The sequence below is a fragment of the Cinclus cinclus genome, chromosome 22, assembly GCF_963662255.1.
Source record: "Cinclus cinclus chromosome 22, bCinCin1.1, whole genome shotgun sequence".
Classification (NCBI taxonomy): Eukaryota; Metazoa; Chordata; class Aves; order Passeriformes; family Cinclidae; genus Cinclus; species Cinclus cinclus.
In genome coordinates, this window is record NC_085067.1 from 5,373,266 (window position 1) to 5,508,825 (window position 135,560).

The 135,560-nt window shown below is 48.1% G+C and overlaps 12 protein-coding genes and 2 non-coding genes across 15 annotated transcripts; 4 read left to right on the forward strand and 10 right to left on the reverse strand.

Moving 5' to 3' along the window:
• Positions 1-4,623: 4,623 nt before the first annotated feature.
• Positions 4,624-15,576, reverse strand: VKORC1L1 (vitamin K epoxide reductase complex subunit 1 like 1). The gene is made up of 3 exons (XM_062506960.1): positions 15,383-15,576; positions 5,541-5,650; positions 4,624-4,884 (listed from the first exon to the last, which is right to left on the reverse strand). Exons 1-3 carry the CDS (start codon positions 15,574-15,576, stop codon positions 4,658-4,660), a joined length of 531 nt encoding a protein of 176 aa, XP_062362944.1. The 3' UTR covers positions 4,624-4,657.
• Positions 15,577-18,451: 2,875 nt separating this feature from the next.
• On the forward strand, positions 18,452-20,573 carry CHCHD2 (coiled-coil-helix-coiled-coil-helix domain containing 2). Of its 2 annotated transcripts, none has more exons than XM_062506920.1 (3): positions 18,452-18,593; positions 19,170-19,416; positions 19,972-20,572. In XM_062506920.1, the coding sequence occupies exons 1-3, from the start codon at positions 18,544-18,546 to the stop codon at positions 20,146-20,148; spliced, it is 474 nt and encodes a 157-aa protein (XP_062362904.1). In that variant the 5' UTR covers positions 18,452-18,543; the 3' UTR covers positions 20,149-20,572. The 2 variants fall into 2 exon arrangements, with proteins under 2 accessions (XP_062362904.1, XP_062362905.1); XM_062506921.1 differs by having other exon boundaries at positions 18,554-18,593; positions 18,844-19,416; positions 19,972-20,573.
• Positions 20,574-21,297: 724 nt separating this feature from the next.
• Positions 21,298-28,541, forward strand: PHKG1 (phosphorylase kinase catalytic subunit gamma 1). The gene is made up of 10 exons (XM_062506840.1): positions 21,298-22,058; positions 23,759-23,892; positions 24,174-24,349; positions 24,639-24,693; positions 25,298-25,363; positions 25,544-25,707; positions 26,218-26,308; positions 27,080-27,233; positions 27,320-27,445; positions 28,241-28,541. Exons 2-10 carry the CDS (start codon positions 23,810-23,812, stop codon positions 28,490-28,492), a joined length of 1,167 nt encoding a protein of 388 aa, XP_062362824.1. The 5' UTR covers positions 21,298-22,058; positions 23,759-23,809; the 3' UTR covers positions 28,493-28,541.
• A 796-nt stretch (positions 28,542-29,337) lies between these two features.
• Positions 29,338-33,305, reverse strand: SUMF2 (sulfatase modifying factor 2). The gene is made up of 9 exons (XM_062506841.1): positions 33,257-33,305; positions 32,910-33,072; positions 32,147-32,261; positions 31,639-31,683; positions 31,286-31,436; positions 30,963-31,018; positions 30,496-30,580; positions 29,895-30,054; positions 29,338-29,501 (listed from the first exon to the last, which is right to left on the reverse strand). Exons 1-9 carry the CDS (start codon positions 33,303-33,305, stop codon positions 29,396-29,398), a joined length of 930 nt encoding a protein of 309 aa, XP_062362825.1. The 3' UTR covers positions 29,338-29,395.
• A 655-nt stretch (positions 33,306-33,960) lies between these two features.
• On the reverse strand, positions 33,961-39,844 carry LOC134052442 (T-complex protein 1 subunit zeta). Its single transcript, XM_062506889.1, has 14 exons — positions 39,711-39,844; positions 39,381-39,444; positions 38,892-39,026; positions 38,146-38,319; positions 37,895-37,998; positions 37,117-37,227; positions 36,487-36,646; positions 36,189-36,271; positions 35,777-35,873; positions 35,380-35,527; positions 35,000-35,133; positions 34,793-34,895; positions 34,441-34,513; positions 33,961-34,286 (listed from the first exon to the last, which is right to left on the reverse strand). Exons 1-14 carry the CDS (start codon positions 39,842-39,844, stop codon positions 34,214-34,216), a joined length of 1,593 nt encoding a protein of 530 aa, XP_062362873.1. The 3' UTR covers positions 33,961-34,213.
• Positions 37,349-37,487, reverse strand: LOC134052736 (small nucleolar RNA SNORA15). The gene has a single exon (XR_009933888.1). It is a non-coding gene; the product is annotated as a small nucleolar RNA SNORA15 (small nucleolar RNA).
• Positions 38,440-38,571, reverse strand: LOC134052737 (small nucleolar RNA SNORA22). The gene has a single exon (XR_009933889.1). It is a non-coding gene; the product is annotated as a small nucleolar RNA SNORA22 (small nucleolar RNA).
• A 9,006-nt stretch (positions 39,845-48,850) lies between the features above and the next one.
• On the forward strand, positions 48,851-53,124 carry PSPH (phosphoserine phosphatase). Its single transcript, XM_062507184.1, has 5 exons — positions 48,851-49,005; positions 49,652-49,786; positions 51,287-51,432; positions 52,141-52,289; positions 53,014-53,124. The coding sequence occupies exons 1-5, from the start codon at positions 48,866-48,868 to the stop codon at positions 53,122-53,124; spliced, it is 681 nt and encodes a 226-aa protein (XP_062363168.1). The 5' UTR covers positions 48,851-48,865.
• A 3,933-nt stretch (positions 53,125-57,057) lies between these two features.
• NIPSNAP2 (nipsnap homolog 2) lies at positions 57,058-70,329 on the reverse strand. The gene is made up of 10 exons (XM_062507140.1): positions 70,244-70,329; positions 66,641-66,780; positions 66,505-66,550; positions 63,750-63,844; positions 61,837-61,907; positions 61,381-61,521; positions 60,943-60,974; positions 59,692-59,786; positions 58,824-58,907; positions 57,058-58,118 (listed from the first exon to the last, which is right to left on the reverse strand). Exons 1-10 carry the CDS (start codon positions 70,327-70,329, stop codon positions 58,054-58,056), a joined length of 855 nt encoding a protein of 284 aa, XP_062363124.1. The 3' UTR covers positions 57,058-58,053.
• A 2,090-nt stretch (positions 70,330-72,419) lies between these two features.
• MRPS17 (mitochondrial ribosomal protein S17) lies at positions 72,420-76,012 on the reverse strand. Its single transcript, XM_062507064.1, has 3 exons — positions 76,001-76,012; positions 74,687-74,833; positions 72,420-73,699 (listed from the first exon to the last, which is right to left on the reverse strand). The coding sequence occupies exons 2-3, from the start codon at positions 74,807-74,809 to the stop codon at positions 73,409-73,411; spliced, it is 414 nt and encodes a 137-aa protein (XP_062363048.1). The 5' UTR covers positions 74,810-74,833; positions 76,001-76,012; the 3' UTR covers positions 72,420-73,408.
• A 4,936-nt stretch (positions 76,013-80,948) lies between these two features.
• On the forward strand, positions 80,949-97,598 carry LOC134052423 (merlin-like). Its single transcript, XM_062506856.1, has 18 exons — positions 80,949-80,956; positions 82,112-82,229; positions 83,844-83,969; positions 84,333-84,455; positions 86,868-86,951; positions 88,282-88,350; positions 88,548-88,630; positions 89,284-89,359; positions 89,779-89,916; positions 91,553-91,627; positions 91,972-92,085; positions 92,489-92,611; positions 93,117-93,334; positions 94,140-94,242; positions 94,896-95,023; positions 95,560-95,710; positions 96,400-96,609; positions 97,563-97,598. Exons 1-18 carry the CDS (start codon positions 80,949-80,951, stop codon positions 97,596-97,598), a joined length of 1,983 nt encoding a protein of 660 aa, XP_062362840.1.
• Positions 97,599-104,277: 6,679 nt separating this feature from the next.
• On the reverse strand, positions 104,278-104,911 carry LOC134052715 (C-C motif chemokine 3-like). Its single transcript, XM_062507343.1, has 3 exons — positions 104,839-104,911; positions 104,506-104,614; positions 104,278-104,371 (listed from the first exon to the last, which is right to left on the reverse strand). Exons 1-3 carry the CDS (start codon positions 104,909-104,911, stop codon positions 104,278-104,280), a joined length of 276 nt encoding a protein of 91 aa, XP_062363327.1.
• Positions 104,912-110,365: 5,454 nt separating this feature from the next.
• On the reverse strand, positions 110,366-111,308 carry LOC134052677 (C-C motif chemokine 13-like). Its single transcript, XM_062507246.1, has 3 exons — positions 111,242-111,308; positions 110,789-110,906; positions 110,366-110,465 (listed from the first exon to the last, which is right to left on the reverse strand). Exons 1-3 carry the CDS (start codon positions 111,306-111,308, stop codon positions 110,366-110,368), a joined length of 285 nt encoding a protein of 94 aa, XP_062363230.1.
• A 1,088-nt stretch (positions 111,309-112,396) lies between these two features.
• Positions 112,397-113,035, reverse strand: LOC134052396 (C-C motif chemokine 4-like). Its single transcript, XM_062506813.1, has 3 exons — positions 112,963-113,035; positions 112,645-112,759; positions 112,397-112,502 (listed from the first exon to the last, which is right to left on the reverse strand). Exons 1-3 carry the CDS (start codon positions 113,033-113,035, stop codon positions 112,397-112,399), a joined length of 294 nt encoding a protein of 97 aa, XP_062362797.1.
• Positions 113,036-135,560: the final 22,525 nt, after the last annotated feature.

Below are 135,560 nucleotides of genomic sequence, written 5' to 3' on the forward strand. Positions count from 1 at the left end.
CATTTGTTCAAACACACCATGGTATGAACAATTCCCATATTTAAGCCCACTAGCAGTGTTTGAAAATCATTTTAACATCTCCATCCCTAGCCATCATCCTTTAAAAACTCATTTTCTTCCCCAGTTTCAACAGACCTGACCAAAACACAGATGAAGGTTTGACATTGGTCATTCCTTACAAACCAGGGCTCAGCTCAGCACCCCCAAAATCTGAGCACACGTTTGAGAGTTAATTCCTGCTTGTCTCAACAACCCCAACCCTGCCCAGCAGCTCCCTCCCCAAATCCAGGGACACATCCAGCAGTTTCCAGGGATTCTGTGGCTATGGGACCAGCTTTGAGCAGCCCCAATAAAGCAGAAAGTGATAAAAATCACAACGTCGGGGTTTCTTTGCTTAAAGAACTGTAAACATTGAAAGCCTCAAGTCAATGCTGCTCAACCTTTACACACAGTGCTCAGCCAGACACAAAGCTGCAGGAATTCTACTGGGAAAAATGGGACCTGGGGGGGAATCAAGTGCTTTAACCCTTCTACTGCTAAACACACACAAGATCACAAGATCTTGGAAAAAAACCAAAAAAAAAACCCCAAAACAACAACAACAACAACAACAAAAAAAAACCCCACCACACGACTTGATACAATTTCTAGAAACAGAATTACAGTACTGACATTAAAAACAGTTTCTAAGGCTCAGACTGAGTCCAAAAAGGCCTCTGGTTGGGTTCATTCAAGCTCTTATGTTTAGACTGCATGAATGCAGCATAAAAATGATTGCAGCAAGACATCCACAGGTAATTTCTACATTTATTTTTGTTGGGTTTTTTCTTTTTTTTTTTTTTATACCAAAAAAGTTATGTGCAACAAATAGAATTCGTACATATTTACATGGTTTTTTACCTGTTAGCAAAATTGTATCCTAAACCTCCAGTAGAGAGAATCTCTCAGTCTGTACTGACAAAAGGAATATCTGCCCAATGACTCCATTTTAAATGGGTGTTGGATTTGGAGTTGAAAGCACTGGGAATAAATAGTTGATGGAACATACTATACAGAACAAACACCTATTATTTAGGCCATGCTTAACACAGTTTTGTGGTAACAGAATACTTCATTTCTTTTCTGGACCAGTTTAAACAGCATTGGCAGAACCAAAGCCAATCTCTGTCTTCAGCCCACAGAAATTAGAAGCAGAACTGCCTGAAGCACCTCACCAGCCTCCTGGAACAAATGAAACTCTACAGCAGCACAAAAATGCAAACTACAGCATTCAGAAACCTCCTCACCAGAGATCTGTTGTCACTTCAGATCTCAAAGGTGCTCAGCAATGTTTCATTGGCCTCAGTGTCACTAAAGTTTTACAGGAAGAAACTTCCAAGAATATTCATTTCCTCCACGAGACTTGAATGCTTTGTTGGCCTTAAAGAGTAGCAAGTACCTTACAATAAGAGGATTTCAGGAATGTTTAATTCCTAAGCAGGTTTTGGGATGAGGTTTTTTTTTTTGCCTTTCCAATCCTCCCCTCGCTGTAGAACTTCCAACTCAGAATATTCTGTGATCCCAAAGGGATTCTGAGAGAGACAAAGAGGGGCAGGAAGAGCCCAAATTCAGAACCTCTGTTTGGATACTGAGAATTTTATCCCTTCCATTCTCCCGAGGATCTCTGTAACATCCCTCCGTCCCTTGCCAGCACAAAAATTTACCTGCCTTTACCCAGACTCCTGCATCCTTGAGCATTTTTAGGACTTGCCTTTGGATTTATAAGGGCAAAACCAGTCTTGCCACCACGTTTTGGCTGGGGCACGCTGCACTCCTGATTTCCAGCACAACCCATTTCCCATTTTACTGGAAGGAAGATGCTGCTTCTATCATTGGGAGCAGCAAGGAAAGAGTCAAAAGAATTGGAAGCAGAAAGGTCCAAATTTCTCCTGCTAAGATTATTCTGCCCTTTATTCAGGCCAGCTGCATTTCTGAAGCACAAGAGAGAAAGAGAAGAAATCAGGGCCCCTTCTAGCAAATCACTTCCAGTAAAAAGTAACTGCAAGGGAAGCACACGAGGCAAGAGAGTTCACAATTAAGGATCAGATTTGCAAGGTCGTGCACAAAGCGTGGCTGCAAATTCTCCCAAACTCCAGCTCCATTTGCTCCCTGTGTGCACACTAGCAAGGACTGCAGACACCACTGCTGAAAACCTGGCCCTAAACATTTTTACTAAACAAACTGAATCAACAGACTATGCCCACACAAACAAGCACAAGACACAGTGAAGTTAAGTCAAGTCAACACCAATACTTTCAGCTGATGGGGCTTTTTTTCCCTCTTCCCCCCCCCCAGAATTTGGACCAAGTACTCATGGATTTGACTTGTCTCCATGGCTGCTTGCTCTGAGATAGAAGCAACTTTCAGGCAACACATGTTCACCTGTTCCTTGAGTGAAAAAAAAGATGCCTTTAAGCGTAGATCACAGGAATGCATCGAAATAAAATCTATACAACACATTAAACACTGCTACTGCCTCAAGGCTTGGCAGAGAACAAAGCCAAGCCTTGAGGGACCAATTCAACATCATTCATTCCCCTTAATATCAAAGTGGAAGGCATTTGAGAGACAGAACTAAACATCAAGACAAGCTTTAACTATACTCTGGTCAATACAAAACTCATTTAATGAATTGTTGGCCAAAACTGTCAGACGAGGGACAAGTCATTTAGTGTTACATGCAACAGATGTTACTCACACCACAGAACTCTGTACAGAAAAGCAGTTTCCACCTCCACCCTTGGTACAAACCAAAATTATTTCAGTAGTAATTTAAATACTAATTTTGTGAATTCTATCTCCAGACTTGTTTCACTCTATGGAAACACTGCTCGTTTCACAGTAGCTTATCCTTAGTGTTTAAAATCCACTTACAATGGAATTGTCTCTCTGACATTCATGTTTGAGAATGAAAATGCTAAAAGGAGTTAAATTAGTCCTTTAAATAAATGGGTATGCAGTTGGAATTCTTCATATTTCGAACTGACAAGGGCAAAAAGCAGCACAGCACCAATTACAGAAAGTAGCTGAACCCACACATTTTGGTGTCACATAGTCTGAAACACAAGTATTTCACTTTTCCAAATCACATCAACCTTTTAAATTAAACTGAAAACAATACTGCTACCACTTCTCAGTCTAAAAACTAAAAACAGATCTCTTCATACTCTTCTATCCCCAGCAAGTTTGTTGGGAATTTTGTTTGTTCATTTTTAAAGCAAGGACACTTCTGCCTGCCAAGTTCAACACAAAGTATTTGGTTTAAGATTTGAAGACAGAAGGCACTTTTAACATTCAGCCTTAGAATACTGAGTGCAGAAACAACGTGTACAATTTTGTTCCTTTGTTTAAATCTGAAGCTTAATTTTTTTTTCCCCCAATTAGTTCTTAGAAAGAGCAATGATAGCACTATATCACATTTCATTTTCAGGAGCACATTGACTTATTTATCCCATTAAACAGGCTGCCCTTCCAAGAGATCTTCTCTGTGTGTGTTTGTCAGGCCTAAAGTTCATTTCCCAATATAGCACAAACCAAAGATCCTGACCAAGATCAATTAAGGAACTGCTTTTTCAGTGCACTGCTTGGTTATCCTGCTCACTCAGTGGTTTCCACTGCAAATTGCAATTCTATACTGCAGCATTCATAGAACATCAAACATTAGTAACACTGTCTGGCTGAGCACAGCTTCAAATGAAACAGCTCTGCTTGGAAATGGAGTCCTTTCAAAGAACACTTCATCCAACCCCCAATCTGCAAATCAGCTTTTCATTGAGCACATGAAGCTATTTTTGCTCTGCACAGAAATTAATGAGGTTGTTGTTCAATCAACATACTTCAGGTTTCAGCTTTAATTTCATTTTTGTTACTGGAGACAAAAAAAAAAAAAAAAAAAAAAAAAAAAAAAAAAAAAAAAAAGGAACCAACCCCAAGCATCATTCTTGTGAAAGCACAACAGTAAGAGCAGCAACTCCATGTTCTTTAGAGGTCACTTCTTCCATCGTGTCTGTTGACTCTGAGCTGAACCCTCTGACAGCTCCTGACCAAACCCATGGGACAGCGAGTTCTCCAGGGATGAAACCAAGAGTTCTAATTTTATTTACAGTATAAGTCCTAGTCAAATCTAAGTCCATCAGCTAAAAAAAAAAAAAAAAAAGAAAAAAAAAAAAGAAAAAAAGAAAAAATACACATACTGTAAACATGGCAACATTAAATATGGTGATGCTAGTCTAGAATATTTCATGTCATGATCACATCTTGTTATACCTGAATTTATATACAGGATATTTTATAGCAAGTGTTACCCACTTCACAAGTGGAGGGGGAAGAGAGAGAGTCTAGGTTTTGCTGTGGCTAAAACTCCTTCAAAGTAAAGTTAAAGCTTGTCTTTGATTGTTATAGAGCTTTCTTTCATAACCGCATTGGAACTGAAGATTAGCACAGAGAAATTATCTGGGGCCCCTCGAAATTTAAAATTCAAAATTTCCATTCTGATTCTTGGGGGGGGAAGGGCGGGGAAAAAAAAAAAGTGTCTGATATGGAGAATAAAAAAATTACTGCAAAATAAACTTAATGGAAGTTGGATCTTCAGACTGTCAGTGAAAAGTTCCACCAGGGGTTATTCCTGTTTGGGTTGGAGTTGCCTCTTCCAGGCCTCGTTCAAATAAACTAGTCGTTTGTAGTTGATGATAAAGAGAATGAAGTTCAGCAAATATGTGAGCACGCAGACAATGCAAAATTCCTTCAGCACGAAGTACAGAATGTATGCCAGGTACAGGGACCCTACTACAGACACTATGGAGGAGGTCATGAGGATTAGAGCTGCTACTGCACTTGCTGTCATACCTGCAACAAGAGAGACAGAGTTACTCACCCCTCTCCACACAGAGCAAAACTGAATTCAAACTCAGCCACTCAGCAACACTTACACAAAATTCTGGGTAAAATACCACCCTTGAGAAGTGGCTATTTGGAGGGGAGTATCTAAGGCTCTGTCTGATAAGGAGCGTGTGTAGGATTAACCATCCTCATAATCTTGAGTTAGAGGAAAATTAGTGGTCAAGTTATTTCTGTCAGGATTAACAGCTTTATAGCAAACCACAGAGTTACCAAGAAATAGATATAATTATATTTCATGCACTTTTTTGCCTGCTCTCTCCATTACTCCTGCAAAACTTGCCCATTCCATTTTTATTCCCTCTCTTTTCCACCATGCAATCCAACGCCAAATATACTGGAGTGAAAATACCAGCACAGAAACTGTCTTCACACTTGGATTATTAATAGCATATCAGGAGAAAATGCAATTACTCTCGTTATCAGTTGGGTTTTTAAGCCCTTTGGACAGATGTATCATTAGAGTGGTGCTAAAAAAACCCCATGATATAAAAATCAGAAACATTTATCTGGTTTCCTGCAGACAGTGCAATGGGTATTGCTCTCCTCCTTCATTCCCACAGCCCTGCTTTATACTTGAGGCTCTGAAGTGAATGAATACTTACCAAGTAGCATTTGTAGTATATAAAACACCAGGCCAAAAACACTGTTTGACTGATTTATTGCACTGTCCTTTCCAAAGATGGAACCCAAGAGACCGAATCCACGACCCCATCTGTAAAACAGGGAAACTAATTAACTCTTACTTGGCCACCTACTGTTTTCCAGCAGCATTTTCATTTCAGGACTGTTGGGGAAAGAAAAGAAAAGAAAGGAACACATATTCTGCCATGATTGATGTGGAGTTCTCCTGGAAAACCAAAGCAGCAACAGGGGCAGCACTGGGCACGGCTTCATCCCACACCTTGCTGATAAAAGTTGTTTGACACATCAGGAACTGCTGAGTTCACCCAGCTGCAGCTTCCCTGAACACCACCTCTGCTTCCCAGGGCTGCAGTTTGGAGCTGTTCTGTCAAATAAACACTTCCTTCCCCCAGTGACAGCTTTAGCAGCCCTCTGCACCACAGTCAACTGGACACAAGGTCACCACAAAGCCGAGGCAAGGATTTGTTCCACTCACTTCTGTGCACCAGAGCAGGAGAATCAGGGCATGAATCTGGACCTCAGCTGCTCCTCAGCTCAGGAGGAACCCAAATCTGTCAAGCACACGAGCTGAGGATGGCACCAGCTCCAGATCCCCAGCCCTCGTTGGTTGGAGCTCTTGCACAGTGTGACACTTTGAACCAACACCTGAAATCCCTACAAAGTGACTTTCAACTTTCCAGTGATAAGGCAGAAAGAAAGCAGCACAAGCCCTACAAAACTCCTCCTCCCTCCTGCAGCAGCAAAGATTAAATTAGCAAATGTGTTTGTGCCAGAAACCATTAATTTCATGCCCTAAGGCAGATCACACCATTATTTGTAAGAGCAAAGTGAGGACCCTATTTATTAGTGCCACTTGAAAATATGAAGTTACTTGGCTACTCCAAGGTAATTTAACCCACAAGAGCACACTGGGATATCTGCCAGCAGATTTCTGGAGCATCAAGCCAAAACACAACACAAATGTAAAGTTTCCTTCACATTACCAGTTTAACTGAGCAAGGTAAAAAGGGCCATTCCTCATCCTGCTGCAGCAGGAAGCTCCAAGGAAAATGCAGTTTTCAGGAAGTTTCTTGTCCTAGAGGCAGTGGCCCTGCTGAACCCAGACACAGCTCAGGTCTGTCCATGGACAAAGCAGGAATGGTGCTGATGTCACTCACCTGGGACCTGCCACCACCATATCACAAGCAGTTTTCTCACAGGAAGAGGCACCACAATAAGGATAATTTAAGACCATCCCCAAAACACTTTCTAGTCTCTCAGCCATCTGTGCAAAACTCATTTAAACTCATCATTTTAATTGCAGACTAAGAATGAATTCACTATTAATACTCTTGGTGCTCTTCTCCCCAAGAAACCCAGCAGGTCCCAATTCTTACAAAGCAGATTTTATCAAAAATTAAACATATTTTCAGATAGTTTGGTCTCAAATCTTTTTAAAAGTGAAACTTTAGTGCCAATATTAAACTTCAAGGCAGCACAGACAATGCTTTTCCAGGGGACAGAGCCTCAGCACCCCAGAGGTGCCTGACATGGAGTTGCAGGGAAAAGCAGTGCAGAACTGCCTGGCTCTCTGCTCTCATCCCAGGGCAACCCTGTGGCTGTGGAAATTACAAAGAATTACAAAAAAATCTCAGTTATGGTGAGATTTCCTCCCACACCTCGGATGTTATCTGGATTTTAAGTGAGAATTGTTAATTTTTTAGCCTTCCTTTGATAAAATGGTCACAGCACATGTAACTATTGTCCTGTGTTGTCCAAATTCCAAAGGCTGTATTAAAGAGCCACACAAATATATTAAAGGAATTATCATTTTTACATTTAATAGTTTATACTTATTTTTCTCTATTACCACATTTATAGATGCTTCAGCCTGCCATCCACAGGTTCAGTTTATTGTTCTGGTCTCCAAGTGAGAATTCTTTGCAGGGTGGCATTAAAATGATTTGAACACACTCAGGTTTTCCTGCACAACCCAAAGTGGGCAGAAGCTCAGCATCAGCCTAACTCCAAATAACTGCAGGATGCTGAATCCATCCCTGCCTGAGTGCTCTCACTTGTGATGCTCAGCAGATCCTGTGGTGCCTGAGAGCAAACTCCAGCTTAGAACATCAGAAATGTCATTTTACAGAACCTGACCCTGCAGCTGTTCTGCAAGAGAATAAGATGTTGCCAGTGGAAGGATAATGAGTTCCAGCCCTTCCTGAGAGTCAGTTCTGGAGTGATCTGTGCAGAGCTGCAAGCTCAGAGCACAGGGAAAGCTTTTTCCACATGCAGGGGTTCATTAAGTGTCTTGTTGGCCTTGTAGCAGCTTTGAGGACATCAAGTATTACATTTCAGCCCGTGGAGTCCAGGTCTAATCTCACATCTTATTCCAGCTCAGCAGCCTGGGGTTTAATACAGAACACTTTTCCCAGCCTTATGTGGTTTGGAGTGGGAGCAAGTGTTCTGCACCAAACTGAAAAGCAAAGTATTTAGACTTTCTGTATTTACTTTGTATATTCCCTTTCTCATCTCATTGACCTACTGAAAAGTCTAAATCACCTCCTAGTTTTATTAAGGTTGTAAAATCCACAATGAACCAGGAACTTCTGCCAGCAAGTGGAGGAAGGATAAAAACTGAGTAGATAATGTCCCTTTTCACACCAAACTCAGGTGTGAATTGCCAGATTGATAACTCGGAAAGTCTAAAAAAATACGGCAAACAAATAGCAAGAAGAAAGTCCTAATAACAAGACAAGCTGCAAAACATAAACTCAGAAATCTTTCATGTAACCTGCATTTTACAAAAAAAAAAAAAAAAAAAAAAGTAATTTAGAAGAATGTTATTCATTTGCATAAATTTTTTTTTGGCTACAGAATGCTAAGCAAAATGACCTGCAGTAACTGCAGAGCTGCTTGCACGACAAGATAAAAGCACAGCCTGATTTCACCAGGTTTTTCCTGGTTCTGACTGGTGGCTCCCATCCCTGAGGATCAGGAGTTCTGTGCTGAGATCCAGGTCGCAGTCACCCGAGGTGACTCAGAGCTCTCTGACAAACACATGTGCCAAACCCACTTTCACCACACCCGAGTTTCACTGCCATTAAAAAATAAAAAGAGATCTCATCTGACTACAAGCAACAAACCTTTAAGACATCTTTGTAACTTGGTTTCCCTCCCTATGTGCATGTACCACGCTGAATGTTCTTTACAAAGTTAGATAGCAATTCAAGAAATCCAAATTAAAGTGATTCATCTACTTTCCCAACATCCACAATTGAACACTACAGTGATTTTCAGTCCAATGTGCACTGTCTTTTAACAAAAGGAGGTTTTGAAAGTTACTGTTCACCCTCTAAACAATGCCCCTTTTGGTTTGAGGTACTTCACAAAGCTCAGCATGATGCATTTTCAGAAGTTTAAAGCACTATTTGTGTGCAATTGCTACTTCTTAACAGGAAGACAAAAAGCACTTAGGTCACCGTGCTCCACAAGTGATGTACCTCCAGTAAAATCTTACACTTTTAAATCTCTTTTGCACAATTATGAACATCTTCCACGTTCCAGAACAGTGTATTAAGGGACACACTTGAACCTGTTTGGCGTAATTTAGCAGAGAAAATGCTAAAAGGGAACACAAGAACCTCATTTAGTCCACCAGTATCTCAAGTGTTTTAGAGGACAAGCAAACAACCTTCCAGTTTAACAAGTTACAAGCTCTGAGTTATCAGCATTGGCTCGAAAAGCAGCAGAATTCCAAGCCTGCCAAACACACCAAATCAAACAAAACAACCAAAAAGTGTTTATTTAGCCAGGAGTTGGATTAGTGTCCCCTGCAGCCCCTGTAAGAAATGCTGGGGTGTTTTTGTACAGTTCCTGCAGATGGTTTGAACAGTTTTGTCAAAGATCATTCCCCAAGATGCTTTCCTTGGCCTTCACTGTCCTTAAGGATCAGTGAAACTCCTGGACTGGGGTTCCACCTGCACCAACACTTGGCAGCCTTCCCTGAAGCTTTCCTGGATGTGCCAGATGCTTTCTGAGCACTTCTGACCTCAACAACCACCCCTGGTGATGAGCACAATCACACCCCTTCCACTTCACCCCTTTGTTTCTATGCCCATATTTTCATTTTAACACAGGGAGAACCCTACTGGGGCAGGGCAGCTCCAGCAGCAGATGCCTTGAACAAAGCACACAGTTCCCAGGTCACATCCCAGTGTCCTCAAGGACTGCTTGGGAATGCAATCAAATCCTTCAGGGGACCAGAATATTCACAGGCATGTCTGATCCCACATCTCTGCATTTGTGCAGCAGCAGCTCTGCCAACACCGTTCTCTCTCAGTTGTTTGGTTTGGTGAATTAAAAAGGGGAAACAATAAAAAAGATTCTGTACTCACAACTGAAAAAAAAAAGAACTCAAGTTTGGGTGGCTTTTTGAGTTTACTCAAAGCCTTTCATTTCAGGATTATTTATTATCCCACGAGCATTATTTTGTTACCAACAGCAAGCACCCCTTACCACTTTGTAACCCTGAGGAAACAATAAATCTGATTTTCTAAAAAAAAAAAAAACCAAAAAAGAAACACAAACAGGCTACACTTGATAAGTGATGTGCACATTTCCTTAAGCACTGCTGGATTTCTGAGGTAATTTCTTGTCCAGAGTGAAAGTTCTCAGAGAGGAGCAGAGCTCACCCCCTGCCTTCAGGGAAAAGCTCATATAAAGGTCAAAGGATCTGAAGCACATTAAGAAATTTTGGTTGCAACTTCTTTCCAGTTTCACCAGAGGATTTTGGATTAAACTTAATTCATGGTTTCAAGGCCACTATAACAGTTTTAATAAATTAAGTAAAAGCCTTCAATTAGAAGCCACAAAAAAGGAGATGAAAAATTTCCATTTGTAAACTTGCCAAGAGTGCTCAAAAATGTCGATACACCTAATTTAACGTTTAAATCTATAAGCAGCATTTAGCATAACCAAATGAGGTTTTCTACTATATATCTTCCAGTTCTACATCAGAAAGAGTCTGTAAAAACTCTCAGTGTCTAGATCAGCAAAATATATTGAGCAGACAGTGGGTAATTATTTTATAGCAGCCTTTACAGAAGCACTGGCTACTCAAGATACAAGCCAACAGAACTGATCCCTTCTACATAATGTTTTCTATTAAGCTACCACACATGAAGCCCAAGTCTGAATTATAAGCACTTTGTTAAATTTACTTTGCACCAGGCAAAATAATTCTTAGCCCTATTACAAATTCTAGTCAAGCTGGAAATGATGTATTTATGAAAAGCAAAAATTAACGTGTTTGTGTGAGCACTGTAAGGACGGAAAATAAAATATTCCCACAGCAAGGGCACAGCTGTGTTTTATAAAAAAGATGTGCCTCAGTCAGTAAGTGTTGTACCAGTATTAAATCATCGATTTTCTACTAAAAAGATGGGGGAAAAAAAACAACAAAAAAACCCCCACAACACTTGAGTTATCACTTTCTGCAGCTTTAAGAACAATTTTAAAACTCCAAGCTGGTTTCTACCAGCATTCCTGGAACACCTCCCCTGTCCAGCACATGGAATAAGCCCTGGATCTCCCAGCTGACACCCCAGGCTCTGCTGCCCACTGTGCCAGCCCAGCTGGGGACAAGGCACAGAGAACCTTGGCTCCCAGGGCAAGGTTTTCCTTCAGCAGAGGAGCGACTGTGGCTTTCCCTCTCTTCCCCTGTGGCACTGAATTTGGCTCCTCCAATTTCTCCCTGCCCAATTCCAAACCAGAGATCTTCCAAGCTTCTGTCAGACAGCAAACCCAGTGAACCCAGAATCCCTGAGGAATCCCTGGTACATCTCCTGACACCTTACTCCAGTCACTAACACTCGCAGCTGAAAACCTCAAACAGATCTGGAGATTTGCTTGCAGGTACAGCAACGAAAAAAATCCTGGGGTATCATGAATTTATTATTCTAAATATGAATGATAACTGCTACATAATGGCCTTTGCTTGGAATTAAGCAAACTTGACAGACAAGAAGTTTCCAGGAACTGCCCCACAACAGAGCTCAGTGGGAACCTGTTTAAGCATCAGCTTAGGGAGATCTGTGAAGTTTTCTCCTTGTCCCTTTTCCTTGGGCAATGGGGTTGTCGTTGTCACCTTGATCCCTGTAAAGATGCAAGGGAACAGTTCTAGCAAGGTGGAAACCAGCACAGGGCAGTTCCACCTGCAGTTCTTAGAGCAATTCACACCCACTCTGCAGAGGAGCAGCTCCACATCAGCTCAATCAACCAAACAGAACACAACGGGTGGAAATTCAGTGTTTAAAGTGATTTATGAACGTCAGCAGAACCATACAATAATGCTGCACCTGTCACAGGTCACCCTTTCACACACAACAAATTTAACAGGCATTTTCAGGAACTACCAGGTGGATATTTTGGTGCATCCTCCAAAGGTGGATGTGCAGCTTGGCCTAGAGGAAGGAGTCCCTGCCCATGGCAGGGGGCTGGAACAGATGAACTTGAAGGTCCCCTTCCAACCCAAACCATTCTTCCATATCAGACTTTTTCAGAACTTTTCAGAGTGCCTCAAACACAAGACACCAATCCAAGACTAGGCCCATGAACAGAATAGGGAATTCCTAAAATATCGATGCCATCCAGATGCTCAAAATGCTATTTTGACTCTAGAACTCCTTCAGCAATCAGGCAAAGATCAATATTGACTATTGCCAAACCTCTCCACTGACGCAGCTGCAAATATTGCTAAAGATATACATGACATGTGCCCTTTGCTCATTTGTGCTGCTGTCTTGAGGCTCTCCTACAGCGAGTACAGCATTAATTAATGCATGCCAGGCTACAAAAGTCATTCAAAACCACTAATTTATCCTGCAGGAGTCTTCAATTCATCAAAGACACAAAGCAGAAATGTATTAGAAGACCCCAGAATCTCTCAGGGCTTGGAAAAGACAAAAGCCAAAGGCTCTGGGTCTCTGCATTACCACTTAAAGGTCACATTTTATTTCAAGCTGGAGCATGATCTGTATGACTTGAAATGTGTTAATTCCCTCTGTGAAACCACAGCAAGAGCAAAAGTATTTTTCAGGAACAGCTATTAGCCAGTTTCATTATAAATAAAGCCATTTTTGACAATTATTCTCAACTATAAGACAGCAATTAATTGAAAATAAATACAGCAACTACCAGTGAAGATGTGAGGTATTGCCCTAATACCTGCCCTTATTAGCCACTCCTTAGCAGTTTTTATTTTTAAATTATTTCATGAACTTTTCCCCTTGATAAAAACTTGAAATATGCTGACCATTCATGTTTTGGATAAAGGGATACTGGGAAGGGATCTCTCCAACATAATCTTCTGCATGAGTCAGGCCCTGATAGGAGATTTTCTGTGCTCCTCCCTCTGCATGCTGGCAGTCTTCACATTTCTGTTCTTGTTGTGCCAATGCCAGATCTGGCTTAAAAGCAAGACTTGGAAATACCAACAGCTGGTGAAAAAAACTCTGCCCAAAATACCAGAAAGTTAGCTCAGGAATGAATAAACTAATTTATTCTAATTATTCTATACATTTAAAATTAATCCTATCAGCATTAAGTGCTTTTTAAAGTTCAGCCCACTCTCAGAGTCAAAACTCAAAATGTGAAGATTGCAACATTCCAAGTTCCATCAGCAAATCCATCTTAAATAAAAAGTCCCATAACCCAATGAGCCAACTAAAAGCCAAAGCAGAAACAGAAGTTTCTCACCCAGTTAACTCTGAAGATTAAACTCTAATAATTAGTTAATCAATTAATTTCTGACTGTCAGTGTAACAGCTTAAGGGAGAAATGTGACAGTTAAATCTGAATTACCTGTGAAAAAGCTGGAATACAAAATTGAAACCCTACAACCCCAGTGAAATGTAAAGTGTGGTTAAAAGTTCCTTTCAGAAATGAAGTTTCTGAGAAGCTTTGGTGCTGCAGGAACAAGGAACACTCAGCAGGAGAAAGTGAGAGAGAATGATGGATGGGAAGCTGTGGCAACATGGAAAATAAGATTAATTTCTTTCCAACTTTAATGCCTCGCCCTCTTGCTTTACTTTTAAAGCAGAACTCCCCCTCTGTGCCCTGCACAGGCTAGAAAGCAAATTCTTCTCCAAATATGGTTGGACTGAACAGAACTTGCACGTTCCTTTTGCACAAACTCCTTTTACCACCTGCTCCAACAATCACGAGATCTCCTGGCATTTGCAATGCTTCGCTCCATAGCAACTGCTGGGAGATTTGAGTGCATTTTATCCCTAACTCTCCACATTATCATATAGAATTCCTACAGCAAAGGATTTCCAGGTCTTACTCAACGTGTCAGCTGCAGCATTGCTAATGAATGCTGTCATTACTGAGCTTGATTCCATAATTAGAAATAATTCTGATTATATCTTCAGGTAATTTCCTTCAGCCGAGTGTTCAGTAAACATGCATCAAAACTGTGACATCCAATTCTCTGTCACAACAGCAGCATTTGTTGCAACAACAAAAAGCTGTTGGAGGAGCAATTCTATACAAGAACAGGCTACTTAATACTTAAATCTCTGTTATTCTCTTTTTACGCCTGTATCTGTGATCAAAGTTAAATTACTAATGAGACTCACGTGGTTTAATCTCAGTATCTTAAGCATAATTTAACTTATATGACTTGAATTTATCTGGTGAGTTTATTGAAGTCTCCTCCCTAGTTAGATCCAAACTTCTCATTTCAGGACACATTCCAAGCAGAGATATGAACAAACTAAAGATGACCTGAGGCAGACAGAAAAGCAGAGTTAAAGCCTTCATTCAATGACAATATCAGGTGGCCAGAGACACAGATCTCTGTCACACAATCTCACCTCTATCACCACAGAGGAGGTTTTAGGAAAAAGAGCTCCCTGGATGTTTTGCCCCAAAAATTTCCCAGCTCCCACACTGACAGAGGATGGGAATATTCCATCAAACTGGCTTGTTAGGATGATACAGCAAGTACCTCTATAAAAACTGTGACAGCTTTTGCATGGACTACACTTAGAGGGGAAAAAGTAAATCTCAACTACTCATTCAAGTGAAGGCACTAAAACGATAATAACAAAATTCTCATTAAAATAAAGAGGAAGGATTTAACACAGAGATTTGTTCAGGAACCAGAACTATACAATGACTCTCCTAACAGAAACAAGAACCCCTGCCCTTTAAAAAACAACTGCTAAACCGGCTGGACGTCTGACAATCAGTCTGGATTTGGACTGGGCTTGTGCTGCAGAGGTATCCAAGTCTCCCTTGAATGAAGCATTTCCTCTGTATCACCAAAGCATCTCCTGTGCTGCCAGAAGACGTCCCAATGAAAACGCAATACAGATACTGCAATCAAAACTAACAAAGCAAACCACCTGCAATTGTACTTGTTTATGTTCTCCTTAACCACTACTCGCAGCCACAGCACTCCACTCTCCCGAGCTTTTACCACTAAAACGCCTGTCACTCCACCTAATTGCCATTGATTACAACACAACCATTGCGGGTGCCTCACCCTCCAGCCCGTAGGGATCCCGAAAATCCCCGCTCCCACAGCGGCTCTCCAGCGCTGGGGCTGCCCCACACCGGGAGCGCTGACCCCTCCCCGGGCTGCCCCGGCCCCTCCGTGCCCCCGCCCGGCCCGCAGCCCCTCCGAGCACCGGAACGGCCCTCCAGCACCCCCCGAGGCACCGGAGGCAGCGCTCCGGGACCCGTCCCCAGCGCTCCCGCAGCCCTCAGCCCCTTCCCCTGGCGGGGGCGGCGGCGCGTCCCACCCGCGCCTCACCTGGAGGCGATGGCGGCGGAGCAGCGCACCCTCTCGCTGAGGTCGCACAGGGCCTGGTAGTGGCTGTCGCGGCCTTTCTCGCGCTCCAGGTGGCAGGCGTACAGGGACAGCAGGATGCCGGCGGCGCACACGGCGGACCGCGCCACCCGCTCCCAGCGCGGCACCGACACCCGCAGCAGGACGGGCGCCGCCATCTTGGCCCCGTCCCTCCGCCTCAGCCCGCGACGCGCGCCCGGCACCGCCCCGCCCCGCGCACGCGCGCGCTCCTCATTGGCCCGCCGCGCACGCGCGCGCGCCCGTCATTGGCCGGCCGGGAGGGCGCGCCACGACCCCCTCCCCCTCCTCCCCCCGGATGGCCCCGCCCCTCACCGCTCGCGCCGGACGTGGCGCCTCGCGACGACGTCACGTCAGGCCTGGGCGGGGTGCGCGGCACAGCGCCCCCTGGCGGCCGCCGCGAGCCCCGGCAGAGTCCCCTCACGCCCCCGCCCCGCCTGATTGCCTCAGGAACATCGCCTTTTCCTGGCGTTATCTCCCTCAGATCTGGGACAAACTGGGGAAAACTTCCGAAAAAGGCGAAAAAAGTCTTCGCGGCTGAGCTGACCCTCAGGGATGATGTGTCACTTCACCGGAGCTAAGGCGATGTGAGCCTCAGCCTCGTTGTCCAGGTGTTTTGCCATGGTTTTGGGCAGAATGCGCCGAAGTCCCGCGTGCTGCAGACGCACAGAGCCCATCTGGTGTGCAGAGGGCCTGTTACACTCACAGAGTTCACCGCGGAGTTGTCTGGGATGTGTCATTTGGACAGACGATTGAAGAAATGTATTAAAAGCTGAATTTTCCAGATGCACACCACAGCCTTGTGCTCACTTGGCTGGGGAGCAGCTGCTGATGGATTCCCCGGGGCTCGCTCGGCCTTGCACTTGAGCAATGGGATTTCATCACTCCTGTCCCAGATCTGGGGTCGCATTCTCCCTCACAATCACACCACCCAAAATAAGGGCTGGATCCTCTTTCTTTCATACACTGCTATCAAAATCAGCATCAACACCTGGCTGGTGGTTAAAGAACCACTCAATCCCGGTGTAGCCACACAGAAGTCGTGGCAGCTGAAAATAAACAATCTTTGCTCGCTGTAAACATCACCACAACCATTAGTGCTGATTTTTGGGATGCTACTTGTTCTTGTGCCCTTCCCAAATCCTTGCTCGCTGTGAGCATCAGCAGATGCGAGGGTGAGCTGGAACAAAAGGGAGCTCTGGAGTTTTCCCAAGGAGCGCAGGGGGACAAAGCACAATGGCAGCATTCATCCTGCCATCCTGCCCTCATTGTTCTGCAAAACAAAACAAATCCCAGAGGGACTAGGTCGAAAAGTGACTTCAAGCATCAAGAATCCCTCTGCCAGCAAAAAAAACAAACAAAAAAAGAAAAAAAAAAGGGAAAATTGAAAACTATTAATTAAAAAGCATTAAGAAAACCACTCGTTAAGAAACTAATTGCTTGAAGTGTAGAAGAGCAAAATTTTAACTCCTGCTTTCTATGGTGTGATTTGCTCTCAGAGATGGAGAGAGGCCAAGAGCCAGGGAGAAGAAGCTCTCAGGGACAAACTCTTGCACCAGTGGTCTGAGCTTCTGCAGATGTCCCTGTTCCGAATGTGTTTTATCATTTATATTTATCTCCTGATAATTCTCTTGTCAGCAACTGCTTTTCTGAACTGTGCTTCTGCTCTATAAACTCACAATGTTAGCACTTCTTTCATCAGGAAACAGTTACATCCCCTGATGTAAAAGATGTTGAAATGTCTGATATTTCACCTCCTTTATAAGTGAAGAAACTGTGAACAAGCAATTTTTTTTGTTGTGACTTAACATAACTGTTGACTGTGGTATCCCTTATCATTGCTGCTGTGCATAGAAACATCTTAATGAATACAAAAGTTAATAAAACAATTTAAAAATTAATTTCTCCAAGTAGACAGTGTCTCTAAAGCAAGGAGACTCAGCCCCTGGGTGGGGATGAGGGGTCAGGAGCGAGCCTCGTTTCTTTTTTGGGATGAAAATCACAGAATGGTTGGGGTTGGAAGGGGCTTTGGAGATCATCTGGAGCAGGTGACACAGGAACATATCCAGGTGGCCTTGGAATGTCTCCAGAGAGGGACACTGCAGGTTCAGAGCTCTGGCACCCTCAGTGTCAAGAAAATATTTCTGATGTTGGGGTGAAACCTGTTGTGTTTTCGCTCATGGCCATTACTCCAAGTCCTGTAGCTGGGCATCACCAAAAAGAATCCAGGATCATCCTCTGGCACTCCTTTGGAGATATTTCTGTGGATTGATGGGATCCCCTCCCTGCTCCAGACTGAAATCCAAAATCTGTAACTACTGAAGGACAGAATTCGGACAGGCTTTTGGAGACTCCTTTTCCACAAAAAAACCTCATTTCCCTGAAGGTTGGAGCACTTTTCGTTGCGATTTAGGTGTTTGTTGTGACCGAGGGTGCCACTGGTGCAGGTTTATTGTGGTTTAGGTGTTTATTGTGACCGAAGGTCCCACACAGAGGCAGGTTTATCGCTATTTAGTGTTCATTGTGGCTGAGGATCCCACAAGAGTGGATTTATGGCGATTTAGGTGTTTATTGTGGCTGAGGATCCTGTAAGAGGGGATATACCGCGATTTAGGTACTCGTTATGGCTGAGGATCCTACAAGTGTATTTATCACTATTTAGGTGTTCGTTGCGTCTGAGGACCCTACAAAGGCGGGTTTACGGCGATTTAGATGTTCATTGTGACCGAGGACCCCGCACGGGCATACTTATCACAACTTAGGCGCTTATTCCGGCTGAAGGTGCCGCAGACGCAGGTTTAACACTATTTAAACCTTTACGGTGACCGACGCTCCCCCAAGCACGGGTTTAAACGCAGTTTAGTTGTTTATTCAGCCCCCTCGCTCACCGCCCCCTCCGCCATCGCGGCCGCTCCCGCGCGGCGCCTCAGGCGGGCGGAGGGGGCGTGGTCTCAGAATCAGCCCCGCCCCGCTCGCGCGGCGTACCGGAAGTGACGTACAGCCGGTGACCTTCAGAGGCGGCGGGCGGGTGTCAGGCCGGGCCGTGCCGTTCGGGCCTTCCTGCGCTTCCCTTCCCTCCGTGCCGCTCCGTTCTGCTCCCCGCCGCCATGCCCAGGGGAAACCGTAGCCGCACGTCTCGTGTGGCGCCCCCCGCCAGGTGAGGGCAGCCAGGACCCCCTCTCCTTCTCCTCTCTCCCCCGCGCAGGCCGCAGTGGTCCGGCCGCCATTGTGAGGGCGGGTGACGCACCGGGGTGGTGGCAGCGCCTGGCTGGTTTCAGCTGGGCTGGCTCTGGGTTAGCGGAGAGGGCTTGGGCGCTTTGGGGGATGGAAATGGGTCTGCTCTGCTGCAGGGCCTACCGACACCGTGGTGATCAACCGCTTATTGGTCATACTGTGTTTTTCCCCAGAACACCACAGCCCTATGTGAGCTGGGGAATAACCAGGCAGAAAGAAGCCTGTAATCCTGATTGTGTCTTGCATAAGACGCTTACCAGAACACCGAGTTCATTGCTTCAGCCTGCAACAGGGGTGTGTGAAATCCCAGCGTGATCTTGGCGCCTCCTGTGCAGCGCCACGAGTCGCACTCGGCGGTTCCTGTGTGTCCTTTCCAGCTCGGGACATTGTGTGCCTCGCAGGAGGAACGGTGCCTTCCTGGCCCTGCAGCCACGTGCCCGGCCCGCTTTGGGATGATGATGATGATGATGAAGTGATGTTTCTCTTTGTGTCCCTGCAGCCGGGCACCCCCGATGAGAGCCGCGTCTCCCTCACCGGCTCCTCGGGCCTCTGTCCCCGCAGCAGCTCCGCCTTCTGCCGTGGCGACCCCGGCACCGAAGCAGCCAGGGCTGATGGCCCAGATGGCCACAACTGCTGCCGGGGTGGCTGTGGGCTCGGCCGTGGGACACACCATCGGCCATGCCATCACCGGAGGATTTAGTGGAGGAGGCAGCTCCGAGGCTGCCAGGCCTGATATCACTTACCAGGTGAGGGGAAGTACAGCTGGACACTGGCTATGGCAGCTCCACGTGGGCTGAGGGAGATGCTGGAGCCTTAAACACCACATGAGTCACAGCTGGGGTACTTAGAGTCTTTATAAAATAGTCTATAGACTGTATTTATATAAAACCACATATAGTCTGTAGCTACAGACTGAATCCCCAAGGTAACTCACCATGAGCCATCTTAAAAAGAGTTCAGACGGATGCAGGAGTGACGTGTGGCAAGGTGTTGGTGTTACTTTCTACTGTCTTATTCCTCTGATTCAGGCAGGACTTCCATGTTCCAGGTCTGTTTTGCTCAGGTACCACCCAGAGTTACCTGAATGTATCAAAATCACTCAAGTGTTTGCAATTTAAAAAACTTCTCTGAATGGTGCATTCCACTGCTGGAAAAATGGTTTTGTACTTCAACCCTTTACTTGTTTTCCATTAAAAAAATGAAGACTTTCGACTGAAATGCAGGGAAGAACCCCTAGCAAGCAGTGTGGAGGTGGTTTGGTGTTGTTGGAAGAGTCCTTATGGAGCCATTTGGTGTTTCAGGAGCCCCAGGCTGCCCAGCAGCAGCAGCAGTATGGTCCTTGCCACTATGAGATGAAACAATTCCTGGAGTGTGCCCAGAACCAGACTGACCTCAAGCTGTGTGAGGGCTTCAGTGAGGTGCTCAAACAGTGCAGGGTGTCCAATGGTAAGTACACAGTGCTGACAGGCAGCTATTAAATGGAATAATCACAATAAAATGATCATGGGAATGATGTCCTGGGGGTTTGATGCGGCTGGTGGAGTGATGAAGGTGCTCTGAAATCAGGTAAAGCAGCTGCTGTTCTGTTGGGCTTCGAGCTTGGGTCCTGTATGTGCAGCTGGAGTGGAGAGAGGGTGAATTCCTGATGCTTTGTGCAGGTGCATGGATTGAAGATGACTGGAAAAGTGGCAGCAGCACATTTGGGGCATTAGCAGAGCTCTAAGGACAGCAAAACCATCCTCTCCTGGGAGGAAGGAGGCAGCTGTGCATCAGTGCTGGTATCTGCAGTTTAGCATATGCCAGCAAATGCATGAGGGAAGGGGGAGCACCCTTAGAAATCTGTCTTAGGGCAAGGAAAACACCTTCCATTCAGAGATCCAAAACTCACTGACATAACTCCTTCCCTTTCAGGTTTGGCCTAAGCCTGCACAAGGAGGCTGCTGAAGATCATCTTGCAAGAACTGACCTATGAATGAAAACAAAAAAGGCTTCAGTAATAAAGTTTAAAGCTGTTTGGTATCTTGTTAGTCCATATATTCACACTCTCATCCCTGTGGCTTGACTCCTGCCATAGCTGCCTCTGATGTGATCCAACTTCACAGCTGCAATTTAATTTAGCACAAAATGGAAGAGTGAATAATAAAGCAGAATGAGCTAACATGGGTTTAACTGGTTTTGTTGATTGTTGTGTTGAATGTATGTAATGTGGTCTTTAAATAAACTTTTCTCTCTAGAAGTTCCTTGCTTCAGTTGACTTTGGGTGCTGGAGTTGAAGGGTGAGGAGGTGAGAATTGATTTTGTCAGGGTCTTCTGCAGGTGTTTCTTTCATCCTGTGGTAGGGCTGAATCATAAGAGGAGGATGGTCCTGTGGCCTTTCCCTCCTGCCTGGATCAGGCAAGTGACAAAGCCACTTGTGCTACATGAAAATAATTGTTTTAAAAGGATTTATTGATGCAAAGTGCAAATCCTCCTTTTTTCCATCGGAGGGAGCAGCCACATTGGGGCTGATAAACACCTGGAAAAGCGTGGATGAGCTGTGTTTCTACCAGGCAGTGTGGGGAATCACTCTTCTTTGAAAAGGGGCAATTTCTGTTAAAAATCCCCTGAGGTGCTGTTACGCTCTTGGACATTCTGCCTAAAGCATTTCACCTCTCACCTGCAGTTCCTGGAAGTAAAAAATAAAATACTAAATCAGTAGTCAAAAAGGACAGGAGTCGGCTCACAGACGTGATGAAGACAGAACTGCCTATCCTGGTGACAGGAGCAGCTTCACATCTGAGCAGAGATCCCGTTTCTGGGGTGTCCTGATGAAACTGAAAAAAAACCAGCCCGTGTTTTGGGCCAATCTGTGATAACAGGAAATGGCCTTAAGCTGATAGAGGGGAAATTTTCTTAGACATTAGAAAAAAAAAGATAAAAAAAATCCCTGTTGGGGTGGTCAGACAGCGGAACAGTTTCCCAGAGAAGCTGTGGAGTCACCATCCCTGGAGGTGTCCGGGAGGCGCCCGGCCCTGGCGCCGGGTGACGATTGAGCGGCTCAGGGTCAGGGCGGCAGCGCTGGGACCGGCTGCTCTTTACAGCTCCTTGCCCGCTGTCCGGGGGACAGCCCCAGCTCCCGGCGGCCTCACAGCAACACCCCCGGGGAGGAGGAGCCGGAGCCGCGCCGGGGCTCGGCGGCGGAAGGGTTAAACCGGGGAAGTGCCGCAGCTCCGGGGCGGCCCCCGGCCCCCCCTTTGCCCCTTGCCCGGCCATGCCCGCCCGCCGCCCGCCGCTGCCAACTCGCGCTGCGCTTTCTCCGGGGCCGGGCGGCGGTGGCGGTGGCCGGCCCTGAGCTCTCGGCGGCTCCCGGCGCCAGGCCCGGGCCCAGCCCGGCGCTGCCCTCAGCGAGGTGAGGAGCCGGCGGCGCTGAGGGGAGGGTGTGTGTGTGTGTGAGGGAGGGGGGGGGTCCTGGCCCGGAAAACTCCCGTGCTCAGCGTTCTTTGTCTCCGGGTCGGGGCTGAGGGAGAGGGACCGCATTCCCTGCTGGCCTAAAAGCTTGTTTGTTTGATTGATTTACCTTGAGTTTTGAGGGTTTATGCTAATGTACGTTTGATGTATCTTTGTCCTCCTCAGAGATCTCCCCTCTGTGTTCCTCCGCCTCACCCTCGCTGTTCGTCCGGCCACAAAATCCCCTCACGACCCCCCTTGCACTCTGCTCATGAACCCAGGGTCTCCCGTTAGAGCCCTGCTCCGCCTGCTTACATAATTCCTGGATGTTTTAAACAAACTCCCGGGTTCTTCCCTCCCAGGAGAAGGCAGCACGCAGATTCCAGGCTTCTCCCCGCAGTGTCCATGGATGCTCCCCAGCCTCCAGCTCTTCCCCACAAAAGCAACGCCCAGGACCTGGATTTTCAAAAATAATCAGTGTTTGGTTACCCCCTCCCCACCCCCCTTCACCTCGGAGATATTTTATTTATCCTGCTTCCTGGTCCTGCCTCTCCTTCGTGATTTCAGCTTGGTTTGGTGCTACTCGCAGTACTTCCAACAGTTAAATTTTTTTAAGTTAAACTCATGGCTGTTTAGAAATGCTCCAGCCTGTGTGAGACATCCCTGGCAGCAACAGCCAGACGCCCAAAACACCACTTTGGTCCTTAAAACCAGGTCAGGACAAATGCACGTTGCTAATGAGATTTACATGGACTTAGAGCTGCCAGTGCCCTGGCAGAGTTATTGAGAGGAAAGCTCACAGAACTAGGGATCTCCTGCCCACCTCTGTCCCCTCTCCAGCAACAAATTGTCATCCCAAAGGGACAGATTTGCTGCCCGGGCTTGTAAGAACTGCTTTCCATCCTAATTGCTCGGACTCCGTGTATGGGCACAGAAACAAGCTGCTTAAGAACCCCTCCAAGCTGAAATAGGAAAAAGAAATGGGACAAGAGCCTTTCAGGAGTTGTGGAGGCTGCTGGCAGCTGCACAGGAGTGGCTGAGGGAGCTCTTTCAGCTGCTGTCCTCACGCTGGCTCAGCTCCCACTGTCCCCAGTCCCCCTGTCCCCACCTGCAGCCCTGTCTCACCCAACCCCTCTCGCTGCTTCACTGACCCTCACTACTTCTTTTTCCTCCTCAGTCCTCTTTCTCTTCCCTTTAAATGTTATTTTGCCTCCTTATTCTCAGCCAAAGACAACCGTGTCATCTTAAAAATAATAAGGAAAAGAAAGATAGAAACAATAGGGGCAGATGCCAGCTCCCACTTGGGGTGGTGTTGGTGTGGGGTAGTGTTTCTGAAGGCTGCTGTGTGGGCTGGGCACAGGGAAGGGATGAGGTTTTGGGGTGTGCAGCATTTCCCAAAGCCTTGGCCCCAGCCAGGCTGGTTCTGCCCCTGGGGACAGGCAGGCTGTGAGGGAATCCAGTGGGGTTTCTCTTCCCTGTGGGATCTCCACAGCATCCCAAGGGCAAAGTTTGGCTTTTCCAAGCAGCAAAATACCTCCTTTGACTGGTCCAGGATCTTCCTTCTCTTTCTTCTTCCTCAATGTTTTTTTGTTTTCCATAAGGGACTGATGATCCCAGCTCTGGGGACAGTGAGTGCCCAACCTTGCTCTTTTCTCCTTGCAGCCCCTTTCTGCCCTCAGACAAACCCAGAGTGCTGCCTGACAGGAGCCAGAGATGACCAGGGAAGAAGATCTACCAGACTGGAACTCATCCAAGGAGTTTTATGAAAAATATGAGCCGAAGGAGATTTTGGGCAGGTAAAGCTTTATTTTTGGCAAGCGGCTTGTTTTGGTTTCACGTCCTCCAGTACCAGATAGGAACAGTGTTCCCTGGGAATCTGATACAAACAGGGCCCACAGCAGCATGGGGCTAAAAATAGCATGGAACAGCACTTTCCATCAGCTCAAAACCTTCTGTCCCACCGAGACAGGGTGACAGAGCGAGACCTGCTGGTGCATGAAAATCCCAGCCAGCCCAGGTGCCGGTGGCTGGGCAGGCAGGGATGCAACCCCCCTTTTCTCCCTGTTTTCCCTGGCAGGGGGGTGAGCAGCGTGGTCCGGAGGTGCATCCACAAAACCACGAGGCAGGAATACGCCGTGAAGATCATCGACATCACGGCAGGGAACATCTCCCCCAAGGAGGTGCAGGAGCTGCGGGAAGCCACCACCAAGGAGATCGACATCCTCCGCAAGGTCTCGGGCCACCCCAACGTCAGTAAGTCAGGCCTAGAGCATCCAGGCAAGGGGAATTTCTGCCCTGTTTGTTCCTCGGGGTGTCCCCAGGAAGGGTTTTTGGGGTGAAAGCCCTGGATGATGCCAGGCACCTGCTCAGAGCATTGTTTGCTCTCCCTCTACACACACCCCAGCAGTGCCCCCCATACTGTCTCCCAACCACAACACTTGTGAAGATTAGCTCCTCATTAACTCAATTAGAAGTTTAATCAGATTTTTAGTCCGTTGCTGGATGGGAACGCTGTGCTCACAGCCCCTGTGCTTTATTGCAGTCCAGCTGAAGGACAGCTATGAATCCAGCACCTTCTTCTTCTTGGTGTTTGACCTGTAAGTACCAGCTGGCTCAGCACCCTGGGCCCACTCCCCCTCTGCAGATTGGTCCCAGCTTTTTATGGCCCAAAAATGGCAAAGTGGAGGGACAAGCAGCCCATAAGGTAGAAACAAGCCCCAATTACTGCAAGCTCATTGCAGCCCTGCTGCCAGCACTGTTTCCCCTCTGTCAGCGGCTCAGTGCTGCTCGGGTTTCCCTGTAACCTTTGGTGGGAGCTGTCATGCATCCCTGAGGGTTATTTATATGTTCAATGGGACCATGGTGTCTGCAAAGCCACAGTTCCCAATGCCAGGACAGTGCAGTGGATGTCAGAGGTGGGATGGCACCGGGAGAGCCCCATCCCTGCCCCACCTTTGATGGTTGGACTTGGTGATCTTAAAAGATCTTTTGCAACCTTAACAATTCTGTTTTCATCCAAAACCTGCCCTTTCCAGGCACAGCTTCTTCTCCTTCTGCCTGATATTTTACTGAAATATATACAGGCATTTTTACCCCTTTTTATGGAAGATATTTTGGGCTGATTGATCCTCACCAGAGACTCAGGGCTGGTTTGCTGTTGAAGCTCAGCCTCTGCCTGACTGTTTCCCCTCTCTTGTGCAGGATGAAGAGAGGGGAGCTCTTTGACTACCTCACTGAGAAAGTCACCTTGAGCGAGAAAGAAACCAGGTAAGACCAGGTGCAGAGGGGGAAAATCACCTTGTGAGAGCAGAGCGTGGGTTTGAAGGGAGACCTTGCAGCCAGCATGGCACCCTGGGCTGTGTCCCCGTGCACTGTCCCTGTCCCCATCCCTGGGATGGTGGTGCCAGTGGATGTTTGGGATGGGGAATGAGCTGTCCCCATCCCCAGGAAGATCATGCGAGCGCTGCTGGAAGTGATCCAGTACCTGCACTCCATCAACATCGTCCACCGAGACCTGAAGCCAGAGAACATCCTGCTGGATGATGACATGAACATCAAGCTGACAGATTTTGGCTTCTCCTGCCAGCTGAATGAGAATGAGAAGCTCAAAGGTAGGGAGCTGGCAAGGTGGGGGATGCTGGGCTGGTGAGTTTTGTCAGCCCCACTCTCTCCTTGTCACCAGTCTCACCTGGGGGTGCACACTGGTGCTGTTTGGCTGCTTTTGCTGTCCTTACATACAAGTTCTGCCTGCACCTCTCTCTCCTTGCCATGAAAATGTTTCTGCTCTTTAGGAAAACCATCCTGATCCGTTCCACTTCTTTTTTCCTCCAGTTGACCCCCATTATCTTATCCACTTACGTCCAGCATTATTTCCCACAACTCCTACCTACAAAGAGCTACATATCCAACAACAGGCATCCCCTCCTACAAGCATCCATAAAATTTTATTTGCTCACTTTTTAGCCACAATAGTACACCAAAAAAGTCACCAGTGAGATGCACACAGGTTGCAATCCCTCCCTGTGAGCACCATTCCTGCAAAGATCCCACCACGGGCTGCCTGGGGACAGCTGGGAATGGCACCTGGGTTGATGCTCTGCCCTGTGTCCCTGTCCCCACAGAGATCTGTGGCACTCCTGGCTACCTGGCCCCCGAGATCCTGCAGTGCTCCATGGATGATGAGCACCAAGGCTATGGGAAGGAGGTGGATATGTGAGTGAGAAGCTGTTCCCTAAACACCCACACACAGGGTTTGAGGCATGGCCAGGATTGTGCTGACTGGGGACCCGTGTGAGTGTTTGGAAAGAAGGAAACTATGCACCAAAAGCTAATCTTGGTGGCTGTGAGGGGCTGTCTGGGTCACCAGGGGGCTCTGGTGCAGGGCAGGAGGAGAAGCAGCCTGGGGACAAGCCCATCTCCCCACTTTGCTCCATTGTGGGAGGGATAGCAACACTTACCGTTCGTGGAAGTCAACACAGGCTCAGCTCCAAGATCTGGGGGTTTCAAGTTCACCTTGTGCAGCCCCTGAGAGAGCAGCCATCTCAGGGCAGCCCACTAGAGCTCTGCAGGGACTTTGCCACCAACTCTGTTGGCTTCAGGCTGCAGATGTCAGAGTTGTGACACACACCAGGCCATTTCATCCCCTTTCCAGTTTGAGCCAGGACACCTGGCACTGCACAGCCTGAGCTGTGCCCGAGGGCATCCAGCCTGGATGGCATCACCGAGCCCCATTCCCTTCCCTAATACACTCTGCACGGGTCAAATACTCCATCTCAAGGCATTTTCCTGCAGCATCCAGGGAGCAGCTCCCCATCAGCTCGGCTCAAAACGAGTTCAGCCCCCCTCCCCAGGCACACGCAGTGCAATCCCCGCTGCTTTTCCAGGGAGGTAAAGGCAGGTTGGGCCAACCCTGGGGTGCAGACCCAACTGGGTGCCCCGGGGGTGGCGCATGGGTGCTGGAGGCTCCGTGTGGGCTGCCCACAGGTGGAGCACCGGGGTGATCATGTACACCCTGCTGGCCGGCTCGCCGCCCTTCTGGCACCGCAAGCAGATGCTGATGCTGCGCATGATCATGAACGGCGATTACCAGTTCGGCTCCCCGGAGTGGGACGATCGCTCCGACACCGTCAAGGACCTGGTGGGTGCTTGGGTTGGGAGAGCTTGGAGTGGACGGGGTGTGGCAGACCCCTGGGATACCCCAAACTGAGCGGGTGGCCTGTGCAGATCTCGCGGTTCCTGGTGGTGGACCCGCGGCAGCGGTACACGGCGGGCGAGGCGCTGGCACACCCCTTCTTCCAGCAGTACGACGTGGAGGAGGTCCGGCACTTCAGCCCCTTCCGCAAATTCAAGGTGGGGATGAGGCTGGGAGCTCCGGGAGGCAGCAGTGGGATGGGTTTTCCAGCTGGGGGCTGGGTAAGGCTGATGGGGCTGGGTTTTGGGAAGATGCAGCAGCCTGGGTGCAGAGCAGGCACTCCTTCAAGGGAGGGAGTTAAGGGAGAAGGGAGAAGCTGCCTCTCACCTCAAAAAAAAAACCAAAACAAAACAAAACCCAAAAACATTGAAAGAGTCTGGAGAGTTCAGCCTGGAGAAGACTCCAGGGAGACCTTAGGGCCCCCTCCATTGCCTAAAGAGGCTCCAAGAGACCTGGAGAGGGACTTTGGGCAAAGGGTGGAGTGACAGGGTAAGGGGGAGCAGCTTCCCACTGCCAGAGAGCAGGGATAGATAGGATAGTGGGAAGAAATTCTTAGCTGTGAGGATGGGAAGGGCCTGGCATGGGTTGCCCAGAGAAGCTGTGGCTGCTCCATCCCTGGAGGTGTCCAAGGCCAGGCTTGGACTTGAAGCAACCTGGGATAGGGAAAGATGGCAGGGGGTGAGAAAAATGGATTTTAAGTTCCCTTTAAACTCAAATCATGCTGTGATTCTGTGATTCCCTGGCATGAATCCCTGCCTTTTGCCAGCCCCACAGGACATAAACTGTGCCAGGCACTGAACTCCCTCCTGACTCCCCCACGTGGGGGGGATGCCCTGGGACCACCCCATTATGGGAGAACTCGCCTGCATGCCAGGCTGTTGTGGGAGGATTCCCCTGCATGCCAAGCTGTTGTGGGGGTTCCCCTGAATGCCAGGCTGTTCCCTGTGCCCCAGGTGATCTGCCTGACCGTGCTGGCCTCGGTGAGGATTTACTACCAGTACCGGCTGGTGAAGTCGGTGACCAGGGAGCTGGTGGTCAGGGACCCCTACGCCCTCAAGCCCGTCCGCAAGCTCATCGACGCCTGTGCCTTCCGCACCTACCGCCACTGGGTGAAGAAGGGCGAGGCCCAGAACAGAGCTGCCCTCTTTGAGAACACCTGCAAGGCCATCCTGCTCACCCTGGCGGCCGAGGAGGGGCTGTTCTGATCACTGCCCCAGCCCCTGGTTTGGCTCACAGTAGGCGAGTAAAATCTTGGAAAAACAAAATGGTGATTCCCGGGGGTTTTTAAACTTTCTTTCATTTGGCTCAGGACTGGTGCAAATACAAACCCAGGAAATAATTTGCTCCTGGGGTGTGTAGCACTGGAAGAATGGGTTTGGAGAAGCCTCCTTTTAATGGAGGCAGAACCAGCTGCAGCTCCCCGTGGGGAAGGCTCAGCCCTCAGGCACCTGCAGTGCCCCTTTTGGGACAGTTAAAGCTGGATGAGGGATCGCTGAGCAGTGTTCTAGCCCACCCTTGTGGTCAAGGCTCCTGGTCCCCTCAGGTTTGGTGCAGAGCTCCTGCACAGAGAGTTTGTGCTGGTTGTAACTCCTGGGAGAGGTGGGGCATTGGTTTGTGCCATCTGTCACACGTAATTTTGTCACTGCTCAAATGCCAATGAAGGTGCCTTGTTTGGCACCTGGGAAGGCTCAGCACTGCTCCAAAGCTGGGACTTCCCAAGGGAATGGGGACTGATTATGACTCCCCCTTGCAGGGATGTGCCCCTATCCGTTTTCCCCTGGCAGCCCCACACTGATGGTCACAGGGGGCTGTGGGTGTCCCCTCGCTGGGGCTGCAGGTCAGAGCAGCTCTGGCCCAGTCCCACACATGCAGCCCTCTGCTCTACATGGACAACAGGAGAGCTGGAGAATCTCCCACACCAAAAGGACCCTAAAGACAAATCCCCCCTTCCTGCCATCCCAATCGCTGCTCCCACCCAGACATCCCAGCACTGAAAAGGTTGAAATTATTTTTAATTTGAAAAACAATTGGGGTTTAATTGAAGTGACAGCTGGGGGCTACCGTTCATCTCCACAGGAGAAAATGTCTCAGGTGTTCCCAGTGAGCCCTCAGAGCTCAGGTTTGCTCTGGCTTTTCCAGGCTGGGACGGGCGGGATGTCGGCAGCACAGCGGAAGCTGAGGTTGTCAGAGGCAGAGTCTGGTGTGTTCCCCATCCTCACAGGGAAAAAAAGAGACCCAAAATTAGGGATCCTTCCTAATTAACACATATCCTTAATTTGTTAAAACACAAAATGCGTTTTGTTGCTTGCAACAAAATGTGTTGCTTACAACCCAAACGTGACCTGCTAGAACAGCCTAGAAACATCTTCCACTCTCCCTGAATAACTCAGAGAAAAGCATTTAATTATTAATACCTACTGGAAAACATTATTTGAGAAGCATTTAGGAATGGATTTATAGCAGGGGTGTTTTTAGCCATATTTGTAGTGTGCTCTGCCAACTGCTTCTCAAAAAAAAAATGGTGTAGGATCAAACAAATGTTTTTAAAATAAAACCAGCCCAGAGAAAACCCTTGTTCAGCAGCAGCTGGGCTTTGGCCAGACCTACCTGGTAGTGACAAGAGCTCTGTGGTTTGCAGAGCCATCTGCAGTGTCAATCCAAGAAGCCCCTCTCAGCACCTGCATGTTCTGAGCCCTGGGTGCCCTTCCTGGGGCCAGGAATTGCGATGCTGTCCATTCCCAGGTGTTTCCCAGCAGGTCATAGAGCCCTGAGATGGTTTTGTGCCAGAATTAGGAGAGCAGGTGTACAAGAGCTGAACATTCGGTGTATGGGAGGGGGAACAACATTCAAAGCATCATTCAAGAGTGTGGGTCAACGGTGAGGCTGAAGAAATTCCTCACTGTATTTCAAACTTCAGTGTGTCCTCATTTTCCATGTGCATGAGAACATGGCAGCCAAACAATATCTTTGCAATTCTGTTAATCCCACTGAGTTTCAAAGTCCCCCAGTTTAAAGGGAGGGGGTTTGGTGCCTGAAGTGCAGCAGGTGCACCTCAGCCAACTCCAGCACCAACCATCCATGCTTTTCCTGGGCTCACTTTACTCCAGATCCCACACATCTGGAACTCTTGCCTGCTCCAGGATTTGATAATTAACAATAATTTAGGAAGCAGATGCCATCCCCAAAGCAGGGTGAGGGTGCTCTGTACCGTAGCTGTTCTGGGCAGGGAAGGCTGTCACTGGGGAGACGCCGTGGTAGCCATCCTCAGCCGTGTCCCCCTGAGGGAAGTCACCCTGGGGGAACAGAGATCACTCCCAGTAAAGAGCCACCCCAGAAACAACTCCAAATCCTGCTCCTCACAGGGCTGTGCACACACTTCAAGTAGGCAAATAACTCTCTGGTGTCAGTTCATGCTGGTCAAGAGAGATCAACCACCTGAAGTTGTCCCAGGTTCCCTCTTCAAACAAATTTATCCATGAATTTTTAGAAGCAGGAGAATCCTGGTTTCCCAGGGAAGTTGGGCTGAGCCTGTTCCCTCTGAGGGTGTTTTTACAACCCCCCAGGAGATCAGTTTCAGTTCCCACAGTGCTTCCCAAGACACCCTCATTTAGTAGCTGAGTGAAACCCCACCGTGAGGAGAGCCCAGCACAGATGGGATGATTTTTAGGATCTTACCTGCCACAGGTTTGTACGGTTTGGCTGGAACTTGTTTCCCCAAGGATACATCCTTTCTGCCAGGGAGGAAAAGACAACTGTTAGTCCTGGGTCACTCCAGCCAGGCTTTTAAGACTGTCCTTTTCTGCTCAGCTTGGGATACTAAGGTTTTATTAATTTATTTTATTAATTATTAATATTATTACACTCCCAGGCCAAAAGAGGTGGTTCAAAGCCCCCCCAGATTAACATCTGAAAACATCCCTGGAGGGAGGTTTGGATCTGGTGGAGCTAACACCACTCCATGCCTGGTTTGGGAAAAGCTCAGAGCTTGTGCTACGTACGCTCCAGTCCTCCCCTGGCAGCAAATTCCCACTCCTCCTCCGACGGGAGCCGCTTCCCTTTCCAGGCACAGAAGGCCTGAGCATCATTCCAGCTCACGTGCAGCACTGGGTAATCCAGCCTGTCCTTGATGCTGGAGCCAGGGCCTGAGGGCTGGGAGGGATTTAAACAGATTTGAATTAATTTTATACAATTTTCTATACAAAGGGAATAAGGGGTGGAAGAAATAAAAGGATGGAAAGTGTTTTTTCACCTATTTTTGGTCAGTAAGGTTCAGCACACACAACACACACGAGCTCTCAGCATGGGGAGGAGTCACCACACCAGGATTTTACTACACCAGGATTTTACTCACCTGTCTCCAAAATGCCTTCTCGATAGGCAGCCACCATGGGGCTGACTGGGGAAAGAAATGACACCAGATTGAAGGTGGACTGGTGACACCTGGACTGGTGACACCATCCCACAGCAGGGTGTGTTAGTCTGGGAAAGGCTGCAGTTTCAGCTGGGTTATCACACACATTTGGATGCTGCTTTCCCACAGAGCAGAGGCATCTGCTTTTAAAAAGTGAAAACAGATCAAGAGGGTCATGCTGTTCAATTTTTCTATTTTAAAGCAGGATTACTGAAGTACTTTGAAACACATTTTACTTCCTCCCAGCTCCCTGGAGTCCAGACTGACAGCTCACAGAGCAACGAAACAGAGGAGCACATGAATCAACCCCAGCTCAATCCTGCTGAGGTTCAAAGCCAAAACAACCCCAGACTAAAGAAAAACCTCAGAGAACAGCCAGCCTCTGCAAAGAGGCAGCTGCTCCTCAGTGGAAAAGCAACACCAAACTCATCATAGGATTCAGATTTACCTCCAGTTTTTGGGTGACTTTTTTTTTCAGCTCTTCAGATACGAAATCCTCAAAGACAAAGCTCCAGCCAAATGCTTCTGCTTCTGTTTTGTATTTCTTTTCTCTAACAAACTCCCTGGCATAAATACAACATGCTCTGGGTAAGAGTTCTTCAAGCTCTGCATCACAAAGCTTCTTGTGCAATGAGTTCAGAGCAAGGCAAAAGGTACAAAACTTACAGACACCCCCCAGCTCCAGATAGTTTGATTTAGATTTAACACATAAAACAGTCCAGTGTGCATCTTTGCACAGGTTTTATGTTACCTGTGCAGCCTGCATTCAGGTTTCCATAATTGCAGAGAGAGAAAAAAAAAACCCTTAAAAGCCAATAAAACCTGTGGTTGCTGTTAGTAGAAGAGGAGAAGAAGGAAGGAAAAAATGTGGAAGAGAGGGAAAACAAAGCAAGAGGAAAGGGAAAGGGGGAGGAGAAAAAGAGAGAGGAAGAAGAGAGAAGGAGAAATAAAGGAGGAGGAAGAGAAGAAAAAGAAAAAATGAGGAAAGAAAGAGGATGAAAAGGACAAAAAAAGGAAATAAAAGTATGTTTGCAAGCTACACTGCCAAGATGGTTCAGCTTGCAGCTGTGGGGGTGATTTCCTATTGACAGACACGTTTTTTTTTTCCAATGAGCACCCAAGCATTGGCTTTCAGACAGCAGGAAGCAGCCCAGAGCACCGGGCACCACAGCTGCCGCTGCCTACAGCCGCCCGAGGCACGGCGGGCTCACCTGAAGTCCCTGTTTGTCACCGGCTGTTTGTCCAGAGCAAACGGCTTCACTGTCACCTCCCTGGCGGGCCCCTCCTCGCCCCTCTGCAGGGAGCTCGATCCCATCTGGAAGGTGCCTCCGGGCAGCTGCACCATGCTCGCATCCTCTCCGAGCGCTGAAAAGGGAAAAATTCGGTACAAGTTTCATCTTTTTTTAAACACGAGCGAGGCGCAGCGACCTGCGGGATGTCCCCGGTGCGGAGGAATGGCTGACGGCGCCCGCCGTGTGCGTTCAGCTCCAAGTTCCATTTTCGGGAAGGGAGCGATCCCTGCCCTGGGGGATGTCAGGGAGGTGGTTTTGGGGGCTCTCACCCAGCACCCCCCAGCACAGCAGGACCAGCCCCGCCGCCGTCCCCATCCCGGAGCCGCGGAGGAACCGCGGGCCCGACCCGGAGATGCTGCGGGCTCGGGGAGCGCTTCCGGGGCATCCGGGCCCTAGGAAAAGGGATTTCTGTCAGTCCCCGGCTGCACACGGCTTAGAACTGCCGGGCAGCCCTTCTCCACCAGGGAGGCGTTCGGGGGTGCTCGAGGGGCTTTTTTTAAGGTTTCGTTTATGGTCGTTCAGCGAGGAGATTCCTCTTAACACAAAGCACCGCTGGGGTTAGGGAAAATCATTCCAGAGGGCAGGAGCCTGGTGCCTTGCCACAAACGCACTGAAAGCTCTGCCTAGACCTGCTCTGGCACTCGTCCATAAAATAATTTATTGCAGCAGAACCAGCATTAAAAATGCACCCGGGACAGCTCCTTCACACTCCCTTCAAACCATTCTGTAGCCAGTGAACTCAGTTTTATTCACAAGCAAGTACAAAATTACTGAGTGATTGCCTTAATCCAGATTTTTTAAAAAAATTTACTGAACAAATTCCAGGCCTGATCCCACCCTGTTCCCAAAGCAGACGCTTGAGCAGTAATTTCACGAAATTGCCAAGAGGAGGAACTCAGGAATGCAGCCCACCCCCACTGCAGAATGTCTGAGAGGAGGTGAAGGTTAAAGAACAGACACCCAAAGCACAGAACAGAACAGAACAGTTTATTGGGTAAAAATGGAAAGCAACTGCAGCCACACAATTCAGTGAAATCAAAAATAAATAACTCCTTTTTAGAGCCAAATCTTTTGATTAAGTTGCTGAGATTTTGAGTGGCCGTGTTACCAAAGGGACTGCCCCTCACGGCAGAGTGGCTGCTGGTGCTGGGACATCCACCACAGCCAAGGACAGGGCCCTGGGGTGGCTTCCTTGGAGAAATTCCACAGGGAGCAGCTCCAGCTCAGCCCTTCAGGGAGGACATCCCAGCTCTCATGATTTCATCCACCAGGAGAATGTTGCTGGCAATCACGGTGCTGGAAACAGGGAAGCATGAAAGAAATATGGTTACAATTGCCAAATTCAGCTTCACTTTTGTGTTTCAAGACATCTTCCTGTACACGGGGTCCCCAGTTTTACATCACTTAAACACACGGAGTAATGGTGGAAGTGAAAGACTGCCAGCCTTACCATGAATGAAGCAGCTGCTTTTTGACATTGTAATTATCCCAGATTCCAGCTGCTGCAGCCACCATTGGCTCCCCTGCAAGAGAAGTGAGGCAGCCTTTAAATAACCAGTTCACAGAGACTTTCTGCTGGCTGACATCTGATATCACTCACGGTATCCAACAGTGTTACCATGTGCTTTATCCTCTAAAAACCTCAAATCAGAACACACTGAACTGCAGCAGCCTGACTGCCAAGGCTTCTGTGCAGCTCTTTATCAATAAAGGCAAAACTTTCTGCCTTCAGAGCACTTTGTTCTTCAGAGCTGAGCCAGGTTCTGACTGGAGCACGACCCTGTGGCTGAGGGAGTCCTTACCAGTGTTCAGATCAACCCCAGTGAGCTGCCCTGACTCCACGTGCTCTGCCTGGACCTTCACCAGCGTCTCCTGGGGATCGTATCCCGAGTTCTGAGCAAGCACCTGGCACAGAACAGAAGGATTGGCTTCATTTTGCTGATCACAGAAAAAGCAGTGAGTCTGTGCGGTGCTTTAAAGCCACTTTATCACCCAGGAGCTCCTTTTACCTTAGGAATGATGAGCAGAGCATCAGCAAAAGCCTGAACTCCAAGCTGGGCTCTTCCTTTCACGCTGGGTTTGTGTTTCACAAGAGCATTGGCTACTGCCACCTCCAGTGCCCCTGCTCCTGGCACCACACATCCTGCAAGGGAAGAGCAACTGTTTCAGTTTCAACAGCTCATTTTTAGTGCAGTTTGATCTCTCCCCTCCAGATCCTGCACTCAAACAGGTGAGTACTTATACAGGTATCACCACAGAACTATAAAACCACCTCACACCAAGCTCGGGCCTGGATTGGAGCAGGAACCAAGGGAGGCGATACATTATTCCTTTATTTTGGGATGAGTTTCTACACGTCCTTACCATGGTGAACAGGGAGGGGACTCACCATCCTCAATGGCATTTTTCACAGCCCGCAGCCCATCCCTCACTGCATCCTTGATCTGGGTGAGCGTGTGCTTGTTGGGGCCCCTGATGAGCAGGGTCACCGAGCGGGGGTTCTCACATTTCTCAATGAACGTGTACTTCTCCTCTCCCTGTGGAAAACAGGGCCATGTTTGCCTGTCAGCCACTTGCTTCAGCAATGTGTACACAAATTAATAAACCGGATGTTTTCTGCACTGCCAGCACTTCATGAAGTGATGAGAAGCAGCAGAACTTTGTTTTCTCAGTCTACGACAGGAGCAAACATCCAGGCAGATGTTCACAGCCAAGTGAATTTTATTTCAATAAAAGCATTTTATTTCAACACTCCAGCTTTACTCTTTAAACACTCAGTCACTCACCAGGGTGTACTCATAGACAAGCCCTGTGTGTCCCAGGCAGTCAGGAGTGAGATCCTCCACAGAATTCATGGCAGTGCCACCACAGGCCAGGGTCAGTCTAACAGAGAACAGGCACAGCTCAGCTTTATGTTCAATAAAACCCAAAGCCACGCACGGTCAATGCAGCATTTCAGCATGGAACTGTTTGGTTTCATTTCAGTTTGGTTTTGTTCATGGAAGAGCTCTTACAAAAACTAACTTGAAGAATTAAGGCTCCTCTGCAGGTGTCTGCATTTAAAGAATGCAGAAGAGCTGCACAGATTGAAGTGGGACTTTTAGTCAAGTCTTTAAATATGGATTTAAGGCACACTTGACTCACTGTCTCAGTTTGGAAAAGCAGGTTATTGTATCCTCTCCCCTCCCCAAAACTGACCTTTCCATGTTCCTCCTTTTAGCTCTCCTCAAAGCAACTATTCCTTCTTTGGCAAGGGCATCCAAGGAAAACGGGTCAATTCCCTGGAAACACAGAGTGACCATCAGCATAAGGACAAAGCTAAAAACACCTCTCATTCTGACACTAAGTTCCTCCTCAAGGCTCAAAGAAGATTTCAGGTAAGAACTGTACATGATATTCAGAAGCATCAGCCTAAATTTAGCTAAATCTGGCTCAATAACTGTACCAGGTGAGTCACAGCATTTCAAATAATTTTTACTTATTCTCTTCATCTCACCTTCTGGTTGATCACAACAAATCCTTTGTCTGAGTCACCACAGACTTTTCTTTTCAACTCTATGATTTTGTTGACTCTGTCTTCAATGAACTTTCTTTCTGCTTTCACCAATTTCTCTCTCTCCTCAGCACTTTTGTAGAAGAATCCAGAGCTCACCTCTCTGAAGGGGAAAAAACCCACAAAAAAAAGCAGTGAGAAAACTTCCTCTCTGCTGTAGAAATAAACTTAAACATAAGAAATAAGCCTTTCAGTAACATCCTAAAGAAATCAACTCAAACCAAACCAGTCCCCCCAAACCACACTGCTGCTCCTGCTCTTTAGTTCAGAGCTTTCCACTTCAAAAAATAAGGCAGATGCTCGAAGCTGAGAGAAACCTGAAGTGCATGAATGTGTTTGCTCTGGAATATCAGATTTTACCCAAGAAAGGAAGGACTTTCAACCTTTCTGTGATCACACAACAAAATAAAAACCACTGTGATGCTCTGCCTCTCACAGAGATTTTTTTCACCCACCACTTTTCCCAAAAGGGCTGCAGAAGGAGCATCTCCTTTCACCTTTATAGACTTGGTTGGTATTTAAGCACACTTTAAATACAAGTCCTTAGGACAAGAGCATTCGCTGCGTACTCACGTTTTCTCATACTCTAGAGACACATTGCAGGTGAGAACAAAAGCATCTTCCACTCTTTTCTTCATGTCAGGGTGGCGAGCTCCATGATCCAGGACCAGCCCCCTGATCAGCCTGCAAGATTAAAAACCATTCTGGGTGTCAATGGACACAAATACAGGATTTCATGGAGTGCAGAGAATGCAACTGGTCCAGCCCAAACTGCCTTGGCACTCATGCTGGCAGTGAACAAGGATGATGTATTCCCCTTCCAAAGGCATGCCCAATCCCATAAAAAAAGCACACGAGACACAATGGAAAAAAAGGAATTTGCTCTGGCATGGTGTCTGACTGCATCAGCTACTGAGGAAAGCTAGTGCAGAATTCATCCATGCACTAAAGGAAATGGAAATGCTATGGAATATCCAATCCACAGCCCAGTGCCCATCTACCAAATGCTTCTTTGCATTTAACAGATGCCAACCTAAAACATCATCAAGCCACAGACACTAAGAAAAAAAAGAATATTCATCCTAAGAAAAAAAAAGAATATTCATCCTAAGAAAAAAAAGAATATTCATCCAGCACTGTTAAGCCAGTGCTGCTCTTTGCTATTCAATAATTTAATCACGGAATCAAGTTCAGTGACTGAGAAACTTCTGCCAAGATATTTATGACTGAAATCTATATTTCAGCTCTTCCAGTGGTAGCATTTGGACATCCTAAGGAGAAACCCAAATCCCTCAGGCTCCTCAAAGCTCAGGGCCCCACTGAACCAAAGCTCGAGGATCCCCCGACTTACGTTGTGTCTGTTTCTGATTTGTGCTTCATTTCCATGATTTCCACCATGCACAGGTCAATGGGCTCACCTGGTTTTCTGACTGTCAGGACAGAATCTACCACAGCCTGCAACACAGGGGAGGGAAACATCTCAAAATGACCATTAGTTCTGCAAAGTGCAACTTCACATCTTTCACACTTCAAATTATAATCCCAGCACTTTCAAAGCTGGATCTCTTGACACCAAGAGGCAGAGGTGACAGGAACACTCACCTCTGTCAGGATGTCAGCAAGCTCAGCGTGGACCTTAGTCCGGAGGGATGTCCTGGCAACATCGATGAGGGTCTCCCTGTCCATCTCCTTGGACACTTTCACCTGCTCCAAAACCTCAAGTGCTTTTTCCTTGGCAATCTCAAATCCTTCTGCTACTATTCTAGGGTGCAAACCCTAAGGCAAGGGAAGACAAATCATTGGACAGTGGAAGACAAAATGGTCCTTCCACCAACAGAACCCGTAGTGTCAACATTCCACAGAATGGCAAAGCACAGGGAACATGCTACACAGGCCAGGTGTTCTGTCCTTCTGAATACATATAAAAGGAGTGCAAATCCTTCCAATGCAGAGGAAAAGTACAGATTAATTTAGCACAGAACTGAAACCAAGGGAACTACAAAGCACACTTGGGTGTTCGCTGTGCAATATCCATGTTTACATGCCCCCAGGGAGGAGCTGGTTTTTAATACTCCCGAAGTGTTTTGACTCACATAAAACAAAGTAACAGCAGGTATCACACAATACCTTAAAAGCTACAATAGCTACAGCAAGTGGGTTTGATTTTGAACAAATTTTAAGTCCTCTGGTCTAGCTTTTCCCCCTTTTTATGACTTCTCATTTTAAGCAGAACAATGTATTGATGTTCCACTCCTATCAAACATACAATAAAAAAACCCAAAAAACACTGAGGGATCTCAGTGAAGGTTTTAACTTGCCCACCTACAAATGAAACACTGCATACACACCTCAGAAATATAAAGATCTGCCTGCTTTAGGAGCTCTCCAATGATGAGGACATTCGAGGTGGTGCCATCTCCAGTGATGTCATCTTGTGCTGTCGCTACTTTTGCTATCAAGGAAGCTGTGGGGTGTTGGATTTGCTAGACAAAAGTAAGAAGCTGAGCAGTTAAGTTGCACTGCAGTGGTACAGCAAACAAAAATCTGAGATCAGCTAAGAAAGAAGTGAAGGTGATGTTCTAATGGTTTACCCTAATTGGTTTGCTACTCCTTTGGTTGGTTATTTTACTCATTCTTATGATGCCATTTATATTTTCAACATTACTTTCTCTACAGTAGTGCTTTAACCTGCACTTACTTCTTTACCCACCTCCTAAGGGACATTTTACTTTCAGTGGATAAAGGTGGGTGGGGCAGCGGGGGACGCGATTCCCCTCACCCAAAGCGCTCGTAAATCCTCTCCCTAAATCCCCCTGCAAGGACCAGCCCCAGCTCACCATTTCCTGCAGCAGCACGTTGCCATCTTTGGTCAGCTTGATGTCTCCGGACCCCGACACGAGCCTGCGGGCGGCACGGGGCGGGTGAGCAGCGCCCCGGCCCCAGCACACGTGTGAGGCCGCGGGCCCGCGCCGCTCCTTCCCCGTCCATTCATCCGCTCATCCCCGGTCCCAAAACACGTGCGGGGCCGCGCGGCTCCCTCCTCATCCTCTCAGGCCCTCACCCCTCCCGCCTCCACCTTTGCTCCCCACCGCTTCCCCTCACGCCTCCCCTCAGGCCGTGCTCCCCCCCAACCCCACCCGCGGCGAGAGGCGCGGGGGCTCCCTCACATCTTCATGGTGCCCTTGGGCCCCAGGTTGGTCCTCAGCACGTCCTGCAGCCCGCGGGCCGCGCTGATGTTGACGGCCAGCGCGGCCTGGGCACGGGCCACCTCGGCCTTGGGGTTGAGCGCCTTCACCGCCATGACTGCGCTCCGTTCTGGGCAGAGCCGGGCGGGGCACGGCGGCCCCGCCTTCCGCCCGCCCCTTCTAGAACACTCCGGGCTCGCGCATTGGCCCCCGGCACGGTGCTGCGTTTCTATTGGCTACAATGCCTGTCGCTCATCCCGAGAGCTCCCGCCGCTGAGGCGCTCCTGTTTCTGATTGATTCAATGGCACTCCAGCCGCGCTCCCATTGGCTGCGGCGTCTTTCGCCCCGCCTAGTCCCGCCCCCGCCGCACCGCCCTCGGCCCGGACTGTGAGGGGAGCGCGGAGCCGGTGTGGGGTTCTGTGAACGGGCCGGGATGGTCGGTGCTTAATCCGCCCTCGCATTGTCACCGACACCCCCGGCAGCTCCGCAGAACCGTGAGAATAAATAATTAAACCCGGTCATTTCACATTAGATCGATAGAATTGATAGTTAAGTGGACTGGATTAATACTCAATAGTTCTTGGTTAAATTCGGGATTGAGGTAAATCACAACTCGTCTTCTTATAACACACAAGCTGATGTGTGGGGCACTGGGACCTCCAAAGCCCCCAGTACACACCTTGTACCCGGGGGTTTCCTGCAATGAATCCTTCCCAGGGGTTCTAAGGATGGGGATAGTCCCTCCCAAGGCCACCCAGTGGTTTCTGTGCAGAATAAAACCAGAAATATTATAGTCAAGACAGCCTCGATGGGTGCTGGAACGTTTGCCCTACGTGGCCTGTCAGGGCTTGCTCATGGAGACACTGAAATATTTGTAACTTCGGATTCTGAAATGGAGGGACGAGTGATTTTCCCTGGAGAGGAGCTTGAGAAGAAGCTGCTGCCGTGGTCTCTCACATCCCTGAGGGCACTGATTGCACCAGGTTTGAATCCCAAATTGCTCCATGTGGTCTTGTACCCTCAAACACCCACTGGAGCACATGGCAACACCAGGTGTGACACAACCCTCTTTTTATATCAAGTGTTCTGTGAGGCAGGTGCCCAGCCCCAGGGTAATTCCTGGTGTTCTGCATTCCAGAGGTTGCTGCCCACAAGGACAACAGGCTCTGAGGCCAGGATTTTGTCAGCATTTGGTACAGGGAAGGCAGAGACCCTTCCCCAGCACTCACCCAGCAGGTATGAAGATCCTCAGAGAAGATGGAAGTGTCCAAGGCCAGGTTGGATAGGGCTTGGAGCAACCTGGGATAGTGGCAAGTGTTCCTGCCCATGGCAGGGGGCTGAAACAAGATGCTCTTTGAGTACCATTCCAACCAAACCTATTAATTCTATGAAATCTCTCCCTCTCCATCCCATTTTTTGCAGCAGGGAGCTCTGGATGCAGCCCTGCATTGTTTCAGCAATGCAACGAGCTGGACATATTCCCACACCACCTGCAGCAGTAAAGTCTGAGCCTGGTGTTGGTCCCAGTTTTGCTGCACAGGAGTTTTGGGGGAGCTTGGTGGGAAAAGTCAGTGTTGAGTGTCAGGGCAGCCTGGCTGGCTTTGGCTGCAGCCTGTGGCACCTGCTTTGGGTGAGGATCTTGGGTTTCTGGGCAAAATGCCACACCGTGCATGAGAGGAGGACTCCCACATGTGGCCTGTCTGTCTCCCTGGAAGGGACAGCTGCTGATATCCTTGGGATTCTGATTTTTTTTAATGTTTTAGGTGGTTGGACATCCTGCAAATATGGAGCCCTTTTGTTTAGCTGAGCAGTGTCTTGTGAAATATTTTGATGCTGACTCCAGTGGAGTGGTTGGGTTTTCTCCTCTGTGATTGCAATCATTATGAATAAACATTAAATAAACATTGCAAAATGCAGGGAATCACACCTGCCATTTCAATATTGGCTCTGGAACTCTGTTGAAATGTTGTCTGCACTTTGTTGGGATGCTGAAATCGTAACAAAACAAAACACCAAACCTGGCCCAAGAGGCTGTTGTGCAGACAGCTGAGATGCAATGTCCAGTTAAAACATCTGGATCCCCAGCTCTGGTCTGGATTCTGGAACTCCCAGGTGAAATATTTTTGCTCTTGCTTGTCTCTGTTGGTTTTTTTGCCTGTTCCTCTCAGGGCTGTTCTCAGCAGAGGGCAGCCTTGTCAAACCCATCCCTTCAGGCTTGTTATGTTTTCCTTGCTGGTGCCCATGCAAAGGCAGGAATTGTCCATCCTAAAACATCTGTGTTGCGTGGGGCTGGCAGTGATGTGGGTCAGGTTCAGGTTTGTTAGAGGAATTATTTCTGCATGAAAATAAAGGGAAAATGTAATTTTGAGATTTTTTTTAGGAGAAGAGGGGGAAAAAAAGGAAAAGCTGTTTTCAAAGACATCCTAATTCTCCATGCAGGTGGTTTCTGCTGTTTTTTTTGTACAAATGGAGAGGTTCTGTAGTGATGTACAAGAGTTGGGTGCTGTGTTTGTATCAAGTTTGTATTTTCACTCCTGAGCATCCTCCTACAGCTCCCAGGCAGAGCTCTCTGTGTTTCTTTGCTGGCTCACGTTCCTCAGAATAGTTATTTTGGGTTATAGCAACATTTCTCACGAGCATCTTCACATTAAATTCCCATTTTTTCGCCATCAAGACAAGCTTTTCTTCCTTTTTTTTTTCAGTCTTAGCTGTAGAATTGTTCTGTGTGTTTGTTTTTTTATGTGTAATAAAAATAAAGGGCAAATGCCCACCAGACTTAAGTTGCCCTGTGAATTCAATGGGTTACACCAGGTTAGAATCAAAATATTTAACTAAATTAAAGCAAACATGTCCATTAAACTAAGCCAAATAAAAGCAATATCCTTCATTAAATATGCAGCAGCAATTCCTTTAGTCAAGCCAGGCACTGCTTATCTTGGCAAAAACCCCCTCTGAGATTCTCAGTAAAAGCCATTTTCTTTCATCTTTATCAAGATGGGTTTTCCTTTAACCTTATTCACAGAAATGATTTCTAAATCTGCTTTAAACAACATCCTGTCCTGCCACGATAAAGCTGACAAACAGCAGCAGGCTGCTGATCCCTGGCACCAGTTTGGCAGCACAGGTGCTTGGTCCCATCTTTTCCTGACTCAAGAAATCGCTGTGAGGTGATCCTGTCAACATTTGGTGTTGTATTGAGAAATTCTGAAAAAACATAAAGGGAGGAGGGGCACCAAAGATGCACGGTTTTAATGAATAAATGGAATTTTGAGGGGTGACACTGCCAGGATGGCAGAAGAGGTCATGCACAGAGTGTGTCTGGAGCACCCAGCGGTGCAGAACAGGCGGGCAGCAGTCACAGGACTCCTGGCACAAGTGAGCAAAAGCAGCTAAATCAGCTAAATCAGCTTTTCCTGACCTTGAAGCACACAGCTCCTGGGCTGGCACCTCCCATTTCCCAACCCACGGCAGCGTGCCAGGGAAGCTCTTCTGTGGGACACAAGCACGGGCAGCTTTGGCAGTTTTTCCACAGCTTTTGACAACACTGCATTTGGGAAAACAACACAGAGCCTTTTCCCCTTTGCTGCCGAGCTTTTGCTGGCTTGGGATGTGATTTGTGTGTGTAACTTCACTGAGGGATGCACTAACAGCTTAAACCAAGAGCAGATATTGCAACCTTAAATACCTGAAAGGTGTTTGTGGTCAGGTGGGGTTGTCTCCTCCAGGCGGCACGGACAGAACCAGAGGACACAGCCTTAAGCTATGCCAAGGGAAATCTAGCTTGGATGTTAGGAAGAAGTTTTTTTTACTGAAAGAGTGATAAAGTTCTGCAATTGTCTGCCCGAGGGGATGGTGGAGTCACCATCCCAGAGTTGTTTTAAAAAAAAGATTGCATGTGGCACTCGGTGCCATGGTTTAGTTGAGGTGTTAGGGCTGGGTTGGACTCGATCTTACAGGTCTCTTCTATCCTGGTGGTTGTGTGGCTGTGTGGTTGTGTCAGTCTGTGATTCTGTCATTGTGTCATTGTGTGATTGTGTCATTGTGTCATTCTGTGATTCTGTGACTGTGTGATTCTGTCGTTGTGTGACTGTCATTGTGTGATTGTGTGATTCTGTGGTTGTGTCATTCTGTCATTCTGTGATTCTGTCATTGTGTGATTGTGTCATTCTGTCAGTCTGTGATTCTGTGATTGTGTCTGTCAGTCTGATTCTGTGCTTCTGTGACTGTATGATTGTGTCATTGTATCATACTGTGATTCTGTGACTGTGATTCTGTCGTTGTGTGACTGTCATTGTGTGATTGTGTGATTCTGTGGTTGTGTCATTCTGTCGTTCTGTGATTCTGTCATTCTGCGATTCTGTCATTCTGTGATTGTACGATGTCAGCTCACAAATCCTCTCTTCTCTCCCGAAAACAGCGTCCCTGCCTGGCCTCTGGTTTCTGCCAGGAGAAATCCCGATTGCTGCTTATCGGAGCCTTCCCCGGCCTCATCCCCGAGCTCCCCTTGCCCGCCGCTCCCTGCCCGGCTCCTCCCCTGACGTGGGGCGGTCACAGCTCCGCTGCCTTCGCTGGCAGCGAACAGCTGCCCTGCTCTGCTCCCATGTGTGCAAGCACCTCAAACAAACCCCCCGGGCTGCCTGACTCAGCGCTTTATCAGGGGCTGAGCGGCAAAATGCGGCTCTCGTCCAGCGCAGCCCGTGCGTGGGGTTTGTGTCCCTGAAGGGCTCAGCTGATCCCTCCCTGCCTGGAGCAGCCGAGAGGTTCCCGGCGGCAGCGGCAGCACGGCCAGCTCACTTCTGTAAGTCACCGGCATCGTGCTTTTCTCGCAGGTCGGAAGGGCTTGGCTCTTGGCTCCCGGATCCATAACAGCGGGGTTGTTTTTTTTTTTTTTTTTCTTTTCTTTTTTCCAGCAAGGAAAATGAGGAGGATCTTGTGCCTGTGCTGCCCGGCACTGTTTTATAACAGCAGCGTGAATGAATGATGCAATCGGGCACGGGGGGAGTAGCAGCATTTTGGCAGGACAGGCGAGAGGGGATTGGAGAGTTGGGAGGTGGATGTCAACACCCAACAGGTTCCTTCTGCGCTTTTTCACCTGCTTTTCACGAGGTGCTTAAATGAGTTCGCTGTGAGGCACTGCTGTGCAGATAATCGTGTGGAGCTGCGAGCAGTTCATCTCTTGACTTGCAGACAGCTTTGTGCCACTGCCTTGGCAAACTGAGCAGGAGGCTAAAGAAAAACCTAAAACGAAATAGAAAAGCCAGGAGGTTTAACAAAAAAACTGAAAAAAAAAATAGAAATCCCAGAAGATTAAGGATTGAATCTTCCTATTTTCACCCTGCAAACCACAGAAACTTATGGGTGGATGGGTTGAACTTCTGAAACTTACATTAAACACAAACACAATTTGCTTAAATATAACTAATCTGCTTAAATGTATCAGGTTTCCTCTAAAGCTTTCAAAACGTTGCTAATTCTGAGGATGAAAGCTCAGCTCAGAAAAGCTGTGTCACTGTATTATTCCCATTTTACAGACACAGGACTGGAAACAATGAGGATTAAGTGGTTTGTTTAAACTCATACCATGGAAACACTCCTGGGAATGTTCTTAGAAGCTGTAGGAGGAGAAGGTCCTGAAAAAAGTTTCAAGAACTATTTTCTCCAAATCCTTTGCTCTGAGCAGCAGTTTCCCTTCAAGACAAAAGAAACAGTTTAATGTGATTGAACTTCTGTTAATGTTCAATACAATGTTAAATGGGGAAGTGAATTAGAAATTGTTTGCAAACAAGGATATTCCTGAGTGCTGGGTAATATTTCATTGAGATTCACTTAATCTTCATTTTTAACGGCAATAAATGTAATCATCATGCAAAGTAGCAGCGTGGCAGCACTTCTGGAAGCTGAAATATGACAACAAGGGAGGTCTAGTCACAATGAGGGGTTCGAGATCTCATCAAAACCTTGCAGCCCCAGAACACCTGCAGTTCTGAGCACACTTGCTGCTTCCATTTGCATTACATGTGGGTACAGAGGATGGTGCAGTTTTCCCCATGAGGCAAGTGCCCTTCTTTGAAGGGACAGCAAACAGAGAGGATTTCAGTTGTTTTCCTTTCCCATGTGCTCTTACATAATTCCCTGTTTGTGACTCCACCCTGTCTATTATGAAAGAATTATTTCTTGTGAAAATGTCTCCTTTGTTTTTTTTTTTTGAACAGCCTAATGAAACAGTTCATAGTCTGGAGGCAAGGAGATCTCATGGGAATTCCACTTTTCTCTTGTGATTTCCTCTTTTCTCCATCTTTATCTCAAGTTTCACCCTACCCCTCTCTCTCTGTGACTCTTTTATCTTCTTTAGCCACTTCTTTGCCCATTGTTCTTCTCTCCCCCATATTCTTCTTTCCAGCTTTTCCCCATGATATTTTATATCAGACCTGTTGAAATGTTTGCTGCTTGGATGCTTTACAGGCTAGGAATTGATTATCTACTTGAAATTCAGTGGTAGGAAGATCAGAGATTCCATATCAGAGTTTCTCACATGGAAACAGAACCCATTATTTGTGAGAATTTAATTTTTCTTCCCATCTCATTAAAACATTTATACTTTCAAGCAGTCACATGCTCTGTATTTTGGAATAATTAATCTCTGCCACTTACATGGGCCTGAACCACTCTGGAATACAAAATTGCCTTTCCCTGACTGCAGCTGAGATTTGTCCATAGCAGGGCTTTACACAACTTCAATTATTTTTGCTCTGATGTGCTACTGATGATTTTTACAAATTTCCCCTTCCAAATTGTCATTTTTAGACAACATAAACCACAGTTTGAAACTATTTTCAAAGAACAGTTCCAAGCAATAGTTTATTACCTGGAATAAAGAGAGGACAGGGTTAATTCCAACTATGACTCCACAATAATTCTTCTTTATTTCTCCATCAAAGTGCAAAGTCCAGCATAGCTTTCATGCCATCACTGTAAGAACCATCCAGCAGGGAGAGGAGCACGGGCAATGTGGATATCGGAGAGAAGGAAACGCGAACGTTTCGTCACTCCCTCGCTCGGAGAGATAATGTTTATCTGGGACAGATGAGAGCCGTGTGTCCCAACTGAAATTCCAGGTTGTCACGTCACAGAGCAGTGTCCCCACACGGTGTGGCAGTGTTGCAGTGCAGCCCCAGGTGAGGCAATGGTGCCTTTGCACAAGGGGGGCTCGCTGCTGCAACACGGTGACGCCAGCGTCACACCTGCCCTGCAGTCAGAGCCCTGCTGCTTGGAAAACTGGGATATGTCACTGCAAACACACACTCAGTGCTCTGCGGTCCAGGGCAAGTCAAGGCTGAAGCAAAGTAAACGTGGAATTCACGTGTCACCTGCCCAGCCTGTGCCAAGCCTGACCTCAGAACTGGCCTCTGTCCACCAAGCCTTACCTCAGAGCTGGCCTCTGGCAGAGGGAAGTTCTGATGTCCATGGCCACTTTTCTTTTATATACTGTGCTGATGACTTGTAACTATTTTTCTTACATGTCCAGTGCAGTCTTTGTAGAAAAAGATAAAATCCCACATGGCCTGCAGCAAATAATCCTTTAGTCATGATCCTAAGGCTAGACTGGAGTTTTATGGTGTGTCCACACACCAAGGGCAGAGTTCTGCCAAACTGCAGTTCTGAGGGGCTCTGTAAAAGCCCTTTTCTGGGATATCTCCTCTAGTGCCACTCACTTCCCTCAAAGGTAGCAGAATAAACCCCATAGAAAGGTCCTAGCTGAGGGCTGCCTGTGCCACTCATGTCACTGGTCTGTCCCTTGCTCCTTGACATCTCCCTGTTTGTCAGGCAGGATCTCTCATGCAGACACAGCTCCTGGCTGTTCACACCAGCTTTCACCACTCAGGCTGGCTGGTTTCCTTCAGACAGATTTCCACCTTTCAACAATAGATTGGAGCATTCTCTTTTATTCCATGCACAAGAGCACATAAGATAGGTGTGTGTTCTACATTTGTAGTGATGATGGGAATTTTTCATAAAGCCTTTTGTATCCTGATACTCACTGTGTCCTGGGAATAAACCCAAAGGTTCTTGTTCCTGCTTTGACCATTAGTGAGAGGAAAACAAAAGATGAAAGGTATGGATGTCTTTATAAGACATCCATAATCCTTAAGAATGTACTGTTTGATGATGTTTTTCCCCTATCCCAGGAAAAGAACCTGCATCCCAGATCAATTGTACAGGATATGTCCTGAGAGATGTCTGAAAGATTAGAAGAAACAAAACCTTCTACAAAAATCTGAGAAGTAAGATAAATAGGAAGGTGTTGTTTGTGTCTAAATTATAGATTAGTAAATAGTAAAATCCACACTGAATTAATTCCCCTATGAAAGGATGAAGCACAAGGTGAATAGGGATGAGTAAGAAAATATTTAACTCCTCAAGCTTTTGATCTGCAGAAGTGCTCAACATATTGAAGTGGGCAGATATAAAAGGGTAGAAAATAAACTTTTGTCATGGACTGTTATGGAAAATGTGATGTCTTGATGAGTCGAGTGAAGTTCTCAAAGGCCAAGGATTTTATGGATTTATAAAAGGCTAATCCCCAGGGTTAATGGTCCAGTCTTTAGTTAATGAGAATGTAGAAATGAATGGAAACCTTCCTGATTTAGGGACAACCACTTATTGATAGTTTTAGGATAGTTTGCAATTGATCCTTGCAGGGTGTCCTGCAGCAACTGTGACACCCCAGCCTGGGAGAGATGAGAAATCCAGACCCCCCTGAGATGAAACAGAACCCTGCAATCCCACAGAGCACTTGGCAGCCTGGTGCTTCAGCCAATGCCAAGGATTACAACCTTGAACCCATGAGCATCGATGGGCTGAGGCAGCAGGGAGCAAATCAGCAGCAGCCCAGGGCTCCACGGCCCACCTGGAGCACGAGGTGACCATCAGTAGGCAGCAACAGGCAGGAGCAAATCAGCAGCTGAGCCAGACCTCCACCACCATCCTGGCTGGGATAAAAGCTGTGAGAGGGCTCTGCTCGGCCCTTCTCACACGCAGCAGAGCAGCAGCACCCATGGCTCAGGAAACACTACACTACTCTCACTCAGAGAAAGACTTCATCTTGTCCCCTCACAGTAAGAAGGCTCCCAAAAGGATGGCATCCCTGATGGAGCTGAAGGAGATCTTCCGCAGCGCCGACGCCGTGTGCTTCGACGTGGACAGCACGGTCATCAGGGAGGAGGGCATCGACGAGCTCGCTAAGTTCTGCGGGGTTGGGGATGCCGTGGCAGAGATGTACGTATGGCTGGGGAGCTCTCAGTGCCAGGCAAAAATCAGCCGTGGATGAGATTAATCTGTGACCCTGAATTGATCCTTTACGGTCACTTCACTCTGCTGTAGGTTCTTACAGTTTATAAAGGGGTTGGGGTAATAAGTGGAATTAATGCAGGATGAAGTAACTTGGTTTGGGAATTGTGAGGCCACCCAAAAAACTGTCCTGGCATAACTTCTCTAATGGTAATTTGGATAGGCTAAGAGCAGTCCTCATCATTAAACCAGGCTAAGCACTACCAAACCCTGTTCTGAACGAGGAAACCTTACCGTGAGCTGGAGAAGAGGGGACAGCACTCCCAACCCATTGCTGAGGCTGAGGCTGGGAGCAGCTGGGAGCAGCACAAGCTGAAGCTTTCAGCAAAACCTTTGTTAGATTCAGCTCAGGAATATGGTCCAGTATGGCAGCACAGAGGGAATGGAACCAATTTCCTTTGCTCCACTGGTTCTCCCATACATGGAGGTCTCCTAGCAGTGGACACCCCCAGTCTTTGGGTTCAGTATAACCTCCCTTACCTGGTTCATTGTCATCCCTTGTTAATGCTCTGCTGTTGGGAGAAGCCTCAGCTGGTGCAGTGTCCCTGATGTGGTTTTTTTGGCTGTCCCCCAGGACCCGCAGAGCCATGGGTGGCACTGTGACATTCAAGGCAGCTCTCACAGCACGGTTAGGTCTCATCCGACCCTCCTATGAACAAGTGCAGAAATTAATATCTGACAACCCACCTCAGCTAACTCCAGGAATAAGGTAAGAAAAATTGATATTTATTTTTTTTAAGTATTCAGGAAAGAGATGGAATAAATAAACCAAATTCTGTGTCATCAGTGATGCTCTAAGACAGAGCTGGTTTGTGTTGCTTTCCTGCTCCATCTCCATGCTGGGTGTGTACAAAGCTTGGATCAGGAACCTGGCTCCATGGCAAGTGGTTAAGCATCCATGGAAAAAGAAAAGATTCTTAGATATTAACTGGCACCTTGGCTGCCAAGCTCGAATCATAGCTTGAGGATTAAATGGGCATGGAAAAGAATCTGTTCAACCACGGGTTTTTCAGCGGTGATGGGACTGGGAGGAGATTTAATACCACCTTAAATTGGGTCTATTCTGCAACTCTGTTACCTCTCACTGACTCCGCTCAGTGCAGTCACAGCCCTGGCTCAGTTTAGGGGATGCATTGCTCAGAGTTACCCATTCTGAAGACCCTAAAAACACTAAAATATTCATTAAGCAAACACACATAAATATGTGTGTTCATTCATCCTGAGGTTTGGAAAGAACTACTTAAACTGAAAAGCTCTGGGGATTTCTTTCCCTATTCAAATTGTTTCTAACAATTGAAAAGAATTTCTTTACTACAAAATCTGACCATAGCTTCAAGTCTAAAATATTTTTAGCATATGAAAGGAGTTTTAGATGATCCTGTGCTTGTATTTTAACCTTTTTTTTTTCTGTAGAAGACAGCTAGAGGTAGCTACAAAGAGAGCATTGTTTCCTTGTTCAGGATCACGTGATTTTCCTTTTCATTCCTTCCTTTTTTCCCCTCCTTTTCAGTCCTTCCTTTTCCCCCTCCTTTTCATTCCTTCCCTTTCTTCCCCCTTTTCTGGATCCTGCTTTAAGCCTCTGCTTTGCTTTTCAGTCTTCAGTGTTTCTGCTGCTCTTGCTACCTCTTCCCCTGTTGCCCTTGCTGATCTTCCTGCTCCACAGCCAAATCCCTGAAACTGTTCACTGCCTCCAAGTCCTGCTGACATGATCTGGGCTCCCAAACTTATTTTTAAATTAATTTTCTGTAGCTGGTGCCCTCTTCTAAAGATGGCATCGATGTCCAGCACCTGGTGAACCGACTCTGAGATAGAACAGATTTGCACTTTGCACTTTTCAGCCCACTGAGCATTTTGGAGCAGTGGTTTCATCTCATTGCCTGCTTTTTGCTGCATTCCAGATTCATTTTCTTGCCATTGTTTCACTTCAGAAAAAAAAAATCTGAACTGGATCTGCTCTCACTTGTTCAAGGGAACTAATGTGAAAGAGGAAAGAAAACAGTTTAAGGGAGTGCTCCTTTCTGAGGAGTGAAATGATTATTTTCTCCAGCTCTTTTCAGCCAGGTGTGTGCCCAAACAAAGGGAAAGAAGGGAAAGTTTTGGACAGCAGAGGTGGATGGAGCTGGAAAGCAGCACACACCCAAACTAAGCTGGAATAGCACAAAGCCTGGTTTAGGAAGGATTTCTTTACCTTTGTGCTGTCTCTTCCCAGGGAGCTGGTGAGCAGACTCCACCAACGAGGAGTTCAGGTGTTCTTGGTCTCTGGGGGGTTTCAGAGCATTGTGGAACATGTGGCCTTGCAGCTGAACATTCCCACAGCAAACGTCTTTGCCAACAGGCTCAAGTTTTACTTCAACGGTGAGAGCCCCCTCCCATCTCCTTTGCTAATTAATGGCACTTTTCTGGTTCCAGCTGTCAGATATTGGGCTGCAGGCACTGTCCTGTTGCCAATCCAGCTAAATCCATGGAGGAAAATTACAAAACCTTACCAAAAATCAGCTCAGGGCATCCTCAGTGTAAGAAATAGAGCTGCGGTTACTTTTTAATTGCAAGCTGTGCCAAAGGTAAAACTTGTTACAGCTGCTGAGAGCAGAGTTTCATTTTCTCCTGCTCCTTCAAGCTAAAGAGTTCATGACCTGAGCTGCTCTCACAAACCTCCCTTTCAGGGGCTGCCCCGTAGCAGAGCTGCTCTGGATTTTAAGCTGGAGAGCCCCAGCAGAGCTGCAGGTGCTGAGGCTGTTCCTCAGTCAGGGTGTCCCTGCATCATCCCCAGTGCTGCTTTTGGGATGCTCACACCAGAGTGGCTGGGAATGGGTTGGTAGCACTTGCCCACACAAGTTTCTCTTTTTCTCTGAAAAATGTCTCGATTTTTCTTTGAAAATCCCCCCTCTGAAGACTTGGGTGAAATCCCAGTCTTAAACTCACCTTGGAATGATTTGTTTGGGATGCTGATGCTGTGAGTTTTACAGGACTGCATGCATCAAAGTCAAGACCACAGGAAGAGATCTTCCTTCATTTACCAGAAATATCTGTATTTCCAACGTGTCCTTTTCTTTTGTTTTCTAGGAGAATATGCAGGGTTTGATGAAACACAACCAACAGCTGAATCAGGGGGGAAAGGAAAGGTTATCACTCATCTGAAAGAACAGTTCCATTTCAAGAAAGTGGTTATGATTGGAGATGGAGCTACAGACATGGAAGCCTGCCCTCCTGGAGTGAGTATTACAGAAATCCTGAATTCCTTCTGAGCCAATCTTTGGGGTGAGAAAGAAGAGTGAGGTTTGGATTCTTTAATGAAAAAATTATCAGAAAGACAACTTTTATAAATGGTCATGTCCCAGGCAGAGATTTTAATTCCATCTCCCCTTCAGGTCCTTTCCCCACACAAAAATGCCCCTATACCTCAAAGCAGCTCAGGATATGTTTAATGCTTCCCACCTCAAGGGAAAAAAAAAAAAAAGAAAAAAAAAGCTGCAGTGGAAATTTTAAAACCTGCACTTTCACTGCAGGGGGTTTTGTGAGATGTAGAAATGATGATTGCTCTGGTTAATGATTGAGGACAGGGTTAATGTTTGCTTTTGGTATCTCTCAGATGAGGTAAACAGAGGTAAGATAAACAGGAGGGGGTAATTGTGGGATGCTCGTGCATGAGCCATGTTTACTTGCTCTTGAATGGAATTGCATCACATTTACATCAGATTCTCAGCAAAATCTCACATCTGAACAATCTGGAAGCTACACGGCACTGAGAAAAACCCCAAATAACCAAAATGCTGCAGAATTAATGATTAATAAATCTGAAAAATGAACATGCAAAGGAAAACAGGGCAGGGAGGAATGCCGTGATTTTAAAATCCAATCTTAAAAGCAACTTTAATTACTGAGAACTCCATTCTCTCCATGCAATAATCTATGTGCCCATTCCTTGTGTTTCTCCAGGATTGCTTCATTGGATTTGGAGGCAATGTAGTCAGAAAGCAAGTAAAGGAGAAAGCAAAATGGTACATCACCCACTTTGATGAATTGCTAAAGGAGCTGGAAGAGCGATAAACCCTCGTGTAAAATAATCTATTTAACACCTGTAAATCCATTATACAATGCCATTAAACATTTATTTGTTTGCAAACTCGTGGGCTGGAGTTTTTAATGATCCTGGGAGTTGGGGACCTTCCACTCTGGCTCTTGTGGCAAATGGCACTGTTCTACCCAAACAGGCTGTAATGAAAATGGGTCAGGTTTTTATAAAGCTTTCCTATGGTGGAAGAAATAAATTGATTATTTACTTCCAAGTGAAAACCAAACATAGAAAAGAGTAAGTTAAAAATACCTTAAGGGATCATCTCCTGGTCAATATTGCACATCTGTTGTTTCATCAGTAATGCCTCTACTTATTTTGAGTGACAAAAAAAGAACAAGGCAACAAACAAGAACTTTACGTTATTGTTATTGTTATTATTATTATTAATAATGAGGTAATTCAGGCTACAGTTTGGCAAGTACCTTTCACTGCACAGAATCTCAGCAGCGAGTAATCAGTGAACAGGTGGAAAACATCACTAAATATCTCTGATTTCATTAAAATTCTGGCTACAGAGAACCTGAGGTGTCATCTGTTACTCAACATCAGTCAACCTGTCTGGGGCAGGAGCTGCACAGAAATCTGAGACAGATTCAGTGTTCTTCCCTGGCCAAGAACCATTTCAGGTGAGGGATAGATGAAGTGGTTCTCATCTTTCATCTAAATACTCCAACGCCAAACTGTTGATTTTGGAAAGTGGTCCCAGTATTTATGGAACTGTTTTATTCATTTGCCAACCCACTCCCATCAGTTATAATGGGATGGGAGTGAATTCATCAACCTTTAAAGGAAATTCTGGGAACCTTCAGTGCCTTCCTCTGCCTCCAACGTGGATTAACCACCCCAAAAATTTGCCAGAGTTAAGCCTGACTTGTTCTAAGAACTGCTCTGAGCTCCAGCTGATGGATCCTGGTGTTTTAAGGAGTCTCTTTGGTGTCTGATCCAAGAGAACACACCTGGTAAATACTGACAACTCTCCTGAGTGTGGGAGTTTTTCACATTGTGGAACTTTTATTTCCCTGACCTGTAAGAATCTCACCTGTGAGGATGTGAAAATCTTTACCAGTGTTAAAATACATCACATCTGCCCCTCCCTTCAGTCCCCGCAATACACAGGAGAAAGATGGGTAAATATGACATAATTTAGTATGAAAGAAGTTTAATATCTGCAGAGGTTTTTATCTTCTCAACACTTACAAAGAGCCTCGGTATTTTTCCAGAAACTGAAGTGTGGCAATTCTCTTTCTTCTCACCACCTATTTCGGGGTAAAGCAGAAACAAGAGATGTCACATTGCCTCATAATAATCACTGCTTTTCATAATTAGCACTGGATTTCCTTAATTTATGATGATTAAACCAAGGTGCCATGAGCCAGCTGGTGTCCAATTGTTGAAGCATCACCAACAATTAAAGCAAATATTGGTTCTGTTCATTCTGTGACATCACTGGGGAGGAGATGGGGGACAGAGGAGTTAACACAGCCCAGAGTGAGGGGTGCAGCTCCCAGCGATGCTGTCAAATCTCAAATGTTTTTGGCTTGAAGTTACAACAGCATTTAAATAGCAGAGAAGTAGAAGGGTTAAAAGAAAACAAATCCAGAATCAAACTTGTGGTGCCTTTTGGAGCAAGGCAGACACTTAAGAGCTCCAGAGGATCTGCACAGACTTCAGCAAACACCACAGAAGCCAAGCAGACAATGGCTGGCAGCGCTCCCCACAAATTCTGGGAGTGTTAAAGATGGGCTCTTTGAAATTCTTCCTGAGGAAAGTCCCAGCCAGCCCCCAGGGCAGCTCCTGGACAATCCTGCTTTTGTTCAGGCAAGGCTGCAGGAGCAGGGCACATCTGAAGTGTTTCTGCTCCTCCTGGTTCACAGTGAAATCCCACAGTTAGGAAATTGAGGAGTTTGTTTGCTGTTTTTTATGGAATTAAAAGGCCACGAAGGAAATAAATCTGACCTGGAGTTGATCAGCTGGAGCTCCAGGCACTGGGACATGGCTCAGGGCTCTGCAATTCCCCCAGTGCCCCTGCCAGGAGCCCTGGAAGGGATGTTAACATTCACTGCAGGAGCTTCTGCCAGTCGGGGCACTATGGAAACTGTGGGGCCGTGCCAGGGATTTCACAACAGCTCTTTAGGTCAGACTGGCTTGGAAAAAAAATGCCCCCCTCCCCTTCCACTGGGCAAATATCGAGGCTGACCTCTAGCCCGGGAGGCAGCAGGAGGATTGCTGAGCTCAGGGACAGGCTCAGCTGTTTTGTCTGTGAAATAGTGGAAAATTCCCAGCAGGGAATAGGGCAGGGTGAGGAGTTCCAGTATCACAGGTTTGCCCGGACACATCCCAGCAGAGAGGGGCAAAGTCTGGGGAGCAGCACAGGTCACACAGGGAGCACCTGGGCTCCTTCATAGAAACCCTTTTAATGTGATTATTCACTGAGGCAGAATTGCTTTAAGTTATGTATTTGCATGAGGGACAGTTTGCACCTTTCTCTGGGACAATTAAACTGAGTTTTAATTGTGTCATTGCAGTGGAGCAAGAGTTGAGAGCTGCCAGAGTCCCTCCCAGGCACTGCCCCTCACTCTTCAACCTTCGGGAAGTGATTTCAGTTCTAACTCCAGCAGTTCTGCGGTGAGAAATGCTGAGGGATTGCTCCTCTAAGGAAAACTTCAACTCAGCCATGGAATTAAGAGGGAAAATCCCAACAGCGTTCACAGAACCAGGGAAAACCAGGCTCAGGCAAAGGGGAGCCAGGAAAGATTGGCATTATCCATCTACATTGGAGCTGACATTATTATCTGTAAGGAAAATAACGGGAACTGTTTTATCTGCAGGTAAAATAACAGGAATGAACCTGTCCCTGAGAGCAGCCAGAGCACGAGCAGGAAGCTCAGAATGAGGGGAGGAACATCCATAACTCATGAGGGCAAGGGGAATTCAGAATTCCAGGGGGATTCAGATCCTGGCAGTGGGTAAGGGACCTGCACCCTCTGATGTCACCCCACAGGACATCCAGTCACTCCTCTGATTCCTATTCAGGCAAAACTTTGTGGCCTTTGAACAACAAGAGCTGTACCAGGCAGAATTTAATTCCTGGTGAAGGTAAAAAACACAGATTGTATCAGAACACAAAAAATTCTGTAGATCCAAAAATGGTTTTTGCTGTTTGTCTCTGGCTGAGATTGCTGGGTGAGTTACAAGGACAATTCTCCAGGGAAAAGAAACCTGGGAGGATGCTGGGAAAGTTAAAAAGGACTGGAAGGTGATACTGGCATCCCTTTTTTCCTTCTGCAGCTGAAGATCAGCCCCAAAAGTCTGGAAAAATGGCAGTCCCAGGTGATAGCACGGCTGACTTACAAGGAGGATCAGCTCAAATGATTTCCTTGGCCCACTGAGCAACTTAAAGCTGATACAGCACAGAATTTGATCAGTAAAGTACCATCATCACTTGACAACAGGAGGAAAATATAAAACCAGACAAGAACCAGATCAAATATTGACTCTGTCCAAGAGGAAATTCAAGGGGAGGCACGAGTGCAGTGTATTTCATGAAAGCACAAAACACACCTGAAAAATGAAGCATAGTTTGTAGAGAAAAATCAAAAGGAAAAGTGTTTTGTATTTATCACACAGCACTCAGAACCTCCAGAACACTCAGCAAAATGGATGTGATGGAGAGATTGTAAATTCACTTTGGAGTGAAATTCACTTTGGAGAAGGAGAGCAGAAAATGGGAAATGCTGCCCCCGACCCAGAAAAGTGATACTGGTTAATAAAGCTGAAATATTCTGAACTTTCCATACTAAACACTGCAAGAGGAGATAAAACACAAGTGGTGGAATACATAGGAGATGCCAGCAAGAAGTGAAAATTAAAAGGATTTTATTGACTGATATGTTCTTCCTGAAAACTTCTTGAAATGTACAAACTGGACATTCAGAACTGCTTTGTACATTCAGTATGTTACACTGATTCTTGGAGCCACTTAGAGAGAGAATATTATTGTCACTTACAGGATGTTCACATTGTTGCAGACACCAAAAAGTGTGGATACATTCTAGTCTAAAAGTGAAACCAAAACAGAACTGGACACCATGGTACACGGAAATGCCAACCCCAGCTTCACACACCAACCCAGCCACGGGGACTGCACCCCAATGTGAGTCTGAACCAGCACTGCTTATTAAATTCAACCCCTTTTCCCAGATTTTGGAGCTGTTTGGGGAGGGAAATGCTTTGGAGTGGATTGATTCCCTGCAGGGTGTTCAGGCAGTGTCTGTGGGGGAAGCGTGGCTCACCCTGCGTGGGATTCATTCCAGGGGAGGCTGCACACAAAGGTGTGCTCAGAGACCCTGCAATGCCCCTTTCTGTCCATAATCCATCCCCTGGCACACAGGATTATCCCAAATTAATGACTGCCTGCTAGGAAATGGAGATCTGCTGATTTCAGGCCTGTTCTACCAGCCAGGGGTGATTTCACAGCAACCCCAGAGCTGCTCGTTTCACAATTTGACATGAAATTCTCATTTCTCCAGAGCTCCTCACTTCACTCCCACGTTTGTTTTGGAAAGCTGCAGTCATGAAATGCTCACAGTAGTGCTGTTACTGAGCTCTGGGCAGTGCCTGTGGAGCAGGGGATTTCAAATCCTGGAGGTCACACGTTACCTGGGGACCTGGCCCACAGATTTGGACTTGCTTTCAATTCACTTTTTAATTACAGTCCTGTACTTTTGTTCTTTTTCCCCCCCTCCCAAGAGCAGAAGGTCATGGGTTCTGAAGAAAAGAGGTCTCTTTTATAAGCTCAATACAGTACTTTTATATTTCAGACTATGATATACAGTGTATACCATAAATTAAGACAAATACTTGTCACTTCATCTATGTAGGCACAAGAAAAATCAGTGACTTTACTGAAGTGGAGAAATCTTCAAGGGTATCATGATTCTGGATTCCATCTCCTGAATAAGGGGCACTGAAAAAAATGGAGAGAGGTTTTAATTTCACTGACAGAGTTCAGCACATTCAGTAATCATCCCTCTACCATGGTGGTTTTGGGAAAAATTGGTTTTAGTATCATCTCTCTGCTCTTTTGAAGACAAATATTTCCATTCTTTTCACCAAAATGGAAGTGATCCTACATTTTTCTGGTGTAACTTCCTTTGAAATGTGCCCTATGGAACCCAAATCTGACATGCCTGGCACACTTCTGGGAGTTTTGTTGTGACAGCTTTCTTTGATCTCAAAGATCTCCTGGCTTTTCATTCCAAAGTCTAAATTCCCTTTTCCCAGCAATGCATTTAACAAGGCTCCTGTATTTCATGAAATATTCAAAGCAATCACTTAATATAAAGGTAAATTTCACTCCTGGCTCCCTAAATCTTTGGACAAGCATTTACATAAACCTGTTCTTCCACAGAAGTGCTGCTATAGAAATTCAGTATTAATGCAGCTATTTTTTAACACACTAGCAACTTTTCCACGTACAAGCAGCTGCAAAATTCACTTTACAGCTCAGTGCAACATCCCTCTGCTCCTTTATAGACTAAAAACTGACACACAAACACCCATTTCTCCCTGACATACAGAAGTTTTTCTCCCAGTGGGATGTGCTGAAGAGCAGAGAGGGTGGCACAGCCCAGAGTCTGCCCCCAGCATTCCAGAGAAGTTAATGGGTTACCTGTGTAATAAACCAGTTCATCCCAGCCAGGTTTATGCCACGCTGCATTCCTTATATCTTCCCTGGTTTGCAGGTCTTTGTAAGCTGGGAAAACAAGCACAAAGTGACTCCTTTCCCTTCTGCACAGGAAGAGATTCCTTGAAAGAATTCCAAGGAGGAATTAGGAGGCTGGGAACAGCGGGAAGGAAAAAAAATCAGGAGTTCTCTGCCAGAAGGAAAAGATCCCAGAGCAGCAAAAGCAGAAGGAGCTGGGGAAGCCAGAGAATGCCTGGGCACAGGTAAGGTAATGCAGGGGCACAGCTCTACTTGAGGGCTGCCAGATTGCTGAAATATAAAATTCTGGATTGTTTGGATGTGAAAAACCAAGTAATTTCTAACAAATTATTGTTTTTCAAGTTGAAACACTCCTAGAGGTGTTTATGAAAATGAATGCACAGAGAAAGCCAAAACACCTCCATGCAGGAATGGAAATAAATGCCTGACTTTCCTTTCTGCAGTTGTGGTGAATGTGAGGCTTGATATGAAACTGTAAAAAAACTTATTTCAGCATGAGCTGGGATGGCAGGGTCATGGCTGTGGGACTAAGAACAAACATTGAGCTCCTAATGAGAAAGGGACAGCAGAAACTGTGGGAGGAACAGCACAAAAGAGGAAATGTTCATTTCTTGTTTGGTGAAAAATGTATTTGCCTACATAAAAAAAGAAAATTAAAAATCAGCAAATTAAGAAATTAAAAAAAAAAAGAAAAAACTTCAAACCCTAACTTTTAAGACGTTTCCTTTGCCTTTTGTAAAAATATTTCCTCCTGGGTAAAGTGACTGGGCTATAAAAGTGGGAGAAGAAAAGCAGAGAACAGGAATTTATTTACCCCAAAGGTGATGGACCATGTAGAGCTGTCCAATCTGGGAGAAAAATCCCCCAACTGCTTCATTACTGTCCTGTCGGAACCGTATTGCACGAGCCCTGCAGAGGAGCAGAGACACATCAGAGCCTGCACATCTGGGCAGGAAATCAGAGAAAATGGGGAAAAAAACAGAGTGGAAGGGAAGCTGGAATGTTAAACTGTATTTGCTGTGCACTTCAGCAATTAAATTGAGAAAAAATCTGCGCCGTGCTCGTTTTCAGCACTAAGGAATTAAGATTTACCTCTGTGTCTTGGTAGGATGCATTAAAATTGGAGGCTATGTTTTCACTAAACTTTGCATTCATCATTTTTTAACCAAATTCAGGATAAAGAGAATTGCTGGCACAAGGTAAAGTGGCCTTTTTACAGCAGGTTTTATAACTAAATCCTGAAGTTTTAGTCATGTCAGCTTTGCCACGTTAATTTTGCACAGATTTTGTGGTAGTGGAATACAACTTTTTATACACGTGGACTTTTGCATAAATTAACATAAATATTTCTCTTGTTGTATCTTATAAAACAGATTTTATACCAGCGGAGATGTGCCTATTTTATATTAAAAAAATCTAAATTAAATTTGTTCAAATGACTGTAATTGAAAAAATGGTATCAACGACAAGTCTGAAAATCTTAAGTCCTCACCTTTGTCGAGATAATTGAAAATACTCCAAATTGTTTTAACTATCAATCACTAGAATTGCAAGGACAGCAAGTATAAATTGAAATAAGCTCACAGTGGTTAAAAATAACAAAACCAGAAGTATATAATCAATAGAAAACTGTCTCAAATACTTCTAACCTATATATTAAAATACAAATGTGCTGCTCAGCAGCTTTTCAAGAAGCAACTTGACTCTGAAAGCTTAAAGAGCCAAGATTTAAGCTGCAAGTAGTTTTGGGAAAGATGAACCAGGCCTCCCAGAAAAAGTGACACTCTTCCCAAGGAGCCTTCTGCTGAAAATCCAGGCTTTTTTTGCAGCAAACTAAAAGGGTTCTAGGAAGCAAAGCCAAACCACAGAGGGCTGTTTGTGCACAAAATTCCATTTTTTTTTCCTCAGAGGGTCACAGGACTGTCTGAGCAGAGGTGCAAGTGCAGCAGCAGCCCCTTCTCTGGAGGTTTGGTGGCTCTGGTGCCACCCTGGCACCTCCTGTCCTGCTCTTTCCACACCTGCACCTCTCAACCAGGAGCACCCCAGGGCTGAAGGCAACACTCACCAGTAATTGCCCCATTCAATCATTGTTCCAGGCTGCAGAAACAAAACACACTGTTAAAGCTGCAGTTTGGAAAAAAAAAAATAAAATTATACAATTTTCACACTGTTTCTGTCTGGAAGCCACCCTGCATGAACAAAGTCCCTTCCTCTGAGTGGTAAGAATATTAAAATTATCTCTATTTGCTCTGTTTACCACCTGTTAGTCATCTCTGAAGCATCCCTCAATGCAAGCACAGGGTTTCAGCCCTGCAGACATCAGGATCTTGTTGGAGCCTGCCTTCACCTCAGACCCCACATCTGAGAGCAGCCCTGACTCAGAAATCAGCTTGGATAAAAAAGCAGAATTTCCAGACAAGCTCTGCTTGCCATAAAAACCCTCCGAAAGTTTCAGGACAGCACAGAGCTTGAAAAATCAGAAAGAAATAAAACTGTGACTTACTCTGAGTTGGTAGGATCTCAGTTCATAAATATTAGGGCCATCTCTGGGAACAGGTTCATTCCAGAAGCTGAATTCCAGCAGGAGCTGGTTCTTACGGGAGAGGAGCATGTTACCCCTCTCCTTACGGAATTCTGTGAATTCCTGAAAAATCACGTGGGAAATGGGTCAGATTCTGCAACAACAAACAGCAGGACACCACAGGGTGGCTTAGATTGGGGTTTTTGTAATGCTGTCAGGGTCGTGGGACAGTGAAATCCTGACAGGAGTCTGAGTTCTCCCTGGTGAATCTGAGAATTCCACGGATTTCCACGTGAAGTATTCAGGAATTAAATCTGAGTGTGCCAATAAATCCTCTCTCAAAAGAGGTTTCTGGGCTTGTAGATACTCTTGGGTATCTAAATCTGCATTTTAAAATTTGCTCTGCCTGTTCTTTTTAACAAAATCAGTATTTTTTACCTTATTTTGACGAAGTTTGCTCATGACCTCATTGAGAGCTGGGTAACCTCCCTCATATCTCCACAAATGAACTGAAACACAGAACATTTCAGGTTTTTTTCAGAGATGTCCCAGACCAGTGGTAAATCTCATGGAAAAATCACACTACAAAATGCTCTTCACACTACCAATTACACAAAAAATAGAAACCAGGCAGCAGGTTTGAGAATAGATTTCCATTAATGAAAGCACTACACATTGGAATATTTTAGGGGTAATGGAATAATCTGCTTTTTGAAAGGGCTTCTCTTGGAAAATTCTGCAATTTACTCTGAGGGTAACAGGGGAATTTCTGAAAGGACTTTTTGTGCCATGTTAGTAAAATGTGATGACTTGTCATGACTGTTATTGAAATTAAGATTCAGCTGAAGAGGATGACTTAATTCCAAAAATGTGCTTTGTACCAATTTCATCTATGAGCAGAAGAGGGGCAGATTTTCAGTAAATTACTCCAGCACAAAAGCAAGTCACTTTCTGTAGGACATGAAAAATGATGCAAATGTTATTTCTGAGCTCATAATACCATTAATAAAAGCAGAAGATATCTGAACATCTGCTGGGATTTCCCCCATAGAAACAATTCCATTATCTATGTTGGTATCTAATTTTTTTTTTTTCAAAGCACTCCTTCTTCAACAAATCAGAAGAAACCCCTGTGATAAATCACAGAAAGATCTATTTACAAGCATTTAGTATAGCAAGGCAATCATTTCACCTCACAGAAAAATAAAACCTATTTTCTCCCCTCTTAAGCAGCTCTGTGCCTTTTCCAGGAGCAAACAAGGCTGATGGGAGGCACTTCCCTGAGAGGGCAGATTTCTCCTCCTGCTCCTGCTGCCTCACCCCCAGGGCAGATTTGATGGATCCACCTGATAGGAACAAGTCAAACCCCACAATCTGCTTTATTCCAGTGTTACAAGAACATTTCCAAGGCAGGCTGGGGATGCAGTGGCAGATCCAGCCTGTGTTAATCTGTTCCAAAAGCTGCCACTGGGACTCGCCTGAGGAATTCTCCTTTCAATTGCTCTCATTCCCCAGTTCCCCTTCAACTTCCAGGGTTGGCTCTCAGACATTGTTTGGTTCATCTGCTGTTAATTCTCTGCATTTGTTCAGTGTCAATATTGCAATATGCTGGCAGTGCAGGGAGAATTGATGTGTGCAGGAGTTTATTTTTTAATTGGGAAGCAACAGCACCAATCCTGGCACAGCTCTCACAGAACCTCTGTGGATTTGGATCTGTGGCTTCCCATTCCTTCCAATTCCCAGGGCATTTTTCAGGTTTTCTCTCTGCATTGGGCTCTTTGGAGTTACCTCTGTAGCAGCTCTTCAGTCATGTCTAGTTCCAGTTTGTTTTCATAGTTAGGCAGTATCCTTGTATGAACATGAACAGAAAGATTTTTACTTTCCCCCAGTAAAGCTGAATGTTAAGTTTACAATGTAGATGGATTGGAATGATTTGCAATTCATTATCATACAGCAATTACAGTCTGAAAGGCTGAGCAGAGCTTTTATACTGCCCAAGGAGGGATAAACTCTGCCTTTGCAAGAGTTACCCATAAATATTCAGCAGCTGTGCCCACAGGACTCTCTTTTATAAATATATCCCCAAAACCTGTGAATTTTAACAACCATCACCACCTGGAAAACATGAAAATACATCAACAGCAAGACAAAACTGAAGGAATGGAGGCTCTGCTGTCCAACCCAGCACGACAAAAGCAAGCAGTGCACATTTAAGACAGCTGAGAAGTGATGCACACACCCCCTCACTGGACACACTCCCCCAGGGGGTTTGGGTAACAACAGAGATGATTGAAAAAGAAGAAACCTGCCAAGCACATGGGTTTACATTGGGTTGTACTTCTATCTCCTACCAGCCTGATCTTGCTCTCCGTACCACGTGTTCCAAGTCCCCACCAGAGCACAAGGGTAGTGTTTTTCTTCATGAATCTTTGGCAGCACCTCTTGACTTGAAAACAAGGAACACACAGACACTGGGTTGCATTGCCTTCAGGGAGGCTACAGTTGATAAATGTATTAACACAGCATCATGCTAGGAACATTCACAAGCTTTATTCTGCAGAGGAGAAAGCTGAAATATCATATTCTGCTATGCAGGGAGAAGGTGGTTACACCCTCAAGGAGAATTAAGGTGAGTGTTGCCATTTTTTTTTTTTTTAGAAATCTTTAACAAAGAATTCTTTGTATGCAGTAAATTAGGTGTATCTAAATAATGATGTCTATCTAAAAGGTTATCCAGCACATCAGGAAAACAAGTATCAGGATATCTCACTGAAAATTCAGCCTACATGGGTGATTTGCTTGAGGAAAACCTTTTCTTTGCTTGAGGAAAAGTTCCCCTCAAGGAGAGGAGAATGTTCAGAAATATGAAAGCACACTTTCCAAACCAGTTACAATTGCTGAGCTGAATGAATAAAATAATTTGATAAATGAAACAATGGCTGTACCTCAGAGTACTGCTCTTTGATGTCAGAAAGTGCTCTTACCTCGAGGCAGCTCACCCATTAATGAACAGTGGGACTGCCTTAAAAACACCTCCAACACAAAATTTCTGTCTGACTCTTCCCAGGATTTCGAACACTCTTTCAAACTTTAGAAGTGGCCCATATTAGCAGGAGGAAATTAAGTTTGCTGATTGCTGACAGCTTTCCCTGCACTGTGCCTTGATGAATAAGTCAATTAGTCTGGTTGAACTCTGCCTTTTCTATTTTTCCCTGAATAATTACCCTTCTTCCTCAGTTTGGCTCACAGGCAATGAGCCTCTGCACAGTATCAAGGAATAAAAAGCAAGCTGGGCCTGGGCTGGGAGTCATTAGAGATGAGTTTTCCTCTGGATTCTGCCACTGACTTTCCACACAACCTTGAGCAAATCTCATTACCAATTTGTACCTTGACATTTTCTCACTAGCCAGAGTAAATAATATGATAAAATGACTCTCCAAGGACATTCCCAAGGATGTTTCATCACCAGTTCATTTTTGCAAAGCAGAATGAGATCCTGGAAAGGCAGCTTTGAAGAGGGATGGGAAATTATTGCATAATTCTACCATATATTGTTGCAAACTAGAAAAAAAAATGCCCACATAACACCATTAAAAAAATTCTTCAGAAGGGCTCCTTAACCACAGTGATTCATGAAATATCCTTGCAATTGTCTTCATTACATTATTTATTAATACCTGATGAGTAATCCTCATTTTGATTTGATACAGAGTTAACCTGTTCTTTTTTTTTTTTTCCTTCTTCTTCTTTAGGGAGAGGCAGGAGGGAAGTTCAGAGAGGCTTAATTTTATTTATTATTTAATCAAGTTGTTTCCTTGCCTGAAATACTTCAATTTGCTTTGGAAAGAATCAATCTAACCACAGATATTTCATCTGACTGCTGTCAGCAGTTTCTTTCTTTGCTGTTTGTCTCTTTCCTTGAAAACAGAAATCTCTGCTCTCACTCAACATTCAGGCAGCTCATGAAATACTGCAGAGAAGTGATTCCCTGCCTTGCATAATTGGACATGTTTATATTCAACTTTTAAACAGCAAGCTGGCTGAATGCTAATTGTCCTTTAGCGTGCATCTATTTTTTAAACAAAACAAAACAAAACAAAAAAAAAGCTAAAAATACCTCGACTGAATGTTCTTCTAGTGGCTTTTAATGCTTCTATAGCAGGGGAAACAGTTCTGGGTTATCCAGCCCAACACAGAGGTGACAGATGAGCTGTGCAGCCACCCAGTAACAACAGCTGAGGACATGAACTGGGAGCTGGGACTTCCTCCCCTCCCTCCAGCCCAGCTGCTGTGCTCACACTTCAAAGCTGGTTGTAGGAAAGTGTCATTATGCTGAGAATGTTTTTTATTGTCAGTGAGAAAAGCACTGCTGGGTGTGAGGATCACTGCATCCCCAAAGTTAAACACACAGTTCTTTCAGGGCTCCAGAGGGGGGATTCTGGAGGCACAAATGGAGTAGCATTTCTGCAGTTTTACCCTTCAAGCAGTCCATTTCAAAAGGGAGTAATTCATGTGTGCTCTAAGCTGTTACTTTTTGGGAAAAGTGTCCCAGAACTGCTCCCCTGAGGGAATCACCCTAAAGAAGAGACCCCATCTAAGGGTTTGTGCAACTCTTGGGAGCAGTTCAGCAACAGGAGTTGTGCAGAAGGAGATCAATGAGCTGAGAGGAAATCAACCCCTGGGTTTTTAACATCTTTAAGTTCTACCCGAGGTGAACCCTGGTGTAGTTTTATTTACCAGTGATCTCTCTTTGCTTCCAGTGTGCAGGCAAAACCCCTCCTCAACCTGGCAGCTGCAGTGGGAATGCCAACATTCCACCTTTCCCTGCAGGGATCAGGAACTTTAAAACCACTCAGGGAAGGAGGAGAGCTGCTCCAGCAAATGTCATCAAAGCTCTCAGGACAGAAATCACCCTCAGGAAATGACAATGCCAAGAGGGAAGTGCAGTGAACCAAGTACAGGACTTTTTGCTCTTTCATAGGATCTATTTAACACCAAATCCTAAAAAAGCAATTTTTATCACCTCCCCTCTATGTAACTATGATACCTGCCAGTTTTCAGACCCAATTAACGTGTCTAAAAGGAGAAGAGAACTCACACACTTACCAGAGCTTGTTGTAGGCCTCTAGACATTCAGGTTTGACGTTGTGAACTGCAACAACAACAAGAACAACAGCAACAGGGTGAGGTGGGCAGGGACAGAGGGAAGGAATGGTGCTGCTGACACAAAGCCATCACTCACACTGCAGTTTGTACAGGCTGCTGGTCTCTCTTTTGGCCAGGAGGTTGGAGTGGGCGTCTTTCCTGGGATCCACTTTGCGCACGAACAGGGATTTTAGCCAGCTGTCCTCACGGGCACTGCGGGCTGAGGAACCCAGCCCCCTGCAGGGAACAGGGACAGCAACAACCACTGAGCCTCTGCAATTCCCACCAGGCAGGCAAGGCAGCCCTGAGTTCAATGTCAATCCCAGTATCACAAGGTACACATCGCTGAAACTTCCCACCCAACCCCTCCCAGCAAGGCAAAGGAGGCTCAGCCCCACTGAGATTGATCGTTTCACTAGATACAGTCATCCACATTATCCGTGCTTATTCCCAGTTTCTGCTGCCTGTTTATTCTCTTTTTAACCCATTGTCTTTGCCCAGGGCTGGGTCTGGCATGGTATAAGCAGTCAGGAGTGAATAAGAGCAAAAAACGTGCAGCAGGAAAAGTGTGCGCAGTGTAAAAAGGAAAGGAACTGCCATATGCTCCTGTGCTGCTTAAAGACAGCTCTACAAAAGGGAAAGGGAAATGTCTTTCAAGAGGAAAAGTAGCATGAAAGACTAATTTGGGAAAAAGAGATGAGTGGTAGGAAATAAGCAAGCAGGAAATATTCCAGTTCCAGATTCTGGCAAGTGCATCACGTCGGGACACGGAGCCAGGCTCTCTGTACAACATCCACGTTTCCCCTGCCTCAAAACACAAGGTTTGCACTGTCCTTTCTTATCTCATCTTCATTCAGCTTTTCCAAGTACACTTTCAAAACAGTGTCACCTCCCTTAACATCAGAGTACACAGACCAAGTGGTAACTGTGTTTTTTTAAGTGATGTGTTAAAGGAATTATTCCTCTTTTCCAGATGATCAGGACAAGGAATCTGATGCATTTAACTGATCCTCTACAATATCTGACAAGCTCAAATGCTTCTGCTTCTTCCTCTTCCTTCAATTTGCCTTTTTTTAATAGCCCCATAGTAGCCACAGTGAAGAAAATTAATTCTGTCATGAGCATCTCCTGAAATACTAAAATATTAAATGTGGTATTTATACCAGATATATTTACTTCCAAGCTGGAAATTTCAGCCTTTTCCTGCCTCAGATGTCAACTTTTCACCCTTATTACTGACTTGGGGATCCAGAAGACAGCTGGATTTCCAGCCCAAATTTTTCTTCCAGGAAAAAAAAAATAGGGAAAGAAAAATCTCTATTTCCTTTGGGAAAATATCCCCCTGGACACACCTGTATAACCCAAAAGCAGTTTTTTACAACAATTCACCTTTTAATCCCGGTGTCAGAAAAGAACATAATGACCTGGTTCTGCCCATGGGAGCAGGATGGAGGAGAGGGAAAGTATTTCACAGCAGAGAAATAACAACCACAGCTGAGACGCCCTTCAGCACGAAGAAATAATACATAAATCTTGGTGTGTTTATTGAAAATGGTGCCTTCCTCACCCTGGGCACACACACAAACAAGTGGCAGTGCTGGAAGCCAAGCAGCTATTCCTGAGGGCAGGCATTTGAAGGGCATTCCATGATAAGGCTGCTGCTGGAGTGGAGCTTTCTCCAAGTTTGGAGCACAGGGATGAATCCCACCCCAGAAATTCAAGTTTTGTTTTAAAACGCTCCCTCAAATTAAGCCCATCCTGACTCCAGGATGCAGAATTCAAGCCCAGTCTCAGACCTGTAAACTCTCACCATTCCCTCCCTTTTACTAAACAAAGTTAGCAAAGTAATACTTGAAAAACTCATCTATGAGGATCATTGTTGTCAGCAAACTTTGAAGAAGAAAGAGAGAAATAATCCTGATGCTTTTATTTTTGTGAATGTCATCAGCAGCAGGAGTAAGCTGGAGCTACAGGGGTCACTCTGAAAAGCAAATTTCCTTGCTATTAGGAGAATCTCATGACTTGAATGTTAAAGTGCACCTAAAACTGGAGGTATGGTTAATTTTCAAAACAATGACATGAGTAATAATTTACATTTATGGAAAATCTTTTCCCCAGCAGCTGTAAAGCTCCTCATGAGCACCGACTAACAAATCACAACTCAATATACACCTCACATAGAATAAAGGTAAAAGGCTAAGTTTATTAAAGCAGATGTTCACTACACCCAAACTGAGATTCAGGGGCCTGATTTTTAATCAGTATCCTAAAATACCATTGTCACCCCAGACTCCCACAAACCAGGAAGCCCTGAACTGATCACTGGTTCAATTTTTTGGCCAATCTGTACCCAAAATTAGCTCTGGAGGAGCAGGGACTGAGTTCAGGTCTTTAAAGAGCTTAAGCATCAACTTGTCTTTGGTAGCAAGTTCTAAACCTGCAAATATTAACTATGGGCTTTGTTTTCTTGCTACAAAGGTTGGGCTCTGAATACAAAAGGCTAACACTGAATAGCTTCCTTAGATTAGATTAAAAATGTCCGGGAAAACACTTATTTACACTTAGCTCCTGCTTTAGCACAAAATATAACCTGGGTGGGACATACCAGGTCAAGTATTTAGACTCTTTAGTAACCCAAATCTGCCTGGAAGAGCAAGAAAAACAACTTGTCCATAGTTTAACCGATTTTGATGTGTGGTCTAAACAAAGTTTATTTGAAACTAAAATAACTCCAAAACACACATGTAAAACCTCACAACACATTCCCTGAACAGCTGCTTGAAGGGATGCTTCCAGTCCTGCCTATTCTTGAGACACCAGCTTTCCCTGTTCCAAAGAAAGGGAGAAAAAACTGTGTAGTTCCATCCCAGCTTGGGAATTCCTGTGTTTCCATCACCTTGTGCCTGCTTCCTACACCTGGGAGGTGCCCCAGGAGCTCAGTGAGTGTGTCTGCACCTCGGGCACCCCCGCACACAGAAATGCAAATCTCTGCATCCCAAAACTTGAGGGATGTGCCTGTCTGTGTGCCCTGGCAGCGGGAGAGGGGCGCAGATCCCAGCTCCCGTGGGAAGCACGGACACACCAGCCCCGAGTGCCGAGGGGATTCTACGAGTGAATGCTGAATGCAGGAAGATGCCGGGATGTGCAGCCCAGCCCTGGGGAACACACAGATTTTGGGTTGTGCACGCTGTTGCTCGGCAGAGTTGGGATCCGGAGCAGCCGCACGCCCCGATCCTGGAGGAGGGACAGCGCGGAGCGGAGCATCCAGGTAATTAAATCCCAGGAACACACACGTGCGTGCAGGCACGGCCGGCCACCCCGAAGGCCGTGTTTGTGGGGTGCCCCGTGTCGGTGCGGCGGTGTCCGTGCAGGCCGGGGGTCCGTGCGGGGATCAGGGAAGGGCTCTCTGTGCCCCCTCAGCCCGGGCACCGCGGCCGCCCCGTCCCGGCCATGCTCCCACCCAGGGGCGGACTCGCCGAGGAAGGGGCCGGCCTTGCGGCCCGTGACCTTGAGGGCCACCCCGCTGCCTCTCACTCCCCGCCCCAGGCCCGGCCGCTGCCCCGCGAGCGGGGCGGCCATTTCCAGCCTGGGAAGGGGACGCTCTGCGCGGCGGGGCGCCGGGTGGCTCGGGCGGTGCCGGCTCCGCGTTCAGCCTCCCCCGGCGGCCCCGTCCCGCCCGCCTCGCCCCCTCAGGGCTCACCTGAGGGCCAGCCCGGCGCCGGGCTGCAGGCGCGGCAGGGCGGGCGCTCCCGCCAGGCTCCCCCGCAGCAGCACTCGCGCCGCCATCTTGCTCCCGCCGCTTCCCTCCTGGGCCGGGGGCTGCGGCCACGCCCCCTGGCGGGCAGCGCTGCCTGCGCATGCGCGGCCGTGGCGGCGCCGGGACCCCCTCACGGCCCTGAGCTGAGGGGGGACCCCAGCCCCACTTTGGGGACACAAAATCGGGTTTGGGGAGACCCTGCCCCGCTTTGGGGGGACACAAAATCGGGTTTAGAGAGACCCAGCCCCACTTTGGGGGGACACAAAATCGGGTTTAGGGTGACCCAGCCCCACTTTGGGGGGTCACAAAATCGGGTTTAGGGTGACCCAGCCCCGCTTTGGGGGGTCACAAAATCGGGTTTGGGGAGACCCAGCCCTGCTTTGGGGACAATTCGGATTTAGTGGGGTCCAGCCCCAGTTTGGGGACACAAAATTTAGATTCAGGGGGACCCAGCCCCAGTTTAGAGGCACCAAGTCAGATTTAGGGGGACCCCAGCCCCATTTTGGGAGGACCAACTTGGATTAGGGGGACCCAGCCCTGGTTTTGGGGGGATCCCCAGCCACAGTTCTGGGGAATCTCCAGCCTAGTTTAGGGGTAGTAAAGCCCCAGTCTGGTTTGGGACCCCCCCCAAGCCCTAATTTTGAGAACCTCCAACCCCAGGTTGGCAGGACCCTGGGCCCAGTTTGGAGCCTCTCTGTCAGATTTAGGGGAATTGCAGCCCCAATTCTGGGAATTCCAGCCCCGGTTTCAGGAGACCCAGTTGGATTTAGGGGACCCCCAGCCCTGGTTTGTTGCTCTCCCAGTACATTTTTCACACACTGGCAGCTGAAGGGTTTCCCTCACACTCTGCTGTACTCAGAGGTATTTTGGCTGAGGAGGAGGTGTGTGCTGGCATCAAATCCCTAAACCACTTCAAATTAAGGATAAAGTGATAATGAGGATAATAATTAAAGGGCAGCTCTAAAAGCAACCAGCCAATAAACACATAAAGCAGTCAGTGACTAATCCTTATCAAGCCATGTAACACATATAATGATTCTATCTTTGCCCTACAAACTTTCCCTTCCCATTTTATGATTTTTCTATTACCACTCTCTGAGACTAATCTCGAAAATAACACATATGATGTGCTTTAACATCATAAAAGTACAATCTTTGTACTTTAAAACAATTTAACCTACAGTAACAGTCTAATGTATAATTTGGTTTTAGTCACATTTTGATCTGACAGTGTGGCAAGTTCTTGAGCAACCCTCCCAGAGCCTACACTGGGAAAAAAATATAACCTCCTGTGATGAATCAATCTTATAGAAAAAAAATGGCATTTTCACAACTACTCAAGGGAAATCACAAGAAAGACAAGAAAATATTCACTCCCTTAATTAGATGTAGATGCAACCTATTAAGCAAACAAGAAACCTTTTCTATTTTTCATAATTATCTAGTTATTAGAACACTCATATCCCATATATTGATGGTCAAATTCTGCTTGGATCCAACTTCGGTGCACTTCCTACAGCTCAGGGCCAAATTCTACCCCATATCCAAGTTCTCCCAATCTCTGCTTGGATGAAGTTTCACATTTTACATTCACCTGGGCAGGAGTCAGAGATCAGGTTTTCCCTTTGCTTTAATCAGCCAGCTCCAGTTCCTGAGGAATTCACATAAACCTAAAGCTCTGCTACAAAGAACAAGAAAAACCCTACAGCCACATGCTTAAGGCACTTCCTCAACCTCAGAGCCCGTGCCCGCAGTATTTTAGACAGAGACATTTCAGTGAAGATTTCTTGACACCCCACATGAACACTGGCATTCAAAGAGCAGCATTTTTTGCTTTGCAGCACCAGAGGAACTTTAATTTTCTCATTCCTGCTGTCCCAAATAATTTAGCAAATTCAGTCAGGCTTCTTAGGCAGGTAATCATTTCTGCACAAATGATTTTGTGCAGGAAGTTAAAGGGTAAATTATCTTTAGCAATCTGACAACAGCAGAGTACACAACTGGAAGCTACTCAGTTGCTTAAAGTAAGATATTTTAGGTCAGATGATAAGATGTTAGGTCTGATACAACTTGTTTTGCTTCTGATTCTAAAGACCAACAGCCACATTGGACAGGATTTCTCACAGCTCTCATATCTCACTCTCCCCTCCCACACTGGCACATTTTGAGGCAGATGCCCTTTTAGATCCAAAGTCAGGAACATGAGGCTGCTGCAACAGCTGCAGGCTCTCAGCTTGCTGTATGTCCTGGAGGAGAGGACATGAAATCCCCAGAGCTGTACCAGGATAAAGTCATCTTTCATCATTAACTGCTCTGGTCTTCAGCTCCACGTTAAATCATGCAGCAAACCAGCGCCTCCATCTCCCCAAAATGTGTTATTTTAATTAGCTTTTCTGATAAGACTAAATTTAATCACCTTTACTTTTACTTTTTGGCTTTGTATTCTCATCAGCTGCCCTGTCCTGCTGGCAGCTCAAAGAGATTCAGCTTTCCCAGAAGGAAATCCTGCCTTTGGACAGATGACAAAGCCAACCACACTAAGCTGCCCAAAGCTTTGATTCTCACCTCTCTGCCACTATAAAGGCAAAGGGCTGTGTTTTTGTCACAGTTTGGAAGTCAGAAGGCACTATAAGAGGAAATAAGGACACAAGCATGCAGCTGGTTTTTAAAAGTCTACACTTCCTTTCAAAAGCTTTAATAGCATCATCTCCAGTAACCCTACAAACCACAAAAGATGGCCTGAAATACAGAACAACCAAAAAAATACAATGACCCTCCCACCAAAATTAAACATCACACAGTTGTAGTCTTGTCTTAACACAGAGGGGTCATTCCAGGAGGGCAGCTACCTTTGGGAACTGTCACTGGGGCAAAACTACAGACAACAAAGTGAAGTGTGAACACTAAACTTGCATTCTTCTCTGCATTTTCATTCAAAGCTCCAGGTGCCCATCAATCTGCAACATCTCTTTGCATAAGCAACTACATTTACTATTTATTTTGACTACAGATTTCACTGAAACATTTAACATATCACAGCAGGGCCTCAAACATCCCTGACAGAGAGAGACAAAAGCTGGAAGCCCTCTACTTAAACTATTTCCCCCACTATTTGTCTGTTGAACAAACTTTAAGTTCCTGAAGTTTCTCACTTAGATAAGTAGTATCTGCCTCGGTCAGGTTTTCAGAATCTGACAGGTTTTCCAGGAATCTGGTTCCTGCACAGGGCTTTCCTGTGATGGGATCTATGACATTGCCAACCTTGAACACAATTTCAGCCAGTTCGTGTTTCACGTGTTTGCTCCTTCGCTCAGGCAGAGCTTTCAGAAGAACAATGTCTCCAACAACACACTGCTGCAGTGGGTCATGGGCAAAATAGGTTTTTCTTTTGTTAAAGAACTGCAAAAGGAACAAAAAGAATAAAAAAAAAGAAACCTTGGTATTATATTTCAAGATTATGTGATTGGTAAATATATAATTAATATCAGATAAATAAATTTCACTGAAATTCTTATGTATCTTTTAAAGTGAGACTCAGTTTGGATCACAAAGAGAAATGCAACTGTGCACCCTACAGGTTCTCCACAGAAAGCACAGCACTGCCCTTCCCAATCTCTTGTTCAGGACAGTGGTGCCAACTGAGCCTGGAGGAAAGGAGATGGGAAAGTAAAAGCTCTGAAACCTGTACTGAAGTTTTTTATGTGAGAGTTTGCTTGCAGAAATAATTTTTTCCACGTATAAAGTACTTTTGTTTCTTATTGGAACAGCAGAATTCAGAATCCTTTAAGAAATAAATTAGATTAAGTAATAAAGGTTTTTCTACTGGATAAAATATTGAAATAGACTCCAGAGGATACATTTTCCAATCCTGACTCTATCCTTAACCTTCTGGCCACCAAAAGCAACTTATTGTACCTCCATTTACCACTGTTTCCCTATTTAAAATGGAGAAAATGCAATTTTTAACCTTCCTGTTTGTATTGCATTGACAAGGGATAAATTCAAGATCACAGCAATGTTACAATGATTCATACAGAAAAAAAAAGCTATAAAATTTATTGTACAAGTGACTAATAAACTGTCAAGTCCCCAAATCATGTTCCACATCGACATGAAAAATTAAATCTAAGCATGAAACAACAAAAGCTTACCTTCCCAAAAAGATCAAATGAAGTGCATTAACAAGGCACTTCAAAGAAATACATTTAGCAGGCAATTTGTAAGTCCTCACCACTCACTGCTTTTCATCCTTCGCACTCACCCCCACAGTCAGATCCTTAGGGAGCTTGATTTGTAAAGAGTCATCAAAACTCTTCAGAGTCAAATCAGCAGAACATTTCTGCACAAAATACAAAACCCAGGAGGCAAGTTGTTCACTGGTGTTACCTTTAGCAAGTAGGGATCCAGCACGAGCCTCGTCACTCTCACTTTGGCAGTTTTCTGCATTTTGGTCCCAATGACTTTCCCCACTATCCATTTTGCATGGACAGCTCCTCGTGGGACAGACATTGTTCAGTTATGGTCATGCAGTGCCTGGCAGCAAGAAAAGCAGATGTGTTATTATAACAAAGTAAACATAACTGCTTTGTGATCGATACCAAAATTTTCCTTATTTTAGACTAACAGCTTCATTAGGCTATTTTGTCAGAAGAAAGGTCAGAACTCTAAAACAAAAACTGACTGCACTAACTCAGCCTTTTTGACAACATAGAAGGGATGCCAGCATGTCCTTGCTATCAGTAAGAGTGGACAGAACAGCACGAGGCTGAGACCTTACCCCACAAAAATCCCTTGCATCATCCCAATTGTCACAAACAAATAGAGAAAAAGCATAGCTGTGGTGGAAATTATTCATTTAACTCAAATTCCAGCAGCTGTTGTGGCTGGAAACCTGTTCATCAGAACAGGGTGCACCCAAACAAGGGAGCAGCTGACAGCTTTTGTTCAAAGTCATTTGCTTCTGTGCCTCTCATTATCAGCTGAGCTCATGAAACCGAAGGAAGGTAATGAGCTTCTCAAGCCATAAACGACACATCAAAGAGCTGTCTGATCTACAGTACATGCATTTGCTTTTAAGTTCTTTCCTGCAAGTAAATTATACTCCATTACCTTATTCGGTTTAGTTAGGGAGAGCTTTCTGTACCACTCTTGCAAGAGTCAGGGGAAAAAAACAACAGAAAACTTGAATCAACATTAAAACTGATGGAGCTTAATGACTATTTTCTCTCCCGTTTAGAGGTTGTTAAGCACAACCAACACCTGTGAATTCTGCATGCCCCCTAATCTGTAAGATACTTGCTTTGATATCGCAATACATCGAAAAAAGAGTTTAGGCATACAGGGACACAGCCATAGGATGAAACACTCAGCAAATACCGGGGGTTCCTTTCCCCTCGCCTGACTGAGCTGTGGGGAGCCCTCCTGTAGCCCAGGGCTAAACACCCCACGCAGACAGTCCTGTGGAGCACAGGCGGACAGGGAGAAAAGAAATGGAAGCAGCGAGGGAGCCTTCAGCTCCCCTCACAGCGCTCCGCGCCAGGCCCCGTCCCGGAGCCGCCAGCAGGGCCGCGCGGGTAACAGCGGTCCATACAACACCCAGAACACGGCCCCGCACGGGGGAACCCGCACCGGCCGGCCCAGAGAGCCCCGCCACAGAGGGAACCCGCACAGGGAAACCCAAAAAACCCCAGCCCCTCTCACCGCCGGTGCCGCGCCTCGGGGGCCTTAAAGGGACGGGCCCGGAACGGGCGGGGCCGAGCACGGAAGCGCCGCGCGGCGGGAAGGGGCGGGGCTAAAGGGGCGGGGCTAAAGGGGTGGGGCTAAAGGGGTGGGGCTAAAGGGGCGGGGTTTCCCAGCCGTATTTAAAGGGGCTGCCCCCTCAGAGGCGGTGGGGGAGGATTAAAGTTTTTAACATTGGAAGGGGCCGCTAAGAGCGCTTTAAGGGTGGTGGTGGTGGAGGAGGAGGAGGAGGGTCTGCAGGGCAAGTCTTAAGAGGAGTGGCTGAGGTCACTTGGTTTGTTTCGTTTGGAGAGGATGGGGTTGGGGTGAGACCTCGTTGTGGTGCTCTCATGAGGGGAAGGGGGGGGGCAGGTACCGATCTCTTCTGTCTCGTGTGTGAGGAGGCTCGAGGAAATAGTGGAGCTGAGTCAGGGCAGGTTTATGTTGGATGTCAGAGGAGGTTTTTGCACCCAGAGCGTGGTAGAACAGCTCCTTGGGGCAGAGCTCAGACACACAGTAGGGCTCCTGGGGTGTTCTGTGCACTGCCGAGGGCTGGACGGAGTACTCCTGATGGCTCCTTCTAACCCGGCATATTCTGTGACTCTGGGCTTGTCGAGTCCAGCTGTATACCCAGCACTGCTGCTACAACCCCAAACCAGATCCTGACATTTCCAGGGATACTAACCCCACCACCTCTCTGGGCAGCCTATTCCTGTGCCTGACCACCCAAACAGTAAAACCATTAATATCTAATCTGCGTCTCCCATCTCATCTTAAGGCTGTTTTTTCTTGTTTCCTCACTGCAGGAGAGGTAGAAGAGTGATCCTACCTGACCACAGCCTCTGCTCAGGTGATTGTGGGGAGTGATGAGGTTCCTCCCTGAGCCTCCTCTCCCGAACACACGCAAGGTGTGGGTGCCGAGGGGCCCCTTTACATGGAATTTTGGGGATGGAGCTCCTCTCAGTGTGGCCTCTTGGAGGTTTCTGCACATCACCAAGTGTTGTGCTCTTTCCCCCTTGCTGTTAAGTGATTGACTCTTGAGGGGTTTTCCATATAAATCTGGAATAAGTGTGGTAGCTATGGAGTGAGAGCTGGCCTGTCCTTGCTATTCATCACCTGGCAGATATACTGTTTCTGTGAGTCTTTGTATAGCATGGAGGGTAAAAAAACAAACAAAAAAACCCAAACAAAACAAACAAAAAAAACCCCAACAAACCCCTTAGAAACGGCATAATGGTAAATTTATTGGACTTGAGGTAATGTACCCTGGTCTTTCCCTGTGACTTCAGACTGAGGCCATCCCTGTTTTTATTTAAATGTGCTCACTTACCACTTTCTGCTGGTATTTTGGCTGCTGCCCAGTTTTAAATCTTGTTCTCTTTTTGGTGTGGGTGTCCCACAATCTCTTACAGCAGGAAGAGGACAGGTAGGGAATTATATTTAATTAACAGCACAACTCCAGGCAGTTTCCCTTCTTAAGGTGGCTGATACAGGGCGAACAGGAGACACTGTTGAAGCAGTTTGATCAGATACCATCCCTGGAGTTATTCAAAAGTTCATTGTCAAGTTTTACAGATACCCAAACCAAAACTCATGGGTTTCTCTTATTTTAGTGCCTGGTGATTTGAATTACAGAGCAGGGAAGTTGGGAGGAGCCCTGGTGCAGGCAGGAAATGGTTAAGAGCCGTTCCTATCACCTGGGAAAGCAATCCTTTGATTTTTTCAGAGGGCGCTAACATGCTGCAGTTCATGGAAACAAAGGGAAGGGGATCAAGTAGAAAAGTTGTTCTTGGATTTTATTCTCAGTGGTAGAACTTGTGAGGGCTGGATATTGATATCTGCGGGGAAAATACGGAGTTTTTGAATTAAAAGGGATTTTTTTCCCCCCCTTCTTATCGTCATTCAAAAAAAAAAAAAAGGATCTGTGAGGTAAGTCTTGATTCCAACTGGTGGCTTTAGATAACTTCTTTTTAGAGTGAGGGGTAAGAAAACCCTTTATCTTGCTGACCCATTTTAAAGCAGTGAATTCTTTGCTTAAATTGTTCCCCGGGCAGGGAGCACAGGCAGGAGCGTGAGTCAACAACTGTACAAAGCCCACGACGCTCGCCTGTGTTGTCTGCATTCAAATCGCTTGCATTAATTCCTGAGCTGGAGTATGGAAATTCAGGATCTGGGAGAAACATAATGAGTCAGGGGAATTTGCCACTCGGAGTTGCAGTAAATATTTCAGCGATGACACTCTTTCGAACTGTAGTAGTGGCTATGTTAATGTGCTTTTGCAGAGGATGCTTCAAGCATCTTCTGTTGGTGGCTCTTAAAATAATTCCCAAGCCTCGTCTCTTGAATCCTCACTGCTCTCCCAAAGTTTTTGTATTTGCAGCTCGTGTAAGGACGATGCCGATCCTTTGGAACAGATTAATTTTGGGGGTGTAAGAGAGGGGTCTTGATTGCCATTAATTCTTTGTCTGTCTGCGCCTGAGTTCTCACCTTAGAGTGAGCTGTTGGATTTTGTGTGTGTGTGAAAACAGATGATTTTTCGCTCGAGTGTGGCTGCCCCAAGAGTGATGGATGGTGACCGCTGCCGCTGAGAGCCAGTGCCACGTGAAGGGAAGTTTTTACACCCCGTGGAGAACCTGCAGAACCCCATCCATTCACCTTGGAAACGCTAAACTGAGCATTATTGGGCAGCTCGAGATACTTGCGTACAAGGTGCTGAATTGCGGTGGATGTATCGAGCTCGGTGGGCGTGTGGTGATGCCCGTTTCGCTTTTCCCTCCCTGATGCTCTGTGAGTGAGTGGTATCTGCTGCGTGGGTTCCTCCCCACGTGGATCAAAGTGCAGAGCTGTGCTGAGACCCAGATCGGCATCACCGCTGCAACACTCACCTGGCCAGTTCTTCCTGCTCTTCACAATTCCCACTGCGCCCCCACGCCTTGCTCCTGTTTTCCCATTGTCCAGGGGGGAGAGCACTCAAATCCAGAGCTGCTGGATGTTCTTCCTTTCATCTTCCTTTCATCACATTTTATTCCCAATCGCTGCCTTTCTGTTCTCCTCCCCACACCAAGCTTTTATCATCTCCCTGTGCTCCTTCCCAGCTCCTGAACTCTCTGTTCCCAGATTTCTGGCTGGGCAGGAATCTTTTATCACCCTGCCCCGTTTTGCATTCATGCTCTGATCATCACGTTTTGCTCCTTCTGGACCGCTGTGGCACCTGCAGGAATAAATCAATCACTGGAGCTGGGTGTCAGGAACTCTGCCTTGGAGCATTGATTCCCCGTTAAAGGCTGTTGGTAGCAGGCATCTAGGGAAGGGATTGTTTTTGCATTTACACAAAAAAATGCAAACCCAGATTGTATTTTTTTTTCCCCAGCAAGATTTCTCTTACTTGAAAAAATACTTTTTCTAAAATCTTGTCTTTCTAAGTGCTCTTGCTTCTGTTGTCAGGATCTGACATTCATTTCAGCAATTCAGTGTGAAAACCCTTTCCAATTTCTTTACCAGTGCTATTGATTAAAATGCAGTTTACTTTTCTGGGGAAAATTTGATATTCAAAAATGTCTTTTTGCTGTGAGTCAGAATGTACTTTTCCATGGAATAAAAATTCTGGCAAGAACAAAAAAAAAATGCTATTGGAAATGTTGAACAAATTATATTGTAGTTTCAGCCTGGTTATATAAGAAAAAAGAAATAACTTCAAAGTCCAAATGAAAAGCTCTGGCATTTTTCTCATTTTTTGAGAAAATTAGTGCATTTTTCTCCAGCTGCTCAATTTTATCTGTTCAGAATTTTCCATATGAAACACTGAGAATGTTCAGTACTGGCCCTAACTCCAAGTTCCTGTTTAACTCAGCTGGCTGCTTCAGGTTACATATTAAAAATGAATTATGAAGCTTTTTTTCTCCTTTGTTTTCAGCCATTGATGTTTCTTCTAGAAACAGAAACCAATAAAACTATTTCCAATTTTGTGTAAAAGTCTCAGTATTCATAGGCTAGAAATGCTGCATCAAATGGTACAGTTATTTACACTTTTGAAGTAAACTGTTGGAAAAGAGCTTTGGAATGCAACAGGTTAAAATTTAATTTTGCAGATTAGGGATCAAAAAAATGCCTGTGGTAATTTACTGCTGGTTTGGATGCCCTCACATGATGGCTCTCCCTGTCAATATTGCTGTTGTCATTTTGAGAGGTTTTTTTTCCCTTTTTCCTTGATTAAAAACTCTTTGCTTTGCTAGGTAGAAAGGACCTGAGCTCTGCTCAGTTGGGTGCATTGAGCTGCCGAAATTAGAGAGGAAAGTTTGTGGCAAGATCTGGTTTTCACTCTAAAATATAATCCCTGAGGAGCAAGGTACCCTGGGGGTGATGGGATCTGGACTCTGGATGTGCTGTTCCTTGGGTTTCACTGGTTTTTGGTGGTGTGGCCTCTCCTGGGCTGGTGCTGGGCACTGCCAAAAGGGACCAGCTTGGGGGGAGTTTTGAGGGTTTAGGTCCCTCCTGTCTCGAGGACAACGCTGTCACCTTGTTTTGGGGGCAAGTTCAGAAAGAGAAAAATGCCACCCTGTGCTTTTCCAGCTCCATGATATCCTGATTATTCTTGAATTTTCCTCAGTCTGCCACTTCATGAAGCCCGTTATTCCTTTTAGTCCTGAAGAGCAGCCATTACAATGTCTCAGCACTTGTCCTTTCTCTGTTCTAACCAGTGCTTTCATTTTACCACAGATGATTTTGTAGCCCTTGGACCTCTCCCCAGCTCCAGAAGTGGTGCCCCAAACTCAAGCAAGACTTCAGCAGAAGCTCCACCAGAGCCAGCTGGAGGGAGAGCATTCCCCAACTGCTCCCAGTGGTGCCAGAAGGATGAATTTCCTCCTGAGCTTGTCTTCCCCTCTCTGAGTTGCCTCAATCACTTGTTCTCAGCTCTGTCTCTGATGTCCCTATGATTTGGTAACTATTTTATTTCTTCCCTGCCTCAACTTCCATAGAATCTGTAAAGAAAAACTTCCATATCTATTTCTCCTACTATTTAACTGCTCAAAATTTTTGGGTGAGGGGCACAAACAAAGTAAGTGGAAAATCACTACATTTGCAAGCCAATTTAGACCTCAGCAGAAAAAAAAAAAGAAGCAAAATATTTTATAAAATCCTGGAAGGTGCAGACAAATGGAAATTTTAAGTTGAAACTAGGGCTTTATTTTGGAATTCCTCAAGGAGAGATTGGAATTCTGCCACACTGTAATAGTCTTGTATTGCAGGAAACAAGGAATGCCTCAGTCTCTTGCCCTGTACAGTTCACAGATTCTCACTACATTATACAGGTTTGACCTGTTAATTTTATAAAGTAAAAGGAAGCAGAAAACCTTTCCAGGCTGATTTCCTATGCTCAGAAAGAAATGCCTGAAAACTGCCTGGAGCAGATCCACACCATCATTTAACTCCAGCTTTCAATATTTGGTTTCCACAAAACCCTTGTGCCTGTGGAAGCAGCATCTCTTCAGGCTTTTTTAGGTGGCATGGAGGTGATTACATTTAGAATGAAAGATTTCTGATGGAATTTTCTGTCATCTTCTTCAATATTAAATTAATTTCACAAGATCTTCACTGAGAAAATTCCTGTTCTAAATAACTTTTGTCATTGTGAGTGAGTAGCACGAGAGAATGTGGTAAATTCAGCTGAATTTCAATGCATGTGTTCTTGGCATTGGTATCATTTCAGGGGGTTAAAATCTCATGTTATAAAGAAATCCAATAGTTTAATTGCTGAAGGAGCCATAACTGGTGGAAAAGGATTGTGTTGGACTTGACATCATAAAGTTTAGCTGCATTTTCTGGTGTTCTACTGAGTGGAGATGCTGCAGAGACCATTGGGAAAGAGAATTTTATTTGTGATAACCAAAATCTGAGAAAAGACAGCAATAACATTTTCTGAGCAACTTACTTTAAGGAGCAAGCTAATTTTAAAGGCTTTTTTTTCAACATCCTTATTAGACACAAAAAATACATCTCTAAAGTGACTTTATTCTGCATGTTTGGACTCATCCTACTCTGGAATCTAACCAAGAAAATGCTGCTGAATTTCCATCCCTCAATGTTTGATTTCAGGTGTGGCTGCCCTCATCAGCTGAAAAATATGTCCATCAGGGGCCTGAAGAAGAAGCAACCAAAGACTTTTAAAGTCAGAATTATAACAGTGGATGCTGAGATGGAGTTCAGCTGTGAGGTGAGAGTGTCAGCAAAGGCTGGGGAGTTGGGGAGTGCCCTTTTTGTATTAGCAAGAGGCTTGAAAAAAAATGGATTATCAGCTCGTGGATGGTCTTAAAACATCTGTTATTTTTATAAATAATGGATTATTGAATCTCAGATGTGTTCTCTTAACTCTGTTCAGAATTGAAAGCTGTTTGAATGAAATCCATTTGACTGACACAGCTAAATTAACACTAAACCTGCTTTCTTCATAAGCATTCCAGTTGTTTATAAGGATTCCTACTTTTCCATGAAATTATTTATTTATTCTTTTTTTGCAATTGACACAACTTCTTAAGTCACTTCCAGCTTGGATAAACTGGTCAAAGCTGGTGCTAAGATGTTGCTTATAAAATAATTTATAAACTGGTACTTTTATTGGTCTGGGACATTCTGTTCCAATTTGCCATTTACAAACTCCAGTTCTTTAACTGAAATGGTTGGTTGGTCTGGGCAGAAGATAAAAAATGATTGATGAAAAAACCTGCAGTTCTATTAATTATGGCTATCTGATAAATTGATTAGGGAAATCATGTCTGGAGAAAAATAAGTGATCGATTGCTAAATAAATTGGGCTGCACTATTGAAGGGACAGAACTGTCCCTGATTAATTAACTCCTAATCATCCAGCAAAACAAGACACTCAGGTGTTTTGGGGAGCTAGAAAGCTCAGTTCCAATGGGACTGGCAGTTTTAGTGAGAGCTGACTGTTCTGTGAGCCATTTAATGTAATTTATTAGGTCTTTCAGAAACAGAATAGATTAATCTTGTATGACTTACTGCTCTGGAGTACTTGCAGGCAGAGTTGTGAAAATAAGGGATTTGGAAAATTTGATTTAGAGATCAGAGTCCTTGTTAACAAATTGTGTATTCCTTCCTTTGCTGCATCTCTTTTCTCCCCAGACACTGCTCTTTTGCTGAGATGATTTCCAGCTTTCCACTCAAATACTGCCTAAAAGTTCACTTTATTTTGCCATTCAGTTTCTAGTTTTAGCATTTTTTAGATAAAATCATCTTTCTGAAATGTGGTCAAATAGAAGAAACTGATGAGCAGCCTCTTTGGTGGAAGAAACAAGGCATCAGATGTGTGTGAATTTGGGACCTTGAATCAAAGCTTGCCCTCTGTGGCTGCTAAATTGAAATGAAACCATTTAAGAAGACTCATTTAAATCAGAGTAGGATAAAGGCTTGGCCTGGTGCCACTGAAATACCTGAGGGGTGTGAAAGGTGGATCTACCCTCATTGTTCAGCATTCCTACCCCATGTCCTGATTTGATTTCCCCTGGATTCTGCTCACAGTCTCTGCAATTTGTATAAGCCATTGAGTCAAAATTTTGGACAAATATTAACAAAGACTTGCTACATCCCAGGAAATCAGTGGTACAATCCTCATTCCCTCAAGTGCTTGGTGGTTAAATGACTCCAGCTGCTTTGGATGTGTCTGGAGAAAGAGAGGAGGTGGAACACAGCAGCAGCAAGAATATTTCATTAAAAACTTAAAGATGAAATAAGATTTCATAGGAGAAAGGGCTAAAATGGAGCAAATTCATTTAGTACATACATTTTTTTCCTTGATTTTCCTCTTTTTCAGATGAAGTGGAAGGGAAAGGATTTGTTTGACCTGGTGTGTCGAGCTCTTGGTTTAAGGGAGACTTGGTTCTTTGGCTTGCAGTACACAATTAAAGGGATGTGCACATGGTTAAAGATGGACAAAAAGGTACAGGACACAAAATGGGTGATAGTTAATTATTTACTTCTATAAATATTGATTTTCTGGAGCGTGGGAGCTAAAGGGATGTACTCCATGACAACTCAGAATTTGACACGGTAGCTTTTTTTTAAAGGCAAAAATAGGATTATTTGCTCTGATTGCTTCTATCCCATCTGACCTGGAGCATCCCACAATAATCACCACTGATTTCTGTTAGATTAAAGCTCAGAATTACCCTTCCCTCTAAAATATGGGAAGACTGCTTTAAGTGGATTATTGGCTGCTTTTTGATTTTCCTCAGGAATATTACCTTGAGACACTTATGTATCCTTTTTGGTGCTGATTTGATTTTATTTTATCTCCAAACAGGTTTTAGATCAAGAAATCCCCAAAGAAGATCCCATTAGCTTTCATTTTTTGGCTAAATTCTACCCAGAGAAGGTAGAAGAGGAACTCTTACAGGAAATTACCCAGCATTTATTCTTCCTTCAGGTCAGGAACAGTTTTGAACCATGGATTCCTTCTGTACTTCCCCCAGTTCTTTTGCATTGTCTTTGATCTTGTTGGCAGCTCAGGATAATTTTGCTTGCTTCAGCTGTATCAAGAACTTTGTAGACATTATTTTTATGAAATACAAACATCTGTGCTGCCTGCTGTGGGTTTATGTCCAGGTAAGCTGAATGTTTCATCTTCTGCAGGTTTTTGTGACAACACCCAGCAGTTTGGGGGATAATTCTAAACCTGAATATTCTAAGCTTGTTTTGCTCCTTAATATATGTTAAAAATAAAAATTCATGCAAAGCTGGAACTGCTGGAAGAACTGTGAGGCTTTTGGGGAGATCATGTGCTGGAGGGCAAAACCTCTAGAAAACAAGGACTCCCTAAACCTTCATTTTGGACTGTAGGGATAAAACATCATGGAATTTGATAGGCACTCTGAAATGCAGGTTTGTTCACCTGGCAAGGTTTAAGAGGAGCAGAGCAGCAGACACTATTTGAGCTCAAAAAAAGCAAATCAAAAAGCAGACGAAGGAGCAAATTCTTGGAGCTTTATTAAAAATAAAGGTGGATCAACGAGGAAAACCTCAATAGCTGAGTTTGGGATGGTCACTTCCAGTGTCTGGGACATCCAGCTTCTCTCCTGAGTTTCTGTGGAGTCCCTCTGGAAGTTCCAGCCTCTGGAGTGTTGCTTTATTCCAGCAGGATGTGTCTGTGCAGGTAGCTGGGGTAAATTCAGTCTGCAGCTGGAAATAAACCCAGTAAATTCCCTTGTGCCCTGAGGAGGATGTACTAATGAAATAATGGGAAATGCTGCAGCTCTGAGGGTTCAGACACCCACCAGAACTTCTTCCAGAACCTTAAACCACTTCACAATTTATTTCTTCAGCTAATTTTGGATAGGAATGAGAACAGCTGCACTCTTCTTACTCTTTTAATCCTGTTTTTTCCACCTTTTTTTTTCTTTTCTCTTTGAACCTGCCTTAACTAGCAGATATGCAATTAGCAAATTCTTCTCATTCCAAAGTAGGAAAACAAGGCTGAAACAAATTGTAACTTGCAAAGTTTCCTGACTGTAAGAACTTCAGCTCACACCTGGATGCTAATAGGAAAAACATGTACAGACACCTGGATGCCTGAAGATTTCAGCTCTCCTGACTCTTCAGACCTTTGCAAATTAATGTGGCATAAATACCTGAATAAATGTCAGTGACTAAAGCTAAATATTGTCTGCTTAAAGATAAGGTAATTTATTGCTTCTTCATGAAGTTTAACAAAAAGTCCTTGTAGAAACTGATCAGGAAAAAAAAAAAAAAAAAAACCCCAGACACTTATGGGGGATTTATCCACATTGCTCTAAATTCTGGAGCATGTTTTGCACTGTGGAGAATGAAAGCTGGAGCTTTCCAAATTGGAAGAAAAATCTTTTCATTCTTTCCATTTTAGCAACTTAGAATGTTCCCTGCACTGCAACTCACCTTCACAGATTGTGCTCACCAGGGACTAAATTTAAAAGCAAAAACTTTCTTGGTGGTTCATTTCAGTCCCCAGCACCTACAGAGGTGTGTTTGTAAACAGAACTTGTGCTTGCTCAAGTCATTTTTCTATTTGGAAACGTTTAAGATTGTGAGCTATGAAAGATTTTGTTGTCTTGTGCTTGTTCCTAAGCTAAATACACCTGAGAGGAGGATTTGGGAAGATTAATTTCCCTTTCCCTCTTTAGGTTTTCAAACAGAAATTGCACAACCGATTTAAAATCAAACAACACCTTGCAAACTATTACACCTCTGCTTTTGGTGGCACCACAGGTTATTAAAATAAAAACAATGTTGAAAGACTCTTCAGCTTTGTCTGATTGTGCTTAGACCATTGCAAATGAATAAATTGAGTGCTTTATTATTCAGCTTCTCTTTTGAGGGTCTCCTTTATTCTCTCATTCTGGAAAGCTGGAGAACATGTCTTATGGTTTTCATATGGCAGCTGCACAATCCTGAGTCTGTTCTGCTTGGACCTGACCTCCAGAGCTCCCTCCCAAACTAAAATTTGATGTCTGATGTGATGCAAAGCTGACTTTTCCAAAGCAGGCAGAAAAAAAAAAAAAAGAGAAGGATTGTTAAAAGAAATGAAGCACAGACAATAAAATTGATGTTTTACAGGGTATTCTTTTATAGGACTCCTTATGTAAGTGTGTGGAGAGAACTGACTGGCATTTTTGGTCTCATTAAATGCAATGCTAACTAAAGGCTTCCTGTGTTCCTAAATGCCAATTTCTTGTTGCTGTTATTAACTCCTAAAAGTGATATTTGGTGCCAAGTTATAGTCTGGGCATGTCTGCTTCCATTTCAAGCCTGACTTAAGTCCTGACTTGGAGCTTCTTGAACTTGCTCCCTTTTTCTGTTGGTTTAGGTTAAGAAGCAGATCCTGGATGAGGAAATCTATTGCTCACCAGAAGCTACAGTTTTACTGGCTTCTTATGCTGTCCAGGCCAAGGTTTGTGCATTGAAAATCTCTTTTTTAATTGACTTTTTCTGGTTTAACCAACACATCTACATGGTGGTGTGTAAAACACAGCAGGATTAAAATTTGCTGGTAAAGTTGGGAAGTACAAGCACAGCTAGAAAAAAAACCCCAAATAAACATTAAATGCCACTACAAGGATTTTTTTTCTACTTTGCTTCTGCAGTTTAGGGGATTTCTTTGGGCCTTACATTTTAGTGTAATCTTTCTCCAGGCTAGAGTGATTACCTGTTGTTTTAAAAATAATCATGGATGCAGAATGTGCTAAAAACAGAGCTCACAATGGGAGGACACAGAGATATTTTGTGTCTCTCAGAGCTCTGTTCCCTTCTTGCCACCAAGAGCCCGACTTGCACAGTGGCAGGAGGTGAACACAATTTAGCAGGGCTGTCCTTGTGCTGCAGCTCCCATTCCTCTGCTTTGGAGGGTGAATTCCTGGGAGATTCCTTCAGATTCCTACAGTTTCCAGGATTTAAGGTTTTCCAGGATGTGCATTGAAGGTTTCCAGGTTGGGATTGAGATTTCCAGGATGGGCATTGAAGGTTTCCAGGATGGGCATTGAAGGTTCCCAGGTTGGGCATTGAAGGTTTCCAGGTTGGGATTGAGATTTCCAGGATGGGCATTGAAGGTTTCCAGGTTGGGATTGAGATTTCCAGGATGGGCATTGAAGGTTTCCAGGTTGGGATTGAGATTCCCAGGATGGGCATTGAAGGTTTCCAGGTTGGGATTGAGATTCCCAGGATGGGCATTGAAGGTTTCCAGGTTGGGACTGAGATTCCCAGGATGGGCATTGAAGGTTTCCAGGTTGGGATTGAGATTTCCAGGATGAGCATTGAAGGTTTCCAGGTTGGGATTGAGATTTCCAGGATGGGCATTGAAGGTTTCCAGGTTGGGATTGAGATTCCCAGGATGGGCATTGAAGGTTTCCAGGTTGAGATTGAGATTCCCAGGATGGGCATTGAAGGTTTCCAGGTTGGGATTGAGATTTCCAGGATGGGCATTGAAGGTTCCCAGGATGGGCATTGAAGGGTTTCCAGGTTGGGATTGAGATTTCCAGGATGGGCATTTAAGGTTTCCAGGATGGGACTGAAGGTTTTCCAGGTTGGGAATGACATATGAGTGGCTCAGTGGCTGTGTTGGAGCCACCTGCATGGCACAGGGGCTGGAAGGATTTTCCATGGACTGCTCAGATGAGGGGATGTGTGCAGGGGAACAAAAATAAAATCTGCCTCAGGCTTTCACTTCAAACTCCCTCAATGTTCTGCCTCTGACAAATTGCAATAACTTTTCTTTTTTGGGACAGTATGGTGACTACGACCCGAATTTCCACGAGCCAGGCTTTCTAGCCCATGATGAGCTGTTACCTAAAAGGGTGAGTTAATTTTATACAAAACCAAATCTTTGAATCTCCTCTTTGCACTGCAAATATTGCTGGGGATTAACCAGAGCATTAAAAACTCTGCAAAATGACCAAACTGTGAACTGCACCTCTGCATTCTCTTTGCTTGGGAGAGGCAGAACTTGGATTTGGATTTTCACAGGGATCCAACCTCCTTTCTTGCCCTGCAGGTGCTCAGGCAGTACCAGCTGACAGCAGAAATGTGGGAAGAGAAGATCACTGCTTGGTATGCTGAGCACAGGGGGATTGCCAGGTAGGAAACCTTTGGATTTCTTGGAAACCCCTTACGTTTATTTATGGGATTTGTTGTCTTCAGTGTAATTCAGCCCATCTGGAAATGCAATTAAACAATAAATAGGCTGTGTTAGCACCTATAGGCAGTTTCCCTAATGTTTGGGTTCCATTTGTCTCTGTTCTGGAGGCTTCTTAGCATTATTTTATTGATTATTTTCCTCAAGTTGTACTGATTTACCTTGAAGGGAGAAGAAAAGTGGTGGAGAGAGCTCACTCTTCTTTGGCCTTGGCCAAAAGCTCTGTCCAAGACTCATTTCTCAATAAATGCTAGTTCCTGAAGGAAATATATTCATGGAAAACAATGGAAGGGTGGCTTTCCAAGACATGGAGTGGCAAAACTAACACAAGGATAAGACTTTTAATGAATTTTAATGAAGATTACACTATACATGAGTCATCTTTTGAAATAGGTGCAACTTTACTGCCTTTATTCTGTCCAGATGCTGTTTTTATTATCTTTTTTTTTCCCCTATTATTAAGAGGAAGATGGCAAAACTGAAGTAAGTTTGTACAAAGGGCCAGGTTGCCTGTTCTTTTCTAAGTGGGAAATGGAGAGTCAGCCAGGAGAGAAAGGCTGGAAAGGCATTTCATAATCATGGCTTTATTCTCCAGGGATGAAGCCGAGATGAACTACCTGAAAATTGCCCAAGACTTGGAAATGTACGGTGTCAATTATTTCCCAATTGCTGTAAGTGCCTTATTTTAGCAGTTTTCACTTGCTGCAGATAATGGTGCTGTTCTTTTAAAATCCTCCAGGGAGTTTGGAATTGGGACTCCTGACTTCTGCTTTTCCCTGCTGCTGGTTTTCTTCTGACTTGGTTTTCTTGCCTGCTAAATGAGCAGGTGAATGAAATAGTTAAGACTAATATTTTAAAACCTGGCAAAAGTTTTGGGTAACTCCAGGTATGGAATAGGAAGGAGAAATAATTTGAGCTGCTATAAGCAGCCTAGAGGAGTTTATTATTACCATTGACAGCATTCATATTTTATATAAACATCCATTTCCTAAAATACAAATAAATATCCATATATTAAAATATCTGCTTCTTGTCTGTGGTTGTTTAATATCACCAAAAATGCCATTTACTGATCTCTCTTGTTTTTTAGCAAAATAAAAACCACACAGATCTCCTGCTTGGAGTTGATGCCAAAGGTATTCATATCTACAGCATTAATAACAGGTTCTCCCCCAATAAATCCTTTGAATGGAGCTCTATCAGAAACATTTCCTGTAGTGAGAAAGAGGTATGATGGATTTGATGTATTATTCTTTTTCCATAGACATGGGTGTGGACTGGGATTCTTGGAACAGGCTGAAAGCTTCCTCTGTTGAAATTATTTTAGGGGAGAAGGGGAAAATCCTGGGGAGCTTTGTTACAAAACTAAAAATAACATCCCTGCCTTGCAGATGAGCTGGAAACCTCGGTTCCCCGAGGCTGCTCTGAGCTCTGACTCTGTTCTGCCTCCTTCCCTGCTGCTTGGCCTTTGCAAAACAAATGTGTTGATCTCTGAAAAAGACAGATATTATGAATGCCACCATGCCTGGCTTCCTCAGTTATCCCAGCAGGAATTCCATGATCCATAAAACCTTAATGCTGTTAGCACACGCAGAAGCTGAGGCTTGGAGCCCAGTGGCAAGAGGAGACATGCAGGGAGATATTAATGGCTTTCTGCCTCACTTCTCACTTTGTTGGGACATGATTTCACTCCCCACCACTGCAATTTCACTGTGAAGCCCAGCTTTTGCTTCTAGAAAGTGAAGGAGTGGGGAAAATTTATTCTCAGTCCAAATCATGGGCTGCATGCAAGGTTATAATCAGAAAAAAAGCAAACCCAGGGAAACTAGTGGTACTGGAATACCTGGAATTTGTCAGGAAAAGGGCAGCACAGACTGTTCCATTTTCTGTGGGCCCTTTGGAAAACAGCCCACAGAAAACTTGAGATCTAAAACTGAGATGAGATTTCAGATTAATGTCCATTAAATCAGAAGGGACTACAGGCTTGCCTCCTCCAAAAGAGTTTTGATATAATCAAACTTCCCCTGAGATCTGTGAATAAACTGCTTTTAACTCCCTATTGCGGGGAATTTGGGCAGCCCTGTGTTTAAGCTTCACTTTATTCAGTGACACATCACAGCCTTGCTTCTCAAAAAGCAGCCAGTCATTACCTGGAGGGTGAAAGGAGCTCTAGGACTTTATGATCCTGGTGACTCAGATGCCCTGGAATTACACAGGAATTACCTTGCAAACGAATTAGAGGGATAGAGTGCCAGGGAACCTGTGAGGCACAGAAAACAGGACCTTAAAATAAAAAAAAAGGGGAGGGGGCATATTTTGTTCTGCAGCCAAGCAGAGCTCAAGGTGTGGAGTGAAGCACTGAGCTGGCAGCAGGAAAATTCTGCCTGGCATCTGGGAACAGCTTGGGACTGGAAAAGTGAGGAAGTCTGCAGGACTTTCACCTGCTGCTCTGAAGAACAAGTCCTTAGGCCCTTAACACATATGTTTATCTCTTCAATTGTTGCTGCTCTGAGAGGGGTTTGACATTTCTCTGGCTTTAAGGCAGGATTGCTGCTGTGTCCTGTTCTCCTGATAACCAGGGCTTGTTCCAGAGCTCTGGGGACAGTGGGCAGAGCACAGGTGGCATCAGGAAAAGCCCCATCCACACTGGCACCGGGGTGGGCCTGGGGGTTTATCCTTCAACACAGCCTGATTCTATGGAGAGGAGCAGTTTTACCTCACTCTGCCCCTATTTGTGACATAAATCACTGCTTCCCCAGAGAGAAGTGGAGATGAGCTCAAGTTTGCCTTGGTTTTAATAGTTTCAACTTAACTTTCCTCCTCACTGTGCTTCCTTTATCTTTTTTTTCCTTTTGCCTGTGTAGTTGACTATTAAACCCCTTGACAAAAAAGCAGAAGTCTTCAAGTTCTTTTCCTCTCAACTCAAAGTGAACAAACTGGTGAGTGAACTGCTTTGCTGCCTTAAAGCTGAGCCGAACTGAGAAATATTGTTTGTAAACAAAATTGTGATCTTGGGATCTCAGCCTGATCAGCCTGTGGAGTTCAGGACAGTGGGATCAGAGGGAGATGAAGGACAGGAGCAATCTCTGATCATGTTACAAACTTACCTCAACTGTTGTGAGCCTGGCTATGACCCTGCCCTGGGTGCTTGCTGATTTTCTTGGAGCTGCCAGCACTTGTGCTGAAGTCAGAATTGTCCTGTGAAGCCAATGTGGGGCTTTTTGTCCCTCTGGCAGGGGCACAAATCCATCAAAATCCCATTTGCTTTGCCTTTCCTGTCCAGATTTTCCAGTTGTGTATTGGAAACCATGACCTATTTATGAGGAGGAGAAAAGTGGACTCTATAGAGATCCAGCAAATGAAAGCACAAGCCAGGGAAGAAAAAGCTAGAAAAAAGGTAATTTCTTCTTGCTCCTCTGTTGAAGACAGTGATTATTATTGCAGCTGGTGCCCTTGCTGCTCCTGTATTCCACCAGTGTGTGTGTGGGAGGTGAGGAAGTGCAGCAGGACTGAATGTGAGAACAGCTCTGTGGCATCTGAGGAGGTCAGAGGTGTTTGTGTGGAGAGGTGATCCCAAAGATTTGGGGTACAAAACAGATCAATCCAAGGGCTCTCCCAGCAGTCTGAAATAAGCAGGAGTGCCTCCCTGAGGAGCTCTGTGCTGCAAAGTTCAGGCAGCTTCAGCATCTCGGGTGAGCATCCCAGCAGGAGAGCAGCCCCTTCTTCTTTTGATGCATTTCACTCAGGCCCAGGTGAGATTCTGCTGCAATCCCACCAACTATTGCTCATCCTACTTCCAGATGGAGAACCAGAGGCTGGCCAGGGAGAAGCAGCTCCGAGAAGAAGCTGAGAGAGCCAAAGAAGAGCTGGAGAGGCGCCTTTTCCAGCTGGAAGATGAAGCCAGGCAGGCCAACGAGGCCCTGGTGAGATAGACTGGATATTCTTGTGCTTGATGGGCTTTCTTGGTTTGGAAGCAGGATTTTTTTGACACCAGGGATTGTAGCTCACACAAGGCTGGAAAGTTTCTGATCACTGGTGGAAAGGGCATGCAGGAATCCCTGGAAAAACCCTGATCTGCCCTAATCTGTGAGCCATTCCCTCCCTGTATTTGGCTCACAGTGCTCTCTTCAGGTTGGGGGCGTGGAAGGAAACAATCTTGGAGTTGAAATTGGGAGAAAGAGGCAACTGAAGGGGCTGACTTCAGCTTTGTCCAGCTCTAAGATTTTTCTCTTTGCTTTGTAGAGATGAGACACAGGAAATTCTGGAACGGAGGAAGAACATTAGATCCTGAAATTGTGTCTGGTTTTTATTTAAGAAATAATATTTTATCACTTGATCTCTTGGTAAAAGATGTCTTCTGCCTGCCTGCCAGCAGGGGTGATTCTGTAGGTTCTAGACAAGGAACTAAGAGAAATTCTTTCTCCCCAGCTCCGATCCCAGGAAGCAGCAGAGCTGCTGGCTGAGAAAGCCCAGATTGCAGAAGAAGAGGCCAAGCTGCTGGCCCAGAATGCTGCAGAGGCTGAGCAGGAACGCCAGAGGCTGGAGATCACAGCCCTGAAAAGCAAGGAGGAGAAGCGGCTGATGGAGCAGAAGATGCGGGAGGCGGAGCTGATCGCGGTGAAGCTGGTGAAGGAGTCTGACAGGAGGTGGGGTTTGCTTCCCGGGCACCGTGTGCTCTCAGCTGGGCTGCAGGGAGTGCTGCTTTCCTCACAGCCCAGGAAGGGGGAATTATTCCTGAAGTGACACTTCAGAGGGACTAAGCCTCCTCGTGCCTGCTTTGTTCCACCTGGATGCTGCTGATGTATTGCAGGTCAAGTTTCAGATGCAAAGCTGTAGAGATGTCTAGCAAGAAAGATCCAGAATGCAGAAGCATCTTCTGTTTAGTGTTACCAAATGAGCACTGGCTACCTATCTAAATTTACTCTCTATACCCTGTGAGATATGAGGCTGTTTTCACTCGTCAGTATCAAGGGAATGGTCTCTTGTTTCTCTTTCAGATCTTTAAGAAGTGTGAAACCAGGTAAAGTCATGTGCAATATAAACCACTCTGAGCGTTTGCATTTTCCCTGAACATGTAGAGCGTGTTGACAGAGGATTTTTAACCCTGTTAAGAAATCCTTCTTGTTTTAGGATACTGCCAAGAAGCTTGCCAAAATAGAGAGCAGCTTCTCCCCACCTCAGGGAGGATCTCTGATGGCCTGGAGAGAATCTCTATCAGCAGGTTGTAACTGAGTCCATGGAAATGAGGAGTAGAAAAATCATGTTAATTCAGCCACTTTGTGCAGGAGTGTCTGTCCTGCTGTGCCCACTCAGTTCTCCGTGTGAGCGTCCTCTCACAAGTGCCTTGGTGTAAAGATGACACAGGAATGGACTTGTTCTCTAGAAGCTGGTGAGCTCTGAAATCCATGTGTTGGTTGGAAACCATCAGCCCTCAGGATGTTTCTCTTGCAGAGCCAAGGAAGCAGAGCACCTGAAACAAGACCTGCACGAAGCCCGGGAGGCTGAACGCAAAGCAAAGCAGAAGCTCTTAGACATAACCAGGCTTAATTATCCTGTAAGTTCTGCTCCACTGGGCACTACTTCATCTTTGGGGATAGTCATGTGTGGATGAGATTTTTATATCCCACATCAAGCTGAGTAGTGGCATGGCTGCATCCAGCTGGGGGAAAAACTGGTGTGGAAAAGCAGTGTAGACAGGATGGAAGTTGGTTTTGTTCAGGATGGCAAGAAAGGCAAGGCAAAAGTTAAAACCAGAACTGATGATGGACTTAGGGAGCAGAGGCTGTCTTGCCTTCAAGTCTAACTCATGGTGCCATTTCAGCCAGGCAGTTTTTGTGGATGTGGTTGTGCTGAGCCAGCTGTGTCATCCTGGCACATCCATCTGGCTTTAGGCAAAGCAGGTGAAGCTGTCCCCAGCAAGAAAGCACTGCTGAAGTTCTGTGCCCCAACTCCCTCTTCTGCTCCAGCCCTGCTGAGGCTGGGTTTCCATTCTGTGCTGAAATAGAAACACTGCAGCCAGGATAAATCCCTGCTCTTGGATCTGTGGGTTGTGGACTTCAGCTGGGTGCAGGGAAAGGGCTACAGGAGCATCCGTGTGTCTCAGAAACTTAGGAAATAGCTCAACATGGCATTCTTGCAGAACTGAGGAGATAAATCCCAAGTCAGTCCATCAGATCTGACTGACAGTGCTTGTGTTGCCTCTTGCAGCACATGGCCAAGTACCCCCAGTACTCCCCAGGTGACAGCAGAGATGCCACCTTTGACAAGGGATCCATCAAGCTGGATTTGAAGGACATCGACCTCAAGAGACTCTCCTTTGAGATTGAGAGAGAGAGGTATCAGCATGCTTGTGGTGCAGATGGGTGAGAAAGGCAGTGAGGTCTTTGGGAATCACAGTTCATCTTTCAGTAATTTGGGATGTGCATACGGCTGGAGGCCTTTTACTGAGCTGGTGTGGGTGATGTCTGTGTCAGACTGGCTTTGCACACAGGGGAAGGGTTTATTGGTAACATCAAGCCATGATAAATCCAGAACCTTCTGCCTTGGGCAGGGACAAAGCACTTTTCTGAATTAACAGCACGTGAGAGGACAGAAATTTCTCTCCAGTGCTAAAGTGTGGGATTGCTGGGAGCTGATCCATCAGACATCCCTTAGTCTGGAAGGAAATGCTTGGTAAAAAGTTAGGAAGCAAAAAGGAAGGAAGTGAAACCTCTTGTCACTGGATCAGGGGAGCCAGGCTGGCATTGCCAGAGTTCATTTTACTTATAAAACATAAAATGAAACAAAAAAACCCAACTGTCCTCCCACAAACACCTGTTCTTGAGTTAAATTGTGCCACCCTAAACTTTTTGTCTCCAATGTGTGGACCCAGGCTGGACTACTTAGAAAAGAGCAGGAAATTTGAAGATCGACTGAAAGAACTGAAGTCTGAAATTCATGCTCTGAAACTGGAGGAAAAACAGGCTGGGCTTTGTAATCATTGGAATGAAGTCCTGGGCTCCTTGGATTGCTCCTTAGGAAGTGTAAGAACCCTGAATCCCTGCCCCTTTCTTCAGCATGAACCCTAAAATGGAACAGTGTGGGTGTGCCAAAGGGAGCTGCTATAGTCTAGTCCAAGCCTTTAGTACCCTTGATAAAATATTAAAAGCATGAACACTTATAGAGGAAAATTAATGTGAAAACAAAAATCTTAAAGGCCTTTTTCCTGTGCTGAATACCTGGACCATCAGCAAAAAATAATCATCTTATTTTATGATTATGAAATCACAGTCAGGGTTTAAGGTCTTGGAGCAAATGAAATCGTTGTGACTAACACATTTAAATGTGGTTTCTTACAGTTTGCATCACATTTGCATTCATGTGCTTTGTGGTTGCTGAAAGTCATAAAATCCTTGGTGGTTTGTTTTTTTTTTTTTTGATGGCAATGAGGAACTGGACCCAGATTTTTGTCATAAGTTGCTTGTTATTTCAATAAACTCTTCAGCTTCTTCCTGAAGCAGGGCAGGAATAGGGCTGGCTTTGTCTGCAGGTTGTCCCTCATGTAGCAAAAATGACTCTGAGTCAATGGTTTTTTAGAGACAGAAAGGAAACTTGAAAAATTATGAGGAAAGATGGCCTTTATTTTCTGACTACTCATCTGATGTTCTTTTTGGCTTAATGAGTGTTGATATAGAAAAGGCATTAAATTTCCATGTGCTCTTTTCTTTTAAAGGCCCCATCCTGGATGAAAACCTTCGAAACTGGAGATTCATTGGATGTAAATCTTCAAAGACATTTCCCTGCTTACTTGTTAAACACTGCAAGCAACTGGTCCTGCACCAACAAAATTCAGCACACGGTGCCAGTGGAAAAGTCACCTTCCCAAGCCAATTCCTTGGCTGCCAACAGTCTGGGCACAGGAACCAGAAAACAGATTATAAAGGTAATCAGATTCCTAAGTAAATTCCTAAATGTTGCCTAAAATTTGGGAGTTCAGAGAGGGTGGCTGCCTGTAGGGTCCTGGTTTGTCCTGCTCTGTCCCAGCCTCACAGCTGACAAGGCTTTTGCAGGATTTTGGAGCCCCTGGTGCTGGCACATCATTTGGGAATGTTTATAACTAGAGGCTGCCTGCTTTTTCTCACTTCTGATCTAAGCTGGAGTGCAAAGCTGTAAGCCTTGGTAAATGAAGCAGAGATGTCTGTACACAGTAGGAGGATCTGTGTTAAATTTTATTTGTACCAGCCAGACTTGGAAATGAGAAATGTGCTCCCAGGTATAGAGAGCTTAAAACGTACTGTGCCTGTCTTCTGCTTTTAAAAGGCAGGGAGGAAGAGACCAATAAATACCCAGGCTCCCAAAAGCTTACTTCTCTTCCACGTGCTCCCTGTCAAAGAGGCCTGAAGAGCAATGAGCTGGGTGTTAGGAGGAAACCACCTGCTTTGAAATGTCACTGGGCTGAAGAATGAAGAAGAGCTGTGAGGAAATGTAGGAAATGTGGTCTGAAACAGTGGGAAGGAAATCAGCTGTCTGTAGGCAATGCTAATCGGGCAAGGTATTTGGAATAGGGAAAGCCTGATGGATTTGCTGTGCTTTATCTGAACAAAGCTGGAGGGGTTTAGGATCAATTAAAAGCTCCTGAATATAACATTCAATGCCTCCTTCAGGGCTGGTGTGCTTAGAGCTAAAGGACATAGCTGAGGGAGTAGCTCCTGAGGCAACAGAAGCAACTTTTAAGGCTAAACTCAGGGGTGAGGCAAATACGTTTGTTTAAAGAGGGAAGAAAAAGCTGTTGCAGAGCATCTTGCAAAAGGCTCCAGAGTTGGAGAAAAGGAAGACCCAAACCAAAGGCAGTTACTTTAAGCCAGCAATGATTCCCCCTCTTTGATTTGTCTGCAGGTTCAGCAGCATGACTCAGATGTGATCTACATTTGAAGCCCTTCCTTTCCTTGCCAGCCTGGTGGGACTGGTGGACTTTTTACCTCTGTTGGGCAGCTCTGGCTGCTGCCAGGTGTGAGAGACAAGGCACTGTGGATCCAGAGCTGCCATCCAGCTCCCAGGCAGGTGACATCAGCTGGGAATGCCACACGTGCCCCCAGTGTGGCTGGGAGCAGTGCAAACCCAGAGGAAATGTTGTTTACTACTTGTGCACTTTGGAAGGAGCTCTTAACGCTTTGCTAAAGCCCTTCCTCCCCCTGGTGTTTCACACACCTGGAGCTCTGCTGCTGGAGGAAGGATGTAAGGCAGCAAGTGCCCAGGAGGCGTTTGGGATGAGAAAACAGAACACAAGCTTGGTGTTTATCTCCACAACAGACTAATTATGTTTTTGGTCCAGTCCCTGGGACATGACTCCCACAGAGCTGCTCGACGTTTTAGTGTTTGCCTGCCAAATATTTTCCTTTTCCTCCCCAAACATTTCTTGGTTCACTTAATTGATTTGCATTTCTCTGTGAGAAATCTCAGCTTTTAATTCCAGATGCAGAAGTGGACATCTTCAAGTACCTCCCATTCCTGGGGGAATCTTTTGTTTGGAATGCAAAGCTTCTGTTCTTCCAGTCCCTGACCAGATCAAGCATTTTCTGCTCGAGCAAACTTTGCATACATTAACTGGCTTCCCACTTCTGTGCAACACAGCTCCCAAGTTAGACAAAGACAAAAACTGCTGTTGGTGTCTGCTAAAGTGGGACTTGTTTCTGGTGGAGAAACAAATGCATGCAGCAAAGAGCCTGCCTCATTAGTAAAACCCAATTGCATTTTCTGGTTTTGTGTGTGTTTAAGTGTCTGCTTTTCCATAAATCTTCACTCTGAGGACTTCTGGGGAAGCAGATGACATTCAGCTGCAGCTAAAGCTGCAGGAGCCCAGCTGAACTTGTGACATGTGATGTAAAAATGAATGGTAATGTTGTTAAATATCTTGTTCTAAAAGCTAAGATTAAAGAAAAAAAAAGAGGTTCAATAAAAAGCTTCAATTTCCATTTGCTTTGAAGGGAATGTTGTGTCAATATTCCTCCAGCATTAACAAGGCAGGCTTGGAGAACAAACACCCAAATCTCCTCTGTACACATCTGCAGCAGGCTGAGCACAGAGGGGGATGGCAGCTGCCTGTGGAGAGGACAGGAGTGCTCTGCAGGGCTGCCCTGCCTGCCCCCAGCCCTGGGAGCACTTGCTGGGTGGCTTGGGCTGTGTTAGTTCTTTCCCAGCTCAATCTGGCACGAGATGGTTGCAGAGTATTGGCTGTTACACACAATTTCTGAGCTGTCTGCAGAAGCCTGGTGTGTGAGAAGGAGAAGCTGTCAGAGATGCCAGAATGATGAGGCAGATGCTGTCATGGTCCCAAGGCTGGGGAGGGGGCATTGGCCAGGATTTGGGACAATGAACCATCTCTCTATTAGCCAGAAAATGCTGCAGCATCTTTGAATGTGGCATTCTCGGATTTGGGGGTGAGGAGAAATACTGGGATTCCCCTGGTTCTTCTTTTCCTGTTCCCTCTTTTTTTCTGGCATGTGTCTTACCACAGGCAACTGAGCTTGTACCCTCATCCTTCACACGTGCTGAGCCTTCCTTCTGCTCTTGTGTCTGAGCTGCACCATGGAGCAGGGACCAGAGGAGCAGACCTGCTCCATGTGCACCTTGGATTTATTTCTTTGGACTTAGTCCTGTGAATCCCAGTGAAGAAAAGGACAAGGTCACACTCCTGCCAGCTCAAATGCAAAACCTGCCTTTACAAGCTGTTCTCAGCCTGCTGTGTCCTTGCTGTGCATTGCTCCTGTGCAGCACCACGTTCCTGCAGGCTGGGATGGGTATTGGAAGATTTGAGATGGGGCAGGAGGAGCTGGGATCTGCTGTGAGCCTTTTAGATGGGTCAGGAGGAGCTGAAATCTCCTGTGAACCTTTCAGATGGGTCAGGAGGAGCTGGGATCAGCTTGAGAAGTGCACAGTCCCACGTGGAGTCAGATGTGCTGTGCCCTTGCAGGGAGGCCGCTGCAAAGAGAAGTGCCAGCAGGGTGTTAATTTGCTTAAACCCTGAGTAAATATTTGCAGCAATTAATTTTTTTAAGTTGGTGCTTCTGCTGTTCACACTCACCTTCAACATTGACCACAGGATCTGAGACTGTGCTTCAGCTGAGGGAAGTGTGAGGAGCCTGAGCCCTGATTTTCCCCAAGAACAGAAGACAGATCCACTTCCTAATCAGTGGCTGCAGGATTTGTTGCCCTGGAGAGTTGGGGTATTTCTCAGCTGCCTGGGGAGGAGCTGGGGAGCAGCAGGCAGCAGATGGTGCTGCAGTGCTGCTCTGCACGGGCTCGGGAAGACCTGGCTGGGAAATCCTTGGGAATCTCTGCCAAGTCCTATGTTCCCACACTGTTGCTCCTGTTCTTCTCCTAGAGTTTAACCTGACATCATTTTTGACAGGGATTCAAAATCTGTGAGCAATGTGCTTTGGGAAGGGATTATTGCATGAGCAGCTCGGTCCCGTGGGGATGAGCCAGCTCCCCAAATTGCAAAAAAATCTCCTAATGCTTCTGACACCTCATTGTCATTGTCATGGCTTGGGTGGATTTCACCCCTGACTTCCAGGAGCGTGTGGGACCCCACAGCTCTGGTGCTATGTGATATTTTTATTAATGCTGCTTGAAACAAGCACGGAGTTGTTAAATTTGCAGAGCGTAGAAGAATTGTGGTGTGCAGTGCAAAGAGGGTGAGGGAGCCCTGAGAACAGGTCACAGGGGTCACTGAACAATTTCATCCTTTGTTTTCTGGCTGGAAGGGACACCATGTTCTCATCTCAAACAGCGAAAAAACGGGAGAAAAAACCCCTGTAGCAGTGAGGAGGTGCTGGGAGATCACCTGGAGAGAGGGGAAGTCTGTTCCTAGAGTGACACAGTGAGTGGAAGTTGAGTCTCCCCAGCCCTGCTTTCTCTGTTTCTCTGAGAAACCATGTGCTCTAACCCCAAGGGCTTCTCCCTTCCCTCCCAAACCCTGAGATGGGAACTGTGCAGATGGGAAACTCCTCAGGCTGCTCCTGAGCTCAAATGCTGTTCAGTCCTTAGAGGCAGCACATCCTCTGCTGGGCCCTGTCTCTCAAAACCCAGATTATTTTCACCTCTTGGATGATCCAGGGTTGACCTGGCCCTGGAATTTGGGCACCACCACATCTATGGCTGAGCCCTGAGTCATCCTGATCCTTTCCTGCCCGTGCTGCTGCTCTGGACCCCATTTACCAGCAGCAGGGTGAGCGCACATCTTGGCCTGTTGCAGAATCACACCCAGAGCAAATGTTTTCCTCTTTCTCCTTGCAGACACCCCTGGGGCTGGGTTACTCCTCGGCTTCTCCCCAGCCTTGTGCCCTCTGAGCCACCAAGGTCTGCTGGCTCTCGTGCCCCAGGTATTTGCTGGAGGCTGTGTTCTTCCCAGAGCATCCCTGGCACTTGTGCCTCAACCTCAGGAGTGTGCATGGAGCTCCAGGCTGGCACTTGTAACTTGTCATTGTCACCTGAGCTCCCAGCCTGCTGCTCTTGGTGATGGGGACACAGTCCTGGTGTGGGGACAGCTGTCATGAGCCCTTACTTGCAAAATCCTTGTTTTTTTTTCACTCAGCTCTGTGGAGAAAAGGCAGGCCCAGACACAAAGCCTGGTTGTGTTTTGTTATTTCTGGTTCTCTGCACTGTCCGGACTCTTTCCCACCTTCCTGCAAGGCATTTTTGGGGGTAGCAGGGTCAGCTCTTTGGAGGGACAGTGGGCACCCAGGGGATCCCACCCTGGCACTGCACTGAGGCATTTAGCCCAGGCTAAAAAGCAGTTTTCACACCAAAAAGCACTTTGAATCAGGAGTGATGCCTCTCCTGGGAGGAGGAGGAAGCTTTGTCATGCTGAATTACACCCAGCAGGGTCCAGGCATGGAGGCTGCAGGGAAAAAATGGCTCTGAAAAGGATGGGAAAAGGCTGCTGGTTGCCATTACTCCTGGCTTGGTCCTAAAAGCAAAGCAAAGGTTTGACAGCGTGTCCTGCTGGGGAATTCACAGAACGAAAATTTGGGAAAAAACCAGGAGAGAGTGTCCAGAAAGACAGCTTTGCCTGGGATTTGGGAGTGGAGGGATGCTATGGGTGCTGGGATTCACAGAGCAGGGGGGACACAACTAATTCTTCCTGAAATGTGTGTCAGTCCCACATCCTGTGGTTGCAAAGGAAAGGGATCCAAGCAGACCCCAGGATTAGTCTTGTCCCACTAAATTCGAAAGAGAAATTTCAGAGAAAGAGGAAGTAGATAGAAAAAGCCTGAAAATTTAAAATAGTGCTATAAAAATCTTTCAGTTCAGCAGTGAGGTGGCCCAGGAAGCTCTGAGGGACTTGCTCAGAGATGACGATGTGGAGGAAACCGAAAGAAGAGAAAGAAATAGAAACCCCTGATGATCCCAAAGGAGATTTGGTGTTCTCAAGGACTGCAGTGATGATGACAAGTCCCTGGGGATGTGGTAGCAAGGCCAGAGAGCTGGGATGGGCACACACAGGGAATGTGGAGAGAAAAAGGTTGAAACCACAAAATTAATTCAGCCCTAGGGAGCTGAAACAGCAAGAGGTCAGCTCAGGAAATGGGGGTGTCTGCACCACCAGAGGCTGCCTCAGCTCTGCTCCTTCTGGGCACAGAAAGAGGTGTTAGAGGTGGGAGTGTCCAGAAAGGAATTTCTGGAGGAAATTTGGCAGAAGTGCTGTTATGCTGTGGCTCCAGACTGAAGGGTTTTGCTGAGCCAGTTTCAGGGTGAGGCAGCTCATACCAAAACCAGGCCTGGAGGGGAATGAATCTGGTGCTTTCCCTGGGAAGGAGAGCAGTTTGCTGGTGGTTGGGCAGCCTTGGAGAATGATGGATTCCACAGCAATGCTGCTTGGAGGGACTCCTTGGAGAACAGGGCTCTGGGAATAGGGCCTTGTAAAGACAAGCCAGTCCACGCTGGGGAGGAATCTCAGCTCCAGTCTGGATGGTTTGTGGAAGGTGCTGGTGGGACTGGTGTCCATGGGAGCAGTGCTTGGTTTTTATCTTGGGTCAGAAACCTGCATGAGAACCTCACAACATCCCTATGCAAACCTGATTTCCCCTCTGTTGGTATTCCCAGGCAGTTTCCAGCCTGTCCTCACACCCTGCACCTCCTTTCAACCTCTGGTGCCTTCACATGGGTCAGTCCCTCCTTTTTCAACCCAAACCTTTTGCATTTAACTCTTTTCACACTGTTTAATGTCAGTCTCATGATAATGTGCCATAGGATTTTCCCAGCCCCAGACATTCCCTGCTCCTGGACTGGAGTGGCCGTTCCTGTTATCCACAGCCCCACCAGCAGGATCCTACTCTGCACCTCTGCCTTGGATCCCTCCTCCATCCCTCAAGGTCATTTGAATCCTTTTGTGTGATGTCCTGGCCTGCTCTAGATTGATGATCCCATCTCATTTTGCCTCATCAGCACATTTCCTCTGCCTTCTCCTGCTTTTTGTGCCAAGGTCGTTAATGCAAATGTCAAGCAGGATATTTTTTGAGGCAGAAACTCAAAGAACTGTGTGGGTAAGCCCCTCTCAGCGTGACACAGCCCCTTTCAGCTGAAGCAATTACCATGCCCCTTTCAGGCAGCTCTTGACCAAATTTACTTTTCATATGCCAGTCACATCTTCCTTGCCATTGCTCTTAATTTACTGTCTGGCCTTAATTCAAGTGTCTTCCTGAAGCCCAGATGAGTGAAATCTACTGCATTTCCTTCACCACAAATATCTCTGAACTTACATAAGGCGGCTATTAGGTGTGGTATTTCAAATATGTCAGGACAGTAAGTTCAAACAAAAATAGTTTCAATTATATCAACGTGCCTGTTAACGAAGAGTTGGGTGGCACAGAAATTTGGGTGTGCTGTCCCCATGTCCTGTGTCCTGGATGGGTGCCCTTTTTGCTGGGTGACAAACTGGCTGGTGGTGTCACCTGTGGTGTGGGACAATGTAGCTGGGGAAGGATTTACAGCTCAATTTTATTATAATTTTTTAAGATATGGATTCAGCATGAGAATAATGTTGGTAGCACACTGATGTTTTAGCTGTGTGCCTAAGTGGTGTTTTCCTTCATCAAGGCCTCAGGGGCTGCTGTGAGGGGGCAGAGCCAGGACAGGTGATTCAAGCTGAGCAAAGGATGTTCCATCCCATAGAACATACCCAAACTCTCCTGTGGCTCCACAGGTACTTCCAGGACATTCCCCAAACAAGACCCACCACTGGCAGCCCCAGGTGAGACACTGGTGTCACCTGTGGGGACAAACTGGGTGGCACCAGAGCTGAACCCAGGCTGGGGAACAGAAAACCCAGGGGTCCCTGTGCTCCCTTCTCCCACCTTGGTGCAAGGAGTCATCAAAACTGACCCTTCATTAACAGACACATGGATACAATTGAAATTATCTTTATTTTAGTGTATTATTCTGACACAGTTTAAATAATTGTTGTTCTTAGAAAAAGAATATTTAGTTTAACTTAAATAAGTTAAATAAAATAATTTTCCCTGTTGAAGAAGGCTGGGGGTCAAATCTTCTCTGTTGTGCCCGAGGCTGGAAGCCATGCAGGGGTGGATCTGTGGCTGTCAGCAGGGAAGGCTCATTTTTCCGGGCTCTGGAAGTGCTTCAGGAGCTCCTGCACCCATGGTGCCCGTGGATCTGCACACACCTGCTTCTCCTTCTTGGTGACCACACTGCGGGGAAAAAAAAACTTGTCTTGAGGTGCTGGGCTGAGGCAGTGGGATCTGAGTCCTACCAGCAGCACCCCGAGTGTCCCAAATGTGAGCCCAGCTCCCCCCTGGCAGTGCTGGCAGTGCTGGGTACTCACATCACGCCCGGGTGGGTGCAGGAGCTGCTGGTGACGAAGACGGAGCTGACACGGCGCTGAGGGACGGGCTGCTTCTGGTAGCTGAAGCAGCAGGTGCTGGGGACACCATCTGTGAGGGCAGGGGACAGACACACAGCCCTGGTGAGATCCCAGCACAGCCTCTGCCCCCTCCAGGGATTTACCATCTCCTGCCACATCCCCTGGAAGAACCCCACCAGCTCCAAACCTTCATCCCCCAGGGTGACACAGACCCCCCAACCCTCCCCACAGCCACCAGCGTCCCCCTGGCAGGGCTGGGGCTCTCTGGGAAGGAATCAGAGATGCTGGACTCACCGAGGTGACCTTCAGATGAGGAGCAGCTGGCCAGGAGGAGCAGAGTGACCAGGGTGGCTGCCAGGACCTTCATGATGCTGTGGGCTGAGGGCTCTGGTAGAGGAGCAGGAGCAGGAGCAGGAGCTGGGGAGGCTGCAGGACTCTCTGTGGCCCTTGGGGCTGTGCTCCCCTTTTATCCCCATCCGAGGGGAGGGTGCAGGATTTCAAAGAAAGAAAGTGAGGGCATCATAGCATGGAAATTATGTCAGGATCACCCAGTTCTGCTGAGCTGGAAAAAAGGCGAGGAAACCGCAGAAGGGGAAGCGCCGGCCACGAGGCTCAGCTTTCCAGAGGCTCTTTGGGTGCCTGGTGGTCCCAAACTGTGTCAGGGCTGTGGAGCAGCTCTGGGGATGGAATAACCCAGCTCAGGTGCCCTGGCAAGGACACCCCCAGCCACTGCTGCTGGCAGAAAACCACTGCCAGGAGATGGATGCCAGCTTCTCCCTGGGTTTGCTGTAAATGCCACTTCTCACCCTGCTGCAGAACGGGGATCCAGAGTGAGGTGCAGAGCCACTGCACACGCTTTCATCTCCACTGATAACACCACCTCCTGCTTGGACAGGGCAAATCATGAGGGAATCAGGTTGTGTTGAGCTGGAAATCACTATGGGTCTCACATTTTTGCTGGTGGTTGGTCAAAAGAATGATTTCCTTACTGGAGAGTAGGACACAGAGTCCCTGCAGGTGCAGTGCAGGTGCAGGTGCAGGGCCTGCACTCTGGTGCTCTGATCCAGGCCAGCAGCCTGCCCTGCCACCCTCCCTGTCCCCTGGCTGAATCTACACCTCTCTAAGGATTTCATTTTTGGCTGCAGCCTGCCCTGCCCCCTTCCCTCACCTCTGGCTGAATTTACACCCAAGAGTTTCAGTTTTGGCTGCAGCCTCTCAATGCTCAGGTTGTTGCAGTAACTGCTTGCCCGCTTCTTCCCAAGAAGGGTCATTCAATCCAATTTAATCTCTCTTGATTTAGCCCCAAAAAGCAGAGACTCCCATGTCAGGACACAGTGTTAAGGGTTGGAGCCAGAGGGAGGAGAGGATCCTGCTGGTGCCCACTGGGATCAGCTCATTGCAGATAAAATCTCCAGGAAACTGGAGAGTGACTGAAAAAGGGCAGCATTTGCAATGCCAGAGGGTAATTCCCAAACACTCCCCACTCTGCTGCACACCCAGACAGAGTGAGCTGCCAAAATGACTCCTTCTTCCAATTTTCTTTTGCTTTTTCCAGCATTTTCCTGGTGCTGCCACAGATGGATTTCAGTTACCATGCAAACCCCAGCTTCCTCTGGCCTTGCTGCTGACCCTGCCTCGGGTATGACTAATTCCTGACTGATTCAAGGGAAAAGTCCAACTGCCCAAAATGCTGAGCCATGGCAGCCCCATCTCCTGTCCAGCAAAGCTTCCCCAGCCACCAGGTCCTGCCTGGTGTGAGCATCTGTGGGCCAGAGGTGGGAATGGGTGCAAATCATCTCCTGGAGTTGGTCAGGAGGAGCTGGGCAGTGCTGATATGTGCTGGAAGAACAGGTCCAGCTGTTCCAGCTCTTTCTCCAACTCCCAATTTTCTGCTCTTTGTGTTTCAGCCTCTCTGTGCGTGGGGCTACAAACAAACAAACAAACAAACAAACAAAGTCCTTTAGATTTAACAAGAGTCAGGGTCTTAATCTGTGATGGTTCAGGAAGGCTTGGAAAGTTCACCTCTGTAAATGCTGCTGCTTGTCACATGTCCCTGGATACACAAAGGAAGAAGGAAGGGACTCAGTTCTCCAGAGCATTGCAGATCTGCGTGAGTTTATTGTCTTTTTCTGCCCTGCTCAAAAGCAGAGGTTTCTCTAGAGCTCAAAGCACCCTCTGGATGCAAAGGAATACCAAGTTCAGGGCCAGCCAGTGGAAGTTTTTTGTGTTCTCCTGATCCTCTCTGTAAATCCCACAGAGATTTCCCCACACCCCTGGAATTCTGGCACCTCTCCTGCCCTCACCAGGGCCAGCTTTGTTTGTGCATGGGGGAGAAGTGGCAGTGGGGACAGACAGGATGAAGGAAACCAGGAATTGCTGTCTGGGTCAACCACAGGAGTGAGATCCTGAGCTATCCAAACCCTGGGCTGGGATGTTTTTTTTTTGGAGAGAGCAGCCCTGAGCCAGGGGTGAACTGAGCTTGGCTTGGTGAGTGCCCAAACAGAGGGAAAAGGGGCAGGATGGACAAGCACTGGGGGACAACAAACACCAGGAGCATGGTGAGGAATATCCCAGAAAACAGCCAGAAAACCCTGGAAACTGAGATCAGGGCATTGAGGGCTCTGCAGTTTCCAGTGGATGACTTGTCATCCGGCAGGAACCACAGAGAATCTCACAATTAATAGATTATTTCTCATGGAAAAGGCAAAAGGATTTCCTCTTTGCTGCAGAGGTGACTGGCCAAACTTTCAGTTCTCCATTCAGCTGAGGGCCGGATGGGACTTCTTACTGGATGCTGATGAAATACTTTCCATTGTGACTGGAATCGAGGATATTACAGTGAATTGCACAAAAGTGCAGCTCAGCATAAGCAGGGAGTTTGTGTTTAATTCTGTTTAAGGAATTAGATACAAGGAACTGATATAAAGGGAGAGTAAAGCAATGACTTGTGGTTTTATTTCTCCTGCCGTGGAAGATCTCTCTGAGCAAGTGACATTTGAATCCAGCTGAGGAACACAAATCTGGTGGGGAGGAAACACAGGGAAAGAGAAACTTCAGGTTTACAAATGTAAATTTGAAAAACCGAAGAAAGAAAAAGCCCTTTAGTTAGAGAGGGGAGTAAATAGCCAAAATGCCACTTTTTTTTTGGCTTGTCTGGTCATGGTGGAGTGCTCAATATCACAAAAATTTTGTGCACCCAGGAGAGAAAAAGGAAAAGAGAACAAATACAAAAGGAAGAGGTACTTGAGACAGGTGCAGCCAACACAAAAAGGCCACAAAGATTCCCATAAATTCCTCTCGATTCAGGCTGTGACCTCCTCACCACCAGGACAAATTCACATGGAGTGGGAGAGCAAACGTGGCACTGGTCTCACATAATCTGATGATTTTGGCACTGCCTTGCATGAGTATCTCAAAGAAAAGGAGGGAATTAAGTCTAAAACCCCCTCACCTCCTGGGGCTGTGCAGAGGGACCATCCCTGACAGAGGGCAGGACGAGGGGAGCAGCCAGGAGCAGCAGGGATTGTGTGGGGCCAGAGCAGAGCCCAAATTTGCTCAGTCCCAGGGTGAGGAACCCCTTAGGGCTCTTACCCCAGAAATAAGGGGTAAGAGGAGAAGCACAGAATATTCTTGGTCTGGAAGGGATCCACAAGGATAATCCTGTCCAGCTGCTGACCCTGAGGCAGAGGGATGCTCTGGGCACCCCTTTCAGGAGAGCGACCCCACGTTTTGCAGCACCAAAGGGATCAAAGCAACCCCTGCCTTCCCCAGGCTGCAGCCCAAGGCAGGAGCCCTCAGCAGGAAGAAATGAAAGCCACTGCCAGCACCTCGACCCTGTGCAAGTGCAGAGGAAGCTGCTGGGGTTATGCAACACCCCTCTGGGAAGTGACACTCATTGATAAAAATGATTCAAAGGGGGCCTGTGGCTTGAGCTTACAAAGAGAGCACAGGGCAGCCTCGTGATCTGTCCCTGACCCTTGTGTGTGTGTGCTTTCCTGGGAATAATTCTGCATTCAAAGCAGAACTCCTACACCAGGCCACCTAACCCAGGACAGGTTTTTTATGGTCCTGCATCAAAGACAGAGCGGCTTTTGCACCAGACTGAGAGAAAGAATTGTAAGGAAAAGAGCAACCTCTCCCAGGCAGGAGGCTGCAGAGCACCTGGATATTTTTTTCCAGAGAATCCCAAAGGGATTAGTGGGGGATGATGTCCAGCAACAGGGGGGTGATTTGGCACTGCCTGTCACCCTCCTGCCACCCAGAGCCACAAGGACACTGAGCTGGTGGCCCTCAGCCCCACCTTTGGCAATCTTTCACCTCCAAGTCGTGCAATGCTTTCATCACCTCTGCGTGAGCGCGGCCTTTGGAGTGGGATTCCCTGGAGGTGTTCAAACATGTGGCACCTGGGAATGTGGTTTGGTGCTGCATTAATGGTTGGGCTTGACCTGAACGATTCTATGATTTAAAGAACAAAGTTCCTGCCCTATCCTTCACACATCCCGATATTCTGCTGGATCCTGGGATTTCCAGCACCAAAGAGCAACTAGAAAAGTCTTGTTAACTCATTTTCTCTGCAAAAAAAAAAAAAAAAAAATGCTTTGGTTGAGAATTGCAGTTACACAGCCCTAGGCAAGAATATTCCTTCCAATTCCAGACCAGTTCCAGGTGATGTCCTGTGGTATTGTGAGAGATTCATTGGCCTGAGGTCATTGATTTGTACAAAAAATGCCCTGAATGGGGGCAGATAAATGGCAACGAATCTGGCAATGTGTATAAAGGTGTCTTTAAGAGTGAGGCATGTCCTAGCTCAGGCGAGTCACAAACTAACAGGGAAGTTAACACTAATGCAGTGTTTTTCTGCAAAAACTGCCCATAGCTTGGACAGGTGCCCTGTTTGGATGACAAACTGGCTGATGGCCCAGGGAGTGGTGGGAAGGCAGTGACACCCAGCTGGTGGTGTTCCAGAGGGACAGAGCCAACCCAACCCCTGAACACCCTCAGATACCCCAAAGGAATCTTTCATTGCCTCACCTCCACCCCCATCCCATGGGCAGCTGCCCAGGACATCCTCAAACCCCACAGCTGGGCAGGGGCTGCTTCACCCTGGGGACAGCTTTGGGTTTACCTGTGCTCCCAGGGGCTCCTGGACTGTTCCTGGTGTCAGGAAAATGAATCCACAAACACCAGAGGTTTATGTCCAAAGAGGAGTCAGAGGATTTCTGTAACTTTATTCTAATGAAGGGAGAGGCCATGGGACGTTCCCCTGGAGTCTCTCCAATACTTGGAGGATGCAGCCTCCTTTTTATCTTCATTTCCCAGTTGCATTTCCCTCTCTCTTTCCTTACTGAATGAGGTACTTGAGAGGCACAGACTTCCCAGGACACTTAAGATTCCCCTCTAATGTATAACCCTCCCTTTTAATTTTTAATTCTTATGGAATTTATGGTTTCCCCCCATTGTTTCTTTCATCTTTCAATAGCAAACCTACAGTTTGTAAAGGCAAATATCTTTTCCTATTTATCAATCAGTGGAATCCTTCCCGTTGTTTCTTTTGTGTCTCAGTGCTAGTCTCTACCAGCAGACCCACAGCTTGTTTGCAAAGACAAATCCATCATTCCTCTCACTGGAAAGGCTGAGCCAGGATGGGCCCTGTTTTCTCCCCAGGATTGACATCTCACTCCAGGTGTCCACAAGAGGATTTATTGAGTCCATGTGCAGGGCAGGGGAGGGGACAGAGCCAGCTCGGTGCATTAAGGAGTGACACAAAAACACACAGAGAGTCCTGAGATATAAATTAATGTAGGTTATGGGGAAGGCAGCTTCACGTGGAGGTGCTGTTTGTCTTCTTCTGCTTCCTCAGGTACTTCTGGAACCATCTCTCCTCTGGGTCCACACAGACATTCCCCTTCAGCAGCTTCACACTTTGGGGGAAAGAATATCCCGAGTCAGCCTGGGAGTGGGGATCCCACCAGGGATTCCTGCAGCTCGTGCACCCCCCTTTCCCTCCAAGTTCTGTCTCGTGGCTGCTGACAGCAGAACTGCGGTGATTTGGGGCTCTTTGGGTTAAGCAGGGAGGGAGGTGAGTGCGAAGAGCCAGGTGAGGACAGCCCCACCCACAGCACCTGGGCAGGGGGACTCGTTTTTGGGCACTCCCCAGAAGCAGAGAAGCTGGTGGGGAAGGAAGGTGAGCGAGGTGAGGATGGGGCTCGGGGAGGAAGGCTGGGTGGGAGCTGGGGTTACTCACAGAACAGCCCTGTGGATGCAGGTGGGATCTGTGTACTTGTAGTCCTGGATCCTGGACTCAGGGATTTTCCGGTATTTGAACATTTCCTTGGAGCAGCACTGGGATTTGGGGCTTCGGACTGAAAGCAGGAGGGAGTTCAGTGCTCTCCCACTCCTGGCACGAGGAGTGTGGGCTCTGCTCCCTCATCCCACAAATGGAACATCTTGCAGCCCCAGGGACGATGTTCTGCCCCAGGGTAGGAGCCCATAGAGCACCCCAGCTGTGACTCTGGGGCTGAACCAACCCTATTTTTACTCATTTTGAACAAATCCGGGACAGCCCCCTGCTCAGGCAGCCGCTGATGCCCCACAGCCCCATCAGGAGCTTCACTCTCCTCCCTTTCCCCAGCCCCAAATCCCACCAGAGGAGGAGCTGGCACAGCTCAGAAGGGGAAATCTCCCTGTTGGTACTTACGGGACATCCCTTGGCTTCCAGTCCAGGCAGCTGCCAGCAGCAGGAGGAGCAGGACTGAGATCTTCATGTCCAACCCGAGGCTCTGCCAGCACCAGCAGCTCTGATTCCACTGAGGCCACCAAGAGCTGCGTGCCCTCCTGCCTGCAGCCCTGTGTGATTTGTAACCACCCCTGCCAGCCTTTCCATGACAGCTCCAGACCCAACCCGTGGAAAGAACAGCTTGGATCCCCCGCGATGGGTGAGTGGTGAAGGGAAATTCCTTCTGGCAGCCCCTTGGGCCACCGTGACACCCTAACTCTAACCTGAGGGCTGCTGGAAAGTGTGGGAGCAGCCAGTGGTGCTGGGGTTGGGAGTCTATTTTGGGCAGGCTTGTGGCCACCAGCAGACAACACAGGATGATGCTCACACTTGCCAGTTCCTGTGCAAAGATCAGCCCTTGCCATTGGCTGTGAAGCCTCTTCTTGCTCTGGGGTGGGTGGCTTGTTGCTGGCAGAGTTTGTCCCCAGGTGTTTCTCCACCACTCGTTGTTGGCTGCTCATCATGGTGGCTCTGTCACTGTCACAGTGCCCATCACATTTCCTGGTGGCATCCTGGGATTTTGGGCTGTCTCAGGTATCCCTGAGATCCCCCTCTGGTAAAATTTGGGCTGTTAATTAGGATGGTGGATGAGGAGCAGGGGAAGCCCCTCCTCCCAGGCTTGTTGTCCCTCTGGTGTTTCCCCAAAGCCCTCATGGGTTTTTTTGGCTCTATTCACCCCTGGATATCCTCACAGAGACCTTGCTGAGGCTCCAGCTCTTCCTGGCTCCTTGCTGATCCCAGCACCTGGGCAGGAAAGCCAGCAGCAGGATCTGCCCAGTCCCAAGAGACTCACACAGACAGATGTTTGCATGTGGGAATCACGTTTAATTCTGTACAGAAAACAGCTGTGGAGCTGCTCCCCCCTCATCCCCCTGCCTGCTGCAGCCTCTCCATGGACCACAGAGGGTCTGGACACTCCATCCTGGTGGGCTCCCTTTGCCTTCAGGGAGGTGGAGAGGGGGAAGATGATGGGGAGGATGTCCCTTGTGAGCTGCTCCATCCAAAAGTGTCCCCTCTGCCTCGGCGTCCCCGCTGTCCCCGGCCACCTCAGGGGTGGAGATGGAGCTAGCCCCCTGGTTAGCTGGGGATGGAGAAGGAGCTGACTTGGAAGCTCTGCTGGTACCTCTTGACCCACGCCCTGCTGGCCTGGGTGCAGATCTCCTTCCCGTTCCTCACCCTGAAGCTGGGGCACAGAGAAGCTGGGGTCAGTGGGGACCCCAACACTGAGTTCCTGTGGGGCTCAGGGGCACAGGGGATGGGGATTGGACCCACCGAAGCAAGGCAAGAGCTGTGGCAGGATCCAGGGGGGGATTTTGGGTACTCACATCACAGCCTGGTGTGGGCACTCGGGGCTGGTGGGGTAACAGGCCACCACGTTGTCCCTCTTGATCCTTCTCGTCTGGAAGTTGAAGCAGCACTTGTCTGGCATGGCTGGAGCTCCTGGGGGACAGCACAAGCCTGGCTTAGCCTGGACACCCCCAGTCTCTCCTCAGCAATCCTGCCATGGCAATGGCAGCTCTTTGGGGGGATCTGCACCCTGTGCATGAAGCAAACCCAACCCCACTGTCCTGTGTTCTGTCCCTGTCCCCCAGCCCTGGGTTCTGTCCCTGTCCCCAAGCCCCTGGGGTCAGGGCAATGCTCACTCTGAGCCAGGCTGTGCCAGCACAGCGTGGAGAGGATGAGGAGGGCACACACCACCCTGGCTGCTGTCCTCATGCTGGGCTGTGGCAGTGGCAGATCCTCCTGTGCTGGGGCCAGGCTGCTCCAGCTGCTTTTATAGGGAAGCTTCCCCCAGGGCCAGGGGGAGGGCCTGGTCCCCTGCCACGTCCCAAAGCACAGAGGGTAAGTGATACTCATCCCCTCACCCCCTCCCCAGCCCTGGGAAAGGAAAAATGTGCTCCCAGGCTGTGCTTCTGGCACTGACGGGCTTGGGATTTTTCCTGAGCTCCAGCCTCCAGCATTTGGGCTGATGGACAGGCTGTTCCCAAAGTTTGGCTCTGTACCCTGATTCCCTGGGCAGGCTGTGTCCAGGTCTCCTGGAAAGAGCCCCAGGGTAGGTGAGAGGGTTTGGGATGTCCTTCAGATGGGTCGAGGGACAGGAACAGCATCCTGCAGGGTGTCCCATGGTCCATGTCCTCTCCTTGCCTTGCAGTTTTTATCCTGGCCCTGGGGACCAGCAGCCAAAAACCCCTTTTCCCCACCCGCCACAAAACACAGCCATAGAAAGAATAAAGCTATAGAGAAAACCCCAAAACACTGACAAACAGCTTCTGCTTGGTTGCATCGGGCACATAAACTCCTCTGTGCAGGTTTTGGGGGTGTCTGGGGCCCGAAGGGCCGGGGGTCTCCACTTCCCTGAGCTCGGTGCCAGAGCTGCAGCTCATGTTCTTGGCCCTGCTGAGCTGGGAAAGGCAGAGGCCAGCGAGGGGCTTCCCTCGTGCATTTTGTCGAGCTGCAGCTGTCAAAAAACCCCCTTCTCCCCCAGCTCCTGCAAATCCCAGAGCGCTCCCCAGCTGCAGGCAGCTGGCGGGTGGTGGGAAGCGGCGTGGAGAGGCAGAGGCTGTGCTGGAGCCACTTCCCACCGTGGGGCTGGGGGTGCTGGGGGCACCGTGGGACACCTGGGACGAAGCCCTGCCTCGGGGTGCTGTTCCTGCATGGGACCTGCCCTGATGGGAACAGAGAGCGCCTCCATTTGCTCTTCTCCAAAGCCATTTCCCAGAAATCAGCCTCAGTTTGTTTGGGATGACAGTGAGGTGCCAGGTGATGCCCCAGGGGTGGTGGGAGTGGATAAAGGGGTTTGTGTTTGTCTGGCAGAGCTGAGCACCTTTTGTCGTCACCCAAATTCCCAATTTATCCCTCCTCTGGGAGCAGAGATGTCTCTGGCTCTGCTCTGGCTCAGCCCCTGGCTCACCTTTGTCTGTCTGGATCCATCTTTTCCATCATCCCTCTTCCTACCCCCACTCACCACGGTGCTGCTGCTGCAGCTGGGGCAAACACGGCCCTCTAAGGGCAGAAAATACTCCCTGGAAAACAAAAGGAAGCAAAACAAAACAGGATTTATCAGTCTGGAAAAACCCTTTTAGAGACTCTGAGGTATAATACTGGGATGCAGCAGGCAAAGAAGGCCAGGAATGACATTCCCAGCTCATCAGCCCAGCGTGGTGGATGCAGAGAAGGGCAGGGGACACGGGCAGAGCCATGGGCAGAGTCTCTGCTCTGGGACGGCCCCACAAGTCCTCTGATCTCACAGATTATCTGGGCTAGAAAACTTCTTTTTCCTCCCTTTTCCCCTGTTTCATGGGGGGTTCCGTGCCTGCGCTCCCAGCTCTGGCTCCAGGCTTGGAATAATGGGACAGATCCCGCTCCTGCACGGGGGAGGTGACAAACCTGGGGACTACCAGAGGCCATCGGGGCCACCCCGGGGCTGAGCTTTCAGTGCTCGCTCCAAAATATTTACAGCCTCTCCAAACCTCCCAAACCTCCCATTGCTTGGTGGGATTGGGATGTCCTGGCGGATGCTGCAGCCCCACACAGACATTGCTGAGAGGAAGAGGAGCATTGCTGGGGAAATCCCGAGTGGGAATGGTGATGTTGAATTTGGATCCGTGCTCTGAGCGAGCCCGGGACAAACAGGGACAAAGAGGGAAAAACAGGGACAAACAGGGAAAAACAGGGACAAACAGGGAGACACTGGGACACACCGGGACAAACAGGGACAAACAGGGAAAAACAGGGACAAACAGGGACAAACAGGGAAAAACAGGGACAAACAGGGACACAGCGGGACAAACAGGGAGACACCACAGGGAGACACCGGGACACACCGGGACAAACAAGGAGACACTGGGACACACCGGGACAAACAGGGACACACCGGGACAAACAGGGATAAACAGAGACAAACAGGGACAGCTTGGGACACATTGGGACATCCTGGGACATCCTGAGACACACCGGGACACACCGGGGCACCCGGGACAGCCCGGGACACCCCGGGACACCCCGGGAATGCCGCTCGCCCCCGGGACAGAGCTGCTTTTCCAGCCGATGCTTTATCGATGCTGTGGCATTTCCCTCTCAGCCGATCAATAAGTCACGCCCGGGAGCGAAGCTGCTCTGCCGGGTCAGTGCTGTTTCTAACAAGGACTTGTTTGATTCCTCCTTCTCCCGTTGTTTGATTTCTTCTTCTCCCTTTTCAAACACGGTCGGGTCAGCTTTTCCACCGCCTTTCCGGGGCCGATGCTGAGGTAACCACTCGATTCACATCCCGTTCTTGCCTTTTCCTTTTTCAAAGTCCTTGTCCAGCCTCAGCCACTCAGGACTTCCCCAGCTGCTGCAGAGATGGTTTCTAGCAGGATGGGTCACCAAAAAAAGGTCCCCCAAAAAGGGTGGCTCATAGCGTCCCCATTTGCCACCCACATCCCTGCAGAGCCCAGCTGGATTCTGCTCCCAAAACACAGTGGAGAAGGCTTTTTTTTTTTTTTTTTTTTCTCCAAGGCATTGCCTGGCACCCAGCTGCCCTGAGACTCCTTCCTCCTATGGAATTGAGGTGGACTGAGTGCTGCATCCTTTTCCAGGGGAGATTTCATGAGGAAAATCACGGCTAAATCCAATTTCTACCATGTCGATCTTGTGGGAGGAATGCTGAGCGTGCCACAGGTGTTGATGGAAGAGGCTGGTCCAGGCTTGGACCAGCCCATGTCGTCCTCACCGACCTAATTCAGGCTTAGGGGAAGGTTGGCAGTGATGTTCCCACCTGGGGGAAGTGGAAACGCCATGAAAAACATGGCACTGTTTGGCTTTGGTGTAAATCTCTGGGGATTTGGGCTCCTCTCTTGATTTCAGAGCTGTGTCCCCACATCCCGCTGGCCCAGAGGGAGAGCAGCCCTAAAAGGAAGCGGTTTGAGCCCTAAGTGGGGAGCTCAGAGAGGAGAAAAGTTCCCATTTGGGATGACAATCCCTGTCACCATGTCCTGAGGGCAGAGGTTTTGTGGCTGTCCCATTGTCCCTGGGGCACAGGGAATGGGTTTTGTGGCTCTCTCTGGGGCACAGGGAATGGGTTTTGTGGCTGTCCCTGGGGCACAGGGAATGGGTTTTGTGGCTGTCCCATTGTCCCTGGGGCACAGGGAATGGGTTTTGTGGCTCTCTCTGGGGCACAGGGAATGGGTTTTGTGGCTGTCCCTGGGGCACAGGGAATGGGTTTTGTGGCTCTCTCTGGGGCACAGGGAATGGGTTTTGTGGCTGTCCCTGGGGCACAGGGAATGGGTTTTGTGGTTGTCCCATTGTCCCTGGGGCACAGGGAATGGGTTTTGTGGTTGTCCCATTGTCCCTGGACATTCCATCCTCTCTCGGCTGTCCCGAGCTGAACTCTCCCCCTTCTCACACGTCTCCGAGTGCTCACTGACTCATTTCCCGTGTCCTTTGGCCCTCGGCATCTTGGCTGCCCCCGCACGGGGACGGCCCCGACTCAAACGCTGATTTCACACCAAACTCCTCTGCCTGAGATAGCGATCAGGGCTGGGCTGCTGGAGCTGAGCGAGTTCTTCCCATCCCTGGCTTTGAAAACCCCGAGTTTAGAACTCAGATAAACCCAAAGCCTCCTCTGACTCCTGATCTGCACCCCCATCCCTGAAGCTCCCGTTTCCCAGCAACCTGAAAGGCACAAAACAAGAAAAAGAAGGATAAAGCCCCAAAACAGCAAGGAAGTTGCTCGTAAAATCCTCTGCACCCAGTTGCTGGGATCAAAATTAATTTTAAAAAATCCACACTGGGGACTTGCTGGGCTCTCTGGATTTTTTGCAGGCTCCAGCGCCAAGGCTGGGCAGTGCCCATGGGATGCAGGGAAGTGCTGATGGGTAACGGGGATGAGCATTAGCAGGATTTGGGGAATTCTGTTCCACCCCACCTGAACTCCCCTCCCGAGCTGTCCCTGGGTTCTCTCGGTGTTTTCCCAGCTATCAGCAGCTCCGATCTGCCTTTGTGGCCTCGGTGACCTTTTTCACACGTATTTTCTGCTACGCCTGACCAGGGAGGAAAAGACACCCCAGGGGAGATTAATTCATTTCCTCCAGACCCACCTCAGGGTGTTTTCCATGAGAATCCTTCCCCTGGCGTCACTCCGAGCAGGTGGAGCCCATGCGGAGTCCCGGTGTGGACTCTCCTTGCCCCGTTTTGGAAATTCCCCTAAATCCTTTCGCAGATATTTCCTGGGCTGGCTGTAGGAAAGACCCTCCTGCTGTCCAGAGGAGTTCGTTGCAGGGAAAATTCCAAGTGGGAAGTGTTGGAATGGGACAGCTCAAAAGGGATGAGGGCAGATGATGGGGTGATGGGGATGATGAAGGGGATGAAAATGGGGATGATGATAGGGATGATGAAGAGGATGAAGATGAGGATTATGAGGATGAGGATTATGGGGATGAAGGTGGGGATGCAGATGAAGGTGAAAGGGATGATGGGGATGAAGATGAGGATGGTAGGGATGATGAAGGGAATGATGATGGGGATGATGGGGATGATGATGAGGATGATGGGGATGAATATGAGGATGATTGGGATGAAGGTGGGGATGATGAAAGGAGTGAAGCTGGGATGATGAAGAGAATAATGATGGGGATGAAGATGAGGATGATGGGGATGATGAAGGGGGTGAAGGTCGGGATGATGATGGGGATGATGAAGGGGATGAGCACCAGCTGTGCAGGGCTGGGGTGAGACCTGGGTCCCCCTGTCATTTCTGGGACCTCAGGGCTTGCTCGGCGTTCATGGCAGTGGCCAAACCCTGAGCTGGGTGAGGTGCCAGCCCAGGGTGGGCACGAGCAGCAGCAGCACTGGAGGAATTTCTGCATCCCAGCAATCCCTGGCTGTTGTTTTCCCTGCGTTTGGCACAAGGTGTCAGTGCTGCCCCGCGAACGGCTCTCGGTGCTGCTCCACCGCACGGTCTGGCCGGGTCACGGCGCTCCTTGGGGGTCCCCAAAGCGGGGTGCAGCACCCCGGGGTCCGGACGTGCCCCCAGTACCCGCGGGGACCCCACCGGGGTTTATCCCGCCGATGGAGATGCACGGAGAGCAGCGGGTGATGCTCGACCTCCCCTTGGAGGCACCACGAGGCTCTCAGACACCTCCAGAACCACGGCAAACATCTGGGGAGAGATCCACGAGGAAAGAGGATACAGAGGGAAAAGAAGCTGAGGATGAAAGAACACAAACCCTCTCCGGTGACACGTGGCAAAGTGGGGAAAAAACCAACCCTCAAAAGAGTCTTGACAAGTCTGGAGGCTTTTGGGACCTTGGGTGACCAGGAAAATAACACATCAAAGACCCCACGCCCCCCTGAAGACAGATAAAAACTCCGAGCCAAATGTTCTATGAATATTTAACTACCATCAATATTTAATTAGCAGATAGAGGGAGATTAAGAGCAGAGGGATCCATTCTCTGTGCTGGCTCCAGCCCTGCTCTTGGGGTGCTGGGGGGCTCTTGGTGCTTCTGAGGGGCCTGCAGCCACACTCAGTGCCAAAATTGGGATGCAGGGACCCCAAAGGAAGGGAGGGAGTCCCCATGGATCCATCCAGGTCTCTGCTGGGCTCAACCTACTCTGGATCCATCCAGGTCCATCCTGGATCCATCCAGGCCCATGTTTGTCCCTTTTTGGGCTACAAATCCCCCTCCTGCCCCAGTGCCTGGGACCCCCTCCACTTCTCGGTGCAGCCCAGGACAGGGAGGTTCCTGCCTGTCCCCAAGTGTCCCCCAGCTGTCCCCAGCCCAGGACAGGGAGGTTCCTGCCTGTCCCCAAGTGTCCCCCAGCTGTCCCCAGCCCAGGACAGGGAGGTTCCTGCCTGTCCCCAAGTGTCCCCCAGCTGTCCCCAGCCCGTCCCTCCCGCGGTGAACTTCCCGCTAATGCTTCGCCCGCGGTGTTTAAGCCATATGGGGCTGAGTGTCTAATCCACCATTAATCCCTAATGACTAATCCCTTTAGGTGACAGCGGCGGCTGCGGGGTGGCGGCAGGGGAGGGGACGGACACTCCGTGTGCCGCTGTGGGCCCTCCTGGGCTGTGTCCTCATTGTCCCCTGTGGCGGGGGGACACCCCTGCAGCCCCCAGCCCTCTGTGCTGGAAGCTCATCCCGGGGTAGAGGATCAAGGATGGAGGGATTTCTCCTCTCCCTCATCTCTCACCCTCTCAGCCCGGGTTTAGAGCCTTCCTCTCCCATATTTTTAGGGGATTTCCCTCTTTTGAGAGCTGGAGGGGGGCTGGAGAGGGCACTGAAAGCCGAGCCGGGATGGGTTTTCCCTGTACTGGGACCAGGACACGAGGGATGAGGGACAGGAATATCACAACACATCTGCAGTTCCCTCAAAACGCCTCAAAAGCTCTTCCCCAACCTCTTCCCAGCCAAAACAACGCTCGGGGAACAGAAACATTTCATGGGTGCGACCACGAGGGTGCGGATGCCGGGTTTGGAGATGCGGAGGTGGGGTTGGGATGGTCCTGGGACCCCCCTGCTCTGTCCCCTCCTTCCCCCCAGCCTGTGCCCGCCAGCTGCTGAGCCACGGTGTCACCTCCTCCTGCAGCTGGGGACATCCCGGGGGCTTTCCCCTCCCGACCTGCTCCTCCAGCATCTCCCGAGCTGTGGATGCAGCCAAAAAGGGACATCCCAACCCTGCCGCTGCCTGCTGACACCACTGCACCGGGGGCTTTGCCACCAGCCCAGGCTGGGCTTTATTTCTCCCTCTTGCTTTCCACGGATGATTTTGATGGAAATGGAATTTCTTTTTCCCACCACAAAGCAGAACCAGACCTGAGCGAGGGGTGCCAACGAGCCTGGGGGATCCCAACCCTTCACAGGGGTGCCCAGGGAATCAAACCAGCCCCAAATCTCCTCGAAGCATCAAACTCAGCCCTCTCATTCCCCTGGGGGACGGGCATTTCTGGGGCTCACTGGGGTATAAAATCGCTCCTGGTTCGGGGAGAGAGAACCGGGTGGGACCTGCCGAGCCCTGCCCGGCTCTGCGGCTCCCAGATCTGGGCCATTCCCCATCACTCGAGACTTTTAGCGCCCCGAGCAACGGCGTGTTCTGCTGATGAGTTCTTTCTGCTCCAGTAATTACAGTGAGGAATTTGTCAGAACGAGCTTTCGAAAGCCTTCTTGTCTTGTTCTGATTTTACCTGGAGTGTAAAAAGTCATTAGTACAGTAAAACAGAGGCTGGGCTCAGGCAGTGAGCCGGCCAGAGAGCGTGGCATACTCAATATGCATCAAAAAAAAAAATTAAATTACTGTTTTTCTCTTTTCCTCAGGTGGAGTTTTCCTTGATTGGAATTAGCAGGATGAGGAGGAGAGCGTGAAAGGTGGGCTGGGCACGGCGGGATGTGCAGGATGCTTTGTCTTTTTCTCTAGTTGGGACAATTCGGGTTTCGCCCTCTTCCAGCAGCTTCTCTGGAGAGGAAATCCAGTGGAAAACTCAGCGGGTTGAAGTCCTGGATAGCCCGGGGCTGTCGGCGAGCCCAGGGTGGGGAAAACCCCTCCTGATCCCGGCATGACCTGAAAATAGCAGCAGTCGTGGTTACAAACCCTTCGGGCTCGGGTTTCAGGGATATTAACAGATGTCAGAGAGAGTCTGGGGAGCTCAGGCTTGAAATGAGCCCGGAGGAAAAAAAAAAAAAAATCGTATCAATAGCGCAAAAAAAGTGGAAGCGAGGACGGGAGGAGTCGCGCAGTGGGTGTCGGCACCCTCCCTATTTTCGGCAGAGAGCTGCAGCCCTCCGGGAAGGTGTTAAAAAACAGGGGTTTTAAAAAAAATTCCAGCCGAAAAATAATCAAAATTTAGCAAAATATAAATGGGGTAAAGAGGATTTCTCATACAGAGCTCTCCCCCATCTGCCTCCGCAGCACCTCATCCATTCCTGATGCTGCTTCATCCCTGCTCTGCCTCAAAACTGATGGGAACTTCCACCCCCACGGCTTTTGGGGTTTTTACATTTTGTTAATAGGTTTGAAAAAAGAGACATTTATGTCTTGGGCCCTAATCAAAGCATTTTGGGTTGATTTTAATTAAATGATAACTTTGAGGGCTGAAAGGAAGGGATTTGAGGGGTTTCAGAGTATTTCCAACATCCCTGAATGCAACTTGGGATTGGAAAAGGGATTTCAGGACAAAGCCTCTCCCTCTGCCAATGTGAAATCCAAACTGTCAGATTTCCTCTCTCCTTATTTCATGAGCAACTTGGCCAAGTTTGATCGAGCTTGGAAGTGCTTTTGGTGTCCCCAAATCTGGTTTTAGGGCCCAGAAATCCTAGGGATAGGAAGAACATTCCCTGGAGGCTCCCAGGTGCCAGGCTGGTGTTTTGGGTGCTTAGCTGGGTAACTGGGGAATGGTTTTAGTTTTTTATTAATGTCATTAATCCACACAAAATAAATCCCAAGTTCTGCTTTCCCATTTCCTTTCTTGAGGAATTTTGGAACACCAGGACCCATTTTTCCCTTTGCTGCACCCCAACTCCATACACCTGGAATTGCCCTGCTCTGCAATTTGCAGCAGCCCTGGTAAATATTGATTATTCCCTCTCATAAGCAACGTGATCCCATTGGTAAATATTGATGATTCTCTCTGATTAGCAATGTGATCCCCCATATCTGTGCATCCTGGGAAGGCAAGACTGCCTCGTGCTCTGCTCCCGGGGTAAATGGCAGGTGAATGAGATTAGGGACTGGGAGTGAGCCCTGCCTAAGAGCCTTAACTGGCAATTCCCAGAAAAAGGCAGGGAAATAATTCAATATCCTCCATGTGATGCCGCCGTGTCGGAGTCAGGCTCGGACTGTGGCTCCCTGTGGGGCAAGGAGCCTCCAGAGGGATCCTTGATTCCATCAGCACCATGATTAGGCTGTAAATGGGGAATTGGGAGCATTAACTGGGAGATTTGGGATGGCAGTGGGGATAGGAAGGGGTTGTTTTCTTCCCTTTCTTCCCCAGGCTCTACTTTCACTGCTGCTGAGTGTCCCAAAATTCACCTGCAAATCCCACCTCCCCCCCCCCCCCCCCCCCCCCCCCACCAAGCCTGACTGTCACCCTGATGTCATTTGGGATATTTGGGATGCCAGCCAAGCTCCCTGGATCCTGGGCTGGACAGGAACAGCTCTCACCCAGCTCCTGGTTTTATTTTGCTGAGTTCGGGGTTGGCAGGAGGGAACCAGACACTGGTTCAAGGTCAAGCTCCAGCAGCTTTGGCCAAAAAGCAGGAAAATGACCCCATTTGGGCGATTCAGAGCATCCGACCCCACAGTCCCAGAGGGGGAGTTTTCTTTCCTGCCTTTGCCCAAAGCCGGGGCCAGAATCCAGCTGCAGTCACAGAGGAGCTGCCATCCCTCCCTCTCTGCTTTCCACAACTCTGCCTCAGCCCTCTCCTGGATTTTTTGACCCTTTTCCCCACATTTTGGCCATTTACCCACTCTCCATGTTCCCTTTCACCCCAAAATCATCAGTATGAGGGAGGGGCTGAGGATTCCCTGGGAATTTCCCTCAGTTTACTCCCGAAAAGAGGGACAAATATCCCCTGTCAGGCACAGAACCAGGAATTCTTCCAGAGGGAAGGGAATGCAGGGATTGTTGTCAGGATAATCCCTATTTCTTGAAGCAGCTGCCCCGGTGGGAGGCACCCATCCCAATCCCAGAGGCAGAGCCCTCAAAGGCTGTTGGATTTTACAAATCCTAATCCCAGACTGCAGAAATGCAGATATGGGGACTCTCTGCTCTCCCAGCTCCGCGGGAGGAAAATGAGGCTGAGGAAGGATGGAATAACCCAGCAGATGCTTCCCCCCTGCTCCCAGAGGGTCTAAAAGGATTGAAGACATCAGAAATTTCCTCCCCACAGCCAGCCCCATTAGCAGGTCGATGTAAAGGATCAATCAGATGCTCACCAGAGGCACTGGGGCCTTTAATTGAGCTATGCCCACCTGTAGCCAAGCCCTGAATCATTTTTGGCCAGACACCACCAAGGGCAGGGGAGTTTTGTTGAAAAACCTCTGAGCACTGAGAGAAATCATTGCTAGGTACCTTAAACAGCAGAGCTGGCTAGAAAATCCTGATCCTTTCCCAGAGACATCCCAGCCATGATCCCCCTGGTGAATCCTCCCTCTCTCCTGGCTGTTCTTCACCCTTCCCTTGCTTGGAGTTTCTGGGTGCTTTTTAATTTTATTTTAAACAGCTGCTGCCTATTGAGCAGGGAAACGATGCTGCAGGAGGCTCTTTTGACCCCACTGCTATAATTACTCCGGACTCCAGCATTGGCTGTGCTTCAAATGCAATTTTCCCCGACGCCTCCCAGTCCTGCTGGTGGCTCCTTCCCGTCGGATCCGGGCTTGCCTGTGATCCCAGAGGCTTCGAGCAGGTGATGGGGGATGCAGGCAAAACTCTCCGCGTGCATTCCCTGGCAGGTTTTGCCTCCCAGGTGCACCGTGAGGGCTTTTCCTGCTTGTTTCAGGGGTATTTTGGGTGACATCCAATTCCTGCTGCCATTCCCTGGTCTCGGAGAGGAAAACAAGGAGCCAAACCCATCCCTTGCTCCTAATTGTGCCTTTTCCAACCCCAAACCCCAGCAGCCCCTTTCACACTGGGGATCTGCCCCCCTCCATCCCCACCCCAAGGGGTTAATCTGCTTTGCCCAGAACAGCTGGGGAGTTGCTCGCTGCTAAACGAGCTCCTGAAAAATTCATGCTCCTAAATGTTCCTTCCAGAGGGGTTCTGGCCCTCCAGGAGGGATGGGAACAGCCCAAATCCCAGCTGGGATTGCTAATGGCAGGAAGGGAAGGGTTTTACTGGATCCTGCTCCAGCTGGGATCCCGCAGCCCCAGGACCCCCTGGCCATTATGGGATGACCATTAGGCTGCCCCAGCTGGTTTGGCAGCTGCTCCATTGTTATCCCGCTGGACACGGCAGCCGGGCGGGCGCTGGGATGGAGCTCCGAGCTCTGGGATCAAAGCCAGGGTCTGTTTTTGTCCCCCGAGTCTGGGGGGCACTGGAGGGTCCCTCCTGCCCACAGCAGAGATCCAGGGGGATTTGGGATGTGTTTGATCCCTCCTTGTTCCCTCTGCCAGCCCTGGGTAGGGAGATTCCCTAGGGAAGTGTCAGTGTGAAAATCCCTTGGGAGGAGGCACAGAAGGAGAATGGGAACCCCCTTCCTGCTGCTGGTGTTGGTGTTTGGGGTTTTGGAGGTGCTTGGGTGGGATTTGGGGTTCAGCAGAATGTCCAGTGTATGTCCTGTAAGTGACATTCATGGGAGTGGTGGGATCCCAGAGCTGCCACCACCTCGTGGCCAGGAGCAAACTGATCCCAAGGTACCCCAAATCCAAATCAGGCTGTGGGATGGAGAAAACTGATTCCAAGGCACACCTGAAACAAATCAGGTTGTGGGATGCTCAGCTGTCTCTGTCCCAGATGGAAAACCCCTGCTGGGACAGGTCCAGGGAAGGGAAGAGGAGGCCCTTGGGGATGGACTCGGCCCCAGCCAGGAGGTGCCAGGGCAGGGGAAAAGGGGCTCTGGAACCCCTGGAATGGGAGTCCCCAGCTGGAAAGGTGACAGTGGCCATGGGGAGAGGGGACAGGAGAGGAGGGGGGGATGGATGGATGGATGGATGGATGATGGATGGAATGGAGGGAGGCAGTGAGCACAGAGCCAGAAGCCAAACCGAAGTTTTGATGCAATTCCCAGGTGAATCCATCCTGGAGATGCCCAGGTAAGGAGTTCCAGGATGTTGAGCTTGGTGCAAACCCCTGAGCACGCCTTGCCAGGACATTCCTGTGTCCTTCCCCTCACCCTGCAAATCTCCAGCTCCACCTCTCCCCTGCTCAGAATTCCCTGGAATCTGCTCAAGCCCAGAGTTGAGCTGGGGAGCTTTAGAGGGGTGGGAAGAGTGGCTTGGAGCTCTCACTGGAAGGGCCAGGAGCTCTTTGGTGTCCTGAGGGGCTGTTCCACCACCCGGGCTCTGCCCCATGGTGACCTCATCCCCAAAGCACCATGAAGGGCCCTTGATCCTAAAAAACTCTGGAAAAGCCAAGTGAAGGGGCAACTGGGTAACCAAAGGAAATGGAGGCTCCTCTGAAGTGCTTTTCCCTCTCTGTGTTCCCATCTGGGCCAGAGGGGCAGGGAAGGGGTGAGGATGGAGTGGGGACAGTCAGGGGACACCTCCAGGTGCCCTCCAGCTCCCAACCTGCACAGGGTGTGGAGCAGGGCTGGAAAAGAAGGGATTCTTCAATTTTTATGTGTTTATGTATTTGGGCTCCTGCCCTCACAAAAAGTCAGGGTCAGAAGGTAAAATGGGTTTGTTTAAGGCAGGACCTGTTGCTTTTGGGTTTTATCAGCATCTGCTGAGGCCTCGCTCACTTCAAGAGCCTGGTTTAGGTGCTGCAAATGCCTTCAGCCCTTCCAAAATGAGAATTAAATGATGGGCTGGTCCTCACCATGCTGCAAATACTCTCAACCCCTCCAGAATGAGAACAAAAGATGTTCTGGTCTTCACCCCATTGCTCCCAACCCCAAATGCCCATGGCCAGCCCTGCCCTGAATTCAGAGGAGCTGAACTCATCCAGTGCTTAAACCCAGCTCCAAACCTCCACTTTTTTTTTTTTTAAATAAACCAAAACAAACAGCAAGCCAAGAAAAGAAACTCTCTTTTTGGCCTCTCTAGCTGCCAAGATAACCAACCCTCCTCACGAGCTGCTGTAATTAGGTGCTTTGATTCCCTGGTGCTGGAGGAAGGGGGTGTTCATCAAGTCCCTGGATTTCAAGGATGTTGGGATGCTCTGTTTCCATCAGGGAGTTCTGGATGCACACAAAACACAGCCCAGCCCCTGGACACAGAGATTTAAACATTGGGGAACCCATCCTTGGTGGTTTTTTCCCTCTCAAAAGTAGAGGTAAATGTAGAAATGGAGAAATTTCCCCATGGGATAAAAATTTTTGGAAGGAAAAGGGAAATAATGTCACTGCTGGTCTATGGAGATGTTCCCCTCTGAGACCTCCCCAACCCCCCAACTTTGATAATATTGACTTGTTAAATCAGCTGAAATATTAAATTCCTACGTTCTACGCCAAAATGAATATTTTAACAGAATGTAAAAGTCGAGGCAGGGACGAATCCGAGCAGTAAAACTGAAATGAAACATTTTTATCTCGCAGGAAGGAGCGGCTTTGGCGCCACTGCTTTGCTTCTTCCTTCCGCTCCTTTTATGGGGCTATTAAAATATTCATTTTAATATTATAAATATTGCATTCTATAGCTAATGGGCCTTTTTTCACTCTTCGGGGCACCCAAAAGTCAGATCAATTTGCTGGGGTGTGCTCAGGACCTTCAGCAGCTCAGGAGTGAAATATTTCAATCCTTTTGTTTTGTTTTTATTTTTGCTTTTCCCACCCGTTTTCCTGGGAGGATGGAGAACCTTGGGACGGCCTCTGGGACCAGTGACAGAGCCATGGATCCACAGAAAAACCATGAATCCAGCTGGACAATTAATTCCAATAAAAGCTTCCCCCTCTCCATCTCCTTAGAAATAATCGCATAAAATTAATTTATGGCAATTACAGGATTTCTCTATTTCTGTCATTATCAGAACTATGGAAGGAAGGGCTGAGGATATGAGTGGGTTTCGGGCAGTGCTCTGGAAGGGAGGGAATTGAGACGTGTTTTTAATCACATTTCAGGATCAGCCACTCAGCTCCCACCCAGGATTAGCTGTGGGGCTGGGCTGGGGTGCCCCAGCCACTACCAGGGAACTTCTCTGCCTGCATGATTGGAAAATAATGGGAAAGCCAGAGGCTCGGAGTGAGCCTTTCACTCCCCAGGGCTGGTTTGGATTAATTCTTTCTGGTTTATAAGGGATTTATCTTCTTCTGAGGGTCCTGGGGGTGAAAAACATCAACTCCAGGTGCAGAACTCTTGGCTTTTTGGTAAAACCCCCCAAAAATGGGCTTTGGGGTGTGTTTTCATGCATCCACAGGAGGGGTTTGCGCGCCGGGAGGACTCGCTGCATGTCACGGATCCATCTGATCATCCCAGCAAAGACTTGGAAACGGCAGAGCTGGAGAGAGGCTGTGGGTGCGTGCCTCAGTTTCCCCAGGAAAAAGGAGAGGGGCTCCTTCCCGGTGCCACCTCCGGGGGTCCCCCGGCAGCAGCGACAGCTCCGAGAGCGGCTCCCACAGGGATCAGGGCTGCCTTGGGTGATTAGCACCCTGTTATCCCAGCGATTAGTGCTGGCCCGGGATTAGGGCAGGTGAAACGGCGGCCGGGGATTACCGGGAGAGGCCGGCAGTGCTCTCTGCCCGAGCTGGCACCGACCCGGTGGGATGGGCTCTCACAGCCCGGATTTATCCTCGTGGGAAACCCCAAACAGCCTGCTCTGCGCGGGGCCTGTGGCCAAGGGCTGGTTGTGGTGTTTTGGGGAGTGGGACGGAGCTGCTGTCCCCGAGGTGCCCAGTGGTGATTTTGGGATGGCAATCATGCCTGGGCATCCCTCAGTGCTTTTTTTTTTTTGGGATAACTCCTTGGAAAATCCATCCAGAAGTTGTTCAGGTGGGTCCCCACAAAGACACGTGGGACGTTGTTCTGGGGTGAAATTTTGCCGTTTTCTGCCCCAGATCCTGCTGAAATAATGGGATTTATCTCCGGCATCTCCCCTGGCTTTGCTCCTCGCTCGGGAAAGAGAGATCCCAGCCCAGCTCCTGCCCACTCCAGCCCCCTCCGCCCGCCAGCGCCGGAGTCATAAATAAAATCCAGCTGGGGTAAAAATACTCCTTTTTCTGGAACGGCTGAAAAATCTCCCAGCGGTGCTGCCAAGAACCTGCCAGAGGCGCCGCGGGACCGCAGGAGGGATTGCACCCAAACATCCCTCTTTAAAAGCCCTCATCCATCAGGGGGAAAAGGATCCCAAGGCAGGGAAGGACGGGCGCGCTCCTGCCATCATCCCCAGTTCCCCAATTCCAGGGCTCGTTCTGGGGTGGGGAAAGTGAGGCTTTGTCCCACCTGGGTAGGAGGAAATTGCGGGCTGGGCGCTGCCCAGCTCCATCGAACGTGGTGCCAGCCCTGGGGATTCAGGCCGGGAGCCAGCCCTCCCCTCCCGAAGCAATTGGGAGATGGGTTTATAAATCATGGGATTTTTATGGAAACAAGCAGCGAGCGTCTGGGAGGTGGCGGGGCCGCTCCAAATCAATGCTCAGCCATTCCTGCAGAATTCCAGGTGGCGGGGTTTGAGGCACATCCCATCTCCCTCCTCTTCTTCACCCTGGCCCTGCCGTTCCTCGACGTTGTTTCCAAAGCTCTTGCAGCAGCACCCAAAGGTGCTGGGGACCCTCGGGGAGATCCATCCTCCATCCCAGCTCTGCGGGGCCGCCTCTTCCTGGGGGCATCTTCAGCTCCTGTCACCGTTCAAGGTCAATCCATTAATTGCCGTGAATTATTTTGGCGTTAATGGAGATGTCTTGTTCACTTCCACTGCGAATGAGGCTGCCAGAAGGAACGTGCTGGCCGAGGTTTCCTGGGAAAGGTGGATGGGGGAATGGATGGAAGCAGAGCAGGGACGAGGGGAGGAACCCGGACTTGGTGTGGGCAGGAAAACCCTGCCAGCCGTGGTGGGAATGACTGGGAATGGGGTCTCAGCCCCCAAAAATGTTCTCACACTCCCATTGGGCAGTTGAGGGGAGTATGGCATTCCCAGGAGCGCTGCTGCCCAAAAACCCAACTCTTCCATGGCTCCAGCAAGCGGGGATACGGGAATCCCTCCCCAGCCGTGCTGGAAGCACCTCCAGGTCCCGTAGGAGAAATCCCGGGATGTATCAAGGTGTGTAGGGGACCAGGGAGGGAAGGGGTGATTGATCCCCCGGCCCAGAGGGGCACAGGGGGTCCTCAGGACCCCCAGCCCGCAGGGAGGGGGTGACGAGGCTGATCCCCACGGGTGGCACAGAGGGGACGCGGAGACACCCCCAGGGTGGCCACAAGTGACCAAACCCGGCTGCTCCTCTCCTCACCCCCCCTTACCCGAGGGGGGGGGGCCTCGGAACCCCCCAATTTTTCACCAGCCCTTTGCTTTGTCCCAGGGCAGCCCCCGCCTCAGGCGGGCGTGTTCGGGGTGGGGGGCGGCCGGGAATTCTCCAGGGGGGTCGGGAAGCGGGAGGTGGGGGCTGAGAGGAGAAGGAGGAGGAAGAGGAGGAGGAGGAGGAAGGCGCCTCCCCCTGCCTCCCTCCCCTCGCTGGCACCCAGCGGAGCCCGATGCGGCTCGGGCCGGGCGAGCGGGCACCGGAGCGCCCAGCCCGGCCCGGCACCGGCGGGGGGGGCCCGAGGCAGAGCCCCCTCAAATGCCCGAGCCTCCGGCACCCCCTGTCTCCATCCATCTGCCAGCAGGAGGGGGGGCACCCCCTCTTTAACGCGGAGGAGGCGAGGACCCCTCCTTGGACCGCTCCTGGCGGGGTCCCCCCCCTGCCAGCGCTGAGCTCGGGGTCTGCCCCCCCCCCCCCCCCCCAAACTTTGCCTTCGGATGCGGGGACTCCGCCACCGAGCTGCTCCTGCCGCCGATTAATCGCATCTGCCTGGGATTAATTATTCACCCGGCTCTGGGTTGTGGTTTTTTTTTTTGGTTACGTTCTTGTTGTCTTCTTTTTTTTTTTTTTTTTTTTTTTTTTTTCCTGTTTATATTTTCCTCGGGGAGCGCGTTAATTCCGCTTTTTCCTTTTTTTTTATTTTTTTGCCTCTCGCCCACCCCCCACACCCCCCCACACCCCCCCCCCCATTTTTTTTCCCCGTTTGGAAGACCAGCGCTTGGAATTCTGATTTTTCTTCTCGTGCAGGGGGGGCTGGCGACCCGCACCCTGCAGCACCATCATCATCATCCTCCATCGGTACATCGGGGCTGGTTTTGCCTCCGGGAGGGGGTTCCACGTGCTCTGCTCCCCCCGCTCGCGGCTCCTGAGGAGGAAGAGGAGGAGGAGGAAGAGGAGGGGGACCCTCCCCTGCCGGCTGGGCGCTCCCCCGGCCGCCCTGCAGGCACTGGGGGGGGTTGCGACAGCTTTGGGGTGCGGGGTGGGGAGGGGTGGGGGACCGGAGATGGGGTGCTCTGCTCGCTGAGCTGGGGGGGGCAAAGCCGAGCCCCCCCTAACCTAACCCGGTTCCCCCCCCCCCCCCCCCATCCCCAAATTCCGCCGCTGGCTGCTGCTCCCGGCTCGCACGTGGTTGGATTTAGGGGGATTTCTGCGGGGGTTTTTTTGGTGCTTGGTTCGGATTCCTTGTATTATTATTATTTATTATTTTTTATTTATTTTTTTTTCGCCGTGGGGGTGCCTCGGGTTTTTTTTTTTTTTTGCACCCCTGTTCCTCGGTTTTTCTGGCTGTTCCCCACCTTGCAATGGCCTCTCTGGAGAAGATGCTGCCCGGACCGGCCGTGCTGCTCTGCTGCCTCTGCTCCCTGCTGCTGCTGCTGCTCCCCGGTAAGTGCTGGCACCGGGGGAGATGGGGTGGCATTATGTATAAATATATTTCTATATTATATATACCTGCAATACGGGGCTTTGCACCATCTGCGCCCCCCCGGGGGCAACCCCTGCCCTTCTGTGCCCGCCTGGGACCCCCCCTCCCACGGCCATCCCTGGCTCTCTGTGTGTCCCCCCCCCTCCCAAAGCGAAATGGGTGAAGATTAGAGTTTATTCCTGGCTTAATAAAATGACAGCTTGTGCTTGCGAGCGCTGGCAGCAGGCTGGGCTGAGCCTGGGCTGTGAGCAGGGTGGCAGGGGGACACACGGCACGAGGGGGTGTCCCCCGGGCCCCCCCGACTCTTGTCTCCTTAATGCAGAGCTGCTTTAGCGGCAGGATCAGGGCTTTATCTGCTATTATCCACTCGCTGATCCCCCAGACCCGTACCCAGACACTTTCCCGGGCTGCTGTGCCGAGTTGCTGGGCAAGCTCTGCCCAGGTGGCAGCATTTTGGGATGGGGGTGCAGCCCCTGTCATCCTTCTCTCCCTCTTTGTGGGGTTTGGGGGCCTGCACCCCCTTACCCTGAGTCGCATCCCAATCGCTGCGGTGACATCCCGGCCTGGCCCGGTGACAGCCTTGGGGCCACCAGCACCTGCTGCTGGGGGCTGCTCTCGGCCAGCGAGGGGTCACACAGCCTGGGGGGACACGGGGCTGGTTCCCAGGAATGATTTTTGTGGATGCTTTCCATTTAAAATCAAGCTCTGGCCCCGCCAAGCAGAAATCAGGGGCTGTTTGCAGTCGGGGGGTGGCCACCCAGCTCTGGCCTCGGGATGTCCTGGGGACCGTGCCCGGTTCAAATGATCCCTCCAGGAGCTGGGGGGGATCCCTGGACCGTGCCCGGCTTTGTGTCACACCGACAGCCCGTGGCCGAGGCACTTCGGGGGCTCTGGCAGGGCTCTCTCAGCATCTGCAGCACCCCGGGGTCTTGGAGGAGCTCGAGGAGGGGTGAAATAAAAAGGAGGGGCGATATCGGGAGCACTGAAGGGGGCTGGAAGGGGTTTTCCACCCTGGAAATTCAGCCCCCGGTGGAGGAGCAGGGATGCTCCAGGCTGTCGAGCCACAACTTTGTGTAGCACCCTTAGGGGTGGCAGAGGTGTCCCTGTTCCTACCCCCGGACTGTTTCTGGGGAGCTCCCCAGGCAGGGTTTGCTGGCCGAGCTCTTTGGGAGCAGCAGCTCGGGGGTCTGGCAGCCTGGAGGGAAGCAGGATCTCCCACTGCCCGATTTCCCTGGATCAGATCCAACCGTCTGGCTCGGGTGCGCTGCCGGGGGCGGCTGGCGGTGGTGGGAAGCATCCCTGTGGGAACGATGATCCATCGGGAACGGCCTCTGCTGCAGGGGCTGGATGCGGCCCCCTGCTGCCCATCCTCTCCTGGGGGGTTTTTGAGCCAACCCGTTGCTGCTGGCACCCCAAAAACCCGGTGGGCCGGGCCTGGGCTTTAGGCCAGGGCAGGATCTGCACCCTGGGCTGGGGGAGGCGATGTCCCCGTGACTGGGGGGTCCCGGCGGCAGCGATGCCGCTGGGAGCTGGGAGAGGGTGGTCTGTGCCAGGGCTGGCCCTGCTGCCTGTGCCCACGGGAAGGGAAACCTCTGCCAGGAGTTTTTAGCCTCCTTTCAGGATGCGCAGCTGCCCTCGCTGGCCTTTCGTGGACAAATAAAGGTCTCAGAGCGAGCCGGAAAAAGACGCGGAGAGCTCCTGGTTCTCCAGCGCTCCTTACAAATAGCTCGGGCTGGCGGCGGGGTCAGCCCGTGGTGAAGCAGTGCCCTGCTCTCCTGCTTGGAGGATTTCATCCCCTTTTCCCTTTTCCCCTTGTTTTTTATTGAAGAGCAGCCCTCCGTGCCAGCCTTGCTCCTGCTGCGCTCCCCGGGAGCCGCTTGGCCGAGGCCCCAGATCAGCTGCTTCCAGAAATGTTGTTTATTTATTTATTTAGTTAGTTATTTATTTTTCCTGTGGCATCTCCGGGGTGGGATGGCCCCGGGGTGGCCCCGAGGGCTCGCAGGATGGACAGATGGATACATGGGGGGTGGGGGATGCTGGTGGTGTCTGCTGGGCACAATTGTGTTGGGACCTTTTGCGATGCAGCACGGGGTAGGGCGTGGGGATTTGTGGGTTTATGGGATGTTTTGAGCTGTTTGTAAGGCTGAACCTGGGCTCTGCATCTTCCCACAGCTCCCTGCAACGTGCCTCAGTTTCCCTGCTCCCAAAGGAGACTGGAGGGTCTGCAGTGCTCCAGATCTGCTGGGATTATCCTGTCCCAGCATTCCGGGCAGCTTTGGGATCCTGTGCTGGATCCCAAATCCCATCCCACTGCTGGGATCCCATCTCCCTGTGCATCCCATCCCTGGCTCCCGCCACACCCCAGACAAATGGGACTGGACAAACTGAGCCCTGGTGCTCCAGGGCTCCATCCCTGCTGGGATCTCCAGCCCGGACACCCCAAACCCCTGCCCGTCCCCCTCAGCGTCTCCCAGCTCCGGGCTGTTCAGACCAGCAGGTGGAGATGTGCCATAACTTGCCGGGAACTGGGAATCTACAGCCGGCTTTGCTCCCGGAGCACCGGGAATGCGCCCCGGGAATGCTCCCGGTGCGTGCTGAGTTTACAGCCCCGGTTATTGGGATGGGGTCAGAGCGGCTGAGCATTCCCAGGAGCAGGGAAGGGGCAGGAGGATTTTTGGCAGGCTGGTGAAGGGAGAGGACCCGGCCTCTGAGCTGGGTTAAACCTGGAACAAGTTTTACCTTTGGTGCCACAGAAAATGGGATATTCTTTTTGGATTTTGGCTCTGGAGTGCCCTTGTGTGACCCCAAGGCCCACTCCACCTCCCCCAAACCCCAATACCTTAAATCCCAGCCCAGTGCTGGTGTGTGGATGTGAAGCTGGGCACCCCCCTGGGAAATTGTCTTTTTCTTTTACCCCTTTTGCCCTCTTGGTATTTTTGAGGGATGGGAAAAGGCCAAGGGAGATCTTCTGAGTGATGATTTTGTGGAGCACCAGCCACAGGGTTTGGTCCTCACCCAGACCTGTCTTTTTGGGGGAAACTGAGGCAGAGGATGGAATGGCAGCACCCCCTGGCTGGGAATTGCTCAGGAGTTTTTTGGAAACCTAGCTACTTCCTTGAGAATTTTTTTTAAGTGCTACCATTTAAATCACTCCAGCTGCCGAGGTCCCTCTCCTAGCTCCTCTGCATCCTATAAATGACAAAAAAGGGAAAAACTGGGGATCCCATCGGAGCATCCCCAATGTTCCATCAGCACATCGCAGCTCCAGTCGCTCTTGTGGAGGGAGTCAGGGGGATGTGGCACCATCCTGGGGGATGATGGGTGAGGGAAGGGCTGCTTAGACAGCACAACCTGATTATTTGGCTCCTGCGTTTGACCAAAACAGTGTTGGGTGTGTGGGAGCTGCTGGGTGTCCCCTCCCGCGTGGCACCCGTCACTGCCACTGCAGGAGCGTCCCATCCATCTGGAAAAGGTCACTCTTGCTAATCTAGTCAGAATCTTTTGTTATTAAATACGTGTCTGTGGTAACGAGCAGCCCCCTGGGCAGGCAGGCAGGGAGGTGGCTGCTCCTGGGGTGGGACACGCTGGGATGGGGTTGGGGTCCCCAGTGGTGGCTGTGGGGATGAGATGTCCCCTGGAAGCTGTGGTGGCAGAAGGAGAAATGGTTCAGTGGGGTGGAGTGAGGCGAGTCCTGCTGCCCATTCCCCAGGGAAAAGGAGGCTGGAGCTCACCTAACTGGAAACTGGGAGGTCTGGGATCCTCCAGCCACGTTTGGGGATGGCCCAGCCATCCCCACCCTGGGGAGGCTCCAGCTGGGCTGGGGGACTTCTGGGCTGTCACCTGTGCCACCAGCACCCCAGGTTGGGATGCAGAGGTTGCTCCTCAGGATGTGCCTCTCCCTTCCTTTTTCCTTGGGTTGTTCCCTGACCTGTTGCTTCTCCTGGCCTGTCCCATGTCCCTCGCCCCCCTCCTCACCTCTGCCCTGGCACTGGGGAGGACACCACCAACAAGGTCAATTCAGTCTTCTCATGAAGCCACTGTCACATTCTGGAGAACATTTTCCCACCACCTGGATAATTTTTGCCATCCTAGATTTTCCCTAAAAGCCCAAGCAGATGCTGCTGGGGTGGCTTTGCCACCTCACGTGATGCTGTCACCTCCTGTCCCCTGCAGGAGTTTGGGTTTGCCTTGAGCTCTTCCCCAGGACTGGCAAAACTTGAGAAGGAATTAATTTTTCATTTATTTTCCTTTAAGGAAAAGCTGTGTTTTTTGCTCTGGAAGATAAACCAGGTTACAAATGAAATCCCTGCTGCTGCCAGCTCAGTGCAGCTTCAGGATCAGCTCCTCTCCAGGAGCAAGGGAAGGGGATGAATTCCAGCTGTATTTGAGCTGGTACCAGTTCCCAGCTCTGCTTTTGGGAGGCTGGGGCTGATATTGGACCCCAAACCTGAGATCTGGGGCTGGATTTCCCTTGGGAATTGAATCCGGCTCCACCACGCGTCGCCAGAGGGAAAGGAATTAATTGGCATCGAATCATTTTGGAAAATGTTGCTGGGCACAACCTGGAGGTGTTGGGGAGGGGAGCCTGGGGGGCAAATCCAGTGTTCAGAGGGTGCTGGGAGTGTGTTCCTGCTCCTGGCCATGCTGGGGAGGGATGGAGAGGGGATGGGGTGATCCGAGCAGGACACGTGGCTTTGGGGGTGTCCCTGCATTGCCTCTGTCCCCACAATGGGGTGCTGGG

Excerpts from the sequence above, each read along its gene's own strand:
- VKORC1L1 (XM_062506960.1), bottom strand. The coding sequence starts at position 15,576 with ATGGCGGCGCCCGTCCTGCTGCGGGTGTCGGTGCCGCGCTGGGAGCGG. Across the intron at positions 5,651-15,382 it reads TCCGCCGCCATCGCCTCCAG|ATGGGGTCGTGGATTCGGTC; the intron begins GTGAGGCGCGGG and ends CCTGTTTTACAG. Across the intron at positions 4,885-5,540 it reads TATACTACAAATGCTACTTG|GTATGACAGCAAGTGCAGTA; the intron begins GTAAGTATTCAT and ends CTCTTGTTGCAG.
- CHCHD2 (XM_062506920.1), top strand. The coding sequence starts at position 18,544 with ATGCCCAGGGGAAACCGTAGCCGCACGTCTCGTGTGGCGCCCCCCGCC. Across the intron at positions 18,594-19,169 it reads CGTGTGGCGCCCCCCGCCAG|CCGGGCACCCCCGATGAGAG; the intron begins GTGAGGGCAGCC and ends GTGTCCCTGCAG. Across the intron at positions 19,417-19,971 it reads GGCCTGATATCACTTACCAG|GAGCCCCAGGCTGCCCAGCA; the intron begins GTGAGGGGAAGT and ends TTGGTGTTTCAG.
- PHKG1 (XM_062506840.1), top strand. The coding sequence starts at position 23,810 with ATGACCAGGGAAGAAGATCTACCAGACTGGAACTCATCCAAGGAGTTT. Across the intron at positions 25,364-25,543 it reads TTGAGCGAGAAAGAAACCAG|GAAGATCATGCGAGCGCTGC; the intron begins GTAAGACCAGGT and ends CCCCATCCCCAG. Across the intron at positions 27,234-27,319 it reads CCGACACCGTCAAGGACCTG|ATCTCGCGGTTCCTGGTGGT; the intron begins GTGGGTGCTTGG and ends TGGCCTGTGCAG.
- SUMF2 (XM_062506841.1), bottom strand. The coding sequence starts at position 33,305 with ATGGGGACGGCGGCGGGGCTGGTCCTGCTGTGCTGGGGGGTGCTGGGT. Across the intron at positions 33,073-33,256 it reads GTGCTGGGGGGTGCTGGGTG|CCTTTTCAGCGCTCGGAGAG; the intron begins AGAGCCCCCAAA and ends ACCGAATTTTTC. Across the intron at positions 31,019-31,285 it reads TGCCAGGGGAGGACTGGAGC|AAAGGATGTATCCTTGGGGA; the intron begins GTACGTAGCACA and ends CCTCCCTGGCAG.
- LOC134052442 (XM_062506889.1), bottom strand. The coding sequence starts at position 39,844 with ATGGCGGTGAAGGCGCTCAACCCCAAGGCCGAGGTGGCCCGTGCCCAG. Across the intron at positions 39,445-39,710 it reads CCCAAGGGCACCATGAAGAT|GCTCGTGTCGGGGTCCGGAG; the intron begins GTGAGGGAGCCC and ends TGCCGCCCGCAG. Across the intron at positions 34,514-34,792 it reads TGGGGTTGATCTGAACACTG|GGGAGCCAATGGTGGCTGCA; the intron begins GTAAGGACTCCC and ends CTTCTCTTGCAG.
- PSPH (XM_062507184.1), top strand. The coding sequence starts at position 48,866 with ATGGCATCCCTGATGGAGCTGAAGGAGATCTTCCGCAGCGCCGACGCC. Across the intron at positions 49,006-49,651 it reads GGGGATGCCGTGGCAGAGAT|GACCCGCAGAGCCATGGGTG; the intron begins GTACGTATGGCT and ends GCTGTCCCCCAG. Across the intron at positions 49,787-51,286 it reads CAGCTAACTCCAGGAATAAG|GGAGCTGGTGAGCAGACTCC; the intron begins GTAAGAAAAATT and ends GTCTCTTCCCAG.
- NIPSNAP2 (XM_062507140.1), bottom strand. The coding sequence starts at position 70,329 with ATGGCGGCGCGAGTGCTGCTGCGGGGGAGCCTGGCGGGAGCGCCCGCC. Across the intron at positions 63,845-66,504 it reads GAGGCCTACAACAAGCTCTG|TCAAGAGGTGCTGCCAAAGA; the intron begins GTAAGTGTGTGA and ends CTTGTTTTCAAG. Across the intron at positions 61,522-61,836 it reads GCAAACTTCGTCAAAATAAG|GAATTCACAGAATTCCGTAA; the intron begins GTAAAAAATACT and ends GTGATTTTTCAG.
- MRPS17 (XM_062507064.1), bottom strand. The coding sequence starts at position 74,809 with ATGTCTGTCCCACGAGGAGCTGTCCATGCAAAATGGATAGTGGGGAAA. Across the intron at positions 73,700-74,686 it reads TGGATCCCTACTTGCTAAAG|TTCTTTAACAAAAGAAAAAC; the intron begins GTAACACCAGTG and ends TTCCTTTTGCAG.
- LOC134052423 (XM_062506856.1), top strand. Across the intron at positions 88,351-88,547 it reads ATGAGCTGTTACCTAAAAGG|GTGCTCAGGCAGTACCAGCT; the intron begins GTGAGTTAATTT and ends CTTGCCCTGCAG. Across the intron at positions 95,024-95,559 it reads TTTGAGATTGAGAGAGAGAG|GCTGGACTACTTAGAAAAGA; the intron begins GTATCAGCATGC and ends GTGTGGACCCAG.
- LOC134052715 (XM_062507343.1), bottom strand. The coding sequence starts at position 104,911 with ATGAAGGTCCTGGCAGCCACCCTGGTCACTCTGCTCCTCCTGGCCAGC. Across the intron at positions 104,615-104,838 it reads CTCATCTGAAGGTCACCTCG|ATGGTGTCCCCAGCACCTGC; the intron begins GTGAGTCCAGCA and ends CTGCCCTCACAG. Across the intron at positions 104,372-104,505 it reads TGCACCCACCCGGGCGTGAT|TGTGGTCACCAAGAAGGAGA; the intron begins GTGAGTACCCAG and ends TTTTCCCCGCAG.
- LOC134052677 (XM_062507246.1), bottom strand. The coding sequence starts at position 111,308 with ATGAAGATCTCAGTCCTGCTCCTCCTGCTGCTGGCAGCTGCCTGGACT. Across the intron at positions 110,907-111,241 it reads TGGAAGCCAAGGGATGTCCC|TCCGAAGCCCCAAATCCCAG; the intron begins GTAAGTACCAAC and ends TCCTGCTTTCAG. Across the intron at positions 110,466-110,788 it reads TGCATCCACAGGGCTGTTCT|TGTGAAGCTGCTGAAGGGGA; the intron begins GTGAGTAACCCC and ends TTTCCCCCAAAG.
- LOC134052396 (XM_062506813.1), bottom strand. The coding sequence starts at position 113,035 with ATGAGGACAGCAGCCAGGGTGGTGTGTGCCCTCCTCATCCTCTCCACG. Across the intron at positions 112,760-112,962 it reads CTGGCACAGCCTGGCTCAGA|GAGCTCCAGCCATGCCAGAC; the intron begins GTGAGCATTGCC and ends GCTGTCCCCCAG. Across the intron at positions 112,503-112,644 it reads TGCCCACACCAGGCTGTGAT|CTTCAGGGTGAGGAACGGGA; the intron begins GTGAGTACCCAA and ends TCTGTGCCCCAG.